Below are 140,722 nucleotides of genomic sequence, written 5' to 3'. Positions count from 1 at the left end.
TCTAAAATCACATCAAAGGAGTCCGGAACGTGGTAAATCAGCTGTAACAAATAGCCATTTATATTACAGTTATGGTAATGATTATCGAAAAATGCTATAAACAGCCTGATATTTTCATTTGGAGAGGTTGAAGACCACGTTTGATTTTTTTAAAAATATATTAATATCCGGCTAAAAATTTTGTGAGAAAATAGCTTAGACGTAGAATGGTAATTCGCCACAACAAAAAATAGTAGCTTAATTAACTTGTACGATTTTAACGTTTGTGTTTATAGATGTATATTAATAAGGTTAACAGTTAGTCTCCGAGCGTTTTATTACAGTATTTATCCGTTCATCACCCACTTGCGCCTTTTGTGTACGCGGATTGCTTAGGTGAGCACGCACACCCCTCTTCTTACGCCGTTTGCGTAAGAGAGACCGCACATCCTTCTGCGTACGCCGTTTGCGTAGGTGAACACGCACAGAACTCTGCGTACGCCGTTTGCATAGATGAGCACGCGCAGAACTCTGCGTACGCCGTTTGCGTAGGGTCGCCGTTTTGCTTCCCGGTCAGCCGGAGAGAGAAGAGCGACGAAGGCGGCGGACGACAGCGCAGCGCTCACCATGGCTGGAGCCGTCCAGTAACTCCAGAGCATCTCGGACACGTCCGCAGTCAAGGTTAAACCGAACGTGCGCCACTAGCACGTACTAGAGCAGTCACCGTCTGGATTAGGTGGTACTTTTCGGACGTGGTGTTGGTTACCTTCGGGACCGATATCGGCAGTGGCTGTCGGTTCGACCGTCCGTCGGGTGTCACCGGTGGCCCTAGTACAGGGGACCGCGGTGGCTGCGGCTCGTTTTTTCGGCTGTTTGGGGGTTTCGCAGAATGATCCGCCCTTTTCGTGTTTAGCTCGTGTGTAGCGGTGACGTTTCTGCCGTATTTCTACCGGTGCTGTGTGGCGGGATGCCAGGCAGCATGAGCCCGGTTCGGAGGGGACCCGGGACCCGCTTGGCCGTCAGCCCCTTTTTCTAGGGGTCACTTTCCTATGAGATATGTCATATTTTTGCCTCAGGTTTCAGTTTAATTTTAGTAAACTGTGCCGGCGAGGTGTGGCTCATCTCTACACTGTGAAAAAAACGCTTGTTTTTCTTCCGTTATCATTTAGAAAACTAAAACGGATCTTTATTTTTAATCATTAAAATGCCACGTGTTAATATTTAATTGCAAAATTCGATTATTTAATAGTTTATCGCGAATCGTTAAACGACTTAATCCTAATGGAGGTGGATTTTTTGTCGTTTATCAACATCGTTGTGGCCATAGCACTTTTCTTAAGGGATCCGTATAAGTTATACCATAAGAACAGTGTTCGTTTGAGAAATGTGCTAGCGAATCTTTTTCGGAACAGCTTTGCATGCTGGTGCATCTGTCATCTATAGTACTGCATATTTTACTTAAACCAGAAATTCTCTGTATCAGTGCTTTATAGGAACGTCACTCTCACACTGAGCTCCCAGACTCCGGATTTGGGTCAGTCGCCAAGGTAGGTTGTCTGGATCAGGCTTGTGTGACACACTATGATGTGGATACATTTTTTGAAAACCTAGCAACCCCCCTCCCCAAAAAAAAAAAAAAAATCATTCCCTGTAGTTCCTGCTTGTCAGCAGATACTGACTGCTGACATTACTGCTGTTGCTGGAGCAGGAAATCATGCCTAGTTCCTTCTGCTTTCATTAGGCTTATTTATTTGCGTGAACTGTGGGCCCAGGTTTGGAAAACTGCAATTCCTGTTAGTCTGATTTACAGAATCATTAAATGTTATTGTCTTTGTTTAGAGTGTAAGAAAGATATACTTATCAGGTCAGTGTGTATATATATACTGTATATCCTGCCTTATTGCTATTCAGATGGTTGGGACTTTCATGTACAATGATAAGGTGTTTCCTGCTGCCCTTTCAATTGATGTTGCATTGGAGTGTGTTGCTGCTGCAGCTATGGATCTGAGCACGTACTGCTTGTCAGAAACATGGAGAGATCCATAGCGCATCAGTCGTTCTGGATGCACTCTGCTTGCAGGCCTGTCACCTTCCTTTACGCAAAGCCTGTGCTACCCTATGGGGGAGTGTCCTGTCCTCAACTGCTGGGGTAGCATTTAACACCAGTTCTTACAGCTAACTCTAACCCTCTTTTTCTCAGTTGTCACTCTTTCGCCATCAATTCTCACAGCTGGTTCCCGTCTCTTTAATCTCCTCTCATACCGTTTTAGCCGTTGGCATTCCTGGTTTGTTACTATGTTTGAATAAGTTAAAGTGTACTACGCAGTTACTGTTGGCTTTCAGTTTAAAAGCCCAGCTTGCCAGTTTATAAAGCATCAGACTCTTCCTCCAATGGTTCAGGAAACATGTGGACCGGGATTTAATTTAGCCCTAATGACCACAAATCATCAGCAATAGACTTGTTTTCTATTGTGTGGTAAACCCACTCTGAATGCTTTACAAACATATATTTGTTTATAAGATATGTAGAACGGTTTGGATGTCTGTAAAGCAACATAATGATAAATACTTCATTTATTGTTTAAAGCTTTACTCAGAATATTGAATGATTGTACCACAAGTGGACTGGACTTTCTCTTTCTCTTTGTGTGTATCTCTCTTTCTCTCTTTCTCTCTGCCCTGTCATTGTCTCAGATAGACTTCTGTCTCAAGTCGCTCTCATTCTCCTGTTTACTGGAAAATTCAGAGCCGCTCCTGGCCAGGAAACAAGCCGTTTCCCAGCCCGGCTGCCAGGAGGAGAGACACACAGCCACAGTTCAGAGCAGTGGATACCATGGTATTAGTCACTCAGATTTAGTTTGGGGGTCTCAGGGGGAGTGCACAGGGGGCAGGGCTATAGGAGGGTTTGGGACAGAGGGTAGGGGGTCTCAGGGGGAGTGCACAGGGGGCAGGGCTATAGGAGGGTATGGGACAGAGGGCAGGGGGTATCAGGGGGAGTGCACAGGGGGCAGGGCTATAGGAGGGTGTGGGACAGAGGGTAGGGGGTCTCAGGGGGAGTGCACAGGGGACAGGGCTATAGGAGGGTGTGGGACAGAGGGTAGGGGGTCTCAGGGGGAGTGCACAGGGGACAGGGCTATAGGAGGGTGTGGGACAGAGGGCAGGGGGTATCAGGTGTGAGTTGCGAGGGCAGGAGAAGCATCCGGAACATGTAGGCCCCAGATGGCCACAAGAGATGTTGGGTAGAGCTGAATGGTCCAGCGTGAGACATTGTTCTTGTAAACCAAGCGTGTTCTTCTCTCCATGTTAAGTCAGGGCCTGCCCCTGCCTGCAGGGGAACCTGAAAGTGGGTCATGGCTTCAAATATCGCGATCACCGCCGCGTTATTATGGCGGCCAGATTGGCTGAGATTGACCTAACTTTGCCGTTCCTGGCCTTTCTGTGTTGTGGTGATGACTGCTAGTAGCAGGGGTTAGTGCAGTTCATGATGTTAAACTGACTCTTTCCTGGGTGTGTTTTTGGCATTTTTCAGTACTGGTCTTGGTTGGACTCCATGATTTAGTAAACAATTTCTTGAAGGGTTTCCGTTCAGGGCAGATAAACATCATACTCACAGTGGCCTCCAGTAAATTACTCTGCACTTTTTCAGTGTGCCAATTAGTAAATGATTCAGTTTGAGTAATTAATGCAAAGTGATACTCTTTTACATAGGGTAAAGGCCATACATAAGACCCAGTGTGCCCTTTTTAAATATTTACGTGCTCCTCCTTCAGTGGTTTGTCAAAAGTCCTTAGCCTCCTATCTCATGTGTTTGTGTCGCGTTTTCTGATATTTTGGATGGCATATCTGTTTTATGATGTCTTGGTTGGACCGTAGACATACAGAGAGCACCTGTCATGTAATTGTGTCATGTAATTGTGTCATGTAATTGTGTCATGTAATTGGGGCCTGATGGTGTGTTCAAGTTAATCCATGTTGGCAGGAAACCAGTCTCCTCTTCTATCTTCTTTTTAGTTGATTTCACTTTAATTTCCCTTAGCAGTGTAAGTGTCGTGTGTGTCTGCTTTACTCCGCGTCAGTCTTCCTTTGTCTGTTTGCTTTCAGTAAGCGTCCTTTTTTACATTGTGCTTATCTTAACGATGATCTTTTTGTTGCCGCTGAAGCCTGGCACGTGTCCTGTGCTCCGCTTGAGGGCCAGTCGGGGACAGTCTGGGTCAGTACGAAAAAGGCCACTGGATGTGTTATGTATTAAAAAAAAAATTGCCAGCTCCCGTCCCAGGAAGGGCTCTGCCGTTCTGCCCTTTAGCAAGGTGCTTTACCTCAACTGTAACTTGTTTTGGAGCTATTAAGTACCAATTCTGTTTCAAGTGCTACATACTATAGCAGTAATATGCTACATGTTAAATGTGTGCAAATGTCTAAAGGGCAAAATAAATCAGCTTTTTTTTTTCCCCCCCATTTCATTACTCTGGGGGAGCGTTTGCTGGGATGTGGGTATGTTTTGCAGTGTTTTCCTGCAGCACCCTCTTTTTTTTCCACCCCTAGAGGGAGCCTGAGAGAGAGGAGCAGACTGAAGAAAACATGCCTCCCAAATTCAAGCGGCACCTCAACGACGATGAAGTCACAGGCTCCGTGCGCAGTGAGAGGGTGAGCCGGGTGTGGAACGTGTTTCTGGTGGGGGGGGGGGGGTGTTAGTCAGATGCAATTTGGCACGTCGTTACTGATCCAAGCTTAAGACACGTGTGAAGGCAGGCATTCTTGCATGTGCTAGTGCAAAGGGTCTGGCCCCTGCGCGGCGTAACTGCCCCGCACTCTGGCCCCTGAGCAGCGTAACTGTCCCGCACTCTGGCCCCTGCGTGGCGTAACTGTCCCGCACTCTGGCCCCTGCGTGGCATAACTGTCCCGCACTCTGGCCCCTGCGCGGCGTAACTGTCCCGCACTCTGGCCCCTGAGCGGCGTAACTGTCCCGCACTCTGGCCCCTGCGCGGCGTAACTGTCCCGCACTCTGGCCCCTGAGCGGCGTAACTGCCCCGCACTCTGGCCCCTGCGCGGCGTAACTGTCCCGCACTCTGGCCCCTGAGCGGCGTAACTGTCCCGCACTCTGGCCCCTGCGCGGCGTAACTGCCGCATACTCTGGCCCTCATTATTCTCCGCTAATGGCTGTCAATCTTTCTTCTTCGTATGACACCAGTAACCAGTGCTGTCATGTACTAATGGAAAGGGGAAGGACCAGAGTGCTTGCGTAACCAGCACGCGATCATCCAGCCCCCCTGCACCCCCCCCAATAATAGCAACCAGGTCGCCCCTGGCCTGAGGAGAGCCTCACAATGACATCCTCTTGTGTGTTTTTTTTGGATAATGTTTTTTCCAGCCAACTTATTCATACTGTGCACAAACCATAAAGTAAATCACAGCCTTGATTAGAAGAAAACATACTCATTATGACTGCAGTGTAACGTCATGCTGACCTGTTTTTCTTTTTCACTACTTCTCCGATTAGGACGGTGCTGTGTAACTTACATTTTTGTGGTGGTTCTCCAAAGCTGCATAGAGAATAGACTGAATTTGACTCTCATTTGCATCTCGTGTTGTAATAAGTTCACGTATCACCGATTAGGAGGCCTGAAAACGGTAGCTAAGCTATTAGTGCAGTACTGCTGTGCCCAGTGTTACAAGTAAGTCAATGTGAAGTTTTCTGCAGTTGCAGTGATCGTGAAGGTAATCAGAGTTAATGTTGCGTGCCGTTTTTTCTTCATGTTGTAATTGGGTGTTTGACGTTGGATCTGAATCAGGAAGACGTGACATGCAGCTTCCTAAGGAATCTGCAGAGGGCAGTAATTTGGTCTGACTGATTTCAAATGGGGTCAGGTGACTCCAAGTGACTGCCTTTGAAGGCAGAGATGTCACATTTGCACAGTATCTAGCGGTCACTTATTGAACCCACAGCCCACTTAGCTTAGCCTTTATATATAGTGTTTGTTGTTCTTGTGCAAACAATTTCTCACCTGAGTACCTTTAGCAATAATGATATAGGCATCTCACCCAAAATGATTATTTTATTCATTTATTTTTGCAGAGGAACCTACTTGAGGAAGACTCTGATGAAGAGGAGGACTTTTTCCTGTGAGTCTTGTGTGGCTTGTTCATCCATGTATCATCCGTGAGTTTGCTAACATTGGATTATTGGGCCTGATGGCTCTTGGATCCAGCTGGACACCAGTAAACTGTTTATCTAGTGTCCTTTAGCCACAGAAAGTCTCCCTTTCATGTTCCTAAGATAGGTAGGTTTTTTCTGTTCCTGCAGTAAACACCACTGGTGTAATGGACTTGGCTATATTAATATTTGCTCCATTAAAAATTGTTTTAAACATGAACGACTTTTGAAGATGAATCATTGCTCATTTGCACAGAATTATTCTTGATAAATCTGATTAAATGTATGTACTCAGGGTAATTAGAATAATTATAGTCATTATAGTGTTTAAAGAAAGTACTTTAGTTTCTTGTTTTGATATGGAATCCAGGAAAGGCTGCGTAAGAATTTTGCGTATTGGTGCACCTACGGTCAGTCAAACATCATGCTGGTGTCAGAAGCTCATGTTAAAGTCTTTTTTCTGGTTTAAAGCTGTCACTTGCAACCTCTTTAATTACAGGAGAGGGCCGACAGGACCCAAATTTGGACCAAAAAATGACAAAATTAGACAGTAAGTGCTCCCCGCCCTGTGTTCCTGCGTGTGTGAGAGCGTGTGCACACCTAGCGCCCTCCCGCTTGAGCCCTGCTTTCCCACCTGTACCCAGTATACTAAAAGAATGCTTGTCTCTGGGGGGGTCTGTAGGCATTGTTACCCTCCCCACAGCAGCTGCAGTTTGACATTTTCTCACTTCCAAACGAGCAAACTCTGCACCACAAAAATGATCTAAAAATTATCAGAAAAAATAAACAGAGGATGACAAACGCCCCGACCTCCTCCTAACCTCTCCAGCGCAGATGAATGCCGGATGATGATCTTGGACATTTGTTTCTCTTATTGTAAATATTTAATTGGCCGTAGTTACATGCCGGCTTTATACTTACATAAGTCGTATCAGTAGGATCCGAACAAAAATCTGAAAAGATGTGATGCTTGTTATTGTTGTGGAGTTACGAAAGCGTGCACGTCCAGGGGGGCACCGTGACGCGCCCTTCTTTTTCTGTGGCCAGCTGCCGGTAAAAGAGGCCAAATGCTTTTTCCAGACCTGCCTGTCAGCCCCCACCCCCTCGTCACCTGGGTTTATAGAGCAGCAGGAACAGTGTGTGTCGTTCAGGCCTGGCAGCGAGCAGCATAGTATGTCAGTGCAGTCACAAGAATTTGGAAAATAAGAATAACAACACGACATCCAATAGTATCATGCAGAAAACTGGGTGATAAAAGTAGCAGGTTGAAGCTGTGCAAGAAAAAAAAGAATGAAATAAATAAAACCCTATTCATACAGTATCTGTATATGTCAATAAATCAATTTAAAATGAAACCCTGAGGGGCTGTGTGTGTCTGTCATGGAGATCTGAACTGTGTCAGTTTGGCTGCATTGGAGAGAAGTCGTTCTGGTGATGTGAGGTGCTGGTCTTGATGGACCCGTCTACTGCCTGGTTTCTGATTAATTTTTTTTTGTCCCTCTTTCGAATCAGAGTCCAGAACCAAGTGGACGAGGTGATCGACGTCATGCAGGAGAACATCTCCAAAGTCATCGAGAGGGGTGAGCGTTTGGACGACCTGCAGGACAAGTCGGGTAAGGCCTGGCGCACGGGAATCCTCCGGGGGGAGGGAGGGGAGGCGGCAGGACAATGTCTCCTTTTTACGAGGACAAGGCGTTACTCTGGTGACACCACCGGAAGGATTAAGCCAGACATGAACTGTTATGAGGGCCTTGGTCAACTTGGCTATCTCAGGGGGCCTGATGATGTTGGTGTGGCTTGAGGAACAAAAACCGACTCTGTTCTTACACACACCCCCCCCCGACCGCCCTCTGTTTTCGGGACCACGGTTTAGATACCTTCAGAAAAGGGCCGACAGTACAAGGTGTACCAAGGACCTTTGCTGATTTATATTCTGGTCAGGCATGCAGACGGGCACCTCATAGCCCGCCCTGAGCTACTCTGGCAGGCGTGTCCGGCCTGTTCTTTTTTTATTGGCTCTTGCATAACACTGAAGTTAGCGTGTGTGTGTGTGTGCTAATGGGCAGCTTCTGGAACGCGCAGCCTGGCTCTTAGCGCTCTCCCAAGCTGGAAGGTTCCAGGCTACGCCGAGCACCACATCAAGGAGGGGCCTGGTGTTGAGCAAATCGGTTTAAAACATGCCAAACGGAGGGTGACATTCTCCGAACTACCCTCTGTGTCCCCTCTTCCCAGGTGGCAGGTCCTGCTATTTTCTCGCCTGTAGTCCAGCTGGCTTTCAGTGACACTGTATTACACAGCTTAGATAAGATGACCTCCCAGGGCCAAAACCAGGGAGACATGTCTGCTCGTTTGATGCCCCAAGTCGTCCATCCAAAGGTGGACTTGGATGGACGCCAAAGTGATGTCACCTTGTTGCGTATTTAACCCCGGCCTGACCAATCGCTGTGTCTCCATCCCTTTGTCCCCTGTCTGTTCGTGTCCCCCTGCCTACAGAGAGCCTGTCTGACAACGCCTCCGCCTTCAGCAGCCGAGCCAAACAGCTCCACCGCAGGATGTGGTGGAGAGACACCAAGGTGAAGTGCCCACACATCTCTACAGGCTTTGACCCCCTAACCTGAACCTTATCACATGGCTTTCATGCATATTGGTTCCTTTGTCTCCCCCTGCAGATGAAAGCCATCATCGCACTGGTGATCGTCGTTCTCCTGCTCATCATCATCAGTGAGTGTCCCAGTGGACCAGACACCTGCGTTACCGTGGCAGCCCAAACCCACAGTGTCATTTCAAGTCCGTCAGCTGGTATAAAGCTAACAAATGTTTCCTTTTTCCCCCCTCCCTCTCTAGTTCCTATCATCCTTCGGTACCACTAGCGTGTGGCGGAGAGGCCGGACCGCACGGGAGACTCAACGCACCCCCTCACATCCTGACATCCCAGCTCCCGTGCTCGCTCCCCCGCCACCTCTAGGGGGCACTCTCACTCTCCGCAGACGAGCGCCGCGTCTGATTCTGGGGGCAGGGTGACACTGAGCTGCTCTGAGAGAGTTTGGCTTTTTGTTACCGCTGCGTTTGTGGCGGTACTGGACAAAACACACACACACACTTGCATAAGCAGGCTGAAATGACACCTGCCTGTCACACAGAAGGCCCCCACTGACTGTGGCCGGTAGAGCTGCAGTCGATGACCCACCCCTTACAGATCCCACCACATCGACAGACCATACAGTACCCCCCTCCCCCCCCCCCAACATTGCACAGTCTCCAGGACAACAATGAACATAACAGTGCTGGATCTGTGAGACATGTATAGAGAGCTAGTTACCCCCCCCCCCCCCCCCGCCCGGCTGTGTGTCGCCCCGTAGGAACCCTGAGTGTCTAAGGTATTTACTAAACGTACGCAGAGCCATGTTAGAGTAGCTGTCCCTTCCCCTCCTGCTCAGTGTTTGCTGTTTCTAGTAGTGACGAGCCCCTCAGTGGCTGAATGTGACATCTTCTGTACAGGGACCATTTAGGGATTCGTGTTCATTCAGGACATCTGTGAATCGAAGGTCCATCGCCCTCCGGGGTATGGTGACCATCTCGTTTTATTTTTCTTGTTCTACTACTTATTTATCAACCTTACTGGAACAAAGATGAGGTTATGTTGGAATTTAACACGTTGCTGCTGTTTTCTGGGAAGCAGGGTTGTGTTTGTTTTTTGTGTGTGTGTGTGTGTGTGTGTGTGTGTGTGTGTGTGTTCGGGTGAATATCACTGTTCGCAGTCACTGCCGTTTCCCTGTGTTAGGGGAGCATGTTGCACGTGGCTCTCCCAGCCTCAGGGGGGAGCCAGAGAGGCATGTGCCTCGCTCACCTGGCCACGGGCACTGACCGCAGGTATCCTGAAGTGAACGGGTATAACTGGAAGTGGAATCGAAATGTTTTTCTTTTTGTATGTTCATTTTTTCATTTTAAATATGAATTGCTAATAAATGTGTTCGGAAATGCCATTACATTATCAATATGTGACCTGATTTATGTTTCTTTGGAATAAAGTGATTTTAATGGGATGCTGCAGTTCTTTATGGGGGTGTGCTTTTCGGGGATGTGTGGAAAGAGTGAGAAAGGGACACTGGGCAGAGCATGTCTTCTGGATTGTGCCATCTTGGGAGGCAATTGGGGGCAGGATAGGTTTCATCTGAAAACGGTGACCAATCCCTACATCTTATTAGTGATGTCAGAGAAGGATGCCCTGAATGTCCTGCAAGTTGTGAGTTCCAGTCCCACCTTAGATCCTGCTCCAGTTAGACATAGTTTAACATGGTGCCTAAAATGAACAGCTCCTCTGAAACATCCAGCTGTATAAACTGGTTGAAGATAAGCCCCCTCCCCCATATTCTTGATTTTGGGGAGAGGACCCTATATTGTATGAAGCACTGTGAGAATGAGATGATACACCGCTGAGGTTGCAGCAGGCTGGCTGTACTGTGCCTCCTGCTGAGGCTAATGCATGCTGGGTAAATGACTGGCGTTTCCCAGCAGGGCAAGCTCCATTAAATTCCGAATGGGGGCGATGGTACCAGCTGGCTGTTTCCTGTTATGAGAACTGCAAACCTCTGGATTTGGAATGGGAATAATCTGCCATGGGTCTATGCCTTTTCCGTGCAGGGCTCAGCTTTTAAGCCTCACGGCGTCTTAGACCTGTACACCAGGTGATGGAGCTGTGTTAATAATTAAATCCTGTCACAATGGCCGACATCACAGATGTAAACAGCAACCAGACGAGCTTGAAACAGTTGAGTACATGCCAGGTAACACATAGACAACTGGATCTGTTTTTCCAAATGTTAAAGAGTAACCGGAATCTCAAATCTTTGTTGGGCGCCTCCCAGCTGGTAAGTTATCTGGAATTCCGACTGGAGAAATCAGGAGTTGAAACGAGGTGAGCACTCATTCTGGGCATTTGGGAGTCCAGTGTCAGGTCAACTTCCAGTAAGCGGTCTGTCACTTGGGCCTGTACCCCAGCAGCTGGACTCCCAGACTCCGTTTCCAGGTAAGTCCTGGCGGGAGCTGCTTCTGGCCCGTAGCCCATGCAATGGAGGGGAGGGCAGCTCTGTTTATACCAGCGCGGGGAATAATGGACCCTGGTGTGTCGTGACTGGCTGAGGCTGCAGAAATCAGGCTCTGGAACTGCACCAGAGATTGTGGAGAGGAGCAGAAGATTAGAAGGGATGGATGGGAAGAGAGGAGGAAATGCCAGGGGAAGAACGAGGCCATGCTGGTTCATCACAACACAGATTAGGGATAGGGTTAGGTTTTCTATGACTTCTGAAACAGGAGTCTGGCATCTTCCCCCACGGTCCCCATATTCCAGGTTGAGCATTATGGCCTTTGAAGTGTTAAAATGAGACGGGCCTCCTGCACATGGGGCTTAGTTTGTGTAGCAGGGTCCGTGTGTTTTTTTGGGAGGGTTGGGATTAAGAGCCATGGCTGGGGTATATTAAAAGGCAGAAATACGATCGCTGAATGAAAAAAGCACCTGGGCGGCCCCCACAGACCCTGCGCCTGGGGGTCCAGCCAATGGCAATGCTGCCAGGTGTCATCAGACCAGCCTTACGGAGTACAGGGTGCTGCCTGATCCTCCTCTGTGACACCAGGCTCTGCTCACTGGCTGCTTAAGAGTCTGCTAAATAAATAAACCCACAGGAGAGGTTAAGCGAATGAGACATCGATCTTCGGTCTGCAGCATCACATTTTCATGAGGATTCCCCTCTCTGGTGTTTGAAATGGAACACCCCGGAGCCTTGGGCACTCCGACACCAGCGGGGAACTTGATCCAGCCCTTGATCCGGGGTTGTTCCACGTCGGGGGTCATGTGCACTCCTCCACACATCCAGACAGCGAGCGAGCGCCAGCATGCAGACCCGCACTAACAGCTGGACTCAACGGTAACCTGACTTTTAAAAATATCTCAGGAATCCCCTTCACCTCCAGGTGCCCGTGAGGTCCGTGAGCTTCAAGCGCTCATTACATAACTTAATAGGGCATTCGGGCTGTTCAAGTGAGAGACCACGTTTGCATTGGATTTACAAGGGCTGCCACCGGCTCATTACTTGAACATTTGCAGATATTGAGTTGTTTCTAGCCATGCAGAACCCATAAACAAATACAGAGTAATGCGTGCAATCACACACTGACATGTTTCCGCCTGTTGAGAAAAACATGCAGCACATCACATTGACACAGCGCTGTTTTTGAAATACGGCTTCTGGAATATTCTTGTCATCAGAGCAATAAACCCCCAAACACAAACCACCACGCCTCTCCCCCCTGACCCGCCCTGCTACCCCCTCTGCCCCCTCCCCTCCGGCTCGTATAAATAACAGGTCTGCGGTCTGCCAGAGTCCAGAGGCTGGCCGGGATCTCAGGCACAGACAGGCAGCGGGAGGTACAGACACGCGAGAGGGTGTCCGACATCAGGTGGAACGTGGGGACAGACTGCGTGGGGACCGTATAGCACACCTGGGGAGGAGGGAGGATAGCAGATTAACCAGCAGAGACGAGAAGTAAGCTTTGGAACATCTCGAGAGGAGTAAGTTGGCAGGTTAAAAGCCGTACGCCAGCCCAACTTATTGCAGGAAGGAAGAGGAGTGTGAGGATTGGCCAGAGGGAGTGCAGTTCACCCAGAGATCCCAGGATGAAGCTCCAGGTGGCGCTGTGCGTGGCGTGCCTGCTGCTGACGGGCTCAGCACAGGACAGAGCCACCTTCCAGAGGGGCAACGACCAGAGGGGGCGCTGCCAGTACACCTTCACTGTCAGCAGCCCCAGGGAGGCCAGCTGCCCGCTGAGCGGCGGGGGGCCCGAGATGGAGGCGCTGAAGGCCCGGCTGACGTTGCTGGAGGCGCATGTGAGCCGCCTGGTGGGTGAGGGGCCAGGGGCGGGGCCACGAGATGCCCATGCCCAGGCCGAGCTTGAGCGGGCTCGGCTGCAACGGGAAAAGGAGCAACTGGACGGCACTGTGCAGGACCTTCAAGCTCGGCTGGTGGACATGAAGCAGGAGGTGGAGAGGCTGCGGGCCCAACCCTGCCCGGCGGCATTCCCTCAGAGCGCCGCCCTGCAGGACGGAGGCCGGAGAGCAGCCAGCGGTGAGTGAGCCAGTGAGAAATAGCATAGGGCGGGTACATTCCTGGCCCAGTTCGAGAATCTGTGATATCTTTATTGTGTGGAATTTACTCAAGAGACATGTCTGTCTAAGAGCAAATAGCAAATTTAACATTTCTGAAAGAATCCATCCATCCTCCAAGGATAATATAATCCAGTACTGGGTGACAGGGATGAAGGAATTATATAACAATCAATTGTGTGATTCATCCTTGTGATGCAGTACTGGATACTGGATAAGCAATTGATGGATGGATGGATGGATGGATTGATTGATTGCTTGACTGATTGATGGATGGATGGCCCCTAAAGTTTCAAAAAGAGCTTACTTTTAGAAGTCTGTAAAGAACGTACTTACAGCTGGTATCATAAGCAGTCAGGATAGAGCCCCTGTTCTTGGTTCCATGACCGGTGTCATAGTGCAGTAAGCTAAATGGAAACTCAAATCTGAAAAGGCCTTGCCTGCACTTATGAAGCCCATAACATTTAAATATGAAACAAGTTCTCTATTGTTGGCCTAGAGTGGAGAAATGGATCTGCAGGACTACAGGAATGAAAATGATGTACGGTCTAGAGCAGTGGTAGGCTGTCTTATCCAGAAAGGGCTGTTTTGAATGTGGGCTTTCACTGCAACTTTCTAATTAGATTACTAATCAGATGACAGACTGACTGAAGAGTCCTCACACCTGGGTTTGAACAGCTGACCTAAAGGTTACCCCAAAACCCTGTGTACACACTGACCCTTTGTGGATAAGGCTGACCAGGCCTGCTCTAGAGAGAGACGTGTATTGAATCTAAAATGGATTAGAGGTCATGGGGTTGAGGCTGCTTTGAATGGAGGTGTCACATAGTGAAAATGACTGAAGTGGTGGCTTCCCTGGATGTGTGGAGATAACCAATAGTCTTTGAAGACCACCATCAAGCTCCCTAACTTGCCCATAGGAGGCGTTTCAGCAGGTCTTTGGGGTAGGATCTCCTCTATCATGGTATTGTGAAATTTTAAAAGCGTAATGAAGTTACGTGATTAACCATCTCAGTAGAGCTCAAAATGGATTCTCAACAATGTGTCAACACACAGAGGGTGTGGATGTCTTGGGGGAGGGGTGAGGCGTGGAGGCAAGACCCTATGCTGAAGCTGTGGTCTATCTCCAGTACGTTAACGCTTGGCTTGATGGTTCTGTCCGAGTTAGCGAGCAAGCTAACTCACCCCAGGGCCACTAAAAAACCACCATGTGCTCTCCTCCAATCCCTGTATCCCACTGATTTGTTTACTCTCATGAAGACTGGTATTTTTCAGTCAACTTTTTTCAGATAAATGACCAGAAGATACAAAAAAACAACCAAAGAATAAATACTTAGAGGAGAATCATTTTTCCATCTGTGGGCTGTATATTGACAATGTTCCATTAATGAAGATTACTATAACTCAGTGAGTGACTGATATTAGTGATAATCATTTTCCATGCATCATCAGTTTTAAGAGCAAGAATCACCCGAGCAGCTCCTATTTTAAATAAAACTATAGCCTTTATTGTGCTAGCTGTGCTTTGGACTCAACAAAATGAATTCCTTCTACAGATGCTACAGCTTATAAACAGTGTTACTAAAGGCTACCTCTGTAATTTTGGCAATCAGTGAAAACCACACACAGTGAAAAGCTCTAATGGACCGAAGTGTGGAACGGCCTAGCTCTTCACAAGAGATCTCTGGATAATAACTTATTTATCAGATACCTTTATCCAGACCAAAATACAATTGAAAGCAGAGTCAGATGGTCCCAGGAGCAATTGGGAGTTATGTGCCATGCTCAGGAGCCCAATAGTGACATCACGCTGCCAACCATGGGATTTGAACCAATGACCTTCCTGAGCCACATGCTGCCCTCTATATCAGACATCAGGGATACATATAGACATAGCCAGGCTGGGCCGGCCTTCTCCAAACCACAGGGACCAGTATCCACACTCACAAACTCATGCACCCGCCCCGTGATTGAGCCCCTGAAAGTCGTCCCCTTTCTCCTCCCTTATGGACAGTCCTCACAGAGGTCCAGGGATGAGCTGAGAAGCACATACGCTCTACCTTGGACAGCTAAATCTTTTCCAGGTAAAGGCACCAGATGACAGAAGCAGCTCTTTTGTTTCCTGTTCCGTCGGTCTAGTGTGCATTCTAACAATCAGGTAATGTGATTATTTCCACGAGGGTCCAACCCCCACCTTGGTGCACCCAGCTCCGGTGGCTAATGGGGCAGCCATCAACAGCGTGATGCACCAGGACGTGCCTCGTGGTGATCTGGCAAGCTTCTACAAGTTTGGGAGCCATCAGTCGCAACAGCATCTCTGATTACTTCCATCACGGGTGGAAGTCAAGAGCTTCCAGATACGGACAATTAGGAAAGATTAGACAAAAAAAAAAAAAAACACCGGCACACTGTAATCTAGCAGTGATGGGTTGCTTTGTTTAAAGCATTGAGATGTTCTTGGCTTGTTTGTACCTTGGCCAGCTTGGAGATGGGGGGGCAGAGCTCTGCGGGGAAGCTGATATTTCTGATGTGGTGGTGTTGAGAGACGCCGTGAATGTCTGGGGGTCCCGCAGGCTCCACAGCAGATGGGCATTCGCTCACTGGGGTCCTTTCCCAGACGTGCCGCCAGCCGCCAGGCATGCAGATATGGACCGCGTGTCCGGATTGTTTTGATGGTCAGGGAGCTGCTGCATCCACAGTGAAAGTCCCGTCTGAGGGAGTGGTACTTCCTCCCTCTGCCCACCGCCCCCCCCCCCCCGGCTTTGACCGGCCATCTCTGTGTGTCCGCAGGGTCTGGCGGTGTCTCCCCGCTGGTGTCACGGTCCATGGTGCAGAGTGAGAGGGGCAGGGTGAGAGGTAGGGGCGAGATGCACATTTCAGCCCTTCCTTAAACCCTCTGCCTGTCTAGACCTGTCCAGTTATTCACTTAGATGCAACTAACTGCAAAAAAGCACATTTTCCCTTTTCACGAAGAGTCCATGCACTTCATTACTATGCCACCAACTGGCCAATTGTTTGGTCTTAACCTGGCTCATTTTAGCATTCTTGAAGTACACTTGTGTGTTTTTCTGTGTGATATACAGGACTCTATTAACAGTTGTGTTAATAGTATAAAGTATAATTTTTCTTAACGTGGTTGAGTTTCTTGCCCAAACCTAGTGATACAAGCTATGCTGCACCCCAAACCCGTGTTCAGTCCTTCCACTGCATGATCCTGATCCCTGGTACCTGTTTCTCGGACCTCCCCTCCCTCCCTGCCTCCTCCCCCTCCCTGTCTAAGATTCAGCCTGGTCGCTGGGCAGCCCCGGCTACCAGGAGTTAAAGGCAGAGGTGACACAGCTGCCTGCTTCCCAGCTCACCCAGGAGGGAACCGAGGATGACACAGGTAGTTATGGTCTCCACGCTGCCCCCTAGTGCATAGTCACTAACACTATCCTTTGGTTATTCACTTCACTCTTAAGTGTGCACATTATCACTAGTCTCAAAGCACCTTTAAGCAGGACCACATGCAAAATTGTTCTTTTTCGCCAGTTGACTTAGTTCCTGCATTAGTGTTTGAATAAAGAGTGTATTTGCATATGTACACATTTTAATGTCACAAGTGATGGCTATATTTATCAGTTGCAAAGGCATCTGACTCCAGGATTGGTTCAGAAGCCCCCTCTAAACCCTACTCTCCCCCAGCCAGAACTGCACCCCCTTCCTCTCTCCGTCCCTGTGCTGATGTATTTTTGGAAATACTTAACAAGTTCTGCTGGCCTCACTAGCCAGATCATCCTTCCAGAGCTGAATACTTCATTCCAGAAAGCTCCTTTTATTTACCATTCCGATAAACACTTACTGGCTTATTACCCATAATGCACTGGGAACTGTGCCTCCATTAATTCATTACGGTATATTTCTTATAGCCATAAACTTTATATAATTCTGGCCATGTTAGCTGTCACATCTCACTTTAAATCTCAGATCGGTCTATCAGGTTTCCCTCCCTTACCCCCCCAGCTTCATTTGGAATCTCTGTTCCTCTATTTAAGGTTGCGGGGAGCTGGTCTCGGTGAGCGAGCCAGTTTCTCACCGCAAGGCGGACAACATTGCAGGGAAGTACGGGGTGTGGATGCAGGACCCGGAGGCGCCCCCTGGTGGCCCATATGGGCCACAGATGGTCTGGCGCATCGACACCATCGGCACTGATGTGCGCCAGCTGTTCGGCTACGAGGACATGAACCAGTTCTCCCGTGGCTTCCCCACTAAGGTCCTGCTCCTGCCGGATCCCATGGAGAGCACGGGGGCTGTGCTGTACCACGGCTCCTTCTACTACCAGCGGCGCCTCAGCCGCACCCTCGTCCGCTACGACCTGGCCACTGAGAGTGTGGCGGCACGCCGCGAGCTGCCCCACGCCGGCTTCCACGGCCAGTACCCCTACTCCTGGGGCGGCTACACGGACATCGACCTGGCCGTGGATGAGCAGGGCCTCTGGGTCATCTACAGCTCCAACAAGGCCAAGGGCAACATCGTGGTGTCCCAGCTGGACCCCAAGAGCCTGGAAGTGAGAAAGAGCTGGGAGACAAGCGTGCGCAAGGCAGCGGTAGCCAACGCCTTCATGACCTGCGGCCGACTCTACACGTTAGCCAGCTACACGGCGCCCAACACGACCATTAACTATAGCTACGACACGGCCACAGGTCAGGCCAAGGCCATCGCGGTACCCTTCCAAAACCGCTACGGCTATAACAGCATGGTGGACTACAACCCCTCCCACAGGAAGCTCTACGCCTGGGATAATTTCCACATGATCAGCTACGGCGTGCGGCTAGGCAAGTTGGATGCCAAGTGAAACTCATAAGTGCAAAAAAAACATAAATACAAACACGAGTGAACGCGAACAGGCTAACAAGCTGACACGCCCCTTATGCCACACCAGACATCACCCCCCAAGCTGACATTTCTTGTGTCAAAAATTACTAAGCACACTTACCCATGCTCCTTTGCAGCTTGATAGAGTGAGACTGGCTGTCACATGTCATTGCGCAGCTTTGATCAGCCGCTTCCGATCCCTTGAGACCAGGGCCTGCGCCGGAGGCTATTAAAGCTATCTGTCATAGGAACTGATCTCTCAAATGTCTCGTTTCACTGGGATGGTTTTCGCTGTGGCACGGTCCAAGATGAGTTGTTTTTCTATCATAATCTTTGATCAGTTGTTGTCTTGAGTGCTTAGAAGGAAAAACAGATCACCCCAGTGCCCTTATTCTGGGCTGCAAGGTGGCTCAGTGAGAAGCATAGTAGCCTCACACCTCTGTGGTAGGGGGCTCAAACCCCAGGGTACGTCTGAAATTGCATACTTATGCACTCTACTAAATAGCAAACAAGTATGTGATTTTGGACACACACCCTGACTCTGAGTCTGTGTGTATGCAGTTTGCATGTTCCATGAATTTGTACATGTTTCCTCCCACAGTCCTAAAACATGTCCTTAGGCAAATTGGTCTCTCAAATTTCCCACAGTGTGTGTGAGTGCCCTGCGATGGACTGGCATCCTGTCCAGGGAGTACATTTGCTTTGTGCACTTTGCTCCCTGCAATAGGCTCCAGGCCAACTGGTACTGGATAAACGAGTAGAAGATGGATGGATGGATGTCGGTCTGGCTCACATTTTATACCAGCATGTGCACAGTCCGTATTTGATGCAGCATTGTGTCACCATATCATTCACTATATGTACTAGATAAATACATGTAAACGACTCTCCTCTGCCTGATCTTAGAAAGCAGATTTTTCCACTCAGTCTATTACTGAGATTCATGTTATGTGTGTATAATAGTGAAACAGATATATTTACATTCAAAGTTGAATAAATATTATATATATACATATATGACTGGCTTGTTTTATCAACACAGCTCAACCGGTTTACTTAATGAACACTCAGATCTTACAGCACATATACAGTTATTATTAATCACGGCTATCACTGCTGATATTGAAAGTTAATTTTAGAATAATGGTGTCGAAACCTCCATATTTGTACGACATTCGTGAGCCAGGGACACATTCACATGGGGAAAGCAGAGTTTGCTGATTTTGCCAAAATTCACCAGTGACCATGTTATAGATTCACACAAGTCCAGCTTTTAAACAAGCAGGAAGAAATTTTATCCAAGCAGAAGCAGCAATGATGGAACTAGAGCAGGAGAAACAGGAAGATATTTTGGCATTTGCAAGCACTCTGTGGGCCCTTGTGCTCACACAAAGGGCAAGAACAGAGAGTAACTGTTCATAGATAACACTGCATAGATGGGCTCTGTGGTTTTACAGAATGTGATTCAGCGGGATGCAGCATGTGATTTTGACAGAATTTTTCTAGTATTAACAAGCTAAAGTTATTTCTAGAATCAATTTAGAGACTTATGAAAATATTTTTACCAACAGCACCCCCTAGAGTGTCATCAAAGACTTTGCAACAACTTTAGAGGAGTCAAAATAAGAAGCAAAAAAAACAAAAAAACAAAAACAAACCAAGAGCAAATGGATGGTTGGCCAGCCTAAGATGTCTGCTACAATTATGCATCCTCTACAGTCGTGTTGAGGTTTTTCTGGCAAAAATGACCAAATCTGACCAGTCATCAATGCACACATCAAAGACCATGCAGGAGCAAGAGAACTTTTCAAATTATTACTGCTAAGAATAATAAACACCTCATTCACCTAAAGCTTCATTAAACACCTAAATATTCATTAAAACTATAAAAAGAAAAACCATGAAAATTGTTGCAGCTCATATTTTAATTCCTATAGGAGAAATTCCTTTTTGGAAGAATAATGTGATATTGGAAAAGAAGCAAAAATATTTCACCATTAATCTGTGTCTACATAATTTATTTTTTTAAAGAGATTAAGATTAACATGTTTAAAGAGATTAAGTACAGAATATGAATATTAACTGAAGAAAATAAGATACTGTTATTACATTTGCTGACTTACACAAGGTTAACCTTTTATTGCAAGCTCATTTATAATGATAGTGTGGAACTAAAAAATCTTGTTACTTTCCCTTAAATTCTGTTGAGCACCCGGCATGAAGTGAATTTACCTGACATGACTTAAGATAAAATTTGCTTGCTTAAGAAACTCCTAAACAAAGTACATGCTCACGTTTCATACATTTCTGCAAGTCCCCTTAAAAGGCAATATTGTACCCTATTGGTTAAGGCAGGGGCTCTCGTCTGTGTGCAGAGGTGTTGACCTTGTGCACCTCTGCATTACCACCAGTTACACCCACCCTTGTTAACCCCTTACATCATGTCCCCAAGTTAAACAATACTATGCAATCCAGCACATCAAACTACCCATACCTCACCATATATTTGGTCGATTAATCTATTTCATTACAACACAGCCATTAGATCACATGACCCTCGAAATAGGTAAATATAGCACACACATAAGAAAATAAGCCTGTTTGTCTCCTCTCGGAACCTCTGATTGCTTTCCCGTTATCTTCCACTGCAGTACTGAGCAGCCTACGTAGGACGTCCCATTCTTTCAGCAAAGGTTCTGATTATCTTCACAAACAGGCCGTGTCAGCTCCTGGTTTCAGGGTCAGCCCAAGACACATTCTTCTTGCCTGAGGCCTAAGACACTGACAACAATCCCACTATGCACCTCTCACCAGCCATACTGGAACCTTTCCTCCACAGTAGGAGACTTATTTTTAAATTGCACATCATATGAACTGTGTAATTATAAATCATTCCACCTCTGATAATACATGGGATAAATGCAGTTTCCCAGGGTAAAGCTTATTTTTCTGTTATCAGCGCACTTTTACACCATGTGAAGGAATGGCTTTGGCACATACATCCTCCAATTGCTCAGGGAAGCCAAGAGGTCCGGAAAGTTTTTTCGGGCACAGACAGCTGCCACCAGTAGGGCGGCGCCACTGAGAGCAAGCAGCAATGGCAGCCTTGAAGAGGGGGGCTCTGGCACGGCCCGGGTTTTCATTGGCTGGGCCACGCGCTCCCACTGCGTGAGAATGGCCTGCCGGGCCCCTGCCCACTGACCTGGCCCGTATAGCCGGTACTGGTACGGGGTACAGGGTCCCAGCAGGACGCTGAGGCCGAGGCGAGGGTCCCGCAGCAGCAGCCGGAGGAGCTTGGGCCGCACCCCAAACTGCCTCGCCAGCTCATCCATGTAACGGACGTAGTCCACCTGGATGGTGTGTCTCTGAGACGTCACATACCTGAGGGAAGAGGATAAAAAGGACAGAACAAAACTAAACAAAGAAGCCAGCTACAGGAAGAACAGATTTTACAAAATATTACAAATATGGATTCAAACAATTCATTCTAAACTACATTACTTCAAGTTCAGCATCTGAGAGCATCGGTACTACTGAACTTTAGAGGAGCAGAGCGTTTATATGAAAACTCTATTCATAAATATTTGAGATGCACTGTGAGAATAACAAGTTTCTAATAACATCTTATAAAAGGTGAAACACATTTAGGAACGGAAATGACCTTTTCTCCATCTTTTCCTTGGTTACTTTGATGTCCTTCAGCATTCTGTTCACCGGGGGAAGTTTGTTCAGCCCTGAGGAGAAATGTCCAGCATGAACTGAGGACACTGACCACAGAAAGCACAGGACAAACACTCCTTAGGAAGGAACAGGGAAACTATGAAGACTTCAAGCCATCTGTGTTGGCACCTTTGAAGACGCGTGTAGCCCATCGTGCCTGCATCTCTGAAATGGGCATTATGGCCCCCAGAGGCTGGACCAGCCCGATGATGGCCAGTGTGGGGCGCTCCAGTGTGGGGGGAAAGACGTATTTGTAGAGCGAAGTCTTGTTCTCTGAAACTGAGATGAAAGATGAGGGCAGGAAGGGAAAAGAGAAGGTGTATCCAGTGGCGAAGACCACCAGGTCGATGTCCTCCTCCACCGTCCCATCCTCAAACATCACGCTGGAACCCTCGATCCTGGACACGTTGGTCTTCACCAGGACCGTGCCAGAAAGGATGCGGTTAGGCAGCTCATCATTGACCGTGGGGTGCTGGCTGAACAACCTGGGGGAGGCAGTACCGATTCAGAACTATCATCTGCACAAGGCTGACCATTAATGACGATGTTTAAATTACAGCTGTGGACATCTTTGTGCAGCCTGACACTGTTAATTTTACTTTGCCTTAGCTGCTATTTAATTAGTAATACAAGAACCAAATGGCTTGTCAGTTCTGCTTTAAAAAGCCCTCCGATGGAGACACACCTATGCTTGGGTTTGATGGAGTACAGCTTGTGGTTGAATCTCTTGTTAAGTCGTCTCTCGCCTATCATGGATATGAGAGTAGTGGGCAAAATGGGTATCAATAAGTGCGTGAGCCTGCCCAATCTCATGTCCATGGGGAATCCGTTGTCCCCCACGCGGTTCAGGATCCACGAACCCCTCCGCGTGCTGAGGAACACCTGTGAGCAAAAACAGAACCTGGTACCTTCTGCTCTGACGTCAGCTGTACGTGCTTCCCAGCAGTCCCAGCCCCCAGGACGTCACCCAACATGACTGCTTACAAACCAGGTCAGACCTCTGGACAAGGTTTACATCAGCAACACTACCTATGATTGTTTGTTTTTCTTTAAATCTTGAAAAGATCTTAGTGATGATGGGTTCCAATTTCGAGTAGGTAGCATCTTAAGATCGGATTGTAGAGAAGGTGGGTCTAAGCAACTAGAGGAGGTGGGACAAACCAATCTGATCTCTCAGTCCTGCCTCCTCTAGTTACTTGGACCCACCTCTTCTACAGTCTGTTTAGTTACCTCTCTGTCTGGACCAGTCATCGTTCCTTCTGCCTTCAGAATATTTATGTGTAAGTAAAACTCCCATGAGCATTTCCTCACATCTCTGGGACCAGGGTTCAAGTCTCCATGTGTGTGGAGTTTGCATGTTCTCCCTGTGTGTGTGGGTACTCTGGTCCCGCCCTCTGCAAAAACACACTAAAGTGAATTGGAGTTACCAAATTGTGTGGATTTGTGCGATTGATGTGTGTGCGACTAGTGATGAGTTGGTGACCCATCCTGGGTCATTCCCTGCCTTGCACCCATAACTTCCAGGCCAAGTGGAATAGGACAAGCGAGTACAGAAAATGGATGGATGGTTCTGGAAAAAGGACAGATGGCTGCAATTCCAAAGTAGAATCTGTGTTAGAGTACCCATTTAGGAACATTAGGGATGAAGCAGCCCCCCCAGTCAACCCCTACCTGCTTAGCCACTCTGCTTAACTCCACAGCGATGTCGCCCCCAGAATTCCCAATCCCGATCACGACCACCCTCTTCCCCAGCCATTCTTCTGGAGATTTATAGTCTCGGCTGTGGAACCACTTCCCTTTAAAGGTCTCTATTCCTGCAACAAGAGGTCAGTCATATTACTGATAGGTTTGCGTTGTTTCAATTTCAAAAAAGATAAAATAAGTATTTATGAATGTACAAAGAAAAATTTACATTTTTTAAGAATCCACATGAACAAAGATAAAGTTAATAGATTTACAATGAAGATCAATAACACAGCTCATGGAAGAACATACTTCAATGGTAATCAACAGGCAAAGTCTAATAAAGTCAAATTAAAGTAGTAAAAGTAGGTTAAAAGTGACTGCTTCTGTAATTCTCTTTCTGTGCCATTCCAAAGTACATGCTCTCTGTAACTGATTAAACTGGATAGTTGAAGTGTCCCTCAAAATATTACCCAACAACGTTCAAAGTTTCATACCTATGTTCAAATCTTCTGCAATATGTTTCGTAGCACAATTAGCAGAAAATTAAGTTTACCTGGGAAATCTTTCAAAGGGATGTGTGGGCATGCATGGTGTCCTATACAGACGAAAATAGCATCAAAGATGTGCCTCTCCTCCTGGCCCTGTCTGTTTTTGGTCACCACGTCCCACTGGCCTGAGCGAGCGAAGTCAGGCCTCTGATTAACACTGCAGACGGTGGTCTGAAACAAACACCTTAAGAAGATGGATCCCTACTGAGGCCCCAGTGGGTGGTTCATCAGCCATTTGATACAGGTGCTTCACTTGACTGACGGCTTTTTGTGTCTTTAACAGGGGTTGTCTATCCTTCTCATACTCGAGTGGGTTTTTCCTAACACATTATGCAGAGTTCTTCAACAGGACTGATGCTCCTACCATGGATCTGCATTCAGTCCATGAAGTATCCAAATTTCAACTGTATCTCTTTTCAGAAGTGCCTGGGAAGGTACCAGTGCCGGCCAACCCATTAGGCGAAAACCCATTAGGCCTAGACCCGTGCCTTCTGAAGCCAGTTTTACTTAGTCTTAGACGTGGGGCACCGACTGTGAAGCTTGCCTAGGGTGCCAAATGTGCTTTGACCATCCCTGGTCGAGACAGTTCAATGTAAAGGGAATCTCGACTTGACGCTCTCACCTGGAAGCGGACGTAACGGAGCAGTTTGAAGTGCTCTGCATACATCTGGAAGTAGTCCATGATTAGGGAGTTGTGCATGTAGTTCGGGAAGTGAGCAGGGATGGGGAAGTCGCTGAAGGACATCATCTCCTTGGAGGTGTTGATTATGACGGATGGGTAGATGCTAGCCCGGTCCTTCTCCGGCTCCTCCTGAAAGGGTGCAGGAAGTATGACGACATACTGAAGCTCAACACACAGCTGGATGGAAGACTAAAGAAATTAGGGGAAAAGGGTAGGTGCCAAAATGCTATTAAAAATAGACAAAGTTGCTTATTACTTTTGAACCTGCAAGGGCTGCCTGTGAATGCAGATCAAAAACAGTTTTGTGTTTCTGTAGGTGAAGGTTCAGGAACAAGATAAGTCAAACTTCTGAGCAGCATGACGAGTTTCTGATCACATGCCATATCAGTCACACAAGAGAGATTACAATAAAAAATGCTAATTATACAGATTCACTAATACTCCTACAACAGACCTTTGATTAACTAAGACAAGGTTCCCAGCCAACTCGAGCTCACCTTGAACCTCCACAAGCCCCCGATGTCATCGCTGCTTTCAAAGCAGACGGGCTCCAGTCCCTCGTCGAGGCAGCACTTGATACAAGTCAGCCCTGAGCTTCCCCCTCCGATCACAGCAACGCGGCGAGCCATTCTGTGGAGGGCCAGCATGTGGAGGGACTGACAGAGCTTCTCCTTGTAAACCCACTTACTTTACAAAACTAAATGTAATCAATGTTATGTGTGACTTTGCAGGAACATACGATAAAAATGCCCAACGAGGAAAAAGACATCTTAATTTTGGAGAGTCAAAAAAATCACAGCTGAAATTCTTTTTCTAACCTTTTCCACAGATATTTGGGATTTTAGACACCTGAGTTGATCTATAATTAATTAGAAACACTAACTGTGGCAGAAGGTACTGTATATTGGTTTTCGCTGGTATCTTCATATAGACATCTGAAGACGTTCTAGCACATAGGATGCATTTTATATATTTACATTTAAGGTAAAACTCCATTTACAGGGACGCTATGAGAAATAGCAGAGCAGGATATTCTTCGTCAGGTGAATAAAGTCCTTAGGAACATGCAGAATCATAGGCAGGTTCATGTTATTCGCTGCTGTTTCTGAGAAGGTGATATCAACATGAAGGAGGCTTGTAGGCTAAAGGAGGTTTTGAAGAACACTAGGACTTCTCGTTTGATGTGATGGAGAGAAGGATGGTGCCGAAACTGGCCTCTATTCCTTAGAATAAAGCCCATCATCTCAACAGAGCTTGTAGTACACCTAATTAATGAAAGGTGTATTGAGATGCCTAAACATTAGTAATCTGTATAAATTTAGTGTATCCTTATGCTTATTAAATGTGTCCGACTTTAATCTGTAAAAAGCACCACACACCACCACCATCTTTTTTAACTTGCTCATCCACAGTATCTCCTCGTTCAGAAGGTATTGTGCTTGCTGAGCTGTCCCTTCCTTGTGCTTCCGTGATTTACCAAAACAGCCACATGTGGCATGCTCCGCTAATCAAATACAAAGGGGGCAGCAGGGTGGCTTGGTGGTGCAGTGGTTAGTGATGCTGCCTCACAGCAAAAAAGTCCTGGGTTCAGTCCTGGGTTCTTCCTTTGTGGAATGCACACACTCTCCCCATGTTCACATGGGTTTCTACTGGGGGCTCTGGTTTCTGGCTAGGGTTGGTTCCTGCCTGTGAATGTTGTTCTCCAGAGGCTCTGTGACCCCAGTTTGGAAGTGGTTACAGTGATATATAATAGAGAAGCAAGTGACATGACAAATGTATGTGTCTGTCATCTAAAGCCCTTGTGATTATTGCACATGCACCATAAAATCGTGACGATGTTGTGATATCGTGCAGCCATATTTTAAATTGTGAAAATCTTGCTCAGTGAATGACGGGATTGGTCTCGTTCGACGAGGCTGCAATGGATGTATCCTGAGTTTTATTTCTGAACCTGTAGAGCAGGGTTGCCAGCTTTTATCAGCTGGCTGTAGTGAGATTTTCAATTCGCGACATCTGCACACATATGCACACGTATCTATATGCTATGTAACAGTTTCATTACTGTGTAGTCTGTAGGATTTGCAAACTACCCCAAAGCATTTCATGTAGCTAAGTTTAGCTTTTATAATGGAATAATGTCAGATGTGTGAGAGTTGGCAATCCCGGTAGAGTATCACTTTAAACTCAAGAAATATGTTACTACACTATTATGCTATTTGTCTTGCAAAACCCCCTTATTGCAGACGACATTTCAAAAACATAATCATTTTACTTCACTGGCCACGGACAGATTTTCGCAATGAGAAAAGCGTACGTATTCTGCATACTTTATATGTTACACGGCAAGTTAAAACGACAGATTCTGTATTCACTTCCCTCCCATGGCAGTTACATAAACACACAGGCCGTTTAACTCAGCAGATCTACATACTATAGATAAGTGATAACGAGACCACGAACAGCATGAAAAGGAGGAAATAATGAATCCAGTCTGATATGGTTTGTCAGAGCATCGGTCTGCCGTATTAATCAATGCAGCTTTTGCGTGTGTCTTACCTACAGCTCCTTGGTTTTTCACTGCAAACTTTTCTGAAAATAAATCTGTCCTGTAGCCGATCGTACACTTGATTATAATATTGCTCGTACTGCTCCTTCGTTAAATACCGGAACTGAACTTTGAGCGAGCCATATTTTATGTAATGAGCAAAACACACATGTGGTTACTCTGGGTTACTTCGACAAGATAAGGCTTGGTTGAACTTTGATCCTTTTGTCGCCAAGCTCCATTACTACAGTACATAGCTCAAAGTGTTATTTTGTGATTTCAGTTTCTTTTTGTTTGGTTCTATTATCCTCACTGAGATGTCTTTTCCTTTCGTTATTCTGTAACAAATGGCGCAATTTAGAAGATAATACATTTTACAACATCAGTTTTTCCAAGTGTTGAGGATGCGGAGAAGAAAGGACACTTGCACGGAATCAGGAGAGTGGAGCGGCTTTATTGGAGATGCAAAAACTCATGGATTGCCTATCGAACAAATAGAGCCACAGAGGATGCCATCGCCTTGACAATGCACACCGCCCTCACTCACCTGGAAAAGGGAAATACATACGCAAGAATGCTCTTCATCGATTACAGCTCGGCATTCAACACCATCATCCCCTCAAAACTTGCCTTGAAGCTCGTCGACCTTGGGCTGGGACCATCCATGTGCAGGTGAATTCTCAACTTCCTCACAAACAGGCCCCAGGTGGTGAGAGTTGGTAAACACACTTCCTCTTCACTCATCTTAAACACAGGAACGCCGCAGGGATGTGTGCTTAGCCCCCTCCTGTATTCCCTGTTCACGCACGACTGTGTCGCTAAACACGGGTCCAATAGCATCATCAAGTTTGCGGATGACACAACCATCATAGGCCTCATTACGGACAACGACGAGACGGCCTATAGAGAGGAGGTGATGGCACTGTACAACTGGTGTCTGGATAATAACCTCTTAATGTCAACACAACAAGAGAGATGATACCGGAAACGACCAGTCGGGGAACACCAGCCCATCCACATCAACGGTGTCAAGGTCAAAAACGTCAGCAACTTCAGATTCAGAGTTAACATCACCGAAGATCTCACCTGGTCCCTTCACACAGACACTGTAATCAGGAAAGCTCGCCAGCAGCTCTACTTCCTGAGGAGGCTGAGGAAGTTCGGCGTGAATGCCAACATCACCACAGTTTTCTACAGGAGTGCGATCGAGAGCCTGCTGACAGACTGTATTACAGTTTGGTACGGGAGTCACTCTGCCAGCGGCCGGAAATCACTACAGAGAGTGGTGAAGGCAGCAGAGTACATCACAAGCATGAGTCTCCCTGCTACTCAGGACATTTATCTCCAGCGGTGCCTCCATAAAGCACACAGCATCATCAAGGACCACAGCCGTCCAGCACGACAGCTGTTCTCCTTGTTACCGTCCTGCAGACGATACAGCAGTCTGTCTGCTCGGACCACAAGACTAAAAAATAGTTTTTACCATCAAGCCATTTGACACCTGAACTACAACACTTGAACACACACATCACACTTCACTGGATGCATATAAGAACTGTTCCCATAAAATACAGTCTCAGGTAGACCTTGCACTTTGCACTTTATTTTTATCTTTATTACTATAAAAAATAAAAGTAAAAAACTCTTACTATGTGCAATACTGTTACTTGACTGCCACCTTAAATCATCGACAATTGCACTGCTGCCCACTCGTCACTTTATTTCATGTGTAAGAACGTTGTCTAACTTCTCTGTAATATTTTGCTGAGAGGCTTGTTTATTCTCGTCAATCACATTTCATTGCAATGTTGACCCTGTGCTAACTTGCATATGACAAATAAACTAAACTAAAAAGCGAAAAATAACTCTTGTCACTACTTCCAAGGTGACAGACAAAAAACATATTGTAAAACAGGTGGGGGTCGGGTGATGTGCGTCGGAGATCAGAGGGGGCAGGCAAGTTTCGGGGTCTGGGGGCGAAAACAGGGTGCAGGTAACTAGGCAGACGGACAGGAATAAATCGACAGTGTGGTGCACCAGGACGTGCCTCGTGGTGATCTGGCAAGCTTCAACAAGTTTGGGAGCCATCAATTGCATCTCTGATTACTTCCATCATGGGTGGAAGTTAAGAGCTTCCAGATACGGACAATTAGGAAAGATTAGACGAAAAAAAATAACACTGGCACACTGTAATCTAGCAGTGATGGGTTGCTTTGTTTAAAGCATTGAGATGTTCTTGCCTAGTTTGTACCTTGGCCAGCTTGGAGATGGGGGGGCAGAGCTCTGCGGGGAAGCTGATATTTCTGATGTGGTGGTGTTGAGAGACGCCGTGAATGTCTGGGGGTCCCGCAGGCTCCACAGCAGATGGGCATTCGCTCACTGGGGTCCTTTCCCAGACGTGCCGCCAGCCGCCAGGCATGCAGATATGGACCGTGTGTCCGGATTGTTTTGATGGTCAGGGAGCTGCTGCATCCACAGTGAAAGTCCCGTCTGAGGGAGTGGTACTTCCTCCCTCTGCCCACCGCCCCCCCCCCCCCCGGCCCTGACCGGCCATCTCTGTGTGTCCGCAGGGTCTGGCGGTGTCTCCCCGCTGGTGTCACGGTCCATGGTGCAGAGTGAGAGGGGCAGGGTGAGAGGTAGGGGCGAGATGCACATTTCAGCCCTTCCTTAAACCCTCTGCCTGTCTAGACCTGTCCAGTTATTCACTTAGATGCAACTAACTGCAATAAACCACATTTTCCCTTTTCACGAAGAGTCCATGCACTACATTACTATGCCACCAACTGGCCGATTGTTTGGTCTTAACCTGACTCATTTTAGCATTCTTGAAGTACACTTGTGTGTTTTTCTGTGTGATATACAGGACTCTATTAACAGTTGTGTTAATAGTATAAAGTATAATTTTTCTTAACGTGGTTGAGTTTCTTGCCCAAACCTAGTGATACAAGCTATGCTGCACCCCAAACCCGTGTTCAGTCCTTCCACTGCATGATCCTGATCCCTGGTACCTGTTTCTCGGACCTCCCCTCCCTCCCTGCCTCCTCCCCCTCCCTGTCTAAGATTCAGCCTGGTCGCTGGGCAGCCCCGGCTACCAGGAGTTAAAGGCAGAGGTGACACAGCTGCCTGCTTCCCAGCTCACCCAGGAGGGAACCGAGGATGACACAGGTAGTTATGGTCTCCACGCTGCCCCCTAGTGCATAGTCACTAACACTATCCTTTGGTTATTCACTTCACTCTTACAGTAAGTGTGCACATTATCACTAGTCTCAAAGCACCTTTAAGCAGGACCACATGCAAAATTGTTCTTTTTCGCCAGTTGACTTAGTTCCTGCATTAGTGTTTGAATAAAGAGTGTATTTGCATATGTACACATTTTAATGTCACAAGTGATGGCTATATTTATCAATTGCAAAGGCATCTGACTCCAGGATTGGTTCAGAAGCCCCCTCTAAACCCTACTCTCCCCCAGCCAGAACTGCACCCCCTTCCTCTCTCCCTCCCTGTGCTGATGTATTTTTGGAAATACTTAACAAGTTCTGCTGGCCTCACTAGCCAGATCATCCTTGCAGAGCTGAATACTTCATTCCAGAAAGCTCCTTTTATTTACCATTCCGATAAACACTTACTGGCTTATTACCCATAATGCACTGGGAACTGTGCCTCCATTAATTCATTACGGTATATTTCTTATAGCCATAAACTTTATATAATTCTGGCCATGTTAGCTGTCACATCTCACTTTAAATCTCAGATCGGTCTATCAGGTTTCCCTCCCTTACCCCCCCAGCTTCATTTGGAATCTCTGTTCCTCTATTTAAGGTTGCGGGGAGCTGGTCTCGGTGAGCGAGCCAGTTTCTCACCGCAAGGCGGACAACATTGCAGGGAAGTACGGGGTGTGGATGCAGGAGCCGGAGGCGCCCCCTGGTGGCCACAGATGGTCTGGCGCATCGACACCATCGGCACTGATGTGACCAGTTGACATGAACCAGTTCTCCCGCGGCTTCCCCACTAAGGTCCTGCTTGCTAAATTTTGCCTACTAAATAGCAAACAAGTATGTGATTTTGGACACACACCCTGACTCTGAGTCTGTGTGTATGCAGTTTGCATGTTCCATGAATTTGTACATGTTTCCTCCCACAGTCCTAAAACATGTCCTTAGGCAAATTGGTCTCTCAAATTTCCCACAGTGTGTGTGAGTGCCCTGCGATGGACTGGCATCCTGTCCAGGGAGTACATTTGCTTTGTGCACTTTGCTCCCTGCAATAGGCTCCAGGCCAACTGGTACTGGATAAACAAGTAGAAGATGGATGGATGGATGTCGGTCTGGCTCACATTTTATACCAGCATGTGCACAGTCCGTATATGATGCAGCATTGTGTCACCATATCATTCACTATATGTACTAGATAAATACATGTAAACGACTCTCCTCTGCCTGATCTTAGAAAGCAGATTTTTCCACTCAGTCTATTACTGAGATTCATGTTATGTGTGTATTATAGTGAAATAGATATATTTACATTCAAAGTTGAATAAATATTATATATATACATATATGACTGGCTTGTTTTATCAACACAGCTCAACCGGTTTACTTAGTGAACACTCAGATCTTACAGCACATATACAGTTATTATAAATCACGGCTATCACTGCTGATATTGAAAGTTAATTTTAGAATAATGGTGTCGAAACCTCCATATTTGTACGACATTCGTGACCAGGGAGACATTCACAAGGGGAAAGCAGAGTTTGCTGATTTTGCCAAAATTCACCAGTGACCATGTTATAGATTCACACAAGTCCAGCTTTTAAACAAGCAGGAAGAAATTTTATCCAAGCAGAAGCAGCAATGATGGAACTAGAGCAGGAGAAACAGGAAGATATTTTGGCATTTGCAAGCACTCTGTGGGCCCTTGTGCTCACACAAAGGGCAAGAACAGAGAGCAACTGTTCATAGATAACACTGCATTGATGGGCTCTGTGGTTTTACAGAATGTGATAGAGCGGGATGCAGCATGTGATTTTGACAGAGTTTTTCTAATATTAACAAGCTAAAGTTATTTCTAGAATCAAACTAGAGACTTATGAAAATGTTTTTACCAACAGCACCCCCTAGAGGGTCATCAAAGACTTTGCAAGAACTTTAGAGGAGTCAAAATCAGAAACGAAAAAAACAAAACAAAAACAAACCAAGAGCAAATGGATGGTTGGCCAGCCTATGATGTCTGCTACAATTATGCATCCTCTACAGTCGTGTTGAGGTTCTTCTGGCAAAAATGACCAAATCTGACCAGTCATCAGTGCACACATCAAAGACCATGCAGGAGCAAGAGAACTCATAGCAATTTTCAAATTATTACTGCTAAGAATAATAAACACCTCATTCACCTAAAGCTTCATTAAACACCTAAATATTCATTAAAACTATAAAAAGAATAACCACGAAAATTGTTGCAGCTCATATTTTAATTCCTATAGGAGAAATTCCTTTTTGGAAGAATAATGTGATATTGGAAAAGAAGTAAAAACATTTCACCATTATTCTGTGTCTACATAATTTTTTTAAAAAAGAGATTAAGATTAACATGTTTAAAGAGATTAATAAGTACAGAATATGAATATTAACTGAAGAAAATAAGGTACTGTTATTACATTTGCTGACTTACACAAGTTTAACCTTTTATCTCAAGCTCATTTATAATGATAGTGTGGAAGTAAACAATCTAGTTACTTTCCCTTAAATTCTGTTCAGCACCAGGCATGAAGTAAATTTACCTGACATGAATTCCCTTGGTTAAGAAACTCCTAAACAAAGTACATGCTCACGTTTCATACATTTCTGCAAATCCCCTTAAAAGGCAATATTGTACCCTATTGGTTAAGGCAGGGGCTCTCGTCTGTGTGCAGAGGTGTTGACCTTGTGCACCTCTGCATCCTTTTAGGGTCATGGCCAGTCAGCCAGTCACCACCAGTTACACCCACCCTTGCTAACCCCTTACATCATGTCCCCAAGGTAAACAATACTATGCAATCCAGCTCATCAAACTACCCATACCTCACCATATATTTGGTCGATTAATCTATTTCATTACAACACAGCTATTAGATCACATGACCCTCCAAATAGGTAAATATAGCACACACATAAGAAAATAAGCCTGTTTGTCTCCTCTCGGAACCTCTGACTGCTTTCCCGTTATCTTCCACTGCAGTACTGAGCAGCCTACGTAGGACGTCCCATTCTTTCAGCAAAGGTTCTGATTATCTTCACAAACAGGCGGTGTCAGCTCCTGGTTTCAGGGTCAGCCCAAGACACATTCTTCTTGCCTGAGGCCTAAGACACTGACAACAATCCCACTATGCACCTCTCACCAGCCGTACTGGAACCTTTCCTCCACAGTAGGAGACATTTTTAAATTGCACATCATATGAACTGTGTAATTATAAATCATTCCACCTCTGATAATACATGGGATAAATGCAGTTTCCCAGGGTAAAGCTTATTTTTCTGTTATCAGCGCACTTTTACACCATGTGAAGGAATGGCTTTGGCACATACATCCTCCAATTGCTCAGGGAAGCCAAGAGGTCTGGAAGGTTTATTCCGGCACAGACAGCTGCTACCACTAGGACGGCGCCACTGAGAGCAAGAAGCAACGGCAGCCTTGAAGAGGGGGGCTCTGGCACGGCCCGGGTTTTCATTGGCTGGGCCACCCGCTCCCACTGCGTGAGAATGGCCTGCCTGGCCCCTTCCCACTGACCTGGCCCGTATAGCCGGTACTGGTACGGGGTACAGGGTCCCAGCAGGACGCTGAGGCCGAGGCGAGGGTCTCGCAGCAGCAGCCGGAGGAGCTTGGGCCGCACCCCAAACTGCCTCGCCAGCTCATCCATGTAACGGACGTAGTCCACCTGGATGGTGTGTCTCTGAGACGTCACATACCTGAGGGAAGAGGATAAAAAGGACAGAACAAAGCTAAACACAGAAGCCAGCTACAGAAAGAACAGATTTTACAAAATATTACAAATATGGATTTAAACAATTCATTCTAAACTACATTACTTCAAGTTCAGCATCTGAGAGCATCGGTACTACTGAACTGTAGAGGAGCAGAGCGTTTATATGAAAACTCTATTCATAAATATTTGAGATGCACTGTGAGAATAACAAGTTTCTAATAACATCTTATAAAAGGTGAAACACATTTAGGAACGGAAATTACCTTTTCTCCATCATTTCCTTGGTTACTTTGATGTCCTTCAGCATTCTGTTCACCGGGGGAAGTTTGTTCAGCCCTGAGGAGAAATGTCCAGCATGAACTGAGGACACTGACCACAGAAAGCACAGGACAAACACTCCTTAGGTAGGAACAGGGAAACTATGAAGACTTCAAGCCATCTGTGTTGGCACCTTTGAAGACGCGCGTAGCCCATCGTGCCTGCATCTCTGAAATGGGCATTATGGCCCCCAGAGGCTGGACCAGCCCGATGATGGCCAGCGTGGGGCGCTCCAGTGTGGGAGGAAAGACGTATTTGTAGAGCGAAGTCTTGTTCTCCGAAACTGAGATGACAGACGAGGGCAGGAAGGGAAAAGAGAAGGTGTATCCAGTGGCGAAGACCACCAGGTCGATGTCCTCCTCCACCGTCCCATCCTCGAACATCACGCTGGAACCCTCGATCCTGGACACGTTGGTCTTCACCAGGACCGTGCCAGAAAGGATGCGGTTAGGCAGCTCATCATTGACCGTGGGGTGCTGGCTGAACAACCTGGGGGAGGCAGTACCGATTCAGAACCATCATCTGCACAAGGCTGACCATTAATGACGATGTTTAAATTACAGCTGTGGACATCTTTGTGCAGCCTGACACTGGCAATTTTACTTTGCCTTAGCTGCTATTTACTTAGTAATACAAGAACCAAATGGCTTGTCAGTTCTGCTTTAAAAAGCCCTCCGATGGAGACACACCTATGCTTGGGTTTGATGGAGTACAGCTTGTGGTTGAATCTCTTGTTAAGTCGTCTCTCGCCTATCATGGATGTGAGAGTAATGGGCAGAATGACCGTCAGCATGTGCGTGAGCCTGCTGAATCTCATGTCCATGGGGAATCCCTTGTCCCCCACACGGTTCACTATCCACGAGCCCCTCCGCGTGCTGAGGAACACCTGTGAGCAAAAACAGAACCTGGTACCTTCTGCTCTGACGTCAGCTGTACGTGCTTCCCAGCAGTCCCAGCCCCCAGGACGCCACCCCACATGACTGCTTACAAACCAGGTCAGACCAATGGAAAAGGTTTACATCAGCAACACTACCTATGATTGTTTGTTTTTCTTTCAATCTTGAGAAGATCTTGGTGATGATGGGTTCCAATTTCGAGTAGGTAGCATCTTACACTCCCATGTGGGTTCGATTCCTGCCAGCTGAATTTGTGTGTACTGTATGTGGGGCTTGCAGGGGTCTGTGACACATCTCTATAATGTTTGTGTGTCATGTCCTCTGCCTTATTCCTGGCTTTTCTTGGAACAGGTCTATGTTTAATGTGATTGTATTAGAGTCGGTGCGGTAGTGCAGTGGAGAGTTTTACTTACACAAAAATGTTCTGAGATCAGAGGGATAAATGAGTGGTTCAGGGAGATTACAATCAGATTGTAGAGAAGGTGGGTCTAAGCAACAAGAGGAGGTGGGACAGACCAATCTGATCTCTTGGTCCTGCCTCCTCTAGTTACTTAGACCCACCTCTTCTACAGTCTGATGAGTTACCTCTCTGTCTGGATCAGTCATTGTTCCATCTGCCCTCAGAACATTTCTGTGTAAGTAAAACTCCCATGAGCATTTCCTCACACCTCTGGGACCCGGGTTCAAGTCTCCATGTGTGTGGAGTTTGCATGTTCTCCCTGTGTGTGTGGGTACTCTGGTCCCCCCCTCTCCAAAAACACACTAAAGTGAATTGGAGTTACCAAATTGTGTGGATTTGTGCGATTGATGTGTGTGCGACTAGTGATGAGTTGGTGACCCATCCTGGGTCATTCCCTGCCTTGCACCCATAACTTCCAGGCCAAGTGGAATAGGACAAGCGAGTACAGAAAATGGATGGATGGTTCTGGAAAAAGGACAGATGGCTGCAATTCCAAAGAAGAATCCGTGTGAGAGTACCCATTTAGGAACATTAGGGATGAAGCAGCCCCCCCCAGCCAACCCCTACCTGCTTAGCCACTCTGCTTAACTCCACAGCGATGTCGCCCCCAGAATTCCCAATCCCAATCACGACCACCCTCTTCCCCAGCCATTCTTCTGGAGATTTATAGTCTCGGCTGTGGAACCACTTCCCTTTAAAGGTCTCTATTCCTGCAACAAGAGGTCAGTCATATTACTGATAGGTTTCTGTTGTTTCAATTTCAAAAAAGATAAAATAAGTATTTATGAATGTACAAAGGAAAATTTTCATTTTTAAGAATCCATATGGCCACAGATGAAGTTAATTGATTTATAGTGAAGAACAATAACACAGCCTATGACAAAGTCAAATAAAAGTAGGTTAAAAGTGACTGCTTCTGTAATTCTCTTTCTGTGCCATTCCAAAGTACATGCTCTCTGTAACTGATTAAACTGGATATTTCAAGTGTCCCTCAAAATATTACCCAACAACGTTCAAAGTTCCATACCTGTGTTCAAATCTTCTGCAATATGTATTGTAGCATAATTAGCAGAAAATTAAGTTTACCTGGGAAATCTTTCAAAGGGATGTGTGGGCACGCATGGTGTCCTATACAGACAAAAATAGCATCAAAGATGTGCCTCTCCTCCTGGCCCTGTCTGTTTTTGGTCACCACGTCCCACTGGCCTGAGCGAGCGAAGTCAGGCCTCTGACTCACACTGCAGACGGTGGTCTGAAACAAACACCTTAAGAAGATGGATCCCTACTGAGGCCCCAGCGGGTGGTTCATCAGCCATTTGATACAGGTGCTTCACTTGACTGACGGCTTTTTGTGTCTTTAAGAGACAGCGGGCTCAGGGGTTGTCTATCCTTCCCATACTCAAGTGGGTTTTTCCTAACACATTATGCAGAGTTCTTCAACAGGACTGATTTGGTCTTGATGCTCCTACCATGGATCTGCATTCAGTCCATGAAGTACCCAAATTTCAACTGTGTCTCTTTTCAGAAGTGCCTGGGAAGGCACCAGTGCCGGCCAACCCATTAGGCGACAACCCATTAGGCCTAGACCCGTGCCTTCTGAAGCCAGTTTTACTTAGTCTTAGACACTGTTCAATGTAAAGGGAATCTCGACTTGACGCTCTCACCTGGAGGCGGACGTAACGGAGCAGTTTGAAGTGCTCCGCGTACATCCGGAAGTAGTCCATGATTAGGGAGTTGTGCATATAGTTGGGGAAGTGGGCAGGGATGGGGAAGTCGCTGAAGGACATCATCTCCTTGGAAGTGTTGATTATGATGGATTGATAGATGCTAGCCCGGTCCTTCTCCGGCTCCTCCTGAAAGGGTGCAGGAAGTATTATGAGATACTGAAGCTCAACACACAGCTGGATGGAAGACAAAAGAAATTAGGGGAAAAGGGTAGGTGCCAAAATGCTATTAAAAATAGGCAAAGTTGCTTATTACTTATGAACCTGCAAGGGCTGCCTGTGAATGCAGATCAAAAACAGTTTTGTGTTTCTGTAGGTGAAGGTTCAGGAACAAGATAAGTCAAACTTCTGAGCAGCATGACGAGTTTCTGATCACATGCCATATCAGTCACACAAGAGAGATTACAATAAAATATGCTAATTATACAGATTCACTGATACTTCTACAACAGACCTTTGATTAACTAAGGCAAGGTTCCCAGCCAACTCGAGCTCACCTTGAACCTCCACAAGCCCCCGATGTCATCACTGCTTTCAAAGCAGACGGGCTCCAGTTCCTCGTCGAGGCAGCACTTGATACAAGTCAGCCCTGAGATTCCCCCTCCGATCACAGCAACGCGGCGAGTCATTCTGTGGAGGGCCAGCATGTGGAGGGACTGACAGAGCTTCTCCTTGTAAACCCACTTACTTTACAAAACTAAATGTAATCAATGTTATGTGTGATTTTGTGGGAACATACGATAAAAATGCCCAATGAGGAAAAAGACATCTTAACTTTGGAGAGCAACAGAGTCATAGGTCCCCACCAATGTCCAGAGCAAATCTACGCCCTTGGGCAGGTTCATGTTATTCGCTGCTGTTTCTGAGAAGGTGATATCAACATGAAGGAGGCTTATAGGCTAAAGGAGGTTTTGAAGAACACTAGGACTTCTCGTTTGATGTGATGGAGAGAAGGATGGTGCCCAAACTGGCCTCTATTCCTTAGAATAAAGCCCATCATCTCAACAGAGCTTGTAGTACACCTAATTAATGAAAGGTGTATTGAGATGCCTAAACGTTAGTAATCTGTATAAATTTAGTGTACCCTTATGCATATAAAATGTGTCCGACTTTAATCTGTAAAAAGCACCACACACCACCACCATCTTTTTTAACTTGCTCATCCACAGTATCTCCTCATTCAGAAGGTATTGTGCTTGCTGAGCTGTCCCTTCTTTGTGCTTCCGTGATTTACCAAAACAGTCACATGTGGCATGCTCCGCTAATCAAATTTAATAAACATAAGTATAATACAGAGGGGTGGCAGGGTGGCGTAGTGGTTAGTGCTGCTGCCTCACAGCAAGAAGGTCTGGTCCTGGGTCCTTGCAGTGTGGAGTTCACACACTCTCCCTGTGTTTGTGTGAGTTTCCGCCAGGGGCTCTGTTTTCCTCCCATGCACAGTCCAAAATTGTGCACATTAGGTTGATCAGCAAATCTGAGGGTGCCCTGTGGTGTGTTGACACCACAGTTGTTGGTAGTTGGCAGGGTTGGTTTCTGCCTGTGCCCATTGTTCCCAGGATAGGCTCCGGGCCCCACCAACCCCAGTTGGGAATAAGTGGTTACAGTGATAGATAATAGAGAAGCAGATGACAGGACAAATGTATTCACCTGTCATCTAAAGCCCTTGTGATTATTGCACATGCACTGTATAATCGCGACAATGTCATGATTTCATGCAGCCCTATTTTAAACTGTGAAAATGCTGCGTCTTTAAAATCCAATTGGAAAGTACGTGAAGCCACTGCATTTGTAGATGGTGTATTTCAGTCACGACCGAGAAACGGCTCTCTCCATCAGTAGCCTGAGTCTCTCATTCGAGGTCTCTCAGTCAGAAAGAGGACGGCGAGGATACAATGGATTTATCCTGAGTTTTATTTCTGAACCTGTAGAGCAGGGTTGCCAGCTTTGGTCAGCTGGTTGGAGTGAGATTTTCAATTCGCGACGTCTGCACACACATGCACACGTATTTATGTGTTACGTAACAGTTTCATTTTTCTTTGTAGTCTGTAGGATTTGCAAATTACCCAAAAGCTTTTCGTGTAGCTAATTTTAGGTTAATAATGGAATAATGTATATTTGCCGTAAGATTTATTGCGTGAGCCTGAGAGTTTGAAATCGGCAGTCGTGGTAGAGTGTCACTTTAAACTCATCGAGAAATATGTTACTACTTTATCATACGATTTGTCTTGCAAAACCCCCTTTATTGCAGACGACGTTTAAAAAACGTAATCATTTTACTTCACTCAGAAAAGGGTACGTATTCTGCATACTTTATATGTTACACGGCAAGTTAAAACAACAGCTTCTGCATTCACCTCCCTCCCATGGCAGTTACATAAAAACAGGCATTTTAACTCGGCAGATCGATCTACACCTTGATACTATAGATAAATGATAACGAGACCACGAACAGTATGAAAAGGAGGATATAATGAATCCAGTCTGATATGGTTTGTCAGAGCATCGGCCTGCCGTATTAATCAACGTGTGTTATGTGTGGGTGTGTTACCTACAGCTCGAGCCTTGCTTTTTCACTGCAAACTTTTCTGAAAATAAATCTGTCCTGTAGCCGATCGTACACTTCATAACAATATTGGTCGAGCTTCTCCCTTTTTAAATACCGGAATTGAACTTTGTACGACCTATATTTTATAAAATACTGATCAGTTTGGGGAAAAAAACACACATTTGGTTACGTTGGGTTACTTCGACGAGATTACGTTATTGGCTTGGTTGAACTTGGGTCCTTTTGTCGCCAAGCTCCATTACAAAAGTACATAGCTCAAAGTGTTATTTTTGTGTGATTTCCGTTGTTCTTTTTGTTTGGTTCCATTATCCTCGCTGAGATGTCTTTTCCTTTCGTTTTTCTTTGACCAATGACGCAAACTGAGAAGATAATACGTTTTACAACATCGGTTTTTCCAAAGGATAGAGAAAATGTATTTTAACTTACAATTAAATTTCAGTAATGAGTTATTTCCAAGTTACTTTTTTATAATTTAATCCCAAAAACAAAGATACTACTGTACCTTCTATGCGCCTTCAGACCAGCTGCCTCTGGCTGTGACTCTGGCCCAGTCCCAATGTCACCCCTAAGCCCTAAACTTTCAGACTCCACTGATTTCACCTGGTAAGTGACTGAGTGTAAGAGTGCAAGTTATGACATATCACGTTACCTTGACAATGTCAAGACATGTCCCTTGCTATTGTGGGTATGGGACTTCATTTTAAGGTTTGCACTTTCTTTACAGCCAAAGTACATAAGCAACTGGCTGCTTAATTTAAACATGTTCCAGGCTCTTGCAGGGCTGCCAACTCTCACACTGTAAAAAATTGCTTGTAAAATTTACAGCAAATTATTGGCAAAAAAGTTGCCTATAAATAACCGTAAATTTACAGTAATATACCATGAACAATATTGCAGTACATTACTGTAACAGAATGTTATTTACTGTTTAAAAATGTTAGTGATTACAAAGTTTTACCGTTTTTCTATTTACTGTATTTTATTCTCATTTACAGTAATACCCTGTAAAGTCATGTTTTACAGTTAAATAATGAAATCTATTTTCATTAACTTACTGTAAATTCATTAATTACAGTGATTACCTGGCACCCACAGTTGCCTATAAAGTACTGTAAATATATTAGCAGTATTTTTCAGTTAAAATACAGCTAAAATTGCATGATCTCAACCTATACAAAAGAAGGAACATATTATACTTTTTTAGTATTTTAATGTAAAATCTGCAAAACATCACAACAATGAAAATCTACACCAAGCCAGTAAACAGTAGAAAATAAGAAGCATTCTACTACAGTATATTGCAAACAAGCTTAATGACAGCAATGAGGTAGATTATCTTTCCTTTATATCTGACTCAGTATTCAGCCAAATGTTTGGAAAGCAATTCACTATTCAAATATTGCATTGAATATGGCTAATGTAAAAATCAAGCAAATATTATTGGTACATACATACATACATACTGCATAGCGAGAATGAGGTAGTGTGAATGTGTGTATATGTGAGTGAGTAATCTTTTGTCCTGGTGTGTATGTAACGTTAATGTGTGAGTGTGTGAATTAAAGTTGTTCTGAGTAATTCAGCACTGACTTTATTTGAACACGGCTAATCTAAAATGTAAACAAACATTGGCATATAACAATCAACAAAAACAAGTACTTGAAGTCGTATTCTTACTTACACGAAAGAGTAATCTAAATATGTGCATATGTAATGATGGTATGCGAATGAGTTTGTATGTGACTTGGCATGTTTATATATGCATGTGTGTCCATATGATTTTTATAGTGTGTGAGAGTGTGAATGTGTGTGTGTGTGTGTATCAGAGTGTATGGGTGTGTGTGTGGATTAGGTTTATATTACATTGTAGGGACCAAATGTCCCCCACAAGGTAATAAAAACCTGTTATTTTGACATTGTAGGGACCATTTTTCAGGTACCCACAAAGATCTGTGAATGCAATCAAAAAACTAAAAATACTAAAAGTCTTGTATTTTGTTTGATTACTTATGTTTAAGGTTAGGGCTGTGTGGGGGTTAAGGTTGTCGTGTTGGGATTTGAGTTTCCACACAGAAACAAATGGAGAGTCCCCACAAAGACATAATTTCAAACCTGTGTGTATATGTACAGTATATGTGTTCAACCAAATGATCAAAAAGTAGAGGGTTTGTGTGTGTAATGCTTGTGTGCTTGGGTTTGAATTTTGTGTGTGTGTGTAATATTGCTCATAGGTTTTCTGGCAGTGGTCTGGGAGCCACTGCTTGGATTGATCCCCACAAAACATCTGCAAAATCAAGGGTAAACCTTTTGTGCTCTTCACCTCATTAATGTTCATACCCCTCCTCCCCATTCACATCAATTTATCATTCTTAGTCCATCACCTTAAAATCAAAACAGATCTTTTTCCAATGATCTGCAGTACCATTTATCAATCTAGATTGTTTTGGTGTAAATCATGACCCAGTTACTAAAAAAAATCCTATACAGAGCAGTTCTACTGAACTGTACATTGCCAGTAATTTAATTCTGTTGAGTTCTTCTGTATTATACAGTGGTGCCTGCGGTTCAGGAACGCTGTGGTCTACGAACAATTTGGTTCACGACCAAAAATTTCGTGAAAAAAACGCATTGGTTTACATACTAAATTTGGTTGAACAGATTCCTCGACCAAATTCCTTTTTTATACTAGTGTAGTAAATAGAAGGAACACAACAGGCACCCAACAAGCACCAAACCCAAATACACAGACACCGAACTGCAAGATGCACACACGGTGGAAGATTTACACACGCTAAATACACGCGAGGATCGGACCGGGTGCACACAAGACACGGTCAAACACACGTGCGACAACAGAGAAATGCAACCATTAACATTAACAACAACAGCAATAGAATATGGGAGTTATTTTCTGCAAAAAAATAAAATTAAAATGAAAATGATAAAAAGAAAATACAATCTCCACTTTGCCATTTACTTTCCAAAGTATGTGCGCAAAAATCCTGCAAAAATTTAAATTATGACATTAAAAATCACATTATGCCCAGGTAATTCCACCATTTTCAATACAGGAAGACTTTCTACGAAATAAATATACGTTCTCAAACCTTTTATTCATACGTTATTTTGTATTTTCAACTTAAGCCCCGAAATAAGACGCTACGAATAAGAAGCTAAATGAATCGGAAGCTGTAGATAAGTAGCTAACTTAAGCCGCGTGTGACTTTGCCATTAGTTTGGGCGACACGGGCGACATGGGCAAGAAACACAAGGAGAAAGTAATCGGCAAACGCACTGAGAAGCGCAGCAGCGGCTCCGCCCACCGCCCCTCCCCGATTAACATATATTCCAAGTACTAGTCTCTGCAGAACACTGACGCGAGTGGGCGGATTTGAAGCACTGGAAGTGTATTACAGTGGGCGGTTCCAAAGCGTTGTTCTGATTGGCTAAAACAATCACTGGGTGGATTTCAAGTGGAGTGGGCGGTTTCAAAGCGTTGTTCTGATTGGCTAAAACGACAACTGGGCGGATTTCAAGGTAAGTATCTGATTGGCTCTGTGACGGGACTTTCTGGAGGCGTGCAGAAACAGCGTTCAGAAACAATGGCGGCGGATCGGATCCAGTACATGACCCGGGTAAGTAAATGTCTATTTAGTTATACGTATTGTTTTTGATTATATGCTTATAATTATTTCTGATAATATTTCATTAAAATGGCGCCTCGCGATTCGCGTTTCTAAATGGCCGACTCGCCATTATTCATTTTGTTTGCTTACGTATGTGTGTTCCATATCTTTACCCTGATGATATATTTTATTTATTTATATTTTAAATCTCATGAAGGATAGAGGATCTTCGAAGATTGTTTAGGAAAACGATTAATTTAGGTATTGTTAATCATTTATTCTCGTTGCTGTATATGTGTAGGGATATTCACTAGGCTAAGATTCTGTGTAATTTTTATGTAATTTTTTGTTTTCAACAAGCATTTTTTTTTACGTATTTATGCATATGTATCTTCTCTAACAAATGTTTGATATGTTAAATTGATCCGACTGAAATAAGAATCTGAATTACGGATATGTTTTGAAGTGTGCAAGTAAATAGAATCCTGCTATATTAATTGGAATCTGTAATGTGTCAAATATTGATTTTTTTCCTGGGATAAAGAAGAGCCTGACTGAGTGAAAGACACTAATGTCTCTCACTTATTGTTTCCTTTTAAAAAACAGAGCACCATAATCTACACAGTACAATCTGTACATGATCCCAGGACCAGTAGGTCATGAATGATGTAGTTTCCATTTCCCAGGTTCAGCAAATGCAGCAACAGATATTATGTTACTTAAAATTGCTGTCTGCGTGTTGGTCTTCTAAAAAAATACGCATTAAACCATTATAGATGTCATCCTAACCAATAGATCACATAAAATGCTTGAATTAATAAGATATCTAAAATATTATAAAGTTAATTCAGTTAATTATAACCTTTTTTATATATAAACATTTTTAATCGTAATGTATGAAACTCTGAACATTATTAGATTAATTTTGTTAAAATAATTAAGCTAATTAAGTTAATAATTAAGAATATTATCATTAAACACTGCATATTTTGTCTTTGCAGCATGTCACTGTTCAGGTTAAGGACCATCCGGTGCCTCAACCTCAAAGAATTTGTGAAAATTCAAATCTGTTTTCTTGCCCTTTTTGCACTTTGGACAAGTACAATCCAAAGGAGTATAATTCTGTTGCAGTCCACATTGCTTCCCATAGGACAAGGGCGGTTGAGTATGGTGGTGAGTGGTTGGTCTTGTTATGTTTTTCAGTTCATTCATAATGGCCAATGAACATCTATTAACATGATGCTTTTAATCTGTTTTAGATTATATCATATATAGCTGCAGCCTTGGATGCCGTGGGAGGACTACACATTTTCACTGCTGTCTGTGTACAGCTGTATATGTAAACAAAGGTGATCTGCAAAAGCATCATTGCCGTCACCATTCCATTGTTGCTGAGCCTCCCGCCGGCCATCCTCCAGCGCCTCCCGTCAGCCACCCACCAGTACCTCCCTCTGGACATCCAACAGAGTCTCTCGCCGGCCATCCACCAGGGCAACCTGATCAAGCACTCATACCATGCCAACAAGCTGTCCATAGAAAGCAAGTAACTGTTGAATGTCCTCACTGTAGAATGAGCCTAAATAAGAAGAATCTTAAACAACATGTGGCAAGAAAACATCAGGTTGTTACAGTAATTGTACAGTAATTGTACAGTAAAAGTAATTGTTGTGCAGTGTTTTTGTCTTCACTCTCTGAATGTGTAATTGGATGATGCAAATTGATGCAATTATACAGAACCTGCATAATATTTAAAATATAACATCCTACAACAGATATTGAATGATTTTAAATTGCAACAAAAATATTAAACTTACCGAAATTCAAAATTAGTTATTTAGTTTTTAATACAGGTTAAAAGTATAGATTAAAAAGTATAAAAAAGTTTAAGTATAACTATGAACAAGATAGAAAAAAAATACACACATGAATCTATACACTCAATGGCCACTTAATTAGGTGCACCTTGCTAGTAGCGGGCTGGACCCCCTTTTACTGTATACAGTGACAAGTCCCCATCACAGTTGAATTAAACGTTGAAATCACACAGCACAAGACTTGGCATGAAAAACAACGTATAAACCACAACCTAGGCAGGTAAAAGTTAGTAACTCATGTAAAAGATAAAAAAATAAAGTGCTTAGAAGTGTAAGGTGTAATGAGTGCCAGATTACAGCAGCCACTACATGTATTATGAAAAAGATTTATTTTCGGCAGTCTGTTAGTGTGTATTTTTATTGATGTTACGTTTTCCTGAGGGTAGAGGATCGAAGTGTTGATGACCGGGATGAGACGTGTCCTTGATGATGTTCTTTGCTCTGCTATGGTACCGGGTGTTGGCAATGTCCTCGAGTGACGGAGCCATTTGGCTTAAAAGCTAGTGTTAGGTTTGTGGAATATCTAAACATGAATAATCGTATAAAAGGTAAAGTGCATGAGCATATTGCACAGAGATAGAATATTATATAGGAGCTAAATACACATTAATTTGAATATTGCAGCAGAATATAAAATATATATTGGACAAAAGAAATATTGGTATTGGACAGTCATCTTACTGTGCTAAGGGGATGGGGAGATAGAGTGTACACATAACACAGTGACTAGAATAAATGTAATTTGCAGCGTATCTGACATTGACATCCGGAAGAATGGAAGGTTGATTTAAAAAAAAAAAAAGTGTGTTCAGCAGGAGATCGCTTCTGGATGTGTGTGGTTATAAACTGGAACGATACCGCTTAATTGCAAAGCAAAACATTACACATCCCAGCTCATCGCATGTTAAATAGTGAAAGTTAGTGGCGGAACCAAGCCGTTCCAGTTGTATTTTGCAGGCTGCGTTCCAGTTTCCGTGTTTTTTGTCACCGAAAAAAAGGTTTAACGATGATTGGACGCTTGAAACCCGCCCATACAGCTTGCGGAACGCCCATTACGTTCTCTGATTGGATGCTTGAAACCCGCCCATACTGCTTGGGGAACGCCCATTTTGTTCTGCAGAGACTCGTAACTCATTTATTCCCATGTAGCAAACTTGAAAATGAAAAGTCAAAAAACAGGAAATGAAAAGTCAAATTGGAAAATGAAAAGACAAAAAGGGTTTTTAATTTTATTTTTCAATTTTACACATCTGACTCATACATGAGTAGAAAATTAAAACGCAAATAGTGCTATTTCATTTTAATTTTAGCAGGATTTTTACACACAGACTTTGGAAAGTAAATGGCAAAGTGAAGATTGTATTTTCTTTTTATCATTTTCATTTTAATTTTTGCATAAAATACATCCCATAATACAAGGGATAAGCAATAAAAGAAATCGATTGTTTACAGTTTACGCATCCATGTAATACTTGTGTATGAGTTTTGGAATGTGTAAATTACATTTGTTGGTTTGAGTGTGTAAATTTGTGTTTTTCTGCATGTAACTTTCGTATGCTTGACTGTGTAAATTGCCTGTGTCTACTGTGAAAGAAAGTATGTGTGTATATGTGCAAGGGAGACAGGGAAGTACCTACACCTACACAAACAGCCAGCCAAAGGCCATTAACCTCCTAAGAAGAGTGCAGACATTTGTGTTCGTGGTCTGCTTCGTGGTCTGCTTCTTCTCCTCCACCATCTGTCCACTTCTATTGCTCACAGGCTTTCTGGCAGTGGTCTGGGAGCCACTGCTTGGATTGATCCCCACAAAACATCTGCAAAATCAAGGGTAAACCTTTTGTGCTCTTCACCTCATTAATGCTCATACCCCTCCTCCCCATTCACATCAATTTATCATTCTTAGTCCACCACATTAAAATCAAAAACAGATATTTTTCCAATGACCTGCAGTACCATTTATCAATCTAGATTGTTTTGGTGTAAATCATGACCCAGTTACTAAAAAAAAAATCCTATACAGAGCAGTTTCTTTCTACTGAACTGTACATGACACCTGTTATTACTGTGCTGAAGGTATCATCTACTCATCCATAAGAGCCTCAGGCCCAGTGTGTAATAATATGGGCAGTAAAAACAGATCCTACATGAAACTGCTCACAGCATGTTCTGTGGATTGTCTTCAGTAACCTTGTCATGATTTCTGGTTAACAGGCACTTGTGCTTAGTTTTTTTTTGAAAACCACAACCCGAGTGCCATGTAGTTCCATAATATTGAAGTGAAGGCAGACATCTCTATAGCTGACATTTTCAGAACTTGGCGACTCACACCAAAACAGTCTGGATGGATTAATAGCACTACAGCACTACAAAAATATGTATTTTTGATCTTAGGGTGAACAATTTCATCCACACAACCTTCAAAGTACTTTGTTCAAAAATGACAAATTAAAAATATTAACCAAATTAATATTCCCTTACCTACCCAACCATTTGCATTCAAATATGCCTTTCTTCTCAGTGAAGCTTTTGGGCTGCATTTTGCAGGGGTTAGCACAGCATAAAATACTGGTATGAAGTGGCACTTATTGGTATTACATCTGTGAACATTTCACCTGCACTAAGACTGTGTTGGTCTATGCAGTCACCATAAATCCAGGCTTTAGCACCATCCATGCCAGTCTCACAGCTACTTTATTCTCTTGGAGAGGTACTGCTTATTTCTTTGCAGAAAATACCTCCCAACCAGAGCATGGGTGCCAGGTTTGGTCAGCTGGCTGGAGTGAGATTTTCAATTCGCTACGTCTGCGCGCGCGCGCGCGCACACACACACACACACACACACACACATATATGGGGTCTGGGTTTAAGCCACTCTCTTACAGTCCGGGTGGAGCAGACTAAGCTCCAAAGTAGTAACAGGTAACAGGAGTCGAGCTCGCGCCAATACACAAAACCCAGTGGCGGCACTCCGCACTCCTAAAGCCCCCCAACTCCCTACAGGAGGCAGCAAACCTCCCCTCCTAAAGCAGAAGACGAACTTAATCCCCTTGGTCTGCCTGTCTCCGTCGCCGGTGTTCTGTCGAAAAATACTACCTATCGAGACGTGCTATCGAGCCTTTCTGTGCATGTGCAGTTCCACCGTTTTGGGATTAGGGTTAGGGTTAAGGTAAGGGTTTTAGGGGTTTTGGGGGGTTAGGGTAAGAGTTAGGGTTAGGACTATCTATTAGCACTACGATAGCATTTTTCGACAAGGCAGCATATATCGACAGAACACCGGCAGTCCTACATAACCGCGACCGACACCCTCCCGCCCCGAGAACGTCGAGCCGCAGTCATGCAAAAAAGAACCTTCCTCCCAGTCTCTCGTGTCCTTCTGTATCCTCTCCCGCGCTCAGGATCGCTGTACTCCCAAATCAGCCACACCTGCTGCCGCCAATTCAATCACTCCACTTGCGTCTCCGCCCACCCACACCCAAATCAGCCACACACATCACAGTATATTTGCCACAAGATTTATTGCGTGAGCATGAGGGCTTGAAATTGACAATCCTGCTAGTATCACTTGAAACCCACCGAAAAATGTATGTTATTACTCTATATTATACGACTTGTATTGCAAAACCCCCTTATTGCAGACGACGTTTCAAAAACATAATCATTTTACTTCAATGGCCACGGACAGATTTTCGCAATGAGAAAAGCGTACGCATTCTGCATACTTTATATGTTACACGGCAAGTTAAAACGACAGATTCTGTATTCACTTCCCTCCCATGGCAGTTACATAAACACACAGGCAGTTTAACTCAGCAGATCGACACCCAGATACTATAGATAAGTGATAACGAGACCACGAACAGCATGAAAAGGAGGAAATAATGAATCCAGTCTGATATGGTTTGTCTGAGCATCGGCCTGCGTATTAATCAACGCTGCTTTTGCCGGTGTCTTACCTACAGCTTCTCGGTTTTTCGCTGCAAACTTCTCTGAAAATACATCTGTGCTGTAGTCGATCGTACACTTGATTATAATTTTGCTCGTGCTGCTCCTTCGTTAAATACCGGAACTGAACTTTGAGTGAGTTATATTTTATTTAATAAAAAAAAATACACGTTTGGTTACTCTGGGTTACTTCGACAAGATTACGTTATCGGTTAAGTTAAGGCTTGGTTGAACTTGGGTCCTTTTGTCGCTAGGCTCCATATTACTACAGCACATAGCTCAAAGTGGTTTTTTTGTGATTTCATTTTTTCTTCTTTTTGTTTGGTTCCATTATCTTTTCCTTTGGTTATTCTGTGACCAAATGGCGCAAATTGAGAAGATAATACGGTTTACAACATCAGTTTTTTCCAAAGAAAAGAGAAGATGTATTTTAAATTACAGTAATGAGTTATTTCCAAGTTACCTTTTTCATACTTTAATCTCAAAAACAAAGATGATACTACTGTATCTTCTATGCACCTTCAGATCAGCTGCCTCTGGCTGTGACACTGGCCAAGTCCCAATGTCACCCCTAAGCCCTAAACCCTCACAGACTCCACTGATTACTGATTTCACCTGGTAAGTGACTGAGTGCAAGAGGCTCAAAATGGTATAAAGAGGAAGGGGACAGCAAGTTATGATATTTCATGTTACCTTGACAATGTCAAAACATGTCCCTTGCTATCGTGGGTATGGGACTTCATTTTAAGGTTTGCACTTTCTTCTCAGCCAAGGTACATAAGCAACTGACTGCTTAATTTGAATGTGTTCCAGGCTTTTGCAGGGCTGCCAACTCACACATCTAGCGTGACACTCACACTTTCAGACGCTCACGCAAGAAATCTTACGATAAATCAGTATTATTTCATTATAAACCTCAAATTAGCTACATCAGAAGCTACAGTCCTAAAACATGTCCTTAGGCAAATTAGTCTCTCAAATTTCCCACGGTGTGTGTGAGTGCCCTGCGATGGACTGGCATCCTGTCCAGGGAGTACATTTGCTTTGTGCACTTTGCTCCCTGCAATAGGCTCCAGGCCAACTGGTACTGGATAAACTAGTAGAAGATGGATGGATGGATGTCGGTCTGGCTAACATTTTATACCAGCATGCGCACAGTTCGTATTTGATGCAGCATTGTGTCACCATATCATTCACTATATGTACTAGATAAATACATGTAAACGACTTTCCTCTGCCTGATCTTAGAAAGCAGATTTTTCCACTCAGTCTATTACTGAGATTAATGTTATGTGTGTATAATAGTGAAACAGATATATTTACATTCAAAGTTGAATAAATATTTTATATATATATGACTTGTTTTATCAACACAGCTCAACCGGTTTGCTTAATGGGCACTCAGATCTTACAGCACATATACAGTTATGATAAATCACAGCTATCGCTACTGATATTAAAAGTAAATTTTAGAAAAATGGTGCCGAAACCTCCATATTTGTATGACGTTTGTGAGCCAGGGAGACATGCACAAGGGGAAAGCAGAGTTTGCTGAAATTCATCAGTGACCATGTTATAGAAATTTATCCAAGCAGAAACAGCAATAATGGAACTAGAGCAGGAGAAACAGGAAGACATTTCAGCATTTGCAGGCACACTGTGGGCCCTTGTGCTCACACAAAGGGCAAGAACAGAGAGCAACTGTTCATAGATAACATTGCATAGATGGGCTCTGTGGTTTTACAGAATGTGATAGAGCGGGATGCAGCATGTGATTTTGACAGATTTTTTCTAGTATTAACAAGCTAAAGTTATTTCTAGAATCAATCTAGAGACTTATGAAAATGTTTTTACCAACAGCACCCCCTAGAGCAGCCCTATTCAATAGGCGGCCCACGGGCCAAAACCGGCCCATCAGTCATTTTCGACCGGCCCGCTGACTACCTCTTACTTATTAAATAGCTGCGATTTAACTGTAAGCGCGACAGTTTATAACATTTTACGGGACGTCGCGCAGCTGTTTACGCTCTTGATGGAAGGTTTATGACAGTTTACAACAGCGGGAACATGTCGCATTCAAAAGAGAAAAGACGTAAGGTTGACAGCGAAAATAGAAAATTTAACAACGAGTGGACTGATAAGTATGCACACATACAAAATGCTGAGGGAAAACCCATGTGCCTTGTCTGTCTTGTCATATGCTCGGTAAATAAAGAATACAATGTGCGGAGGCACTTCAAGACGACTCACAGTAACTTTGATAATGAATATCCCCCGGGCTCAGAGGCTCGACGGAAGTTATGTTTGTTCTTATTTGTACAATATGATATCGTTATTACTGTTTATGTGAGTTTATGACTGTGACATTTGCTCTTATTTGCACAAAATTGTAATTATTGTTTTCTAGGCTTTATTTTATTTAAGCAAAAGCAAATACTGTCACTGTGAGTTTGTGACTCAGATGTCTGTTAAAATTAAAGCTGGCTATGTTTTGCAGTTTTTATTATTTGCACTAGAAGCCAGTGGTTAATGCTATTTGACTCATTTAAATAAAATGTTGAAAATGCAGTGGTGCTTTGTATTAATGGGGTACAATACAAGAAATACAGAGAAATGTGCGGCCCACTGGCAAAAGCCGTATGACAATTTGGCCCAATGAAAAATCTAATTGAATACCCCTGCCCTAGAGGGTCATCAAAGACTTTGCAACAAATTTAGAGGAATCAAAATCAGACGCAAAAAAACAAACCAAGAGCAAATGGATGGTTGGCCAGCCTATGATGTCTGCTACAATTATGCATCCTCTACAGTCGTGTTGAGGTTCTTCTGGCAAAAATGACCAAATCTGACCAGTCATCAGTGCACACATCAAAGACCATGCAGGAGCAAGAGAACTCATAGCAATTTTCAAATTATTACTGCTAAGAATAATAAACACCTCATTCACCTAAAGCTTCATTAAACACCTAAAAATTCATTAAAACTATAAAAAAAAAAACATGAAAATTGTTAGGTGATATTTTAATTTCTATAGGAGAAATTCCTTTTTGGAAGAAGAATGTGATATTGTAAAAGAAGCAAAAACGTTTCACCATTATTTTGTCTACATATTTTTTTTAAAGAGATTAAGATTATTGTTAACAGATGAAAATAAAGTAAACATTTGCTGACTTACACAAGATTAACCTTTTATCTCAAGCTCATTTTTTGAATGGTAGTATGGAAGTAAAAAATCTAGTTACTTTCTGGGTTAAAATGATATGAGGGGGATATAAGGCTCTTGAAGGAACAAACAGGCATGCTTAGGTTTACTCAAAAATATTTATTAAAAGTAATACAAAATGATTATATACTGTATGTATATAAAGAATAAGTAATAATAATCAAGCAAGCGCAAACTATTGCATGTGAATCATGAACAATAGTCAGTTCAAAGAATAAAAAGTATTACAAGTCATAAACCGTGATAAGTAAACCCAATAATCAATAAGTGATACAAAATTATATTATATATATATGAGCAATAATATATATCATGAGCAATAATAAAAGAATACAAAGTATTAGGTATATCATATACTGTGATAAGTAATCCCAATAATCAATAAAATGCAGCAAGCGATTTACACTCGGACGTGCTATCATCACCCACCTTCACTCAGACTGGGGAGCCCACGGCTGAGGTCCCATCAACACTCAGATCTCCCCCTTCCTTTATACTAATATGGGTACTGTGTGTGGGCAGGGGATGAGCTGCCCAGGCTCACCCCTCCTCTCAGGCAATGCGTTCTTAATTTTCCAATTTTGTCCGGGTAATGCAGCTTGCGGTTTCGAACAAAAGTAATAAGACAAGTTCCCATACTCAATGCATTCCCTTCTTCCTGAAGACGAGGTAAGTGTCCCACACACCGAGCAGTGGTGTGCAAAACATACTGGGCAACACATTCTCTTGTCCTCAGGAAAACCCCTCAGAAAAACATGGTAAGCATCTCATAAAACTAATTAACAAGACAAGCGTCTTTGAACAGTGTAAGCATCCCAGAACAAGGATTTTTAGGACAAGACAAGCATCTTGGCTCCTTTCATGAGAAACAAGGTATTTTGTGAAAAACAAGTTATACAAGTGATCAGCACAAAAACACGTTTATGCAGTTATGCAGTTCAACCTTAGCACAATAATATTATGGGTCATGGACAACATATTTGAATATCTCAATCACCTCATATGTATGACAGTAACAGGAGGACAATGATTAATTCTAGGCAACGTAATCACCCTGATGTTAGTCCTAATACACTTTCCCTTCTTTAAATTCTGTTCAGCAATAGGCATGAAGTAAATTTCCCTGACATGACTTCAATTCTAAAATACCTTTCGTTAAGAAACCCCTAAATAAAGAAAATGCTCATGTTTCATACATTTCTGCAAATCCCCTTAAAACATCCTATGAACTGAGTAATTATAAATCATTCCCCCATCTGATTTTTCTATACATAATACATGGGATAAACGCAGTTTCCCAGGGTAAAGCTTATTTTTCTGTTATCAGCGCACTTTTACACCATGTGAAGGAATGGCTTTGGCACATACATCCTCCAATTGCTCAGGGAAGCCAAGAGGTCTGGAAGGTTTATTCCGGCACAGACAGCTGCTACCACTAGGACGGCGCCACTGAGAGCAAGAAGCAACGGCAGCCTTGAAGAGGGGGGCTCTGGCACGGCCCGGGTTTTCATTGGCTGGGCCACCCGCTCCCACTGCGTGAGAATGGCCTGCCTGGCCCCTTCCCACTGACCCGGCCCGTATAGCCGGTACTGGTACGGGGTACAGGGTCCCAGCAGGACGCTGAGGCCGAGGCGAGGGTCCCGCAGCAGCAGCCGGAGGAGCTTGGGCCGCACCCCAAACTGCCTCGCCAGCTCATCCATGTAATGGACGTAGTCCACCTGGATGGTGTGTCTCTGAGACGTCACATACCTGAGGGAAGAGGATAAAAAGGACAGGACAAAGCTAAACACAGAAGCCAGCTACAGGAAGAACAGATTTTACAAAATATAACAAATATGGATTCAAACAATTGATTTTAAGCTACATTACTTCAAGTTTTATATGAAAACTCTTCATAAATATTTGAGATGAACTGTGGAGAATAACAAGTTTCTAATAACATCTTATGAAAGGTGAAACACATTTAGGAATGGAAATGACCTTTTCCCCATCTTTTCCTTGGTTACTTTGATGTCTTTCAGCATTCTGTTCACCGGGGGAAGTTTGTTCAGCCCTGAGGAGAAATGTCCAGCATGAGCTGAGGACACTGACCACAGAAAGCACAGGACAAACACTCCTTAGGTAGGAACAGGGAAACTATGAAGACTTCAAGCCATCTGTGTTGGCACCTTTGAAGACGCGCGTAGCCCATCGTGCCTGCATCTCTGAAATGGGCATTATGGCCCCCAGAGGCTGGACCAGCCCGATGATGGCCAGCGTGGGGCGCTCCAGTGTGGGAGGAAAGACGTATTTGTAGAGCGAAGTCTTGTTCTCCGAAACTGAGATGACAGACGAGGGCAGGAAGGGAAAAGAGAAGGTGTATCCAGTGGCGAAGACCACCAGGTCGATGTCCTCCTCCACCGTCCCATCCTCGAACATCACGCTGGAACCCTTGATCCTGGACACGTTGGTCTTCACCAGGACCGTGCCAGAAAGGATGCGGTTAGGCAGCTCATCATTGATCATGGGGTGCTGGTTCAACAACCTGGGGGAGGCAGTACCGATTCAGAACTATCATCTGCACAAGGCTGACCATTAATGACGATGTTTAAATTACAGCTGTGGACATCTTTGTGCAGCCTGACACTGGCAATTTTACCATGGTTTAGCTGCTATTTACTTAGTAATACAAGAACCAGCACATTTCAGAAAATGGCTTGTCAGTTCTGCTTTAAAAAGCCCTCCGATGGAGACACACCTATGCTTGGGTTTGATGGAGTACAGCTTGTGGTTGAATCTCTTGTTAAGTCGTCTCTCGCCTATCATGGATGTGAGAGTAATGGGCAGAATGACCGTCAGTATGTGCGTGAGCCTGCTGAGTTTCATGTCCATGGGGAATCCGTTCTCCCCCACGCGGTTCAGGATCCACGCGCCCCTCCGCGTGCTGAGGAACACCTGTGAGCAAAAGCAGAACCTGGTAGCTTCTGCTGCAATATCAGCTGTACGTGCTTCCCAGCAGTCCCAGCCCCCAGGACGCCACCCCACATGACTGCTTGCTGACCAGGTCAAGGTTTGCATCAGCAACACTACCTATGATTGTTTATGTTCGGGGAGATTACAATCTGATCGAAGAGGAGGTGGGTCTAAGCAACTAAACGAGGTGGGACAAAGAAATCTGATGTCTTGGTCCTGCCTCCTCTAGTTGCTTGGACCCATCTCTTCTACAATCTGATTGGTCACATCTCCACCAGTCATTGTTCCTTCTGCCCTCAGAACATTTCTATGTAAGTAAAACTCCCATGAACATTGCCTCACATCTCTGGGACCCGGGTTCAAGTCTCCATGTGTGTGGAGTTTGCATGTTCTCCCTGTGTGTGTGGGTACTCTGGTCCCCCCCTCTCCAAAAACACACTAAAGTGAATTGGAGTTACCAAATTGTGTGGATTTGTGCGATTGATGTGTGTGCGACTAGTGATGAGTTGGTGACCCATCCTGGGTCATTCCCTGCCTTGCACCCATAACTTCCAGGCCAAGTGGAATAGGACAAGCGAGTACAGAAAATGGATGGATGGTTCTGGAAAAAGGACAGATGGCTGCAATTCCAAAGAAGAATCCGTGTGAGAGTACCCATTTATGAACATTAGGGATGAAGCAGCCCCCCCCAGCCAACCCCTACCTGCTTAGCCACTCTGCTTAACTCCACAGCGATGTCGCCCCCAGAATTCCCAATCCCGATCACGACCACCCTCTTCCCCAGCCATTCTTCTGGAGATTTATAGTCTCGGCTGTGGAACCACTTCCCTTTAAAGGTCTCTATTCCTGCAACAAGAGGTCAGTCATATTACTGATAGGTTTGTGTTGTTTCAATTTCAAAAAAGATAAAATAAGTATTTATGAATGTACAAAGGAAAATTTACATTTTTTAAGAATCCACATGAACAAAGATAAAGTTAATAGATTTACAATGAAGATCAATAACACAGCTCATGGAAGAACATACTTCAATGGTAATCAACAGGCAAAGTCTAATAAAGTCAAATTAAAGTAGTAAAAGTAGGTTAAAAGTGACTGCTTCTGTAATTCTCTTTCTGTGCCATTCCAAAGTACATGCTCTCTGTAACTAATTAAACTGGATAGTTGAAGTGTCCCTCAAAATATTACCCAACAACGTTCAAAGTTTCATACCTATGTTCAAATCTTCTGCAATATGTTTCGTAGCACAATTAGCAGAAAATTAAGTTTACCTGGGAAATCTTTCAAAGGGATGTGTGGGCATGCATGGTGTCCTATACAGACGAAAATAGCATCAAAGATGTGCCTCTCCTCCTGGCCCTGTCTGTTTTTGGTCACCACGTCCCACTGGCCTGAGCGAGCGAAGTCAGGCCTCTGACTCACACTGCAGACGGTGGTCTGAAACAAACACCTTAAGAAGATGGATCCCTACTGAGGCCCCAGTGGGTGGTTCATCAGCCATTTGATACAGGTGCTTCACTTGACTGACGGCTTTTTGTGTCTTTAAGAGGGGTTGTCTATCCTTCTCATACTCGAGTGGGTTTTTCCTAACACATTATGCAGAGTTCTTCAACAGGACTGATGCTCCTACCATGGATCTGCATTCAGTCCATGAAGTATCCAAATTTCAACTGTGTCTCTTTTCAGAAGTGCCTGGGAAGGTACCAGTGCCGGCCAACCCATTAGGTGAAAACCCATTAGGCCTAGACCCGTGCCTTCTGAAGCCAGTTTTACTTAGTCTTAGACGTGGGGCACTGACTGTGAAGCTTGCCTAGGGTGCCAAATGTGCTTTGACCATCCCTGGTCGAGACAGTTCAATGTAAAGGGAATCTCGACTTGACGCTCTCACCTGGAAGCGGACGTAACGGAGCAGTTTGAAGTGCTCTGCGTACATCTGGAAGTAGTCCATGATTAGGGAGTTGTGCATGTAGTTGGGGAAGTGAGCAGGGATGGGGAAGTCGCTGAAAGACATCATCTCCTTGGAGGTGTTGATGGTGACGGATGGGTAGATGCTAGCCCGGTCCTTCTCCGGCTCCTCCTGAAAGGGTGCAGGAAGTATGATGACATACTGAAGCTCAACACATAGCTGGATGGAAGACTAAAGAAATTAGGGGAAAAGGGTAGGTGCCAAAATGCTATTAAAAATAAGTAATGTTGTTTATTACTTATGAACCTGCAAGGGCTGCCTGTGAATGCAGATCAAAAACAGTTTTGTGTTTCTGTAGGTGAAGGTTCAGGAACAAGATAAGTCCAACTTCTGAGCAGCATGACGAGTTTCTGATCACATGCCATATCAGTCACACAAGAGAGATTACAATAAAATATGCTAATTATACAGATTCACTGATACTCCTACAACAGACCTTTGATTAACTAAGACAAGGTTCCCAGCCAACTCGAGCTCACCTTGAACCTCCACAAGCCCCCGATGTCATCACTGCTTTCAAAGCAGACCGGCTCCAGTCCCTCGTCGAGGCAGCACTTGATACAAATCAGCCCTGAGATTCCCCCTCCGATCACAGCAACGCGGCAAGCCATGCTGTGGAGGGCCAGAAGACAGAAGGGACTGACTCCCTTTTTTGCCAAAATTACAAGCTACTCCTTGTAAAGCCACTTACTGTACAAAACTAAATGTAATGAATGTTATGTGTGACTTTGCGGAAACATACAATATCAATGCCCAATGAAGAAAAAGACATCTTAACTTTGGAGAGCAACAGAGTCAAAACACAGCTGAAATTCTTTTCCCAACTCTTTCCACAGATATTTGGGGTTTTATATACAGTAGTTGATCTATAGTTAATTAGAAACACTAACTGTGCCAGAAAGTATATTGGTTTTAGCTGGTATCTACATAGACATCTGAAGACACTTGCAGGTTCTAGCACATAGAATGCATTTTATATATTTATATTTCAGGTAAAACTCCATTTATGCTGTTTCTGAGAAGGTAATACCAACATGAAGGAGACTTGTAGGCTAAAGGAATTTTTGAAGAACACTAGCAGGCGACAGAACAAACGTATACGTCCGTCATCTAAAGACCTTGTGATTGGAGAGCCAGTGAGGCATGTAAGGGTGTGCTGTAAGCGAGCATATGATTGGCTGGAAACAAACCTCGGTCTGAACGTATATGCCTGAAGTGAGCGAACAGGGAGTCTCTATAGGATCTGAAGGAGTGAACGAGCGTTTCCCCACTCTTTCGGGTTTCTAGTTCTCTTTCTGACTGAGAGACTTCGAATCTCGAATCAGAGACTCAGATAGGCAACTGATGGAGAGAGCCGTTTCTCGGTCTTGACTGAAATACACCATCTACATATGCAGTGGCTTCCCGTACTTTCCAATTGGATTTTAAAGACGCAACAGTTTCACAGTTTAAAATAGGGCTGCACGATATCACATCACGACATAATCGCGAATATACGGCGCATGCGAAACAATAAGAACATAAGAACATAAGAACTATACAAATGAGAGGAGGCCATTCGGCCCATCGAGCTCGCTTGGGGAGAACTTAACTAATAGCTCAGAGTTGTTAAAATCTTATCTAGCTCTGATTTAAAGGAACCCAAGGATTCAGCTTGCACTATGTTATCAGGAAGACTATTCCATACTCTGACTACATGCTATGTAAAGAAGTGCTTCCTTAAATCCAGTTTGAAATGTTCTCCCGCTAATTTCCACCTATGGCCACGAGTTCTTGTATTTGAACTAATGCTGAAGTAACTATTCGGTTGAACAGCATCCAAACCTGTTAGAATCTTATAGACCTGGATCATGTCCCCCCTCAGTCTCCTTTGCTTGAGGCTGAACAGATTTAGCTCAAATAACCTTTCCTCGTATGACATTCCTCTAAGACTAGGGCCACAAGAATGGTTCATTACATGTACAGCACTTCCCAACCATGGTAGTTACATTACAAAAGGCAGTTTAACTCAGCAGATCTACACTCTGATTCTACAGATAAGTGATAACAAGACCATGAAGAACTTTACTAGAAGCGTATTACTGCCTCGACGTAATAAAAAAAAAATCTCACTATATCACGTTATAACGTGAAACCGTATCACGTTATAACATGGAAACCTATCCCGATAGGATTAAAAGTTAAATTGATCAGGGGTGGTGTTATGCCAAAAAAGGCATCCTTGTCGCAGTAAAGAAGTGTTCTCTCAAATTCAGTTTAAAACGTTCTCCCGCTAATTTATTTTCCCACTTAATCTCCTTTGCGCGAGGCTGAACAGATTCAGCTCAGCTAACCTATCCTCAGAAGACATTCCTATAAGAACAGGAATCATTCTCGTAGCCCTACGTTGAACGTTTTCCAAGGCAGCAATGTTGTTTTTAAGGTACGGTGTCCAAACCTGCACACAATATTCTAGGTGGGGTCTTACCAAGGAATTGTATAATCGTAGCATCACGTCCCTTGACTTAAACTCCACACATCTGGAGATGTAACCCAACATCCTATTGGTCTTTTTTATTGCTTCCCCACACTGGCGAGAGTGGTTCATGGAAGCATCAACATACACACCGAGGTCTTTCTCATAATCAGCTACCTTTGTTTCAGTGTAACCCATAAAATATATGTACTTTATATTTCTGCTCCCTGCATGGATTACCTTACATTTATCTACATTAAATGTCATCTGCCAAGTATCAGCCCAGTTGCTAATTAAATCATGATCCCATTGTAGCCTCTGTGCTGCTAGTTTTGTATCTGCTACACCACCCACCTTGGTGTTGTCTGCAAATTTAACCAGTTTACTGTATGTATTGGTGTCAATATCATTAATGTAAATTAGGAACAATAGTGGTTCTAAAATTGAACCCTGCAGTACCTCACTATGAACGCAGGTGCACTGTGACATTGTGCCTCTAATAACTACCCGCTGCTTCCTGTCTGTTAACCAGTTTTCGATTCAAGCTGCCACAGTTCCTAAAATCCCTGCAGCTTTGAGCTTAAGCAAGAGCTGTTTGTGGGGGACAACATCAAAGGCCTTCTGGAAATCTAAGTAGATCACATCGTAGGCCTTTTTGCGTGTGTCTTACCTACAGCTCCTTGGCTTTTTTGCTGCAAATTTTTCTGCGAATAAATCTGTCCTGTAACTGATCGTACACGTAATAAAATTCTTGCTTGTGCTGTTCCTTCGTTATATACCGGAATTGAACTTTGAGCGAGCCACATTTTACGTGTTTCGGGAAAAAACACACATATATGGTTGCTCTGGGTTACTTTGACAAGATTACATTATTACTAAAGTACATAGCTCAAAATGTCTTTTTTGTGATTTCAGTTTTACTTCTTCTTGTTTGGTTCCATTATCCTCGCTGAGTTTACTTTTTCTTTCGTCATTTTGTGACCAGTGCCACAAGATTGAGAAGATAATACGTTTTAGAACATCAGTTTTTCATGTTTGGTCCTGGATTAGATTAGGCATGGTGTTTATGATTGGTGTTTATGATTTTTAAAATGTTTGTTGTGTTTATTCAACAAACATTCACAAACTCATTGTTTATTATGTGTGTACTGGAAAAATATTTTTTCCTTCATTTATCATATTTATATGGACCCCTCTGAGAAACCCTTGCTCACCCTTTGGCCACCCCTTAAATAAAAGTCTAGCTTCACCACTGTGTATTTCATCTGCAGATAACCATTTCTGAATTGTATATTTTGTCCACTACTGCCATGACATCCTGGTAGGAAGTAGAGTTTATGGTTCCATACAAAAACTGAAGGAACAGCATACATTTCACAATTTGCACACAGTCTTTCTGACCATCTTCTTGATAATTTTCAAAGGGAGTTAATTCCAAAACACAGACATTTTTAAACATAAAAAGTTAGCATTTCGCATACAATAGTGATCAGAAATTTCAGCCATCAGAAATTTGTATAAGGCTCCCAGTGATGGAGCCTTTTACTTCTTCTTGTTTGGTTCCATTATCCTCGCTGAGTTTACTTTTTCTTTCGTCATTTTGTGACCAGTGCCACAAGATTGAGAAGATAATACGTTTTAGAACATCAGTTTTTCCAAAGAAGAGAGAAAATGTATTTTAAATGATAATGAAATTTCTAGTAATGAGTTATTTCCAAGTTACTTGTTTCATAATTTAATCTCAAAAACAAAGATGATACTACTGTACCTTGTGTGCACCTTTGGTCCAGCTGCCTCTGGCTGTGACTCTGGCCCAGTCCCAATGTCACCCCTAAGCCCTAAACCGTCACAGACTCTGCTGATGTCACCTGATAAGTGACTGAGTGCAAGATGCTGCAAGGGCTTGAAATGGTATAAAGAGGAACAGGACAGCAAGTTATGACATATCACATTACCATGACAATGTCAAAACATGTACCTTGCTATTGTGGGTTTGGGACTTTAGTTTAAGATTTGCCATTTCTTCACAGAAAATGCACATGAGTGACTGGCTGCCTAATTTGAACATGTTCCAGGCTCTTGCAGGTTATGTCACTCACACTTTCAGGCGCTCACACAAGAAATCTTATGATAAATCAGTATTATTTGATTATAAACCTAAAATTAGCTACATCAAAAGCTTTGGGCTAGTTTGCGACACCTACAGAATATTTAGAATGTAATAAAACTGTTATATACATGCAAATGAGTGTGCAGACTGGTCACAAATTGACAATTTCACACCAGCCAGCTGACCAAAGCTTGCAACCCTGCACTTACCTTGTGAGTGGACAAGAGGTAATTCTCAAATAATCAGTTTACTCTTTTTTTTTTTTTTTGCGAGAGCAGCCTTCATTAAGCAATGAAAGAAATCGGTTGTTTACAGTTTACGCATCCAGCTTCCTCTGGCAACCCCGTATTTTACATCACAACGCCATGTACTGTGGGTAATTCCATCAGGCAAAGTCTGCAGAAATGCGGACTAACAGAAATTCTACATAAAGGGCCCAAAATGACTGTGAGAGACGCCTCATGCACCTGATGACAGCCCCAAGTCCTTTAGGACGTAGCAGGAACGAGCCTCCAAATCAGTGTGTCTGTGAGTGTGGGCACGGCGATTGGGCATCTGGTGCATTTCGATGTTATTCACTTGTAATCTGTAACGCCAATCAAACATTTCAGAACAGCTTATATTTCATCATTTTTTAAACAACAAGTGATGAGCTGACTTGTAAATAACCTAAGATGTTTTTGGAAGTGCTGCTAGCTGACCTTAATTAACCTCATTAAGGTGATTTAGGATGAAATGTAAAAAAGGTCAAGGTCACAGAGCCAGCTAGGGCCATCATCTATGGACTCTCAGCAGTGTTTGGGCAAACTTTGACTCTAATCAATAAAATGGGGTTATTCACCTGCAATCACTGTAAAAAAAAATATTAAGATGCATCTCTGCGATAGTGTTTTTTTTAAAGGATGGTGTTTCTCATTTATTTACTATTTTTTCATTACTAACTACCTTTTGTATATTGTACTGTGTGTAAACATATGGACTGAGACATTAAAACATGAGGGACTTACACTGCATCTCTGTCAATATAGATATCAAATTACAATGACTTTACACAGCGCTTTAGAAATGCAGTTTTTATTGGATTGAAACATGGGATGAGTTAATGATGATATTTTATGTGATCTTAGTCATTACAGGACCCCTCATGAAGAAAAACATAATGGATTCACGTTTTCCCTTGCCCGGACGCGGGTCACCGGGGCCCCCCCCTGGAGCCAGGCCTGGGGGTGGGGCTCGATGGCGAGCGCCTGGTGGCCAGGCCTACACCCATGGGGCCTGGTCGGGCACAGCCCGAACAAGGCACGTGGGTCCCCCTTCCAATGGGCTCACCACCTGTAGGAGGGGCCATAGGGGTCGGGTGCAATGTGAGTTGGGCAGTGGCCGAAGGCGGGGACCTTGACGATCCGATCCTCGGCTACAGAAGCTAGCTCTAGGGACATGGAATGTCACCTCTCTGGTGGGGAAGGAGCCTGAGCTGGTGCGCGAGGCTGTGAAGTTCCGACTAGATGTAGTCGGGCTCACCTGGACGCACGGCCTGGGCTCTGGAACCAGTCTCCTCGAAGGGGGCTGGACCCTCTTCCACTCTGGAGTTGCCCACGGGGAGAGGCGCCGAGCTGGGGTGGGCTTACTTATTGCCCCCTGGCTGGGCGCCTGTACATTGGGGTTTACCGCGGTGGACGAGAGGGTAGCCTCCCTTCGCCTTCGGGTGGGGGGACGGGTCCTGACTGTTGTTTGCGCTTATGCGCCAAATGGCAGTTCAGAATACCCATCCTTTTTGGAGTCCTTGGAAGGGGTGTTGGAGAGCGCTCCTCCCGGGGACTCTCTCGTTCTGCTGGGGGACTTCAATGCTCACGTGGGCAATGACAGTGAGACCTGGAGGGGCGTGATTGGGAGGAACGGCCCCCCCGATCTGAACCCGAGTGGTGTTTTATTATTGGACTTCTGTGCCCGTCACGGATTGTCCATAATGAACACCATGTTCAAGCATAAGGGTGTCCATATGTGCACTTGGCACCAGGACACCCTAGGCCGCAGTTCGATGATCGACTTTGTGGTCGTGTCATCGGACTTGCGGCCGCATGTATTGGACACTCGGGTGAGGAGAGGGGCGGAGCTGTCAACCGATCACCACTTGGTGGTGGGTTGGCTCCGCTGGTGGGGGAGGAAGCCGGTCAGACCTGGCAGACCCAAGCGTATAGTGCGGGTCTGCTGGGAACGTCTGGCGGAATCCCCTGTCAGGGGGAGTTTCAACTCCTACCTCCGGCAGAACTTCGCCCATGTCCCGGGGGAGGCGGGGGACATTGAGTCCGAATGGGTCATGTTCCGCGCCTCCATTGTCGAGGCGGCTGACCGGAGCTATGGCCGTAAGGTGGTCGGTGCTTGTCGCGGCGGCAATCCCCGAACCCGCTGGTGGACACCGGCGGTGAGGGATGCCGTCAAGCTGAAGAAGGAGTCCTATCGGGCCTTTTTGGCCTGTGGGACTCTGGAAGCAGCTGATGAGTACCGGCGGGCCAAGCGGAACACGGCTTCGGCGGTTGCTGAGGCAAAAACTCGGGTATGGGAGGAGTTTGGCGAGGCCATGGAGAACGACTTCCGTACGGCTTCGAGGAGATTCTGGTCCACCATCCGGCATCTCAGGGCAGGAAAGCGGTGCAGCATCAACACTATTTATGGTGGGGATGGTGCACTGCTGACCTCAGCTCGGGATGTTGTGGGTCGGTGGAAGGAATACTTCGAAGACCTCCTCAATCCCACCGACACGCCTTCCAATGAGGAAGCAGAGTCTGGGGACTTGGGGGTGGACTCGCCTATCTCTGGGGCAGAGGTCGCTGAGGTGGTTAAAAAGCTCCTCGGTGGCCGGGCCCCGGGGGTGGATGAGATCCGCCCGGAGTTCCTCAAGGCTCTGGATGTTGCGGGGCTGTCTTGGTTGACACGCATCTGCGGCATCGCGTGGACATCGGGGGCGGTGCCTCTGGATTGGCAGACCGGGGTGGTGGTCCCCCTCTTCAAGAAAGGGGACCGGAGGGTGTGTTCCAACTATAGGGGGATCACACTCCTCAGCCTCCCTGGTAAGGTCTATTCGGGGGTGCTGGAGAGGAGGGTCCGTCGGATAGTCGAACCTCGGATTCAGGAGGAGCAGTGTGGTTTTCGGCCTGGCCGTGGAACAGTGGACCAGCTCTATACTCTCCGCAGAGTCCTTGAGGGTGCGTGGGAGTTTGCCCAACCAGTCTACATGTGCTTTGTGGACTTGGAGAAGGCATTCGACCGCGTCCCTCGGGGAGTCCTGTGGGGAGTTCTCCGGGAGTATGGGGTGCCGGGCTGCCTTATAAGGGCTGTTCAGTCCCTGTACAACCGGTGTCAGAGCTTGGTCCGCATTGCCGGCAGTAAGTCGGACTCGTTCCCGGTGAGGGTTGGACTCCGCCAGGGCTGCCCTTTATCACCGATTCTGTTCATAACTTTTATGGACAGAATTTCTAGGCGCAGCCGGGGCGTTGAGAGTGTCCGGTTTGGTGACCTCAGGATTGGGTCTCTGCTTTTTGCAGATGATGTGGTTCTGTTGGCTTCATCAGACCGCGACCTTCGGCTCTCACTGGAGCAGTTCGCAGCCGAGTGTGAAGCGGCTGGAATGAAAATCAGCACCTCCAAATCCGAGACCATGGTCCTCAGCCGGAAAAAGGTGGAGTGCTCTCTCCGGGTCAGGGAAGAGGTCCTTCCCCAAGTGGAGGAGTTTAAGTATCTCGGGGTCTTGTTCACGAGTGAGGGAAGGATGGAGCGGGAGATCGACAGGCGGATCGGTGCGGCGTCAGCAGTGATGCGGGCGCTGCATCGGTCTGTCGTGGTGAAGAAGGAGCTGAGCCAAAAGGCAAAGCTCTCGATTTACCAGTCGATCTACGTTCCTACCCTCACCTATGGTCACGAGCTTTGGGTAGTGACCGAAAGAACGAGATCGCGAGTGCAAGCGGCCGAAATGAGTTTTCTCCGCAGGGTGGCTGGGCTCTCCCTTAGAGATAGGGTGAGGAGCTCAGTCATTCGGGAGAGACTCAGAGTAGAGTCGCTGCTCCTCCGCATTGAGAGGAGCCAGATGAGGTGGCTCGGGCATCTGCTTAGGATGCCTCCTGGACGCCTCCCTGGTGAGGTGTTCCGGGCATGTCCCACTGGGAGGAGGCCCCGGGGAAGACCCAGGACACGCTGGAGGGACTATGTCTCTCGGCTGGCCTGGGAACGCCTCGGGATTCCCCCAGAGGAGCTGGAGGAAGTGGCTGGGGAGAGGGAAGTCTGGGTTTCCCTGCTGAGGCTACTGCCCCCGCGACCCGACCTCGGATAAGCGGAAGTTAATGGATGGATGGATGGATGGATGGATAGTCATTACAGTAGTCTGGAATTAAATAGTTGATTATTTTATTAAAAAGCTTGAGGAAGGCCATTTAGCAACATATATGAGCAAGTAAATACTGGTGGTAAGTCTGTTTGGTTTTGGTCTGTGTAGAATTTCTTTAGGTCTTTGTTTCTGTATACTGACATCATGGAGTTGAACTACAAATGTTCTTCTCATTCTCGGTGTTAAAAAAATGTATTTACAGGGGCGGACCCAAAGGGGTGGCAGGGATGGCAATTGCCACCCCCAACAGAGCCCTTGCCACCCCCAGTGCCAAACCTTCTGGAAATGGTAAATATTAAAATATACCAATGAGGAGATCGGGCAAAGATTTGAGCGGAAAACTGTAATTTCCGAGTGGCCCTGAAGGCAGCCCGACGCAGCAGTACCCTGTGCGTGCTGCTTACTGACATGTCATTGGCTAAAAGATGGTCTGGGGTGCCATGACATGGCAGTGGCACGCGTTCCTACATGCTCCAAAACACACTTGCGGTATTGATAACAGCAGGAGTTAAGCAGGTATTTATAACATATTACACTGTATTACCTTCCTAATGAGAAGTGGTCACACTCTTGCAGTACATAAAAAATAGCAGCATGAAAGCGTTGTGCACCGTCTGCTCCATGTCTCGTTTAAATTAGCCACGAGCCCTGCTCGTGCTGATATAGATCGTCTTTTAGACAGCGTCTTTGTACGTATGTATGTTTCAGTGCACATACTGAATTATAGTGTTGTTTTATTATTTTAGCAAAGCTAGCCCTTGCTTGAAGTCTGTGTGGTAAGTGTATATGTGGAGAACCAGTCATTAGTTTTCTACTGTATGTAAGCAGGCTATGCATGTTATATTAAAGCTTTGAATTTGGATTACAGAGACCCTCTACTTTACTTGAAATTGTTGCATTTCTGGAACCTTATAAAGAGGTTTTTCATGAGCTGTTTAGGCTTTGTAAGATTTCAGTTGTCATCCCTGTCAGTACTGCTTCCTGTGAGAGAAGTTTCTCTGCTCTAATACTGATCAAATACCACCAGGGGAATGCAGGTCAGTTTAGGTGGTATTCATAAATCTTTCTGTTTACAATTTAGATGCAGTTTTATTTGTTTATTTTTTGAGAATTTGTTTTTAGTCCTATCTGTGTTCTGAGCTTTAAATTTACATGTGCACTGCTCTTGTTTGGTCATTGGTGCAATTTTACTTCTTGTTTGGTCATGGTTTAGTCTAGGTTTAGTCTGGGGTTAATCCAGTTTGAGTTCATGTTTGGTCCTGGATTAGATTAGGCATGGTGTTTATGATTGGTGTTTATGATTTTTTTAAATGTTTGTTGTGTTTATTCAACAAACATTCACAAATTCATTGTTTATTATGTGTGTACTGGAAAAATATTTTTTCCTTCATTTATCATACTTATATGGACCCCTCTGAGAAACCCTTGCTCACCCTTTGGCCACCCCTTAAATAAAAGTCTAGCTTCACCACTGTGTATTTCATCTGCAGATAACCATTTCTGAATTGTATATTTTGTCCACTACTGCCATGACATCCTGGTAGGAAGTAGAGTTTATGGTTCCATACAAAAACTGAAGGAACAGCATACATTTCACAATTTGCACAGTCTTTCTGACCATCTTCTTGATAATTTTCAAAGGGAGTTAATTCCAAAACACAGACATTTTTAAACATAAAAAGTTAGCATTTCGCATACAATAGTGATCAGAAATTTCAGCCATCAGAAATTTGTATAAGGCTCCCAGTGATGGAGTGAACACAAGTGGGAGATCCCTCAGCATCCTTCGGAGGAAAACGCACAGAATTTATATGTTACGTAACAGATTCATTACCTTGTAGTCTGTAGGATTTGCAGACTACCCCAAAGCTTTTTGTGTAGCTAATTTTAGGTTTATAATGGAATAATATAGATTTGCCATAAGAGTCTGAAAGCGCGTCATGCCAGATGCGTGCGAGTTGGCAATCCTGGTAGAGTATCACTTTAATCTCATTGAGAAATATGTTACTACTCTATTATACGATTTGTCTTGCAAAACCCCCTTATTGGCAAATGCAAACAACATTTCAAAAACGTAGTCAGCTTACTTCAATAGCTATGGACGAATTTTGCAATGAGAAAAGCGTACGTGTTCTGCATACTTACAGTAATATTACACAGCAAGTTAAAACGACAGTTTCTGCATTCACTTCCCTTCCGTGGTAGTTACATTACAACAGGCAGTTTAACTCAGCAGGTCTACACCCTGATTCTATAGATAAGTGATAAGACCACGAAGAACAGCATGCAAAGGACGATATAATGAATCCAGTCTGATATGGTTTGTCAGAGCATCGGTCTGCCGTATTAATCAACGCTGCTTTTGCGTCCCAGACAGCAATTCCCTCTGTGCCGGATCCGTTTTCGAATCACTAGATTCGCGTAGCAGTCACACTCACTATGCACCTCTGCGCCAGCTTTGCAGCATACAGGTCCTTCTAAAAAAATTAGCATATTGTGATAAAGTTAATTATTTTCTGTAATGGACTGATAAACATTAGACTTTCATATATGTTAGATTCATTATACACAACTGAAGTAGTTCAAGCCTTTTATTGTTTTAATATTGATGATTTTGGCATACAGCTCATGAAAACCCAAAATTCCTATTTCAAAAAATTAGCATATCATGAAAAGGTTCTCTAAACGAGCTATTAACCTAATCATCTGCATCAACTAATTAACTCTAAACACCTGCAAAAGATTCCTGAGGCTTTTAAAAACTCCCAGCCTGGTTCATTACTCAAAACCGCAATCATGGGTAAGACTGCCGACCTTACTACTGTCCAGAAGGCCATCATTGACACCGTGAAGCAAGAGGGTAAGACACAGAAAGAAATTTCTGAACGAATAGGCTGTTCCCAGAGTGCTGTATCAAGGCACCTCAGTGGGAAGTCTGTGGGAAGGGAAAAGTGTGGCAGAAAACGCTGCACAACGAGAAGAGGTGACCGGACCCTGAGGAAGATTGTGGAGAAGGACCGATTCCAGACCTTGGGGGCCTTGCGGAAGCAGTGGACTGAGTCTGGAGTAGAAACATCCAGAGCCACCGTGTACAGGCGTGTGCAGGAAATGGGCTACAGGTGCCGCATTCCCCAAGTCGAGCCACTTTTGAACCAGAAACAGCGGCAGAGAAGCAGCACTGGACTGTTGCTCAGTGGTCCAAAGTACTTTTTTCGGATGAAAGCAAATTTTGCATGTCATTCGGAAATCAAGGTGCCAGAGTCTGGAGGAAGACTGGGGAGAGGGAAATGCCAAAATGCCTGAAGTCCAGTGTCAAGTACCCACAGTCAGTGATGGTCTGGGGTGCCATGTCAGCTGCTGGTGTTGGTCCACTGTGTTTTATCAAGGGCAGGGTCAATGCAGCTAGCTATCAGGAGATTTTGGAGCACTTCATGCTTCCATCTGCTGAAAAGCTTTATGGAGATGAAGATTTCATTTTTCAGCACGACCTGGCACCTGCTCACAGTGCCAAAACCACTGGTAAATGGTTTACTGACCATGGTATTACTGTGCTCAATTGGCCTGCCAACTCTCCTGACCTGAACCCCATAGAGAATCTGTGGGATATTGTGAAGAGAAAGTTGAGAGACGCAAGACCCAACACTCTGGATGAGCTTAAGGCCGCTATCGAAGCATCCTGGGCCTCCATAACACCTCAGCAGTGCCACAGGCTGATTGCCTCCATGCCACGCCGCATTGAAGTAGTCATTTCTGCAAAAGGATTCCCGACCAAGTATTGAGTGCATAACTGAACATAATTATTTGAAGGTTGACTTTTTTTTTGTATTAAAAACACTTTCCTTTTATTGGTCGGATGAAATATGCTAATTTTTTGAGATAGGAATTTTGGGTTTTCATGAGCTGTATGCCAAAATCATCAATATTAAAACAATAAAAGGCTTGAACTACTTCAGTTGTGTGTAATGACTCTAACATATATGAAAGTCTAATGTTTATCAGTCCATTACAGAAAATAATGAACTTTATCACAATATGCTAATTTTTTTGAGAAGGACCTGTATTTGTCCGCAAGCTCTGACTGACAGTCCGTCAGAAAGGTCCGTATCTGATCCGGAGCAGCAGCGCAGACCGGACCCGCGCTTTTTTAAATCTCGCAGATGCGCGTGTACGTGCCTCAGTAAGAGGTAACTGAAGAGTCACACAATAACCAGGAAGACCTGCTTGTGGTTCTTGGTAAGTGCATTATAAAACTATATTAAGATTGACATATACCAGGTGATAGTTCCATCTATGCGATTAAAAAACATAACTAATGCGAAAGTAGGCTTAAAGTAAGAATTGGCGATTGTGGTGAAAGCCTGTTCTCAAAATTGGTGAATATCTCCGTTCGCGTGGATGTTATGTGCAATGAGATGCGGGCAATATTTTTGTACGTCTGCGTAAAATTCTAATTTTGGGTTCAGTGTCACCAACTTGGCAGTAAATATTATCTAAGCTCATTTCCAGCCTGTTTGTGTCTTCCAGTTCATTTATCTGGTTAGCATGCAAACGTTACTTGAAGTTGCTCAAACTTAGTAGGCCCAGTTGATGGGACCCTGTTTACACGGTTTTTGGATAAATCAGCAAACTTCGTTTAGTTAAATGTTTGCATAACGTTTATTGCTAGTGTTAGCATAAAATCTTTTTCAGATTTAATTTTGATAGTGTTTGAATAAATATGTTTATTTAGATTTGAATTGTATTTTATCTATTAGGTGAAACATTAAGTGTATTTTCCCCCCTTTTTTCAGTTTCTTACTTGTTCATTTCAAATTCAGATTCTCATTTTTGCAGCAGTGTTAGAGTTTTTTTTGAGTAGCTAAATATCTCCTATTTCTTTGAACTGTGCTCCATAGGTTTTGTTCCATTCCATCTGCTGATGCTAGTCAAGTTGAGGTCAAGCTGCCCATCATCTCTTGCAGGTAACCAGCTACAGTATATCACATACAGTCACATTTTGAGACACATAATGCACCTGTACCTTGATTTTGAAACTTGTTGCTTGATCTTTATTTCCACCTTTATTTCCACCCAGGTCCCTCAGATCTGTTGATAAAGGTTTCCTTCATGTTGCTCGGTCCCGCCACAAAAACAAAGGGGACCGTGCTTTTGCCGTGGCAGCTCCACGTCTTTGGAATGGTTTGCCTCCAGATATTAGATCTGCACCCACGATCACAATTTTTAAATCCAGACTAAAGACTTATTTGTACTCTTTGGCCTTTGCTTCTTAGTTTTTTTTAATTTTTATTTTTAATTTTTATTTTTCATCTTGCTTTTGCTTTTTATGTATGTAATATATTTTTTTTTTTTATTGTGTCATGCTATCATGTTGCACTGTGTCCACGTCTTTCTATGCAGGTAGTTCTCGTTTGTGTTTACTGTAATGCTTTTAGCATTTTATGCTTGCTGTCTTTATTTAAATTTAGTTGAAGTTTTAGTTTGACATTGTACAGCACTTTGGTCAGTTTTCACTGTTTAAATGTGCTATATAAATGAAACTTACTTACTTACTTACTTACCTGATGCCCTGTCGAATAACACATTAAGATTTAGAAATGACACTCTATAGCAGGGGTCTCCAACTCCGGTCCTGGAGAGCTACTATCCAGTAGGTTTTCTGTCCCACTTGGCTTCTGATGAGCCACACCTGGCCCTGTTATTTACCCGAGAACAGGTGTGGCTCATCAGAAGCCAGGTAGGATAGAAAACCTACTGGATAGTAGCTCTCCAGGACCGGAGTTGGAGACCCCTGCTCTATAGGCACCACCAATATCATCCAGCACAGATGTTGAATTCCTTTCCTCCTGAATAAAGTCTGAAAACTGTATTCCCAGTTTACTTTCAGACGTGCTACTTCCTACTCTTCAGTGACAGACCAAGTAAGATACCACCACACACACACAAACACAGATCAATGTATATTCAGAGATTAGTAAAATAAATGTACTTTTTTATGTTCAGACCTGTACCCGGTTCCACTGGCTCCAACTTTTGCTGATCACCTGTTTTCCTTTAACCATCCAAACTATCATGTAAGTTGACTGTTATTTTCAATGTCTTGCTATTTGACACTTGGTCTCCGCAGACACGTAAATTCGTAAAAAAAAAATTTTAATTATTGCATGATGCATTATTTTTTTTATAAATACAATTGATATTGAATTGAACAATTTATTCCACGCAAGCTTGTCACAATGTTTTTGAATATATTTTTTACATTTTTCATTTGACTGGAGTTTTTGTAATGACAAAAAATGTTATGTGTTCTCTGGATGAGATTGAGATTCAGAAATGTAAAATAAATAAAAATAAACTGTTTTGAAGATGAGAAATGTGTGGGGATTTATTTGGGCCATGTCTGGCCCAGGTGTAGCTGAAAAAATTAATCACCAATCACAGACCAGGGCCAAATGAGCCCCAGATGTAAAGTTTGAGTCACGGATCTGAGCCAGATCCACACCAAATATCATAGCATTAATAACTGTATCGGGCCAGTACTGGCCAAGGTCTGTTCCTGATCCCCAATCCAAATCCGTGCCGGTATTGGGCCGTTGGAAAGAAAGACCCCGGCGCAAACCCGTTTTGCGGATCTGCACCAAATTCTATCCAATGTCTGGCCCAGATCTGCCACAGTTACCTTTTGCTGTCTGGGGTGTGTCTTACCTACAGCTCCTTGGCTTTTTCGCTGCAAACTTTTCTGAAAATAAATCTGTCTTGTAGCCGATCGTACACGTAATAAAATTCTTGTCCGTGCTGCTCCTTAATTATATAATTTGTGCGAGCCATATTTGATGTAATACTGATCAGTTTGGGGAAAAAAAACACACATATGGGTAGCAGGAACGAGAACGAGTGTGTCTGTGAGTGTGGGCAGGGCGATTGGGCATCTGGTGCGTTTCGATGTTATTCACTTGTGTATTAGGATGAATTTCCGAACGACTACATTGCCTAGAATTTATCCTTGTCTTCCTGTTACTGTCATACATATGAGGTGATTGATTGATTGATTTTGATCGTGTGTGGACTAATCATCCCGAGATTCAAATACGTCCTCCATGATTCACCTATAATATTATTGTGTCAAGATTAGACTGCAAAAGCATGTTATTTTTTCTCTCCTCTGATCACTTATATAACTTGTTTTTTTTATAAATGACTGGTTTCAGAGTATTCTTATCTTATTCGAAAGAATCCTTGTTCTGGTGCTTACCCTGTTCAAGGACACTTACCATGTTTTTCTGGATTTTGAGGGGCTTTCAGAGGACAGGGAAAGGTGTTGCTCAATTTGTTTTTCACACCACTGGTCAGCGTATGAGACACCTGCCTTGTCTTCAAAGAGAAGAGAAAGCACTGCTCATTACTATTTTTGATTGAAGCTGTGCCTAGCGGCAGGAAGAGGGGAAAGCATTGCACAAGGATACTTATCTAACTATCTTTGTTTGAAACTGCACCTAGCGGTCAGTGTGTGTAGGACGCTCACCCCATCCTCACGAGGAGGGGGGACGCATTGACTATAGAAACTTGTCTTATCACTTCTGATTGAAGCTGCAAACTGCACTTTCTTGGGACTCACGTGTTGGTCTCCTGCCAGGACTGAAAAGGGCTCCCCGGTCTAAAAGTGAAGGTGCGTGATGATGGTACCTCCGAGTGTGAATAGCTTTGTAGTGTCAATTTTTTTATTCAATCAATTATCACAATAACCATAATATCAAGTTGCACTTTCTATATATGCATGTTTCAATTGTCACTTTTTATACATGCCTATAATCTCTTGTATCGGCAGTTTTATTATTGTTAATGATATATAATATAGTTGGATATCACTTGTGATATGGGATTATTTGCCTTTGATCCAAAAATGTGGCTTTGATTTTAATGCAAGGTTATTTTTTATTACTTGTAATAAAGCGTTTTTAGTAGTGAACCTAAGTGTGCCTGTTTGCTCCTTCGAAAGCCCTATATCCCCCGTCACAACATCTTAAAACAACTTGTAATCTGTAACGCCAATCAAACATTTCAGAACACCTTATATTTCATAATTTTTTAAACAACAAGTGATGAGCTCACTTGTAAATAACCTAAGATGTTTTTGGAAGTGCTGTTAGCTGACCTTAATTAACCTCATTAAGGTGATTTAGGATGAAATGTAAAAAAGGTCAAGGTCACAGAGCCAGCTAGGGCCATCATCTATGGACTCTCAGCAGTGTTGGGGCAAACTTTGACTCTAATCAATAAAATGGGGTTATTCACCTGCAATCACTGTAAAAAAAAAAGAGATGAATTTCGATAGTGTTCTTTTAAAGGGTGGTGTTTCTCATTTATTTACTATTTTTTCATTACTAACTACCTTTTGTATATTGTACTGTGCGTAAACATGGACTGTGACATTAAAACATAAGAGGGACTTACACTGCATCTCTGTCAATACAGATGTCAAATTACAATGACTTTACACAGCGCTTTAGAAATACAGTTTTTATTAGATTGATACATGGGATGAGTTAATGATGATATAGTCATCACAGTATTTTATTAGAAAGACTGAGGAAGGCCATTTAGCAACATATATGAGCAAGTAAATACTGGTGGTAAGTCTGGTTTTGGTCTGTGCAGAACTTCTTTAGGTCTTTGTTTCTGTATACTGACATCATGGAGTTGAACTACAAATGTTCTGCTCATTCTCTGTGTTAAAAAATGTATTTCATCTGCAAATAACCATTTCTGAATTGTACATTTTGTCCATTACTTTGGAGGAAAACACACAGAATTTATCTCAGGCTTAGAAAGCCACCAGCAGAACAGTCACGCCGAAAGCAAAAGAAACCGCCTGGATGGACATGGGTCCTAAAATCAGTGAGTTGTTGCATGTTATCCAGTTAGGCTTTCCACGGTCCGTCATTCTGTTATCAGCGTACTTTTACACCATGTGAAGGAATGGCTTTGGCACATACATCCTCTAGTTGCTTGGGGAAGCCAAGAGATCCTGAAGGTTATTTCGGGCACAGACAGCTGCTACCACTAGGGCGGCGCCACTGAGAGCGAGCAGCAACGGCAGCCTTGAAGAGGGGGGCTCTGGCACGGCCCGGGTTTTCATCGGCTGGGCCACCCGCTCCCACTGCGTGAGAATGGCCTGCCGGGCCCCTGCCCACTGACCCGGCCCATATAGCCGGTACTGGTACGGGGTACAGGGTCCCAGCAGGACGCTGAGGCCGAGGTGAGGGTCCCGCAGCAGCAGCCGGAGGAGCTTGGGCCGTACCCCAAACTGCCCGGCCAGGTCGTCCAGATAGGGGATGTAGTCCAGCTGGAGAGAAGCAACTTTGGGACAAGGATGTCTGGGAAACAGGCAAGAAAATACAATTATGACACCTCTGAACTCAATTCGCAGTAAATGAACAACTTGGCTTTAATCCAGTTTCCAGTGCTGATTACCCCTTAATGTATCTTTTCCTCTCTTTTTCAATATCTTTCAGCATTTTTTCCTTCGGTGGGAGTTGGATGAATCCTATGAAGAAAAATAAATAACTACTGACTAGAATTGGAGTCGTTCACTCATTTTATGCATTGAACTGGTCTTCATCAGACCCCAAACTATTACTTCTTTTATGGTCTAAAACAGGGTTATTCAACTCACGGTCCTCGAGGTCCGAGCACTGCTGGTTTTCCAGCCTTCCTTTACCTGTCAGTCAGGTGTGTAGCCTCTGACCAATCAGAATCAGTAATTATTAAACAACTACCTGGGAGAACTGAAAAAACGGCCTGAATTTGGAATTGAGGTCCAGAGTTGAAGAACCCTGGTCTAAAAGAAGTAATAGTGTTCCTATTAATATTAAAGATTTCTTGTTTGCTGAATTTACAGTTTCAGCGGCTTAAGAAGCTCTTCCCACCTAGAAAACGTGTGGAAACATTCTCTGCCTTGCACCTCCCTAGGGACGTGTTACTGCATTTATAGACTGAAACATTCATTTGTATTAGTAAACTCAATGTTACATAAACTTCTCAAGGTTATAACTGGTGTATTGGGATTACCTGTGATGACTCGCGTGACCCATCGAGCCTGCATCTCCACCGCAGGCATAATGGAACCTATTACTTGAAACACTCCCAAAACGGCCAAGGTGGGGCACTCAATCCATGGTGGGAACACGTGTTTGTACAAGGTTAGCTCATGTCCAGGGCCAGGGAAGATGGAGCTGGGGAGGAAGGGGAAGGAGTAGTTGTACCCTGTGCAGAACACCACAGCATCAACTTGGGCCTCTGTTGTTCCATCCTCAAAGACCACGGTAGAACCCCGGAATTCCTGAATGTTGGGCTTCATGACCAGAAGGCCAGTAAGGATGCGGACAGGAAGCTCATCGTTGATTAGAGGTCTGTAGTCCATGATCCTGCAGGAAGGTACTCAATTATGTAATAGGTCAACTAAGATCGGCCAGGGCAGTCGCCGTAACTCTGGTTTAGGATCTCACCTGTGTCTGGGCATGAGGCCGTATAACTGGTGGTCATACTTCTGGTTCAAACTCCTCTCGATGGCCCAGCTGAGCAGACGGCGAGGCAGCACTGCAGTCAGAAGGGCTACCGGACGGGTGATTACACTCATGTCCACCGGGAGCCCCCGGCTGGATGTGCGCCCCATGACCCAAGTCCCCTGCCGAGTACTGAGCAATGTCTGGGAGGAAAGCATTTCGACCCCAATGAGCCACTAACAGAGTACATGGCCACCAGAGAACTGGAGGGTCAATCCCAGGCGTAGATTGAGATTTAAGACCAATGTGAAGCAGACAAGCAACATAACAGATGTGTGGATCCCAGCTGGCTTGTAACCCTGGGAGAGCCTCACCTGCTTGGCAGCTCTGCTGATCTCAACAGCAATGTCTCCTCCTGAGTTTCCAATCCCCACCACTACAACCTTTTTTCCTTGGTAAGGGTCTGGGTCCTTGTATTCCCAGCTGTGGCAGTATTGGCCCCTGAAGGTCTCAAATCCTTTAAAAGTATCATCATCTCTTAAACACCTTTATTGTAGTGGCTTATCTGACAGATTGCAGTGATTACAGGATTCTTTGGATTACAGAAAGGGCAGAGATAAGTGTCGACACCAGTCGATTTCTGGACATACACTCAGAACTGGCAATTTACATACATCAATCTGCTGAAAACACATGCTTTCTGCCCAGGGGAGGAAACCTCACTGCTTACAGGAAACCCACATGAAGACAGAGAGAATCATACCCACAGAAAATCAAACCCACAAAACTGCAGGTATGACTCCACTGCACCACCCACTGGATCAAGGTGCAGTCCTTAAAAGAAACACTTTCCAAATTTTTTTTCCTAAGAATGCATTTTCATCCCTTTCACCACCTCTGCAGCAACACTGCATATGAAACGGAAACTACCTTTGACCAAAGAAACTAAAAACTGTTGTGATAAACTGCTTTGCAAGAGAATGAGTCTGTATTGTCAAAATCATGGATAACTATTATTAGTTCTGCAGGGACAAAAAAATATTTAACTGACTGCAGATGACAAATTACATGAAGAAGTGACGTTCTCTGCTCTTGTGATATTTCAGTCACCTTCTGAACCAAGTGGCCACACACCTGGGAAGTCTTTCAGTGGAGTCACTGGGGAGGTGTACTGGCCTGAACACACCAGAACCGCATCAAAGATCTGCTGCTCCCGATGACCATCTCTGCTCTCTGTGACAACCTCCCACTGGCCTGAGCTTGAGAAGTCAGGCCTCTGCTTCACACTGAGGACAGTGGTCTGAAAATAAAGTCACAATCAATTACGCCCATTAATGCTCCTTCACGGCAAAGTGTCTCACATAGCGGGCTACCCTATCCAGAAAATTTGCAGCATTTACACTTATTTAGTAGATGGTTTTATACAAAACAATGTACAGTTGACAAAACAGGGTCAGACAGTTCTGGGAATAGTAGGGGTTAACAATGGTGACATCACTTTGTCAGCCCTGGGATTTGAAACAATCACCTTCCACTCATAAGCATAGCATGCTAACCCACTGAGCCAGACACCTACTAGGAGAATGTGGGCATGCTAACCAAGATGGGTACTGGAACACCACTGGGAAAATTCCATGTTTTATTTCGTGGTACACTGGTGGGATTAAGGAAAGATGGTCCTTATTCTGAAGGATATTTCTAAGGAAATACATTTTAGGTGTAACTCAATACTGTTTTTGTTACAGAGTTTACGTCAGTGTTTCACAACCCAGTACTCTGGGACCCCCAAACAATCCACATTTTTGCTCCCTCCCAACCAATTAAAAACACTGAATACCTGGTACAGGTATGTTGGGAGCTCGGAAGGAGCAAAAGTGTGGGTTCGGAGGAACTGAAGTGAGAAACAGGGTTACAAAATATAGTTTAGACTCATCCAGAAAGTATGTGAGCATATAGACAAACACTGACTTCTGCAGGTAATGGTTTGCATGGACTATGGGCTCCGGCGTTAATGAAGTGATCACCTGGAACCGGATATGCCGAAGGAGGTCAAAATAAGTGGCATACAGACGCAAATACTGCAGCAGCTGCGAGTTGTGCATGTAGCTGGGGAAGTGGGCTGGCATGGGGAAGTCGCTGAAGCACATCATCTCCTTGGAGGTGTTGACCACAAGGGAGCGGTACGTGCTAGAACGCCCTGGCTCCGGATTCTCCTGAGGAATACAGGGTTAGACTGATCATATAAATATTCTGATCTGCTGTCATTTTAAATCACAGCCTGGCCTGCATCTCATACGAAAATTTCTGGAAGCTGGCAGAACTTGCCCTGAACCTCCACAAGCCCCCGATGTCATCGCTGCTCTCGAAGCAGACCGGCTCCAGTCCCTCCTCCAGGCAGCACTTGACACAAACCAGTCCGGAGCTTCCCGCTCCGACCACAGCAACGCGGCGAACCATGACCTGCACATAAGAGATTTTACTAAAAGCAGCCCCTGTGTCTTGCGATGAGATTTTGACACGAAGTGGCAATGCTGATGAAATTCTATCATGTTGTCTCTAAAGGCATTGCGTTTGCGTTTCAATCATGACGAAAAATTCATCTTGAAATTACAATAACTAACTTCAAATGCTTATTTGTTTAAATACCAAATAACGATTGCAAATATATTAAATAACACAAAAAACATCACATTAATTAAAAACATATCGTGATTTTCTTTTTTCATTCCCGTCACCCATTGGTGAATTCTGGCTCGCATCCGGACCGCGATATATTCCATTATTTATATTATAATCGTGTTTTCATATTTTTATGCTATATTATAACACTTTAAATTAATTATTTAAACGAATGCCCTTTCCGTATATGAAATATTCTGGATATGCTCTACAGGTAGGCTACTTGAAATCTTGTTTTCAACAGTTTGCCCAACCCATTATAAAATATGTCGTCTTGTTGACGCTAACATTATAATCCCTTTTAAATTAATGACGTGATCTGTCCGTTCTTGTCGTACTGTTATGTATCAAGGATGTGCAGTAAAATCACACACAAGCCTCCAAAGCACGTAGCCATATCTCGCTTCCACATTATAAACAGACTCAAGATACGCAGCCAGATCTGCTCCTCAGACGAGCGCAGATAAGTAGGGATTCATTCCTAAAAAACTAACGTCGATAAAGCTGTTTTGTAGAAAATAGCCGAGTAAACAAACAAAAAAAAAACCATATTTACTAACCTTTTTGTGAATGGGCGTTTTCCGATCGCGGTTGCATAGGGGCGCGGTGCTCCCTAAGAAATCAGCCGTCTCCTGTGATCCAGACGCCAGGGCTCGGCCACGAACTTTGCTCTTTGCTCTGCTATTTAAGTTTTCACTTGAAGTTGTTTTTCTGTTTAGTTGAAAAGATAAATGTGCATGGGAGGCCCGTAGCCAGCACAGGGCCCCGCTGTATATTTTTACGACGATTTGGGGGGGCGGTTTGGTTCGCAGTTAGGGAGGATTTCTAATTAGTTTTTTTTCTTCTCATGCCGTTCTTACAGTAATTACATTAAACCAAAACAACTGGAAGAGGCTCTTTTCTCCTTTCATCCACTGTCTACCCTCAGCGGAGAGCCAGCAGTCATTGCCATGCAACACTGACACCAATGGTACTACTTACAAATCGATCAAGAAAATATCAAAGTTCTATGCTTTAGTGCTGGTATTGTTATCAATAACATCTGTGGATGAATGGATTTATATATATATATATATATATATATATATATATATATATATATACACATACACACACACACACACACACACACACACACATATCTTAAAATTATTATTTTTTATTTTTGAGGAAATGGAGGGTGTGAAATATAACACTCCCACAAACACATAACACTTCAAGGAAGAGACAAGGAGTGATTACATTTATTTTTGAAAAAAGAACATTAGAATCACAATACATTGTCCTCTTGGCACATCTACCAAGTAAAATGAACAGTCCTTTCTGCTACTAAGTAAAATACACTGACAATTCTAGTTACAAATACAGTTTGTGTCAAAGTAAAAGACAAGCAATGGTCACTGACTAAATGGACTGTCTGTAGCTGGTGAATTCTGTTTTCAGCACGTACTGAAATATCCTCTCTTCCTGGCAAACCATCGTACTCGCTTCCCTCTTTAAACAGTGAACTTTTATCTTACAGGCCATACCGTAACTCCAGTTTGTAGTGAATGTTCTATATGTACAGTCTTCCAGAACCTGGATCAGTTTAAGGTGTCCGGGCACCTCTGCAGACTCCTGATTTCACTAACCGGAAAACCCTAATTTCAGATTTAATCTGATTGCAATATTATTTAGGATTAACAGTTGTTTTAGAGTACAGGAAGATTCAGATCTAAAAATTAAATGGATTTCAAGTAATTCAAAGCAAGAAAACCTTCAAGTTTACAAATCGGGTTAGTTTTTTTTTTTTAAAGTCATATAAGATATCAATGGTCAAAATGTAATCACAGCATTGTGCAATTACCCCAAATTCCACAGAGACTATAACAGCTCTTAGACCTTTATAAGGTGTAACACCCTAAAGTGCCAGAAACAGGTGGTTTGTGAGAGCTTGCCAGTGTCTGTCAGACAGAATAGTTACACATGAAGCTTTCCCAGACCGACACCCCTCTCCCTCTGCCTCGACACATCACTGATGGGCAGTTCAGCCCACAGCACACATTCATTTTGATTTTATTCTGGAGATTGACTCTCCAGTACAAGTTTATCAAGCAGGGTTTACATTTCCATATCATATAAAACTATAAAATACACTAAATGTACCCTCTTATAATTCACAAACACAGCAACAGCAGAATATGAATACAGTGTGCAAGTTATGCACACAGCACCGTGGTCAGCACTGTAGTCCTTAAAATGACACATCCTCCACGCAGGCTTGCAAAAGCTGCAATGGACTGACACATCACCCACGCACACATGCAGGGCTGCTCCCATACTGAAATCAGAGGAGACGCTTGTAAAAGACTCGGCTGAACGGGAACCGACTGGCTGCAGTGCGGCAAACCATGTGCACAGCCTTTGTTTGGTCCTCGTTCTACAGGAAAGGCGACAGTTGAAAATCCAGATACCATGAAATTGAGCTTGATGAATACATGCAGTAGCCCGGATGGGCCCAGTGAAGTCAGTATATCCACCTACTCCTCTAAACAGAAAAAAAAAACAAAACATACAGGCCAGTACCCCCACCTTCCACTGTCACAAACCAGCCTTCAGAACAAGGAAAAGTAGCTGCTAACAGAGGTCACCGTGAATCAAAATAGCGACTCGCTTTAAATCACAATAAAACACAGCAAGCTAGACGGCGACCTGGTTATTCCTCAGGGCAGAGACTGTCATAATAAGTTACTATTTACACATAATAAACAAGAAAGAAACAAGGGCACACCAAAATAATCTCAAATACAAGTGACTACAAGACACTTCACAGTGCGTGAGGAATGTTGTAAAGCAATGGAATAGGACTGTATTATTATAAGTTCTATACCAGCTGTTCCCCTTAAGTTTCTGTAAAATACTTCCCTTAATAATCTTTCACAGAGGGGGCTGGCGAGTCCAGGCCTCACAGCTCAGAGGGTGTTCTTGTTTACATTCCTGCTGAGCGCTTCATGCACAGATGGAATTCGAGCCCTAAGGAGGAGTAACTGTCCAAGCCACCATGTATCATGTATACATTAAATTTAGACTGAAACAAAGCTGGCAGCTTGATCACAATCTTGTTTATATGGTCAATAAGTGAAATGTATTTGATCGACGGGTAAATAAAGATGATTAAAAGCTCAGCAGTGATCGACACCTATATGCTCTAGCCAGAGGTCTGGATTTGCCGACCTGGTTTAATTCGATCTGCTTCACAGACCACGGTGGCTTACAAGTCAAGCTGATATTCACCCACCCAAATGCACACAGACAGACACAAGGACAACATTCACAACGGCATCAATTAACATCAAGATATTTATAGCATTTAGTGCGATGTGACGCTTTTAATTGCCTGTGTATTTTAGGCAATGGGCAATGTGCACAGTGATGTTACAGCTGGGGAGCAGGGCATTTGGGGGTTGGGGCTGGTTCCCCTCTGACACCTGCTATACCTTCCACCCCCACCTCAGCTCCACTGGCCCATGGCAAGGTGTAGCCCGACCGGCGAGACCCACAGCGCCTCCACCAGGTTGTACTGGCAGTAGCCCATCCCGAAGCCGAAGGCCACGTCCGTGACGTTGTGGCGCCCCAGCAGCACGCGGGAGAGGCCCACGGTGACGGCCCAGAGCAGCACAAGCACTCGCAGCGGCGCTGCTAGCACAAGGTGCGCCAGCAGGAAGCGGGCACACAGGGCGGCCCGTGTGGCGTGGCCCGACGGGAACGAGTAACGGTCCACCGAGAAGGTGGCGAACATGTCCATCCGGTTGTGGGAGGGCCGCCGCCGGCGCACGATGGCCTTCACCACAGCAACTAGGACCAGGTCCAGGATGAGCGCTGGGGGGGGACACAAACCAATGGTCAGTGGGCTCACTGCTCGTCCGCACTGGCCCAGATGAGCCAGGGGGCCACGGAAGAGCCAGAACTTTCCAAAATACCATCAGATAGAAGGAATAAACCACCACTGCTATGGCAGGCTCATATCCTCAGCTTCAGCCCAGAAATACACACTGTTTTGCGTGTATTTCTATTTGCAGGGAAAAACATCACAGAAGAGTGTAAAGATGCAGAAATCATACTGACTGCTTATTACAAGGTATACGACCAGAATAAAAACAAAGCCCTTAATTACGAGAATAACGATGTCACAAGATTCATGGAAAATAATTCCCGTCATAGATATAAAAAGGAAGGCATGGAGAAAAGAAGACATATGGGGGTGGGCAGACACTGGATCCCATGGGGGAAATCAGCAGTGCACATGCTAACAGCCAACAGACACAGCTGGGTAGAAGCAAAAAAGATCAGGCTTCGTAATGGGTGGCATAACTTAAAGCAGGGGTGCCCAACTCTGTGTAGCTTAGTTCTTTCCCTGTTCCACCATAAATGATTCAGCTCAAGAGCTGTGTGGTAATTAGCTGAATCAGGTGTGTTAAATGACGGGAAACCCAAAAATGTGCAGGGCTCTGGCCCCCCAGGATTGGAGTTGGGCACCCCGGCCTTAAAGGGAAACCAGTGAAAATAAATAAAAGTGGAAGAGACACATACACTCTTAGCAACAAAAGAGTTGATTTACCCATGAGGAGGTTAAGCATGACCTCCTGGCCTGCGGCACTGTCACTCTTGTACAGGCAGTACAGCACACCTGCTAGCCAGGGTATACCGTGGCCGGAGATCTCGATCAGCTTCATCAGCGGCCGGATGCTGCCCCACGACGAGTCTTCGCAGGCGCAAACCCCGAGGCGCTTTGACAGCCATAAGTCAATAGCGAGCAGTGAGCTGATCGCGATCCCGATAAATGACGGGTTAAGTCGCATACAGTCCTCCTCCGGCAGCTGCTGGGCGCCAGTAGCCGAAGACGACGGGGCACCCGAGAATCCCAAGGGCGATCCCGAGCCTCTGCGGCGCGTCGGGCTCTCTGAGGCTCGTAGGCGAGCCGTCGTCGGATCCGAGCCCTGGCGTTGAAGCAGCTGGGGCGACGGAGACCGGCTGAGTGACATGAACTCGTAGCGTCCGCCGCTGCTGATACCCGGGCTACCGCCACTGCGTCCCCCGTTACCCTTCGCTTTGGGGGAAGGCATTTTTAAAATATATCTTTACGTCAGCGACTGGCTGTCGTGACCACGCTTCAGTGTTAAATCTACTGTACTGTAGTCTAGTTAATGCTTTTCATTTCATTCTCCCATTTAAAAACAATAGCTCCCATACCACACATCAGTCACCGCACTGTCTGCCGCAAGGCTCACTCGTACACAACATCCGGATACAAAGGGTCCTGCGTCACTTCCGTAACACGGCCGGTGGTGAGCCACATGACCGGAAGAGAAACAAAGCAAAAGAGCGAGGGAAATCAGTGTTCTTAATGATTTTGTTCCGTTTAGCGAAAAGGTTCAGAGATTACTTCCTTTAGCCTAAAATTGTTAGCTAGAATTTTCTACAATAATGTTTCTGTTAATATTTTATAATGAGCATATTGACTCCTGTGACACAGAAGTCTTAATTATATTTGCTTTTCATTATTTTAGTAATAGCACAAGCCCCCCCCCAAATAGAACTAGTGACGCCCCTGTTTACACACACACACACACACACACACACACACACACACACACACACAAACGGCGAGCAACTGTAGCACCCATGCAGAAGCAGATTCAGTGTGCATTGGAGCTACGTACACAGTTTACACTTTCAATTGCTAAGATACATTCTGTAGGGTGACCAGATAATCCATGTCAGGGAGGACACTCTGAGCTAGGACAGGAATTGTAAATTACCATTTCAATTAAACGGACCTGGATTTCACTTGAGCACTGAGTTCTTGCTGTGTGCTGATTGGTCAGTCTCCTATAATCATGCATGTGTCACTAATGTTAATGTGAAACAGCTGGATGAGTCTTTCAGTCAAGGAAATAAACCAGTCAAAGCACAAGAAGAGCTGAACTAATTAGCCGAGCACAGGAGCCTTTCAATTTGAAAGTAGTTTGTAAAACCTGAAGTAGCTCAAAGTGTCCTTCCTGACATGGATTATCTGGTCACCCTACATTCTGCAAAATTGAAGTCACTCTCTCAAAACTCTTCACACTGTCTAGAATACCAACATGCAGCTTAACTAGAATTAGACTAGAATTTGACTATGTCATCACCACACAAGCAGTTAATAGAATGTCAGACATGCACTGTTACTTGTTTTACTTGACATATCTTTCATTTATAGTCGTTCACGCAACTTTCCAATGCTTAAAAATCTGCAATTTATGAAATACAAGTGGTAAAAACCTGTGGTATTCAAAAACTTTTCACTGGTAGTGTGTATATACACACACACACACACACATACACTTGCAGTTGGTCCACAGCTATAGTAGTAGTACTGTTATAATCCATCCTCTCCTCTGGATCCGGCAACAAGTTCTCATCTGCATCATATCTGATGCCCTCTCTAGCGATACATCTAGGGTGGTACCTCTTGGAAACACATGGAATCACCTGGAATGGATACCTGCTGTGTTTGGGTTCACTTTCATTTTATTTATTTTATATCCTGTCAGTTTTACAATATATTTTGGAAGTGCCTTGATAGTACTGTAGCAAATTGTAGTCATTAAGTTTTGAATGTATGATTAACAGTTTTGGGATCAATATGTAAGCATGTGCAAAAACATGCTTACAAAAACATTAAGATTTGATGGTGGTGGATTTTGAGTGAGAAAGGAATCCATGAATTTTGACGCATTTAGTCATTGATTGCATTTTGTATGAAAGCAATGAGAAATGATTCACAGTTTAGCCCACATAAAACTGATGTTATGGTAACTTTGAAGAGTTTTGAGAAAGTGACTTCAGTATTGCAGAATGTATCTTAGCAATTGAAAAAATGTAACTGGATGGAGTATTCTGTAAAACAACAATAAAGTGTATTCTCTGTTACGGGGACTGGTGTTGCAGCTCACTGCTATATGCGCACGCTCCTGCGTTGTCAAGTGAGCCAACTTCATACCTTCAAACACAACAGCCCTATCCCTGGTCACTCCAGTACTACAGGCTGCGGTGACAGCATACAACATTTAAAATAACAACTCTTCCTAAAAATGTAATAATTTAACGGGGGGGTGGTGGTGTCACAAATTACACAAAAAAATGTGGCCAACCTCATCCCACCCTGTCACACAACATCTTGTTACAGTTTCTGGGTTGAAGGACATTTCCTTGCCATTCTCAAGCATCGCCACTTTTTGGGATCCCGCACGTGCAAAAGAGAATAAAATAAATGAATGAAATGATGTGACCATATTGCTTCAGTGCTATTTTAATCCTGATCTAAATATATTTCATGTATCCAGAATGAACAACGCAACAGACTGCTGCAGGGCCTGAGAAGGGTGGCTGCAGCCGTATACATGATTGGCAGGCTTTCTCTCATTTGATGGGTGTGTCAGGGGTGTTACCCAATCAGCAGCGATGTGTATATAAACTCCGCCGAATTATTAAGGTGGTGGCCGCAATGGATCCTTGCCATAACTGCAACGCTTGCATTACACAATAGGATGTTGAAAACACCGCTGTTTCGGTTTAAAAAAAACGTTTAGCAACGTTTCATCGGGGCTGAACGCAGCCCGGATGAGTTTTTATCAGCTGGTTTCTATTGCCTTGCTACTGCTGCTAATTCTGCTGGACTCTTGCTGGATGTGTTTAGACTCCTCCAGAATTAACCAATTAATAACAGTTAACACATTCATGGCAGTTGTATTGCTCAGTTGGTTGCCCACTAACTGCTGTTGCTGGATAATGTTTTACTCTTTATTCAATTATAATTTGGTGATTGTATGGCATAAATAACTGTCTGGCCATCTATCTCCAGGGTTGGAGCATATCCCGTATTTACCTTCACACAGTGTGCAAAATAAAATTTATATCCCCCCTCCACCTGTGGCTATGACCTGCCACGTTTGTAAATGCAGATCTGATGCAATGACTGCTGCCTCCGGCTAGGGGGCCTCTGTGACCCAACTCATTGTCTATTTAATCTATCAGGTAAAATACACAGCAGCATAAAGACCCAGACAGGAACAGCGGTTACCCAAGAGCTGTCACTATTTGTGTATCCCACTTGCAAAATTGACAAAAAAATAAATCATTGATCCTTGATAGCCCATCCGGGCGGTAGGTGTGTCAGCGTGACGTGGCCAGCAGCACCGATATCACTTCCGGGTGTGGGTGCTTAGCTCTAAGCTGACAGTGCAGGCTGTGCTCTCTGTTCTGTTCTGTGATTGTTAGACGTTTCTTTTCCTGCCTACTGACAGTCTAGCTTCAGCCGCAAGGATGCCCGGGTTACTGCTGGGAGATGTTTTCCCGGACTTCGAGGCAGACAGCACCGTCGGGAGGATCAGCCTGCACGCCTTCCTTGGAAACTCGTGAGTGACGCGTGGGGCTGAGGAACCGTTTGCTGATGGACTTGTAGAGCGTGTTTTTTACTTCGTGCTCAGTTTGTCAGTATTTGAGTTTTTATATGTATATATGCACACGTGAAATCCTGCACTGAAATGTACCTGATGGCAGCTGTCGGACTTTGATACCACAAAGATGGTTTGTAGTACATCATATCTGCCTTGATAAGCTGACAGACAGCAGAAGCTGCTGCTTTTAAGGTTACTTGCATGACTTTGGGTTCTTTTGATTAAATCTTATTTAAACTAGGATTTGTAAAATTGTGTAAAATACTCAGAAAAATCAATTGCATTGTTAAATGGTTGGGTTTTAGTATCTACATTCATCTGAAGTTTGTTTTCTTGGCAGCTCAACAAAGTCGCCGTGGAAGTAATTTTAATTTATTTAATTGGAGTATGCAGCGGCTTTAATCAGCGGCTGTGTGCAATAAGCAAGGTGCCTCGCATGTCAATATGCAGATTATTTAGAGTGAGATTCAATCTGAAACTCAGGAAGTATTTTGCAGGGTCTGCTTTATTCTATGTGCGGTTAGTAAATCCCTATCTTTCATCAAGATTTGTTTTCTGAAACACTGACAGAATGACAAACTGCAAGTACGGAAATCACAAAAAGATTGCTGTAGTTTAAAAGTAGCCACATTTCTACACTCATTTTTAGCGTTTTCTTTTTGCCCAGCCGTTTCCTTTATCCATTTTGATTCGCAAACTAAAATTGACTTGCAAAAACACGCATTAATCCTACACATGACGTCACGTCAGAATGAAACGAACCTGTAATTGGTGGCTCGCGGAATTGAGAAATTCATCTAACAGGGAAAACGCTACCTTGGCTTTCTAGTGAGTGCCGTTGTTCTGACGAGTTGAGCTACCTATCGAGCCTTTTTGCGCATGTGCAGTTCCACCGTTTGAGGGTTAGGATTAGGTTTTGGGGGTTAGGGTAAGAGTTAGGTTTAGGGCTATCGATTAGCACTACGGTAGCCTAACTCGACAAAGTAGCTCAACTCGACAGAACACTGTTAAAAGAACAATATGCATTCGTGAATGGGACCTGGGCTTTTGGGGGGCATCTTCTTGATGCCTCCCAGGGGAATGGTGCCCTGGGCATGTACTCAGATGCTCATACGGTTAATCCAGGCCAGTTATGATTAAGTGCACTTTTTGTTATGGAATTCTTTTATAAGCTGCTTTATAAACGGTGCTATATTTCTTAATCATTGGGTGTATATCAGGGCATGTCTGGGTTCTCTCCATCTCCTGCACTATTGAGGGTTTCTATCCTCTGAACAGAATCATAGCAGTGATGATCATTTTTGCTTTTTACATTAAATCACTGTAGTGCTTTAACTCTGTATTTGAGAAACGGGCCTTCGGAGGAGAGAACCAATGTTTAGAAGTTTTGTACACGGAAAAGCCTAGACCATGGTGAATCTAGTGAGCATCGACCAGAAAATTGAGGTTCCCTACTAATTGCAACAGCATGAAACAGAGGTCATGTCATAAGAAACATCATCTCTTGTATATTAAAAATGGGTGACGGTTACAGACCAATGGGACCTGGGAAAAAAACAAAACTCTGAACTGATGGCTCAGATGTGCGAGTGAAAGCGATTGGGCCTGTTTGCTTGTCTGCTGGTGTAGTTTGTGAAAGGGCATTATCTCTCGCCTTCATTTTTGCAGAGCGAGACTCAGTCAAAAGATATTGTTATAAAGGTGATCACATGACCATCAGCAGAAAAACACATTTAAAAGAACCTTCCACGAATGAGACCAGCAAACTCTTAACATTGGGCCTTGTCCTATAGGTATTGCTTCTCTATAATCGCTTGCATTCTTGGTTTAAGTTAAGGTTTCATTGATGGAAGTTTACTGTTGGGACCGAAGGAATGAGTACTTCTCGTTTTTCATTAACTTTAAAGATTAGATGGTACTTGAGGGGGGGGAAAAATTCGAGTTGAGTCACTGTTGGTAAGAGGTTGAATACTGGTCAAATTTTAATTTTTAAAGGCTGTGGTCATGCTGCTGAAATGATGTGAATATCATAAAACGACCATGAATTTAGATTTGTCTTTAAATTAGTGATTGTTTTACTTAGAAATGCAGGCAGGGTAAAGGGAGTTAATAGAGTAAAATGTACTTTAGCTCTGGAGACTTTGGTTTGAAAACACATTCCGAGGGTGTGGGAGCCGCCGTCCTGGGAACACCCGGCCTTGTCATGCTTTCTTCCAGCTTGTTATTTAGCATTTCCTCTGCTGGAGCTCAGTGTCCCTCTCCCCCCCCCTCCCCCCCCCCCCACCCCACCCCACAGCTGGGGAATCTTATTCTCGCACCCGCGTGACTACACCCCAGTGTGCACCACCGAGCTGGGCCGGGCTGCCAAACTCAGCGCCGAGTTCAGCAAGCGCGACGTCAAGATGATTGCCCTGTCCCTCGACTCCGTGGAGGACCATCTCGGCTGGAGCAAGGTCTGTTCACCCGCGAGGTCTTGGATTAACTTAGCCTGTTGGATTAATTTAGCCTTCGTGATTGCAGTTCTTATTAATCACGTCTGTGGAAATATGCTTGTGGTTCTGTATTTTTAGCTGTTTCAGGCAACCAATCACAAGGCAGTAAGCCCCGGAAACGGCTGGTACCCCTGGTGATTGGATTGAATCCTTAGGTTGCTAAGCAGCAAGCCTGAAAACGGCCTGCCTCATTTCTTCCGGAAAAGTCCACATGACACTCTGGTTGTTGGGTTGATGAAGCCCTTGGGGGTGGCTGGGTGGTTGGGGGGGGGCATGTAATCCTGAAGGCTTTTACCAGATTCACAGCTGCAGTTGCTCATTCCAACTGGAACTCGAAGCTTGAAACCTTATATTGTAATTTTTAATAGTCTGTTAATGGACTTTTGGCCGTTTATGTAGTGTTTGTGATCCATTTAAGTTCCGGTAATTTCACACGGATGTTGATGAACATGTCTCATCTGCTCGGTAATTTGATTTGGATGTTGATGGGGATGTATCAGAGTTTTTGGATTCCTGTGTAAAAATAATAGCTATTTGGCAGTGATCTGCTTGTATATCTCCCAGAGCAGCAGTGCAGTGGTGAAGATGGTCATGCTTTTCGGCTATTTAGTTTCCTGTAATTTAAATCCTATCTCTCCCTCATTACGATCACATTAAAGGTGTTTGCACTCTGTGTGTGTGTGTGTGTGTGTGTGTGTGTGTGTGTGTGTGGTGGGTGTGGGTGTGGGTGTGGTGGTTCCTTTCTGTTAAATGATTAGTGACCATGTTGGGAAGATGGTTATTGTGGGCGGTGTGTAGCTTAACGGGTTAGGATGGTTAGTGTCTGTGGCCGGAAGGTTGCTGGTTTGAATCCTGGGGTCAGCAGACCCAATGGCATCTTTAGGCCCTTAACCCCCAGTTGCTCTGAGGATGCTGCATGCTGGCTGACCCTAGGCTTGCTCTCGTCTTTATACATGTCTTTGTCTTGGGGAGAGCCAGATGTGACTGGAGGGTTTCATCACAGTATGACTCTTCTTACCACCCTCCAGCTAACCTGATTAATGTGCTCTTGCTCACTTTTCTGTACTAGTCCCTCGACCATCGGTGCCGTTTCGTTAAACTTCCCCTCGTCTCTGCTCTTAAGGACATCCTCGCCTACAACAACGACTCTTCCTGCAATGCCCTGCCCTTCCCCATCATCGCGGACAACAAGCGGGAGTTAGCCGTCAAGCTAGGCATGCTGGATCCAGACGAGAGGGACAAGGACGGCATGCCGCTTACAGCACGCTGCGTGAGTCATCTACCCTGAGCGCCCCCTCCTTGCCGGACACGGGAGTACAGCTTTCTGTCTGCGAAGCCCTTTTCTTGGGAGAGTCTCTGCTCCTGCAGTGTTATGAAGTCTGTTTTCCACACAGATGTACGTGTGAGATCAGGGGCACGTTGATAGTTGGTGATCTTCCTTAAAATATAAAATTTCTCCTCAATGTAATTCTCTAATAACCATGACCAGCAACGGTACTGAAGACAGACAGACATAATGTGAGGTAATGAGTGAGCAAGAAGTATAGTGTTTAAGTTCTCGAGACACCAGGAAATGGTATCCCAAGGTTTACTGGCCAGCTACGTTGACTTTGAGGGCTGTCAACACTTTTGATGAGCATGTCAGCAGTACATGTGTCTCGTCCGCCTGCCGCAGGTGTTCGTGATTGGCCCAGACAAGAGACTGAAGCTGTCAATCCTGTACCCGGCCACAACGGGGCGCAACTTCGACGAGCTGCTGCGGGTGATCGACTCGCTGCAGCTGACCGCGCAGAAGCGCGTGGCGACACCAGTGGACTGGAAGGTGACCGCTGCCCCCTCCTGGCAGGCCGTGCTCGCTTGCTCACAGCCTCGAGACACTTCGACTGAAACCACACCCATTACTGCACAGTAACAATGTCAAGCTTAAAAATTGACCCGATAAATGTAGTAACCCTGTTTCTTTGTCCTTCTCAGCCAGGGGACAATGTCATGGTTGTTCCAAACCTTTCCGATGATGAAGCTGCATCCCTCTTCCCTTCCGGCGTCACTACCAAAGACCTGCCGTCTGGCAAGAAATATCTGCGCTACACTCCGCAGCCATGAGGGGGCTCCAGAGAGCTGGCCTTACTGCACCCGCCATCACTTTGAAACAACGTAGAGCACTTAATGAAGAGCAGGGTCCCAAATCTACCCACTGTGCAACCTGTAACTTTCTCTCTAAAATGAACATGCACGCATCACTGTGCCTTAACCAGATACAATATTTATGGTAAGTCTGTTCATACTCAAGGCGATTAAATGGAACAATCTATGTACAAGGAATATACTGCATCCATGATATGCATCTAGCTTGCATTTAATTATGTTTGCTGCAGCCTGTATATTAGGGGTTTTTCTAGTTGGTTTTTGTTTTTTGTTGTTTGACAAACCCCCCAGTTCTGTAGCCTGCTGATGGGTGGGACATCTAAGGGATGCATAATTTGCTCCTACCCTCAGTGCACTTACCGTTCACCAGTAAAACAGGTGTGCTTTCATATTAATGACTGTGACCTACCTGAGATCCTGTAATATAACATCTTCATTAATAAACATTTGGTTCCTCAGAGTATACTCCGTATTTGGGATGATATCAGTGTAAGTCTTTTTTTAAAATGACTAACTTTTAGTAACCGTAAGTCAAGGGTAATTCTTTAGAATTCATCTCTGCACATTGGCGCAGGTTCAAATTTGCAAGTGAACTGGTTCCCTGCTGGTGATTTGTATAAAATGTCACTGGAGTTTAGAGCCCCTCTCTCACTCTCCTTGGTGCCAGGATCACGTGGATGCTCTCTGCCAGCAAGCCTAGCATGTTCCTCCACACTGGCGCTGATGCTCTTTTGAGTTTTCTCAGGATCAGCTATGAAGGAGACTATTTTAAGCTGCTCTTTAAGCTGTCTGTGATGCTGAGATGCTCAGCTTCCACTAGATGGCAGTAGGTCACCTTACAGCCAAGCTTTGGTCTAGCATCACTATGCACACCTGTGGTGAAGAAATAAATAAAAGTGAGCTTGTTGCCAATAATTCATACCTCTGAACTCCAAATTTTGTAGAAACTGATTCCTTAATGTAATGTGTTTTTAATACAATTTTAAAAAATCATTTGAGAAATATTTCATACTTGAAAGTTTAAAAACTAGGCTAAGAGGGAAAATCACACAAATTGCATCTGTAAAATATTCCATGAACACAGGGAGAGCACACAGTGTATCCATTAAAGCAGAAAAATGGTCAAACATTATTACATTTACCAATTTAGCGGATGCTTTTGTCCAAGGCAGCATACAAGTGTAGGAAGCTTGGGGTCACCCTGCATCCAGTGATATAATTACCCTGCCAACCTTTGGGTTTGAACCCAAAACCTTCTGGATACAGGTACAGAACCCTAACCCCTGAATTACATCATTATCAAAAACAGCCATATAGAAGTTCCCACTGCAGCAGCTCTGTTACCCATGTGCTGTCCTTCCCAGGCATCTTAAGACTCAGTTTGACAATAGGAGGACTGTCAAGGCTGTGTGTAACAACAATGAGACTGTCTCACTGAGTGGTGCTGGGGATGAGGCCCAAGAATCCCACTCACAGCTGCTTAGCCTTAAGTGGCAGTAAATTTGATATATAAAATCTCCCTGGATCACAGCACAATGATCACTTGGTTCAGGAAACCAGGATGCGGAGGGATGTCGATCCAAACCAATGAGAGCTGTCCTTATACAGCAGATGGGCCTGGTCTGTCAGACCCTCCACCTGTGGACATCACTGGATTGTTCTTCCAGCCATGTAACTAATGCTTCCCAGCACAGGTTCCAGGATCACCGCGATCCTGCATCGGATTACCAGCCAGTTATGGTGATTGGATGGATTATTTCTAAACCTCCCACGAAATGCATCTATGGGGGGGGGGGGGATGATTAAGACACAACCCTGGAGAACACCCTAGACAGGATATACACAGGCTATAATGCACACACATTATGATTAATGTTGAGATACCACTTTGTCCTACTGCACGTTTTTGGACTGCTGAAGGAAACCTGCATGATCGTGCAGACTCCATGTACACAAATCAGAGGTAGGATTGAGGTGAGGCGCAACATTCTGAGTCTGTCGGCCTCTCTTTGCTGTTTCCACTTTAATTTATTTAGTTCCTTTACAGACATTCCAAACCCACTTACATATGATGAAATTGTATATTTAACTCTATCAAATGTTTTCCAAAGCAACTGATGTGTACAGTCGGTTGTCAATGCACCCAAAACGATTAGCTGATCGCATCACCTTTATTTTGCTGACTATAAATCCCGCAGACATCAGAGCTGATGATATCAGAGACCGACATCTGCAGACCAGCACCGTTATCAAAGAGCATGTCGCTAGCATGAGCAAACACAGCTGTTATGTGAGTAACACACTTCTGGGGATAAGCCCACCCCGCCAGCCCACCCCTCACCCACCGAATCTATCACTCAAACATAGCAACTGGCTTTCGTTTTGACCTGAACCTTGAACCCACCACCCTAACCCAACTGTAGATCAAAGCATTGTGCTCATACCAGACTGACTGATGACCGTCAGTGTGGCACAATCGCTCTGAATGCTCGATGTGATCCCAGGGCCCGGGGGTTCCTCATGGAGATTGTCCGGCATCTGGGTCTCTCGTGAAGAAAAGATGAGAACAGCCAGCGACTTTGGCCGGTCAGAGTTCCCGGTGACGGCTAGTGCGATATGACCCAGTTACACAAAAATACCCCCAGTCACAGCTAAAATAAACAGCCCCCCTAGAAGTAAACATTCGACAAATAAATCAGACAGTGACATGCGATTAAGCTGGCCACTCGACGTCTGCTAAAGATTTGTACAGAAAATAAATGTGCTGTAAAGCTGTGGAAATGCTGAGCTGGGAGAATGAGGATTTCAGGAGAAATCCGTCAGGCAGCACTCATGACGGTGTCCTCCCCGACCTCGGCGGACAGACAGCCAGAGTCTGGACTGCGTCATTAGCTCACGATGACCCCGAGCATTAGCGGGGGAATAAGAGGCCTTTGTTCCGTGGAACCAGGGCGGGAAATAAGGCAGGAGTGCTTGGCCGCGCGCGGCGTCGTCGGGGCCGTCAGGATCCTGTCAGTCGCTGGTTGCCGGAGGCGAGGCCTGTTCAGCGCCTCCTATCAGCCCGCAGCTGCCTCCCGTGGTACCGGCTCATGTGGAAAGAGTCTGAAGCAGGATCCTGAATGTGGACGGTCAGCAGGGCCGCCTACAGCAGGGGGGGGGGGGCCCTCAGGAAAAATGGATTTAATCATGAGCACCCCCTACCTCCCCTTTGGCAGATTTTACTGTCAGAACCCACTCAAATTTTGCTTCGACAAAGGTTTGGCCAGCCGGGGTGGGGGGGGGGGGGGGAACATTCGGTAGGATTTTTCCGGGGCCTAATCGTGTCTTTGTGCAGCCCTGACAGTCAGAGGCGCACACAGACTGGTGGGAGGAAGCCAAACACACGTACTCAGCCGGCGGAGATTAGCGAAGGCAGAGATGGAGAGGGGGTGACACTGGCTGATACCTAGGCAGTTTGGGTGGGTAATGAGGTGAGGGGTGCCCGTAGATGGGTTGTGCTCTCCCTTGTCATGTTAATGCTGACTTGGGAGATGGGCAGTCTGGGAAAGCCAGGTGAGGAAGCTCTACATCGGGTCAGCATCCATGCAAGCCTGAATGTAGATGTATGTTATTGTTGATCTTGAAGCTGACTATTCATTTCTAACACGAAAGATCAGTCCTGCAGAATCCTGTCTCTGGCATGGATGCTGAAGCCTTAAAGATCTCAGGCATTAGGAGACAAAGTTAGATGTCATGTCGAGTTGTTTGCATGAGTATAACTTTACTACACACATATAATTTTATTATGCATGAGTATAGGCTTGCTATGCATGAGTATAGTCTAATTATGTGTGAGTATATCCTTTCTACTTATAAGTATAGCCTTATTATATGTGAGTATAACCTTGCCATGCATGAATATTTGCTATGAATGAGTATAACTTTAAAACACATGAGCGTAACCTTACTACTTACTATGTGTGAGCATAACTTTACTATATGTGAGTGTGTGTGTGCCCTGTAATGGACTAGCATTCATCCAGGGTGGACCCCAGCCTTGTGTCCTGTGCTTCCTGGGACAGATTCCAGGTGATCCAGACTGGGAATAGTAGCTAGAAACTGGATGGAAATCAAGAGTTGTATCAGCAAGTGGCCAGGAGCACAGGTAAGTATGTACAGCTGCTGTTAGCATGTGAGCTTGACTGTGTTTACATTTATACAATATCCAGCTACATTTGTGTGTGTGTTTCTAAGACTTACTTAGGTTAATATCATTAGTGAAGCAGGCCAGGCTACAGGGTAGAGATTAGATGCATATCTCTGTTTATCTATTAACCACACTTTGTTTTTCCCACGTTGGGTGCCAGGTATCAGCTCCCTCACCTGAAACTGCACCGACCCGCAGGGGAGCGAGAGAGCGAGTCGTCCAGGCAGTATGCTGAACCTCAGCAAGCACCTTCCCTTCCTCTCTCTCTCTCTCTTTCTTTCTTTCCCTCTTGCTCTCTCTCTCCTTCTGTTATCTACTGCTCTCTCTCTCTCTCATCCCTGTCTCTTAAACGCCCTCCACGCGATCCTGTTATTTATTACTTTAGACAAACATAAAACTGTTTGCAAAGCTTGACTTTCATCTGCTTTGTAGTGAGTTGAAATGTCATTTTGATGTAGTAGTGGAAATTTTTGTTGTTGTTGTGTTTCACTGCACTTTAATTGTTTGATCGATGTCTAGCATTTTTTCGCCACTGTTTCGTCTGGTTTCAACGCATTTGTTTTTGGGTTATGTGGTTTCGCCATGTCGGGGCATTCAGCCACGTGACATTCCTACTCCTGTTACGGGGAATTCCAGTATCCAAACATTAATCCTGTTGTCCCGGTGTTTAGATAACAGCACCATAAGTGGACCCTTGGATCACGTTAGTGTCTCCTTAATGGAAATCTTTATAACCGCACGCTGAATCCCTACCCTGAAACCACACTGCCCACACCCTGCCAGCCTCCCACGCTGCCCCCTATCTGCTCTGCAGGAATGTGGGAAAACAACCAGGCTGCAAACAGACTGTTTTGATTTAGCCCTGAGCGATCGCAGGTCTGCGGTAACTTCACGAGAAATGAGCCTCCGCTGGAATCTTGGCATTCTCATGAGACTTTAAAGGCCTTTCCCCTGTGAATTACTTTATGTTGCTGGAAAACTGGTCAGCATTGCCGGTCCCCCTTCTGCATTGAAATGTCTGCAGCCTTGGAATAGGTTGGAGTCTGTTATCTATCCCTACCCTGATTTTGATTGTCTCCAAGCTGGACATCGATTTTCATGGCCCGAATGTTCAAATCACAGAGGCCTTAAGCACAATGGAACAAAGAGCAGGACTGAAACACTCATAAAAATATACAGAAAATATTTTCATCCTGGCCAGGGTACCGAACAGCTAATTATCTTATAGGGCTCTGCATAGCCACACATGAAAGTGCTTAACATGAGAAGGATTTTCACATGCACAGGCCGCTCATTTTATTCTCATGCCTGCTTGCTGTGATCCTTGAACATCAAAAGAGTCCCCCCCCCCCTAAATTTGTCATGTTAAGATTAAGCAGGTACTGCTGGACCAAAACCTTTCCAGGCTTCCAACCACCAGCGAGTCTAGGTTTTTTTCCCCCCCAGGAATATGTCATAAATTTTTAGGCTTAGACCTAGACTAAATCAGCGAGGCTCTTGGTGGGAAGGGACCTGTTCACCAGTCTTCTTCACATGTTTAACTGGTGCTATTATTACTACAGGGAAAGCGGGATGTGGGTAAACCCCAGTCTGCTGTATGGAAATAGCCAATTGCAGCTATCAATGACTCTGTTAATCACCAGCAAACTCTACACGCTGGTCTATTGATATCTGTTTCCGTAAACAAGTAAGGTATTATTCTTACAGTAAACATCTTTTTTTTCAGAAATAGTTAAACTTAATTATTGGTTTACTATAATTAACTAACTAATTACCTAGTGGTATTGCTGGTTTTCCATTGCATCAGCTTTCCATGACAATTCACTGCCTTTTCTCAGTGAGGCTGTACCCCATCCCAGGTGGCACAGGACCCAGTGTAAGGAACACTCTGGTTGGGATGCAGGTCCATTGCAGGGCACAGTTTACATACTGAGCGTAATTTAGAATCACCAAATCAGATAACCAGCCCCCACACAGACCCTCAGGGACAGCGTATGGCTTATGAGTTTGGACTAGTGTGCCTGTGATCAGAAGGTCACTGGTTCAAATCCTAGTGTTGGTGGAGTAATTTCACTGTTGGCCCGTCAACCCCAAATTACTTCAGGGATTGGCTGTCCCTGCTTTCTCAAAAAGGAAATGTATGTCGCTTTGGATAAGAGCAATGTATGACCGTACAAACATGTAAACTATAAGCACAATCCACAGTGGGAAGACTTTAATCTGGGTGCAAATGCCAGTAAGAGGCATTATTAAGTGCTGGATTTATTGAATTACAAATGGTGCAATTTTAAATGATGATCATTGACCACGAGGAATCTGTTTATGCATTTTATCTGCATGACTTGCCAGTCGAGTCAAATGGTTATGCAATAATGTGAAAAACACAGGTCTGTTATGCTAAAACTGGCCCATTACACATAATGTAATGTAGGCCTTTAATTTAGGGACTAGCTGGTTGTGGTACCACATGACATCAAACGACTTCAGCTCAAGACCAAAGGACACCAGTAGAATATCTAGAGTGGTTTACCTAACAGAAGGTGTAGGGCCCATGAAGCCAAATCAAGGGGAACAACACATGGGGTGCTGAGGAATCACTGAGTGATCCAAAGAGTTTGCTAAAAGGCAAATGCATCTGCAGCAATGACTGTCAGTGAAGCGACTTGTTACAATATGAATCCCCTGCAAAGGATTCTCCGTGCAGCAGAAGATCAAGAGAGTAATTGTAAAAAAAATGTAATTGAAATCTAAATGTAACTGAAATTTACATGTAATGTCTAACAGCTCCACACTCCAAGAATATCCAGCCTTGATCCTGACTGTTGATTTATCAGTATGTTTTTTTGTAAATGTCTTTAAAAGTTTAACAATGCTGGCTTCTCTTTTTCTTTCTCTTACTGAAGCAAATGGCCTCTTGAGGACGACCAGTGTTTCGCACCCACTGCCTGTGAGAACTGGGCATCAGACCACAAAGAGGTTGACAAAGAAAAACAGCATGAAAATCAGTCTGATATGAGTCTCACACCTTAACAGAAGAGATGACAAAGGCATATATGCAAAACAAGTGTTGAGTATTATACAGTTTAAAAACAGTAATAAAACAGGCAATACTGTCATTATGTATTATAGCTCTGAGACTCAGATATGCAATATTGTCTAGTCAAAATTTTGTCTCCATTTCTCTACTGGCAAAGAGAAACATGGCATGGGATTTATTGGGGCAAATCTGATCTTGCACACAGATTTTTATCCTTTACATATTTAGGATCTTTCCTTTTCCGTTTGTCGAAGTCTTTTCCTCTCCAGTCTGGTAATGTTCCGTTGGGTTCAGCTCCAGGGATCATTATGGCTAGTTCTGAGCTGGTTGAGCTTTTTGTATGTTTGGGGTCAGTCTGGTTCTGTCAGGCAAGACCCAGCCTCTCGCTACAGGGAACATGGTGTCTGGCCATGATGTCGCCGGCTGCCAGAGTTTGTGATCTTAACAACAGACAAGGGACTTTCGGGGAGCGACTGCCGAGGCGGGCGCCATGCCTCTCTGAAGGTATAAGGCGCCTTTCAGTGCCCACACAATACTCTGGTGTGTACTTCTGACAAGCTAACATTTTCTGCCATCAGACTGTAACGCGCAGTTGTAATTATAGAACCCATGCAGTTTAATGAACTCAAGTCACCTCTCTGTTGTCCAGGCTCTGAGACATTTTCTCTCTCATCCTCTTTCGTAACGGCTGGATGACGGAGGCTGCTAACAAATAGCGCTTCTGGAGACATTGTGATCGTAAGATGGCAGACTGCTGTGCACATCTTTGTCGTCTTCAGTTTCATCTCCTCTTCTTCAATCGACCAAACATCTTCCCACAACACAACCAAACAACAGAAACATACATTTGTAAGCTTTGATGGATGTTTGGCATGCATGCCTTGATCTGCAGAGTTCAGCATCCCATATTCCAGTGCTGGTCAACCCATTATGTGACATTGGTGGCTAACTAGGGTGCCATTTTCTAGAGGGCACTGACTTAGCAAACAGATCTCGGTTTGTGTCAGACAGGGGTGCCGGTAGTGATGCCTACCTAGACTGCCACATGGGCTTTGACTGGTACTGCATTTACACGATCGTTTCCTGGATCTCTGTCCTTCATCAAGCTCATGGCTGTTCTTTCTGGGCCCTTCAACACGTTCACGCCTGGCCTTTCACCACGCTTACGGCTGGCCCTTCACCACACTCACAGCCATTCTTTCACGCCACACATGGCTGGTCTTTCACTACACTCACAGCTGGCCCTTCACCATGCTCATGTCTGGTCCTTCATAGTGCTCATGGCTAGCCTTTCCCTAATTCTCCCCACTGGTCTGTCACCAGGCTTAGGGTCACCCCGGACACGTCCTGTCCTTGGGCCCCTGTTCAGGCGGCCGGGCAGTGTTTCAAAAATCAGCCAGGTTTGTCCAGGTTGAGCGCTGCTACAGTGGAGTTACAGTGGAGTACCAAGTGAAGGAAAAGGCACCAATATTCGATATACGGCAGCCACTCAGTATAATCACACAGCGTTTGCAAGGCTTGTGCATGCGTTTACTTTAAAAGTGAAATGATATGCACATCCCTAAGTATCACGCTGATCATGAGTGACGTCAACTTCCAGAGAATTACTGGCACTTTATTTTTGTTTTCATGTGAACAGTGAATTGTGTCATTTACTTCAAGTCTAACAAACTTTAGCTTAGCATTTTGTAACTTTTGTTGAAAAAGACTTGTATACTGTGCATAGTTTGTAAAATGACAGTTATGTGTAAGGTTATCATACGTTCGGGTTTCCCTGGACGCAAATTTTAATTTCACAGGGTGGTTGGGGAAAGCTTATTAATATTCATGAGAGATGTGCTACCTGATTGACCAGTGAATGTGAACGCTTATTAATATTATGATCTCCGGACACGTCCTCTTTTTCGTTTCACCAAATATGGTAACCCTAACCACATTCACATACCGGACATTGGAGGGATTGCTCAGCAGATCCTTCACCTCGAATAAAACCTCAAATAATTATGTTGAGGCTGTTATATCTAAATTGGATGTACTTCAAAACAACTGAGACAGTACAACTGATTTAATTTATTTTTATTTGTTATTCAATCTTTTTTCAAGGGTGTGAACGACTGTGCTATAGATAGTAACAGATAAAAACTTTAAAACAGATTGAAATGTGTGACATGTCTGAATCTGATGTTTGTTTTTATGTTTTATACAAATGTGTGTATATATAAATATATATGTATGGATATATACATACATACATATCGTTTAACATTTCTATGTCTTGCTTTGCAGATTGAGTCTTCAGTGTGATACTGTATGTTCTTATGTTCTTATATGTACTGGAGCGCCTCACGGTGTCTTAGTAGAGTGGGTGCGCCATTAGAACTTCAAGGAAATAAAGCTTACATGTGCGTTTATATGACACACCTGGGACTGAATAAATGTTGCACGTCATGCTTGATAAACCCATTATTTGAGTCCTGAGCCGCAGAGATGATTAGCTTCGTTTTACATCTCCTTCCCCTAAACCCTCGGCAACGGAAAACAACACGCTGACAACTCAAGCCCAAGCTAACGGCCAGGGTCACGCGCTTTAGATGATGGGATGCATGCAATTTCCATACCATTTTTTTCTCAAACTCCTTCATCACGGACTTACACACAGGCCTACTGGTATTTACTAACAAAGGGGTAACAAAAGATTTCTGGGTGTTTGAAGCACAGGGACTTGGATGGGAAGAAAGGGGTTGTGATGATATTATTTTGGTTCTACAGTGGATTCTTAACCATATTCAGGCATTTTGGAACTGAAAAACAGAAAATCACTAACTAGAACAGGATGGCTGTGCAGAAATTTTGACATGAGGTTTCATACTGCAGGCTGTGGAGCAGATTAACCACAGAGAAGCTCAGAGCTGTTTTATGCATTTTTATCCCAATAATGGAATAGCAGGCTCACAGGGACCAATCAATTAAACCCATGATCGTAAAAAGAAAGGCCAGAAAAAAAAATCACGAGGCAGACACACAAAAAATAACTAAAGCTTTTCGAAGGGGAAGAAGTTTAAGGGAGAGCTTTGCGGATTCAGAGCGGCTCACAAAACTCGTGTCAGTGACAGGGGCTATAGGAAAGATGTGAAAGATTTAAGTGGTAATTGGTAAACATGCTTTTGGATGAACTAAACCTCAGGAAAATCCCGGCAGAGATCATTCTCCTGGAACGTAGGCCCTGGGCACTTTTTGGAGAAAGAAAAACAAGATTAGCGTGTGTTAGAAGACGTATAATAAATTTCAGCTTTGGTTAAATCAATCGCATGGGTATAATCGAGAAGACAGGGGTGGAAATGTAGAGGGAAAACCCCTCATCTTATTTATTTAGAGCAGGAGCGGGAGTGTAAATTCATGTGTGATGGCCGGGCCTCTCGCTGTGACGCTGGACCAGGACGACGCCAGAGCCGAATCAGGTAAACTGGCTTAGTGGCTGGACGAACGTCAGCCCGGCCTTGGACAGACGGAAATGGAGTGTCGCCATGTGTAATTGCTGAAGATTGCCTGGCCATTTGAAGGCTTTCAAGTAACACATAAGGGAGCGTTATCAAGTGACACTTCCCCATTTATGTCGCCGTCCTGGTCACCAGTACGTCTCCCACTGGGGTCCCATCCCAGCTTCTCCCGTTTATTGGCACATCCCAGATTCAGATGTGGAGATGGAAGAAATTATGGATGAATGGAAGTTCGAAAAACTACACTTCTTGTGTTATTTCTGCCTGTAGCCTATGTAAATAAAATACATGATTGCGTATTATATCTGTTTGGCAAAAAAATAAAAAATAAACATGCCCAGCGCACTTCGGGAAATCCCAGGCAAAGTCAGGTAATGTTACACCAACACCTCAGCCGATCCCCCATGTTACCTAACACACCTAACGTCATTCCCGTTTGGTGCTCAGAGGATGTGCAAGTGTGAGAGGCATCTGTGCGGACATTGCAAAATACGGAAAAAAAATTGCTGAAAGATGGGTGCTCAGTTTAGGAAGGGGGTGGGTTAAACCTGTATTTTCCCTGATTCAGCAGAGCATATGTCTTGAAAGTGCAACTCCTCCCACATGGATAAAAGCTATCCTGACTCAGGCCAGAGCAATCGATTACAGCATCATTCCCCCCTAAGGAAAAGACCCCTGACACTGAGGTTCACATGCTGTTGCACAGGTTCGTCTTTTGGGGTCTGCTGATTGGCGCAGAACCCTGCACTGTGTTACTTCTCCACATTACAGAGCAGCCGGGTGGAGGCGTATCTGAGAGGCTTTTGTGCCCAGCTCTGTTTACTTGGCATCACTCTGTTCCTCCTGCCCCATCTACAGCTTACTCCACGGCGCTCAGCTCCCGTCTGACCTCTGAGGCTATTTCTGCCTGACATTTACCCCAGCGAAAGGCCACAATCTTGGCCGCTGCCCTGATCGCCTCCGCTCCTCCTGCAAGCCCCTACCGTCCCGCTCCTGCTCCCCCTAAGCTACGGCGAGTCGATACGCATCACGAAGCACCGCCAACTTAATTACTCTTGTAATCTGCCAGTGAGCTAAAAGCCCCTCTTTCTCAAGCATGGGGGTTTTAAAGGGGGGGGGGGGGGGGGGGACAAAGACTGACTGCCCCACAGACAGGTCATCAGGGGAAATTAAATCTGCATCTGTTTATACTTGTACGGAAAGGGATATGGGTCAAGCGTGGCAGTAAATCAGCATAGTTCTGGAACGATCTTGGGGGCGTAAACCTCCAGCACGAGCCAGCTGGGCGAAGGCATTCGATAATAAACAGATGTTTTTGCATGCAGCACAGGCGCACACACACACACACACACACACACGCACACACACACACACACACACACACACACACATGTAGGGTATACATATCCTTATGGGGACCGCTCATTCATTTCAATGGGAAAAATGCTAACGCTAACTATGACAACCTTAACCCTTACCCTGCCCTAACCATAACCATAAGTAACCTAACAAAATACAAGAGTTTTTGCATTTTTAGTTTTTTCTTAGCAATCACCAATTTTTATAAAATAGAGTTTTAACGGATATTTATCACGTTATGGGGACATTATGTCCCCATAAGGATAGGTAAACCCGCTCACACGCACACGCACACACACACACACACACACACACACGCACACACACACACACTCAGAGAAAACAAAGACCCATTGGGCAGGTACGCAGTGCGTGAAGTTCCCTGGCAGCGTCAAACATGCATTTATTACGTGATTTATAGATTGTAAAATCTCTCACCAAATCTCTGTGAACGTGTGTCTATGGACGTGATTTGCTCACTCGATGAAGGATGTACAGTACACCTTGATTTTTATACTGCCTTGGCTTCTCCGTCGGGCCTGGCATCTCGCGCCCGCGGGCCTGTACCCTGCTCTTGTGACAGGATGTACTGGACTGGCTTTGGCGGAGTTTAGTTTAGCGGCCATAAAGTGTCAAGGTACAGGAAGTTCCTCATCTAAAAACGCTTCGGGGACACGGTGCGGTGAGATGCAGCCACTGTGACCGCAGTTGGCGCAGCGCCAGCATCACCGGATCCACCGATACCCGAAACGAGGCGGCCGGGTCCGGTCCAGTCGTCTGTGTGTCAGGGCACCCGGGGTGAGTTCCGCAGAAGTCGTGTGACTTTTCATCAAGGATCGGGCCTAAAAATAGGGGCCTGGGAGATTTGACAGGGATTTCCCATCACCATCGCTTCAAATCCCAGCCAGAGCCAGCTTGTGTTTACCAGCTGACTTATTTATAACAGGATTACAGGCTGAATTCTATTTGACCAGGAGCTCAGCCTGCTAATGAGATACAAACACAGGCTTTATCTTCTAGGGCACAAACCTTCTATATTCATTTAGAATATTTACCTTTAAAATTTAAGTTTGAGACTTGTGAATATCTTGAAGATTCTTTTATTTGACACAAACAAAGCTCCAGGGGGCTATTCTATAAAGCAGGATTTCCCAGTTAGCTGGATAACTTAAGCTAAATGTGAAAACTGTCCAATAGAAAGAGAGGTAAGTGACATTCCTATTGGACAATCCTCACATTTGGTTTAAGTTATCTGGCTAATGAAGATATCCTGCTTTGTGGAATACCCCCCAGGACTGTGAAACAGGGTACATAAATATAAACAAGACGCTAGACATTAAACATTAAACAAAAATCTTAAATATCCATAAATGGTGTGCAATTAGCAGTAAAATGACAGGTGATGGTACAAAGGGTGAAATGAATAAATAAATAAGTATTTACGTATGTCAGCTGTACATGTATCTGTTGAGTAGCCTGTCATACACAGTGCGCTCTTTAAGGATCCAATCTGAGAAACAAATGGATTCCAATCAAAATAATGTAGATGATGGCACAAGCCCCCCCCCCCCCCCCCCCCAGAAGCCCCATATTAGTCAGAGCTGCCCCCATTTTATAGGTCGCAAGCTGCCCTGGTCCCTCCCCTCTGCAAAATCTCTGTCTGTCTATTGGCCCATAACAGAGAAGTTCCCAAGGTGCGATCTTGCTATTAGACAACAGGTATTTCATTCACAAATGTCAAGGACCAATGAAAGTCGATGAAAAATTTGGCCGGGAACACTCAGATTTTCCTTCACATACTGGCTCGAAAAATAACAGTGACCCCCGCCTCCCCCCATGACTTAAAATTTAAAATCTATCAGCATATGGGACAAAGCATGTAACCCAAAACAGCTAGGAAGGCTGAAAGTCAGAACCAAACAAATATAATTAGAATCATAGTGATTCCACAGCTATATCCTGATGTTCGAAGCAGGGAATAACAACAAAGTGAAGCTTAATATATCATGACTGCCGTTCACTTTGACTGTGCAGGAATTCACCGTCTCAGAGCCGAGAAAAGGCCCAGGGGAGAGCCGGACCCCCATCTCTCTCCATGCCATTTAACGTGAACATCCAACGTCTTCTTAGTTTTGTTAAACTATCACTGATGAGAATTCAGCAGTTAGAAGTGAAAGATCGTTGTCATTTTTTCTGGAACTGACAGGGAAATATAAAGATGTGTCCTGGCATGTTGGTGCACACAGGTGGGGGCTTTTTCAGCAAGGTGGAGACTCCTGGGTTAGAGGAAGGCTTCTGGGACCAGAGTTGTTTTAAATGCATTCTTTCTGTCATTTCTTTCTGCAACGTGGGGCTGTGAGGTGAACATAAATCACAGGTTAGAAGCCTGGGAGGCAATGAGCTTTATATGCAATGCAGTTGACCCAACCCCTCCCCCACCCCCATGTCAGGATGGAAAGATAAGCTCAGACAATGCAGCCCTTTGACGCTGAGAGCCCAACTTGTTTGACTGACTAACCGGAAAATTCAGCACTTTATGAAGCCCGGTCTTGTAAAGAGTAATCATTTATCTTTATTGGCATCGAGAAGGAAATCCAGTTTAAATTATATGTGTCTGAACCCTGTTTCTGTTTGCTGAAACTAGCAAATCCCATACTGCCCCACTAGAGGGTCTTTGAACCAAATGGGTGTTTTCGCAAGATGGATCTTTATTTTTTTGGCGTTAAGTATGACTTAATGCAGCTTGACAATGATGGGCATCTATCTGAAGCTGAACGTACCAGGCCACTTGTACAAAACGAGTAGTTGGCAGCCGAAGGGGGTGTTTTTTGAATCTTGGGCCGGTGCCATTTTCCATTTTACATCTCCTAGAGGCTGACAGCCTATCATTTTAACCAGAGACGTTGTGGTTTTGCGGATACAACCAGAGCATGCGCCTTTCATTTGTTGCATGCAATGGAATCCTGAACATATGAGCAGAATGCATCAGACCACACAGAAAACGTCGCGCGTGGAAAGTGGAGGATTATGGAAAATGACAAGAGCACTGGTCACATGGCCAGAGAGAACAATATAAGATCAAAACTCAATGAGCACGGAATATTCTGGAAACCTTTTTAAGATATGATGAGTGAGAGAGGTTAGGCCCAGCTCTGAGTGACTGACTGAGGGTCAAAAGTCTGTACCTTTTCCTACATATGTCAGCTGCTGTTGCCCCCCGTTCCCCCCAAGAAACTTTTGATGCTAATGGAAATATAGTCTCCATCTTTGAAATGTGGTTCTGTGGGTTAGGATTATGGCTGGGTATTGGCACAGATGCCCTGATTCGATTTGATTACAATTCACAAGCTAATGATTTGATTCCGATTCAATATCAGTCTGAGAGGAATGAGATAAGAAATACTATAGCAGCTTTCTGTATTTGGAGAAATGCTTAAAAAGCTCTAAATTGAACACAAATTTACAAATGTAGAGTCACTGGAAACAAACTGTGAAAACCACTAAAGAAAGGCCAAAGGCTTGCTTACCAAAATCTATCTATTTGAGGAACATATGGGTATAGTTCCTTAAAAAGTATAGCTAAATATAAAAATAGGTCTAAAACTCAAGCCATGTTTCAGAAAGACTTGTGCCAAAACATACAGTAAATTAGAATCTTTGTATTTGAGCAACATGGGTACTGTTCAGGGCTAGGAATTGGCCCTGATCTCACAGTTCAAACCACTAGTGGCTGATTGGATTCCATTTTGACTCTAATCAATCTACGTTTAAGACACATTGGCTGGTTCCAAATTCAGTAATAGCATCTTTCTAAGGCTGCACTTGAAGACTGGCTGTGTCACAGCAGTACGACAAGGCTCCTTCAAATACGGTCCAGAAATGCGTCCCTCTTTTGCCGAGTCATGAAGGATCCACCTGATGAGTCACTCACCTATTCTCCTGATGTTGTTTTATAGATAAAGGGTTTCATTACATTTCTGTGACACGTGTTTCTGTGACAATCAGCTGCACTAAACATTTTATTCTGACTGTTCATTTTCTGTTTTTTTTTTTCAGCTTGAAAGATGCGTTTGTGACAAATTAAAATGTCTGGATGATTTGCGCAGGGGTATGTAGCAGCGTAACTGAGTACTTCATTTGTTACTGCTGAGGGATCTGTGTAACGTGTGTCACACAAGCAGGACCAAAAAAGGCTTTAATATTAAGGACATGTCAGGTGTTACAAATACAGGGTGTGGGAAGCACAATTAGTGTCGTGTTATACCTTCTATTGAAACACTGACCAAAAATAACCAAACTGTATCTCGATTTCTGCCTTAGTTTGTTTCTGTGCCGTGTTTCATACGTGTGTGTTACAGGTAGGATCCTCATAAGGCCGTGTGGGTGGTGTTATGTGAGACGTTCATAGTCCGCCTGTGGCTTCCAGTTACCACATTAAAGGGTAAATTACCTTATGGACGGGAAGGTAGTGGAGAAAAGGGTCTTCCTGAAAAATGCTGGGTGATTTTTGAGGTTGCTTGGCTTTAGTGCCAAGGTAGGAGAGAGGGGTGAATGCGTTTGCACTGGGGAAGACAAAGCTCCTTGCTTTCTGAGAGCCGCTTTCTGAGAGCCGCTTTCCCTACCTTCTGCAGCGAATCATCGGTGGCTGTTTGCTGAGGTGCTTTTGTTGGCCTTGGTCCACAGGCAAGTAGCCGGCAATCCAGAGTCAACAAACCAGGCAGAATCTTCATTTTTTCGGATGTTTACAGGCCGAATTCGCTCCGTGACGTTTCCTTCGCGGGGCAGCGGTGCCAGTGCCAATGTGTTCGATACGCCCGCCCCCCCCCTCCATGTGGCACTGCCAAGTCACATGATATATCCATTCATCTTCTGACTGCTCAAACAGAGCAGATTATCATTAATAAATGATATTTAGTTGTTCTGCTCTGTTTGAGTCGATCCTTCTGGCTGCAGTTATCAGCTTCCTTATTATATTTATATACTATATAACCTAATATGAATATAATTCTGCAAACTACTATATACCATGCATTTTCCAAAACTACTCATCCAGTAGAGGGTCATGGTGAACCTGGAGCCTATCCCAGGACCAGAGGTGGGTAGTTCAGGTCCAGAAAGTAAAAATACAGACCATGACCTTCTGGATGAGTGGAGGATTGGTTGGGGAAATGCATGGTATAGTAGTATATAGTAGTTTCCCCAGGACATTCCCAGATAGGATATTGTGTCCATCGAAGGGGCAGATGCTCAGTCTGAGTCAATCACACACCTAGACCTTTGGTTTTGGGGCTGGAGATACCACAGATAGATGTGGGGAGAACATCCAGAAGCAGCGAGCTGGGGAGCTGGGGCAGGCCTCGAACCCGCAACCTCGGCAGAGTGAGGCCACCGTGTTGCCCAATGGCGGCCCAGTTTTACACTGACGTACAGTTTTGTACAAAAGTCAAACCATATAAAATATGTACAAACAAAAACCAATACAGAACTACATATGGATTTAGAATCACACACCGATTTACATTTATACTCCATTTTAAAGTTTTATTTATTTTGCAGACACTTTTACCAAAAGTGACGGACATTTTTGAGAAAGCGGGTTCAGATGGTCCCTGGATAATTAGGGTTAAGGGCCTTGCTCAGGGGCTCAATACCGGAATCACTCTCCTTACCCTGGGATTTGAACCCGGGATAGACACAGAATCATATCCCAGAGCCACGTGTGGTGTTTCAGGGTGGGGCCACACCAGTGATTGGCAGAGCTCAATAATCTTGCCCCTAATCTGGAGTAGCAGTATGGGGGGGGCAGCAGTGTGGGGGGCAATGGTGCGGGAGGCAGGACTGCCCTCTGATACCCTCTGCCTGTGCAGGAAAAGTGCAGTTAATCACCCTGGATGTTTCAGTGACATTTATTACAAAATCAATTACAGCTACAGTGCAGTACAGCGGCGGCATCTGGTAGCATGAAATACGATAGAGCTCAAGGCCTCATGCACCCCCTCCCCCACGTTCTCTGTGGGAGTGGGGGGGTTCATTGTGTGAGTGACACCATAGTGCGGTCCAACAGGAGGCTGTCCCTTCAAGGGTGACAGCAATAGGTTCTGATTATCTTTTTTAAATATAAATAGACCAGTGAAAAAAAGAGAAAAAAAATGTGTGATAAAAGCTGAGCTATAAAGGTAAGATTAATATGAGTGACAGTAGCGACACAGGCAGCTCTCAAGTGACGTAAATGATCCAATCCACAAACCCATACGTAAGTTACATTTTGTGAAATAGCAAAAAACACACTAGCCAAAAATATACCAGTTATATGTACCAAGGAACACATGTGAAATAAATTCAAAGATGAAGTGTAAATTTATGTACAGGTACATGTTGCCTTTCAGCGTTTGCGTTTCTGTAAACTCTATGTATCCTGAAGTCTGGATTTACATATGTGAGTTTTACGTAAGTCAAGAACTACTTGTATTTAGTATAAAAATAAACAAGGTAGCGTGAAAAGTTGCATTAAAAGTTGAAAAATAAAGGTTCATTATTGTAGTGACAGTGGGACACGATTCACAATATTCCCAAAAACATGAATTTGGGTATTTGAGTTTGAATTGTGTGCTTACAGATCCTTGACTTTATTTTTTCTCTCAATTTTAAGACTCTTACTCTCTGAATCTGAATTTAAAAAGGAACAGTAAAGCACAGGACCCTCAGTGCAGTTCAGGAAGTGGTTAACTTGAGGAGAAGCGACAGAGCAGCGGGGGGGCTGTGAGGGTTAGGGCCCCTAACCTCCATCTCTGGGTGCTGCGTTAGTTTGGCTTAAACAGCACTGGGGCCGTGAGGTCAGCAAGGTCAACATCAGCAGCCACTGAAGCCTTCCTGTAGACAGGGACCACCGCGTCTGGTGTGGATGAACCCCAGACCTGGACATGGGGTGGGAAACAGGGAAGTGTGGGTGGGATGGTGCCTCTCAGCCAGAGGTCAGCTTTCACCTCAGATGGCCGGCAGTAAATTCAATATGAAACTTCGACATGATTGGTTGCACCAGACACGCCTTGAAAGTTTGGGCGGTTTAACTTCCCTGCTTTTCTCACCTTCCTGGGTCTAAAAGCGTTTCGGCACAATGAAATCAGAAGAGGCACGGCGAAGGCGGCTTGTGGGTTACCCATTTCAAAACGGCACCCAACAGTTTCTTCTGAAAAAAAGATCTCACGCTGGGTGCTAATTAGCATTCAGCGCTAAGACTTTTATTCCGTGTCGAAACCACAGCTTTAAATACTTATCGCGATTGGCTGTGTCGAGGTCTCCGGGCACAGCCACAATGCACCAAAAATAATACTTTAAATAGAACTTTATAGTACTATAGTACTTTATAGTACTTTATAGTACCCGCAGTGGGGGACCACAGGCCCTATAAAATGTCGCTTAAGGATCCAGTTTTCTCTGGGGGTCTCCAGAATGGAGGGGACCCCCCCTACATTAGCGGGGCTTTTTAATTACCACGCTGGAGCACTGGACGAGGCGGTTCCCAAAGACACTGAGACGCGCTTAGGTTTCTGCTACTCTCAGTCTGCGTGGTAACTGTGATGTCTCGTATTCCCATCCCTGAGGAGCCTTTTGAATGGTCACCACTTCTGTGTGTCTGAAACGTGTGCTGAAGGACCATCACAGCGAAACAGGGAAGGGACAATGAAATGACTGGGCTTTGTGTATCAATAAATGATCACACCTGAATGCTGTATTGATCGCACGCTGACTCAGCAACACGGCGCTTCTAATGTAATTAACAAGGGCGCAGTTTAGGAGTGACTCAAGCACACTACCTTGAGTCATGAACCCACAGCAGTACTGAAATTAATTACTGCTTTTCCCCATGGAGACAGAGTGAGAGTTCCAAGGTGTGAAATAAACGTCAAGTTATAAAATAAAGTACATAATGTCATAATCTCATGGTGCCATCAGGATGCTCGTCGCGGTGAGGTGGTCGCTAAGAACCGCTAGCGAAGTCGCATAACGCAAGGAGGGCAGGAAGTTGATTCATCTGGCTGCCGCCAATGTGGTGGTTTGATAAAATGACAAAGGAAATAGGCAGACTGAGCTCTAACAGGGAGGAATGACAGGGCGGGCATTTGGCCTTGGGGGGGGGGCCCACGTCAGGGTGGGGGCTCGGGTGTCGCGGCTGCATGTATCCCGAGGTCAAGAACGAGAGAGAGAACAGAGTGAATAGAACATCTTTATTGTGCAAGGAAATTCAATATGCTGTTCACTCCCTGAGTGATACTTACAAAAGAAGGCAGACACAAATATACAGTATAATAGATGTTTATAAGTATAAAAGATCACATATAATTATGTTATATATTTCTGGAGCCCTGTGATGGGTTGGCACCCCGTCCTGGGTTATTCCCAGCCTTGCATCCATAGCTTCTGGACCCCTGCGACCCTGCATAGGACAAGTTGGTATGGAAAATGGATGGATAGATAGATAATAGTCATAAACGATTAGCTTTTAATTATTAACTATTATTACAGTTATAAACGTACATGACATCCACCTTCCTAATCATCCACCCTCTGATAATGGAGGGTCAACGTTGGAGGGTGGAGTGAGACGGGACTCTAAAGGACCGCAGAGCCATCACCAGGGGAACCAGCGATAAGAAGCTGGACCCAAGCATAGAGGTGAAGTTCCACGCAAGCTGGAGGCTGAGGCAACGGTGGCCCAGGCAATCATCCAGGGGAGAACTCGCATGGAAAAGAACAGTGTGGTTTTCTAAACAGCGATGATTACAAGCCTGCACAGCGCTGTCATGTCTGTGTGTCATTGTCCCCGTATAAATATACAAACTGAAGGTAACTGCTCCCAGGAGACCAGGCACATCTTCAGACGCTTCTGGGTAGAGCTGGTTAGGTGATGCTTTGAGGGGGGGGGAGACAAAAACATGAAAAACTTTAATAGTAACATTCTGTTACTTGTGTATTGTTCAAGGACAGAGTCTGGAAAAAAAAAAATGGAGCAACCAAAATGTTCTGGCGGGGGGTGGGGGGGAGGCTGTGTTTTTGTGGTTATGCAAAGACGGTGGTTTCATTTTGGAGCTCACAGCTTTAGTATAAAAGGTTTGGCCTACACAGAAAGCGCCCTCTTTAGAACGATGGAACGTTCCACTAATGTTTTCTTCAAGCTGCGAAGTGGGATGACGGTGAAAAGGAAAATACCTAAACGTGTAGCTAGAACAGCACAGACAAACGAAGAGGGTTCATCTTGAAAAACAGAAAAGTCCAAAATATTGTTTTTGTTAAGTTATAAAAAAGAATTTTGCTGGCAAAATACGCTGGGAATTGTTTCTAAATGTATTGCAATTAAATAACAATAAGTATCTAACTAAGGTGATCTGTCCCATCCTTGCTTCCATTATAAGAAATAAATTATGAGGAAAAAGGTGAAGAAGAGTCACCTGCAATGAAAATTCCCCCAGAGAGGGATGAAGGGCAAAATGAGATGCCCACCCCCGGTGGCTGAGTCACAGCGCTACATGATTCGCCAAGGGTGGGGTAGCGGTGACGTCACGCAGAGAGTACGTTGGCTCATGTTTCACTAATGGGGGTGAGGGGCACAGATAACCCCCCCCCCTCCTCCATCAGGTCCCTATTCAAGCAGAAGTACAGGTACATTGGAATGCTTTAGGTTTCATGTGTTCCATCTGCCCCCCCCCCTCCCCTTGAAACATACACAAATATACAGGTGAGAGTGAAAGCTTTGGGTCAGAGCACAAGGTCAGCCATTTATCTGTCATCCCTGAATTTTTTTCAGAGGGTTAAGGGCCTTGCTCAATGGCCCAGTGGTAATGTGACTATTCTGCTGAGGAAGGGGTTCAAACCCATTACCTTCTGATCACAGGCACAGAGGCCTAACCCACTGAACCATAAAACACCCCCGTCTGCCCTACATGAACAATAGCATTAGGACATTAAGGTGGGTTTTTCCTGCCCAACTGCATCACAAATTACTGCATCACCCGCCACTGCCAACAGAACTCTCCACTACGCTGATCTGATCAGCAATGCATGCTGGGAACATCACCCCCCAGATGGGGATGTGTCCTCGTGGGAGATTAACCATAGTCTGATCTGTGGTCAGATTGTGTGGGGACATCCTGGGGGCTCATTCAGGCCTGGTGACAATGTGATGCTGAACCAGCACTGCCAGAATCGAGGACTGGCTAGCAATGTCTCCAATCCAAGAGGCACTGGGAAGCTGTACAATTAGGTTGGTGTCAGTAGCCAGAGAGTCAACAGGGGCTTTTCCAGGATGGACAACCTCCGGCATGGCCGAGAGAAAGGATGAGAGGAAGGTCTGGTTTTCTATGGGAAGGGGAGACTTCAGGGAAACTATGGACGGGTAAATGGGAATCACACCCAACATCCCTGGAAGATTCAGATATCTAATGCATAACCTTATTGTTTCATTCACTGTTTTTACCAACTATACAAAACACAAGTAGTTAATAATAGAGGATGCTAATGTAGCAAAATGGTGGATATAAAAGAGATCGGATAAGTCAGCAAAATAGCCAACTTTCGCCCAGGGATATTCATACAGCAACTCTCCTCCTAGCCTAACGCTAGAGGCACACAGGTTCGACCCGCCTAACAAGTCGGAGCAAAGGCTGCCAGTACAAAAATATATTTATTTTTAAAAGCAATACACTGAGTATGAGCAGGACTATGGCAGTGAGGTAAACCACACTCCCTTACAAGTCACCGTCTTAAAAGCAGACCCCAGGTTCTGGCCCAACACACATTACCCAGGTTACCATATACATATGGGAGGCACCAGTGGGAGTAAAACTTACGAGAATAAATCAAAACACAACTACCAGTGTGCAAATACACACACACACACACAAAACGCAGAACTGCAATCTCAATCATACACAGAGCAAAATCTTACCAGGGCGCCAGCCTCCCCATGATACTGCCCCAGTACCTGGTAAAAGATAATGCCATAGGTCAGGTCACAAGAGTTATTACACATAACAACAGGAACCGATACAAGACAGATCGCTTTCGCAGGCAATTTAACAAGACACTAAATTAAATTACAGTCCCGGATGCTTTTACAGTCCAGTCCAACAACGAAATGAAGACTGCAAGAGAGCACAGCAGTTCTCCAAAATGTATGACAAAATCGACGAACTGGAGAGGTGTCCGGGGCAGAAGATGAATCCACACCAACAACATCAGAGGCAAAAAACAGCTGTGATGCGTCCCGGCCACTCCAAGAACACTTTACTGGGACACCAACATCAATACTAAATGCTACTAAGAGGCGACTGAAAACGTAAAGAAAAGCTAACCCAGCTCCGTGCCGCTTGCAGCTGTGATAATCCTGTGGTTCAGCAATCGCCGCTAAAAGCTGCAAGACGGTCATCAGCACCTACTGCCACTTAATCCATTCAGATGCCCCGTTGTACAAACTGCAGAAGTATTAGCAACAGTATTAGCAATGTAGCCAATCAGCCACCTTCACTCCACCACAATAGCCTCGAGAATCAATAATCCAGGGCAATACATAGTAGCACCACACTGGGGTGATACAGGTTGCTAACAATCAGGCTAACATGAAGCTAATCACTGGTTAGCTGATGGTTAGCTGATGCTAATGTGATGCTAACTTGATGCTAATGTGAGCGTTGTGCTGATATACACACTACTCACAACTTAATCCACACTTCACAGGCTTTCTAAAAGACTGTGTGACCCTTCTGTATGAAATACATTTAATCACTTCGGTATTAAACATGTGAGACTTTTCAGTAATTTGTGCCAACAGCCTCAGAGCGGAACATTTCGCTTCTCGTGTTAAAAAGAATCCGCATGAATAAAAACATCTTGCTGAGCTTATTTTTGGCGCCTTATGAGACGCGGCCGCCGGGCAGCGGGTCCCTCGACTCGGCAATGCGCTTCTGACGTGTCACTTTCCACACTGTGTATGTTGGAGTGTCACTACCGACCACCAAACTGCCTCAAGATCATAAAAAAACTGAAACTGCGGCCTACAGTCATTGGAGCTGGCGCCCTGCCGTTCGACTATCTTGCCACCAAGCTCCCCTTACACTTTCTGCTCCTTTGCATTTCCACAACTCTGTGCTGAGCAATAACACTGCAGCCTCACAGATCCCAGTGACACTATATTTCATTCATTTCTTGTATATATCTTACATTTTTTTTGTATATCTATCTATCTATATCTATTGGGCAGCACGGGGCCAAAGTGGGGCAGTGGTTAGCACTGTTGCCTCACATCTCTGGGACTAGGGTCATGGCTACATTTGCGTGGAGGTTGTATTAATTTTCCCGGTGTCGTCGCTAGTTTTCCACCGGATGCTCCAGTTCCCCCCCCACCACAGTCCAAGAACATGTTGAGGTGAACTGGAGTTGTTACATCATGGGTGAGTAAATGGTGTGTGAGCGTGTCTTGTGATAGGATGCTGCCTGGTGATAGGTTGGTGCCCCATCCTGTGATATTCCCTGCCTTGTGCCCGTAACCTCAGGAATAGGAATCTATGCCTGATTTCCATGATCCCTAATGTGTGTGTGGTTTGTTGACTTGCAGGGTTTCTGTTCTCCAAGTTGACCGGCGATGCTCTCATGACCCCCGAATTGACATGATCAGAAGGTTGGGGTACCGACATGAATGCTTATTAACTCACGCTGAAGCCAACAGCTCATGAAAAAAGAAAGATAAAAAGGAGGAATTCCGACCCGGACCTGTAGTGGGCGCCGGTGTTAATGAACAGCGAGAAAGAGGCGGCTGCAGGGACACATTAAGCATTTAGTTTAGCTATTTCTTGGATCCTTTGCACCGCTACAGAGTGTGGGGTGCAGTGCGTCCTCTCCAAATGTTCAGAATAGAGAAGCGCAATGACCTTTGACCTCTTTTGGTTTTACATGGTTTTATGTGGTATTCACTGGCACTGCAAACTACGTGCGTGTTCTGATCCTTTAAAGGCCATTGGCTAATTACAGGGCTATGTATCGTTCTAGTCGAATGGCTGTATTTTTAAAGAGACAGCGCCCTAAGTGGTGTTTTTTAATGCTCTGCCCAGGACAGTAACATAAGAAATGCAGGGATTTTTTTCCTTTTTTTTGGTGATTAGTGTTTACCGGAATGTAAGCTTTGCTGGTAACAAGCCCATTAAAATTACTCTGGGGTGGGGGTGGATGTGTGAAAAGGGGTAATCTCTGCACAGGTTTGGAGTTTTCTTCACGGTCACACCCAGGGCAGGCAAATCCTTGGGGTCAGCCACAGCCTCGGGGGGGGCAGTCCGTTTGGGGTGGGTCCTTCCTGGTACCCCACTTTTGGCCCGATCGGGTACAGGGCGTGTCCGTCTCCCACCTGCTGGCCATGTTCTCTCACTCTCTCTGCTTTCACACGAGATGCTTTCACACAGGAACACACAGCGATGGCTCGCAGTTTCACCCTCTCTCGCTGTCATGCTTTTTTTATTTCCATTGCAGATTCTGAAAGACCCGCAGGACTGACAGACAGAGGCGCGTGTGCGTTGGAGGCCCTGCTGACGCGGGTGATGCCCGGCGAGGCATCGATAACCCTGAACCACTGCTGCCAATATGCTCCCAGGCCGAGCCCCATGAACAAAAGCCCATTTGAAAATCGCTCCCTTCTTTCTAGGGATGTATCCCACTTGCTGTACATATTTACATTCATCCTATACAATTTGATTATTTAACACAAACATACTTATTTGGCAGATGCTTTTATACAAAGCAATTTGTATTTTTGAGGAATTTTTCAAGGAATGGTCAGCCAATTCCTGCAGCAGTTGGGAGTTAGGGCCTTGCTCAAGGGCCCAACAGTGTCAAAGAGTGAGCAGTTCTTCTCTCTGCTTGCTTGTTTTTATTCTTCTCTGTGAGGAAGTGAAGAGCCTGGAATGACATATTTTGACAGAAGTTCATTGCCAAGTACACTGCATGCCCTAGGCACGGATCCGAAGGGCACTTTATCCGCGCCCCACCTTCCCTGGGCTCACCCCAAGTTCACCTCTGCTCAGGTGAGGAATACCCAGCTCTTTTCCATCAGTGCCCTTTACTTGTCTGCCTAATGAGGCTTGGGATGCTGTAGCAATGTAGCCAAGGAGCTGGCTGATTAATCCAGGAACCCAAGGGAAGGAGGAATTAGATATGCTCAAACTTGCCCACATTTAAACGTGTTTCCAGCCACGAGGTGTTGGGATATCAGGATGGCTTCCTCATGGAAAGATCCAGAGAAGAAACCGGAAGCTGGTCCCCAGGCTCCCCATGGAATGTGCTAATTGTGCTTCGTCACGACTCCGTGACGCTGCCGTGTCTGTGAGTGACCCCTGAGTGTCTGTGACTCACTGACGCCTGCAGTGATGGACTGCCGTTCCACGCAGGGTGTCCCCTGCCTTGTGTCCTGTGTTTTCCTGCGGTAGCCTCCAGGCTCGCTGTGATCCTGTACTGGATGGGCAGTTACAGAAACGGGATGAATGGATCGGGCAGAGAAGTGGATAACAAATACAGAATGTGCTCGTTTTGGACAGGCAATGCTGGGGACAAGACGGCCAACCCAGCTGCTGAATGTATCATTTTTGTATGGATCCCTGTACTCTGAAGTCACCCCCCCTCAGTGGCCCACGACAAACACTGTGGCTCCCCCACCCAAGTGGAAAGAGCGCAAGCGTGTCAGACTGAGCGACCCCCCCCCCCTGCAGTGACAGCACCCATCAAGCATGACTAACCTGCGCACAGTCATGCAGGGCGCGGGGGGATGGGGGGGGGGGGCAATTAATGGGTTTTTTAAACTGCCGCTTGCTGTAATCATTATTTTTAAAAGCAACAGTAATCTATATTCTTGTAATGCTGGAAATGAGCTGCTTTTAAATCAAAAAAGGGACATTAAGTCCAAAGTATATAAAGGCCTTTCATATTTAACGACCTAAATCATTCTAAAGAGAACAAGAACACTCAGTCCAAATGTCATCTTTCTTTTACCCCGAATACCACTAGTCAGGGCAAAAAAATGTTTAGTCAATATTTTTTCATATGGACTAGATGCAGCTGACACTTCTTTGAAGTGCACCCAGGATTTAACCGATATCACAGTCCGTCAGAGCAGGAGAAGTTTACTTTTCTGGATTTATAGTTCAAAAACCATTCTAATGGATGTGGCCGTTTCCTCCGCTGCATCTCTGCCACTGGACCTGGGTCCTGGCGATGCTGGTAAGCGGACGTGGCGTCGATGAAAGCCCTCCCCCCCTCCACCCCCCACCAAACGGAGCCTAAAATATGACAGGCGGGAAGCGGGCCTGGGGGGCAGGTTGCCGGAGGGTCTCTGTGGGAGGCTGCCGGGAAGGACTGCACGCCGGCAGGACTGGCAGCTCCAGAACCTCTCAGCGGTGTCCCGGGAAAATAAACACGAGGACCAGCAAGCCGCTTCCTTATTAGGCATGCAGCTGCGTTCCTCCCCCACCCGCGATTCACCGCCGTCGCCGAGGGCGTCCCCCACTCTACGCTCGGCTGGGTCGCTTTTTCCAACAAGCCCACTGAACGCAGAGAACGTGAACGCACAGAACGTGGACCGCATTGGGCAGCTCCCGGCCTGACCGCTGCTGACTCGAGCGCCTTGGAACATGCAAGACCTACACACAAACCTGTTAGGAACCACAGAGTTGGGAGGAGCAAATGGACATCTTCTGGCCACTCCGAAAGACAAAGAACTTCAACAAAGTATAATCCTATATTGGCCGTTGCACGAGTACATAGGAATTCATCTCTTTGCCTGTCCCAACTTGCACTTCATAACTTGCGGGGGGGGGGGGGGGAGGTCACATGGACATGATTTTTTTGCTGAGGCCCCAGAGATCTTCAGATTACAGTCACAGAGACTTAGACCGCTGCGTTACACACTTTCTAAAGACAACAGAGGGTGTCATTCCTTTAGATGTTTAAACAGAAGCAGCTTTCTCTCATTTATGTGTTTTTGGTTTTAGGTTTGTTGGTTATTATTTGGCTATTTGGTTTGGCTGACAGATGGAATTCACCCCACTGAGTTTGAACAGGCCTACGGCAGGCCGGGCGCTAGGCACCGAGAGTGCGAGTAAAGCAGCAGAAAGGCCGCTATCGTTCTCATTAGCGTCCCGTGTGTTTCAAGGTTCTGCTTGGGATCCGCAGCCTGGGACTTGTTCTCCAGTGGGGCACCAACAGACTCGAGACCTATATGAAGAAAGACAGCAGATATAATGACCGTGACCATGACAGCCATGACAGGTAGTGTGGTATCCAGTACAGAATAAAAGTTCCTGACACTTGCTTCATTGTTCTTCTGAGGAAACTGCGTATATATATATATATATATGGGTATCTGGCTATGGCAGTGATTCACCCATGTGTGCACGGGGCTTTCGAGAAGATGGGAAAGGTCACGGCCACCGCAGTGCCGTATCCGCAGACGCGCGGCGAGTGGGTAGGGGGAGCCACAAAAAAGGGACGAGGGGTCGGCACCTCAGCCTAGAGCGGGCGGCGGAGCGGCCGGGAAGCCCTGCGGCGGAGAGTCATGGTCCTGTGCGAGACCAGCGGCGCGGGGAATCACGCCAGTGTAACTAGAAGTCAGGGGAGGGAAAAAGTCCACAGTTAAAGGTCAAAATGGGAGTGGCTTTCTGGTGAAGGAGCACCTTACAAGAAGAAAGAGCGTGGTCCTTACCGACAGACAGAGACTGATCTGGCTAGTTTCACTTTCTCTATTGACTGCAGCTCCAAGATCAAAAGTACACTTCAAGATCCACAATTAAATACCAATTAAAATAATAATAATATTAATAATAATAAACTCCAAACAAAAATGACAGCATACAAACTAAACAAACTAAACAAAACAACATATTATCAGAAATCAACATGAAACAGCAGTTTGTAAGAAGGAATTGATACAAGCATAGAGAACCTTAATCTCGGGAACGTCGGCAGTGTACAATGAGCAAGCGTGGTGACTGTGCTGTGGATCCCCCTTCTCCTGTGATCACTGGATTTTACAAGTGTTCTGCAACCATGTGGTCCACTGCACGAGGGAAGGAAATGTCATTAAGGGGTCAACAGTGGAATTTATTTCATAAGAGGGAATTACAAGGCCAAGATTTTAAAAATGAGACTTAGTTTCCCCAGGAGATGAAAATGCCATGAATCAGGGGCGCAAATTCAATTTAATTTTTTCGTAACTCTATACAGCTTTTGTGTAAGTTCACTAAATCTATATTTGTCATAGGCAGGCACGTAATCATGTCTTCACTTAATACATCTGTCCCTCTATGGGTTAGGAAGCACCTCAACATGACACCAAGTAATGATGTTGTTTTGTCCAAAGCTAACAGTTTAAATGCGGCAAGGGTGGGTGGGGGGAGTAGTGCCCCCATTAAGCATCACGGGGTGCAAGTACATCACATTTATCCTAGGATAAACAGGACAGGAGCTCCCCTAATAAAGCTTAGGAAGCCGTCTGACAGAAAGTGCCGGAAGATGCTTTTGATTTCAGGGTCATTCACCTCATTTGTATCCCCACGTCCTGCTTGCTGAGTCCCGGCCAGAAAGTGGACCCCCTTTTGAGACGAAGAGGTCCATTATCGGGAGCGGCGGGCGAATGGGGCGGCAGCCAGTACCGTCATGGCCAAGGTGATGCACAACTCGCGGGCAGCGGGTAGCATGTGTTTGCGTGATAACAGGTCCCCCATGGACAGGTCAGAGTATTGCGGCCAGGACATGAATATCCATTTAAACAGCAATCAAGTGCTTCTGGTTAAATCAAGGTTCTGAATAATGCAATATAATATATCTTTGGGTCTGACTTCTGCTTTTAGGAATATAAGACCATGTGTGTTTTGCGGATTTTTAGATTATTATTGTTTTACCTGGCAAAGTCCTCTGGAGTGACCAATTCAGTGATGCTGGACCGGGGGGGGGGGGGGGGGGGGGGGCGATGACTCATGATAACCACTGTCTCAGCGCTGGGGCCGAGCACCGTCTAACGACAACAAGCCCCCCCCCCACAATGTGAATCTCTGGAAAACAGTCATGGGGAAATGTCTGCCAACAAGTTAGCGCCGATGCTACCCAGTGCTTAAAGCTGGAGTTTTGCTCAGGTCTTCGGTCCAAGGGCAGCCGTCACACTGCCGCAGGCCGTGCGGGGGGCGATGACTCTCATGGGGATCTGAGAAGGAGCGCGACGGCACGACACCCACGGCCCAATGCCGGCTTAGCGTGACTCAGGCGGCAGGGCGAAACCCAGCCGAGACCTGGAGGAGGTGACTTACAAAACCCCCCCCCCCATTAATTATAGCCCACCCCCACGTCTCCAGCTCGGTCCTTCAGAATTTAGAAAAATAAAAACACCTGGAGATTGAGTTGTATAATGTTTTACCTTTTGGAAATGAGTTTGCCTGATCACTGAAGCGTGGCTACAGTCACTGAACCACAGCTACTCCTGACACCTCAGCTATTCGGGCTTTAAATCCTGACAGAGGGAAGACATCAGCAGACCACAGTGTTGTACCCCACTGTGCTTGGACATCCATCTTTCAAACTACCTCATGTTGAGCTTATTGCCTTATTCAGGGCTTACGGGGGTCATACAGAACCTAAAGAGCATTACTGACATAATGGAGAGGTGCCTAAATGCTAGAAACACATCGCTAACATAATGTTAGCATGCGAAAGTCTTACATGAGACAGTCAGCACATATACTGTCATCTCTACATGCACTTGAATACTTAGAAACAGAGACAATCTCTGCTTACGCTTCCGAGCACTGGCAGAAATGTTTAAGGAGTTTCTGTGTGTATTTTTGTGCGTGTGTGTGTGTGTGTGTGTGTGTGTGATCGACACTACCAAGCCCCTTTCCCCACACCACAGACTGACTGGTTTCAATTATCGCCAGCAAACAAAACAGTCTGGGAAAGCTTGGAGAGGGACCTTTCTGACTCTGACGGAGAAAATCCAGACGGCAATGAAAACATGGCCGGCCTGAGCCAGCCGCGGCCCCGGGACCTTTAATTAATAATCAGGCACTGCTTGGAGCAGCCTTCACCCCTGACCTTCAGCAACATAAATAAATAAACAGGCCCGCTTTACGCCCCGGCAAACAGGCCCCCGCGCCAGGGCAGCGTGGCAGCGCCGGGGTTTTCACTTGAACATCTGATTCCACTGCAGGCAAAATTCCAGATGACCGTGACGACGAGCCGAAACAGCAGCGCTTCAATAAGTGTCTATGCAAATTGCGCCATGCTGAAAATTTGTATGCAATGGGCTTGTGTTTATTTTTAAACCATGTGTTGAAAAAGTGAAATAATGTCACTGATGGAAATTTTCATCATTCTGTGGCAGAGAATTTGCTTTGCTGATACCAAATATAATCCTGTGCCAGTAGCAGATGCTGTTATTTTTAATGATTATACTGAAACCCCAGCCTGGAAAAGTAGTTAGGAGATGGATGGATGGATAAAACATGTATGAGAATGACTGTTTTGCCTATTGACCCATATTCCCATAATATATTTGAACATGATGTCACATTATGAGCACCTACTGCTTCCACATTGCCATAAAGTGTAGTAACACCTGGGGGGGGGGGGGGGTTCCCTTTTCCATTCAGGACCTCGGTCCAGCACGGAGGTGCTTCTGTGAGCTCTCAGGACTGCGTGACCAAGTGTGTGCGCGACCTGGCCTATGCGTTCTGACCTTTCCGCAGCTGCAGCGCTGTTCCCCATATCCGCCCGTGCTGCATGTCACAGTTCGCCTGTAAAAGGAGGGATTTAGACTGATTGGAGAGAGTCCAGCAATCGCACCGATCCTCCCCCCCCAAACCCATCCCCACACCCAGGAGGCTCAGGTTTCCGGCTGGAAACTCTGTTTGTGTATGTGTGTCTTTTGTGTCACTGCTGTTTATATACTTGCGCTCATGTATGTCTGCGTGTGCATTGAACCATGCTTATCCTGCACATGTGTGAACTGCAGGAGGAGAAGCTCTTCGTTTTCTAAGTTAGGTTCTCGCTTTGTTTGGTAGATGTCGTGTTTGGGGCTTAAGCATCTGCTAAATAAAGTACACGTAGTGTAAATGTTTACTGGTCAGGTTACTCATTCCAGCACTTCCAGGATGAAGCCCCAGAGTAACATTATTGGATGGAACAGCCTTAACATCCCAGTTCCATCTCTCCCAGCCTGGGCTTTTTAGCGCTTTAATTTTCCACGGGGGCGTCTCAGATCTGCGGTCGACGGTGACCAGGCACTCTGATGACCGCCCCGATTCCTCGCCGCTGATTTCGGGGTATTGCGTGGAGCTCTGGGTCGGAGGCTAATTCCGGGCCCCCTTCACGTGAAACAGAAACACGTGCGCCGGCCGCAGAGGGCTGGCCAAGGGGAACACACTCAGCAAAGGCTGAGATCACCTTCCCGAAATAGACAACACAGTCTAAAGCTCGGATTTCACTGTAGGTCGCTATAGTGGCCCGCATGCAGAGGCTGAGGGTTTTTGGGGGGGGTTGGGGGGGTATGTTTTCACTCCTGCCTTTTGTTAGCTGTAGAGAAAAGGACCTTTTAGCTTGGGTGAGAAGGGATCTCTTTCAGCATGAAACGATCCACGGAGGCGGCCGTGTCCCTTTAACGTTGCTGGTGCCAGTTACATCTGCTCCCGGCCTCAGAGCAGAGTAAGAAGAGCTCAGGAATGCCGGCTGGCTGAAGAATGGACATGTTTATTATCTGCGATCCCTGCGAGAGCGCCGGGCCAGGCTACGCAGGCTGCTTACGAAAAATAAGCCATAATAAACAGAAAGCCGGCATCCATCTAAACACTTGCTCACTCCCGACTTAAATGGCTTTGAAAGGGAACCAGAGTCAGAATGAAACGCAAACAATTATATACTCACCTTTAAAAAAATCAATAAACTACTCAGTATAAAGTTTGATCTTTAATGAGTGAAAGTAAACACAGCTTTAGGGATTACAGGAAGCCCCAGTCTTGCTCCGAAGAGCAGCGATGGCTCGGGGCCTCGGATCACCCCAGCAGGTGGGGGGGTCTTGCTTTGCTTACACTGACCTACTCTGTTGGGCCAGAGCAGAGCCCTAGCAGCACAGTATAAGGTTCCTGTCCGTGAAAGTTTGCCCCATTTTCATGTATCACGTTTAAGGAGGATTTGGGGGTGATGTGTTACTCAGTGCTTACGAAGGCGGCCAGTTCAGACCCCCCTGCTCAGCATAGTAGCCACATGTCCATTGGGCCCTTGAGGAAGATCCTTAAACCCCCCAAAAATGCTCCTAGGGTGTTGGGTAATGACTGACCCCATGCTCAGGCCCCAACTTTACCTCTGTTTATATACATGTGTCTTATAAAAGGGGGTGAAATGGAATAAGTGAAAAAACATTCCAATTTTCCGTGCTTGTACACATGGCAAATAAAGCTTAATTTCAATGAAGATGGTAGGTGTTCTATGCAGTGTCTCCTAACCCGGTTCTTAGGGACTTTCAGACAGTCCACGTTCTTCTCTCTCTCATCTCCCAGTGAATGTGGACTGTCTGAGGGTTGGGGAATATTGTTCTATATCAACAACAAAGTGTTTCTTTTTTTTTTTTTGTACCAATCTGTCACTGAACTGTATGTTTTGATCTTCACTCCCAAACACTTATTGTGAATGGCCTCAGAAAGTGTGATCACTGGTGACTGTGACTCGCTCCTCCAATGGGGATGGTGCTTTGCAAATCAGGGGACTGAGGAATTCTGGGAGACAGGAAGCTTCATCTGCCTCTGCAAAAACAAGAGCAGGAGAAAATCACCCAAGTAGAGGGCTCGATGGTTTTTAAAACATGGTACTTCAGCTATTACTTTCAGTACATTTGCACTTCACAGTCTAACTTCTCAGTTCGTTTTTGAAAATCTTTTTTGATCATTCTGTTTTGTCTACAAGAGTCAGTCACGTTTTACCCATCTTGCCCAAGCGTCTGCGAGCTTAGATAGCTCCCTTGCGTTTGGCCAGCGAGCTCCAATAGCTTTTTATGGGAAAACAGAATGCACTTTCCCCAAACAGTCATAATGTAAATCTCAAATCCATAAAACTAATTGACACAGCCAGCCAGGAAATGAGTCAGGCTCCTGCGAAGGGAACGTACCATTGACAGAAAGCAGGGGGGGGGGGGGGGGTGTAACCGGCTCCGCGGGTCTCGTCCTTCGCCAGGACTCGGGGGGGAGGGAGGAGGCAGCGCTGGAGACGGGAAGACGGCGGGAAGGCGTGCTGAGATAGCGCAGAATGCTACAGCTACCTGATCTGAACCCCTCCAAACTCCAGAGACAGACAACACGAAGCCTTACTTGCCATTTGTATAAGCACATCGGAATGCTTAAGCCCTCACAAATCCCATCTTACTGTCCTTTTGAAGACACGGACACCCATATACAGGTGAGAGGGAAGCTTGGGATGAGAGCACAGGGGTAGTTTTCAGTGGGTTAAGGGCCTTTGCCCAAGGGCCCCACAGATATGCAGTTACTCTGCTGAGCCCAGGATTCAACCTCCTGACCTTCCGACGACAAACATAGAGATCCAACGCACTGTGCTGCACATTAAGCTCTGCTAGGCTCCTATGTATACAACTTCATATCCATTACATGATGCAATTAACATTGATAAACAACAATAATTAGAAATGAATTACATACCTGTTTATACATAAAACTTTACAAAGGTTTACCAACTACTGCCTTTAACAGTATATGTGCAAAAATGCATGCGGCACATGTTTGGGTCTGGTTGTGCAGTCCCACATTAAGCCATGGTTGATCTTTCGACCTTGCCCCGTCCGTAACGTGTCCCCAGGGTGGGGCAATGCCTGCCTACTGGAGCCCGCAGCTGCTCAAAAGTGATGGACCTCCATGAACACATGCTGCCCCTCCCCCCAACCCACACACAGTGATCCAGCTAGGCAGGGGAGCAGAGGTGAGGGGGGGTGGCTGGAGAGGCCAAGGCTGGGAAGATAGTGTCATCCAGTTACTGGTTGCATCAGTCTCACATGGAGATCAGTGGCACCGTGAGAATGAGAGAAATGTGGTTTGGAATGAGAAGCAGCCAGTTTCACCTTGTGGAAGCACAAGGAGGAGCTTGGAGGTGATATCAGCCTGGAAGCTTTATCTTCCTGTCCTTACTGTTGATACTGGTGTCTTGCTACCAGGGCCACCAGGCTAGCCAAAGTACCTTGCAGGATAAATGGCATTTCACTGTGAGGAAAGGCATGAATTTGAGGGAAAAGTACTGTGTCCTGCTATACAGTTTATACAGTGTAGTTGGATGGATGGACTCCTGCAGTGTCTGATTTCAGTGTTCAGTGTACAAAATCAGCTGCATCAGATTAGTCTGTGCCAGTTACCTTTGAAGCTGAACTACAATTTTAAGAAAAACTCCAAGTTAGTAATTGTGTCAGCACAGTGGTTCACCAGAGTTTAGACTGAATAGACAAACAGCAGTGATACTGTTTATCCTATATTTTCATTTTCAGTGTACAGTGGTTTGATTTAAGACAATCAAAATTGTACGATTGCTCTCTTTGATGGCTTTTGATTTCTCTACCGAGGTGGAAACCCAAAGTCTACATACTTGTAGTCATCATATACCACATGCGGACACTAAAGTTTCGAATGCACCTAATATCATCATTCAACCTCATACAATGTTTTAAACATATAACAGTGGGATTTGGGGTTATGTTCATGGCTGTAGGACAAGCTTCCCAGCGCAGACACAAAGCTATGACATCACTTGACCAAAGAGAGCCATCCGACGCGAGCAGGACAGATGATACCGAATATGGCTCCACATTCGATGTCCATTTCATCTTCAGCATAAACACTTTAAGATCTACCTGAATATGTTTACACTAAAGGGACTGTTTGCGTAGTGTGTAGACAGTGGGGAAAATATACCAGCGACATGCTGCTCCCTGTAATTAGAGTCCAAATATGCCCTTTATCTATGGCTCTTTAAGAAGATCCATTTGGAGGTTTGAAGCCCAGCGGTGCCAGTGTGGCTCATCCTGTCTTCAATCTGATATTCCTGTAACGGTGCCACCAGACCAAGATCTGACAACTCGCCGTTTGTTTAAAGCTACGTTCCTCTCTGTAACCTGAGTCAATCTTTATAAGGTAGCGGCGTGGTGGAGGGTCTCCGCGGCTGGGTCGCATTCTAGTAGGGGGGGGGTCGCTGCTTCCGCCGCCCAGCGCACAGGCCCAAAGCTGCAGCCATGCTTCTGGCTCCACGCCTGCCCTGCGGCCGCATCCCGAGCTTCCCCGCTGTACCCGCAGCTGCGGAGGCGGCTGGAATGCCGCTGGTGTATTTTTAGCTGATAATCATTGGTGTGACGTGGATAATCAGGTTGTCAAGGATGCTGAGACATTAAGAGCTTAATGAAATTAAGCTCTGAGTTATAGGAGCTGCTCACTTTTTAGGGATGAATATACTCACCACACAAAATATCTGTATTTTGTGGCTGCTGTACACATAGTTACTACCCTAAAAGATCAGACTCACATTCATTGGCTGAATGCTTAAGCTGGCCGTATACTTTAACAAAATTGATGGAATCAATGTCATTTTGGCAATTCTATGTCATATGTGTAATCATCATTTCGGCACACCATCTCAATACACCACGGCTGCAGACCCACTCTCAAGCCCTTCACTCTCAGGCCCATCACTCTCAGGTCTGTCACTCTCAGGCCCTTCACTCTCAGGCCCATCACTCTCAGGTCCGCCACCCTCAGTTCTGTCACTCTCAGGCCTGCCGCTCTCAGGCCCTTCACTCTCAGGCCCTTCACTTTCAGGCCCATCACTCTCAGGTCTGTCACTCTCAGGCCCTTCACTCTCAGGCCCTTCACTTTCAGGCCCATCACTCTCAGGTCTGTCACTCTCAGGCCCTTCACTTTCAGGCCCATCACTCTCAGGTCTGTCACTCTCAGGCCCTTCACTCTCAGGCCCATCGCTCTCAGGCCCGCCGCTCTCAGGCCCTTCACTCTCAGGCCCTTCACTCTCAGGTCTGTCACTCTCAGGCCCTTCACTCTCAGGCCCATCGCTCTCAGGCCCGCCGCTCTCAGGCCCTTCACTCTCAGGGCCTTCACTCTCAGGCCCATCACTCTCAGGTCTGTCACTCTCAGGCCCTTCACTCTCAGGCCCGTTGCTCTCAGGCCCTTCACTCTCAGGCCCATCACTCTCAGGCCCTTCACTCTCAGGCCTGCCGCTCTCAGGCCCTTCACTCACAGGCCTGCCACTCTCAGGCCCGCCGCTCTCAGGCCCATCACTCTCAGGTCCGTTGCCCTCAGGCCTGTCACTCTCAGGCCCATCACTCTCAGATCCGCTGCCCTCAGGCCTGTCACTCTCAGGCCCATCACTCTCAGGTCCGCCGCCCTCAGGCCTGTCACTCTTAGGCCCGCCGCTTTCAGGCCCTTCACTCTCAGGCCCATCACTCTCAGGCCTGTCACTTTCAGGCCCATCACTCACAGGCCCTTCACTCTCAGGCCCATCACTCTCAGGCCCTTCACTCTCAGGCCCATCGCTCTCAGGGCCGACGCTCTCAGGCCCATCACTCTCAGGCCTGCCACTCTCAGGCCCTTCACTCTCAGGCCCGTCACTCTCAGGCCTGTCACTCTCAGGCCCATCACTCTCAGGTCCGCCACCCTCAGTTCTGTCACTCTCAGGCCCGCCGCTCTCAGGCCCTTCACTCTCAGGCCCGCCTTCAGGCCCTTCACTCTCAGGCCCATCACTCTCAGGTCCGCCGCCCTCAGGCCTGTCACTCTCAGGCCCATCACTCTCAGGTCCGCCGCCCTCAGGCCTGTCACTCTCAGACCCATCACTCTCAGGCCTGTCACTCTCAGGCCCATCACTCTCAGGTCCGCCGCCCTCAGGCCTGCCACTCTCAGGCCCGCCGCTCTCAGGCCCACCTTCAGGCCCTTCACTCTCAGGCCCATCACTCTCAGGTCCGCCGCCCTCAGGCCTGTTGCTCTCAGGGCCAACACTCTCAGGCCCTTCACTCTCAGGCCCGCCACTCTCAGGCCCATCACTCTCAGGTCCACCATGTGTGTGTGTGTGTGTATGTGTGTGCGCCCACCATGTGGCGTGTAAGTAGTCAGGGGGCCAGCATGGTGGACAGCATGTAATTGGTTGTGTGGCTGGCACAAATCAATGAATGCCATTTTTGTGCTTTTCCTGTGCTTGTCACCATGTTCACTACCCGGAAGACATTACTAGTATTTAAAAAATGATAATGGACTGATATGATTATATAATTCCTTGGTAATACCCCACCTAGAATATTGTGTGCAGGTTTGGTCACCATACCTTAAGAAGGACATTGCTGCCTTAGAAAAAGTGCAACGGAGGGCTATGAGAATGATTCCTGGTCTTAGAAGAATGTCTTATGAGGAGAGGTTAGCTGAGCTGAATCTGTTCAGCCTCGAGCAAAGGAGACTAAGGGGGGACATGATCTAGGTCTATAAGATTCTAACAGGTCTGGATGCTGTTCAGCCAAATGGCTATTCCAATATTAGTTTAAATGGTAGAACTCGTGGCCATAAGTGGGTTCCTTTAAATCAGAGCTAGATAAGATTTTAACAACTCTGAGCTATTAGTTAAGTTCTCCCCAAACGAGCTTGATGGGCCGAATGGCCTCCTGTCGTTTGTAAATTTCTTATGTTCTCATGATAAGGATAGGTCTATGTTATAAGCAAAACTCAGCAAGACAAATCTGATGCATGTGTTAAGTCGTTTCACAGACAAAGATCAGTAACTGTTAAAATGACAACATAAATATTTACCATCATAATTGCATATAAAAAAACTTTTGTGGTTTTTGTTTTTTAATTCATGTGGTGGAAAGTGGCTCCTGTAAGAGAGAGATGTGCACAAGGCAAAATAAAACAGGTTCCGTTTCCTGCTTTCAGCTGGCTTCATTGCACAATACTTATGAACGCCGACCTGTCATCCTTTATAAATTTGAAAAAAATAGAGATATGCAAACTATTTCATCAGCGGGGAAGCAGCAAAGCAGAGACACGCTAATGGAAGCAAGTCATGCGTCACGGCGCCATGGGGCTCGTCCTCTCGACGGCGTTTTACGCTGATCTGGACCATCCTGAAACTCAGCAGGTCAATAGCTCTTTGATTTTAATCACACTAAATTATCACCATCAGGATATAAATTGCATAAACGGGTGAAGTATAAAAGCATAAGGTTTCTGTGTGATACAGTGTTCTTCAAAGTGTCTGCATGTACTGTAATAGGCCTAATGATTTAGGAAACTCATGGTTTGTTCAGTATACAAGATTATTTGCATTTTCTACATCACACGCTGTCAGTAACATATAACAGGATTATGCAGCAGAAAACAAGACAAAGTCACTCACAAAACATCAAGGCAGACTATGTAGATTCCTGTAGAGATGTAATATATGTTTTGCATTTATGTAATATATATGAAATAAATTGATTAATGGCTGAAACAGGAACAATTGGGTGAGTATAGTATACATAAAAGAAATAGGTATAAAATAAATAAAAAGAATGAATATAGGAAATACGACAATTAAGGTGTAATGTGCACAGTGTCCCTGGTACGTAGTGCTGTGAAACCATGGGGCAATTGCAGTAAAATGAGAGTGACGCATGGAACAAGCACAGTGCAGGGGTATAACAGACATGGAGCAGATGTCCGCGAAAGCCAGGGACGCCGCTGATGTCCGCAGAGCAGCGACTCCTCTTGTAAGAGGAGATTGCAGATTAAGAGGCTTACGGAGAATCTCACAAATACTTAATACTTATTCCTCACAACTCGGGGCGGGCTGAAATGAGCAGGGAAAGCAGCGGAGATAACTAAAGCGGAAAAGAAACCGTGGCAGCTGAACTTAGGCGAGGCCAGCGGAGTACGGCGCGGATTTACCGGCTGTCGGTGTCTTAAGCGGCTTCCATACTCTAATAAAATGATACGCTGCCGGTATTTATATGCTGCAAGTCTTTCCTGTGCTTCCTTATAACTTAGCGATATGATATTCAGGCATAAAGTGTGAGAAGCCATATCCAGAAATTTGTGTGATATTTTAGAGGTAAATCAGCTGCAAATACAACTTAATTTAATCCATGAACGCAGATATTACTGTGCAGTCTAAGTCTGGAAAGCTAGAGTTTTGTAAACAGCATTTAATTTCAAAGGCTCTAAAACGTAAATTGCTACAACTAATAACCATCTATCCATCTTACAACTGCCTGTCCTGGTCCGTTTCACAGGGGGCTTGTCCCAGGCATGTCAGGGCACTGGGCAGGGGTACAAACTGAATGGGACCACTACTGGTACATCACTAATAATCCCAGTCTAAGATTAGATGCAATAATAGCTAACATGACATAGTCAGGTCAGGTTGGGGAACATGCACTGGTACGGCGCATTTGCCGCACCCATCACACGACAGTTTGCAATATGCTGGTTTGGGTATGAATTTAGCCTCAGAAATCCCCTCCCGGGCTGACGAGGATACTTCATAAGTCATGGTATTTCTGCTGGATGTCCCAGCAGTGCTGTATCTATATGGTGTTGGTTTGAATCCACTTCTGTACTCTATCTGAGCTATATCTGTGCTGATTCTTTCTTCAGAGGGATTGTGGGATATCAAGACAAGCCGACAGCGATGTGGCAAAACTCAGCATTCAAAATCGAAGGTGTAGATTGCGGTATAGATAGATGGTAGACATGTCCCTACCAATATTGTGGGAGTACCATGTACAGTATGTTTGGGGCGGGGGCTGATTTGGCCCCTTCCAGTGTTGAAGCCAAACCTACTCTCTCGTCCATATTTAAAGTGTCTGTAGCCCATGAACAGGCTGCTATGATGTTCTGGCTGAATTGCAGACTAGGCAGGGGTACGGTATGCATGCATGTGTGTGCACAGATAATCCAGTGTGAACCAAAGACATCAAACACATGTGTGTTTGACATCCAAGTAGACATCCTGACATCATAACATTCAAGTTGGGTAATATGTTTAGTTTAATAAAGCATGTGTTTGTCTTTGGTGAAGCATTTAAGGCTAAATTATGCTCTAATCAGATGGCATGTAATGTACATAAGCTACATTTTCATTCGTTTTGCTGACAGTTTGACATTAACCCCGTATGGCCAAAGAACACAAATCGTAAAAGTACTAGCGCTGGCTTTGTTTTTGTTGCTAAGAAAATTGATGCCTTTGTTTTCTCTTTTCTGTGGTACAGACTGACATTTCGGGTCAGTTCCATTTGAACCAAAGGTCAGAATTAAATGAAGTAAAACACGACTCAACCATTATCATGAACCATCATAGTGACATTGGCAGCTTGGAGCATTAAATGAATCCACCAAATATTAAAATGAGGCACTGGCATGAACATTGGTAAGTTACCATTGAATTATACATTTACGCTACCAGTCAAAAGATTTGCACACCACAGGTTTTTACCACTTTTCAATTTATTTCATAAACTCCAGATTTTTGTATTCTTGTTAAGCATTGGAAAGTTGAGTGAACAACTATAAATGAAAATATAAGTCAAATAAAACAAGTTTCCCTTATAACATGGAAAGAGTATTTAACTGCATGCCTGACATCCTATTAACTGCTTGTGTGGTGATGGCAGTCAAACTGTTTCATTTAATGTCCCTTCTAGAAAGAACGCCTCAGATTTTCTCAGTTGTTATAACTGCTAGATGAGGTTACATCGATGAATCAAAGCTATGATATTTTCTTGCTAATAAAGCTATTCAAATGGTGAAAATACTGTAAATGTATCTGTTCGCAAAGAATATTTGAGCAAAGAGTATTTTTTTAGTAAACGTTAATTGAGAAACGCGCAAATGCCGAAAATCTCAGTCTGTACAAAAACTTTTGACTGATAGTGTACGATTATGTATTCATTTAGCCATATAATGTGTATTATTATTATTATGTGCCATTGGGTCAGTGTAGACTCTTGGCAGCCATATAGACACCATTTTCCCAGAACGTTCTGTCTTGGTTACATGAGGGCATTTATTTTCTTAATTTTACAGTTGTAGTTTTCAGAACATGCCACACTTTATTTGCTGTTTTATTTATGCAATAATCTGCATTTTATTAAGTCTTCATATAAACAATATGAAGAAAAATTTTTATTGCAGTATTACATCACATGTAATTTACGACAAGTAAATCGTGCCCAGTATGTCTACGCCATATTGAGCTGGATAGGTGAGGCTATTAATGGTGTTTATTAGAATATTGAACTTGGGATAGATGGTTGTTGTGTATGTTATGTCCAAATAAAGGGAAATTTCAGGTTATCATCCGCAGTGCAGAATGTGCCTTTCATGGGATCCGATAATCCAGTTCTCTGTAGCAGATGCTGTCAGTGACCACTGCCAGTGGTTTGCAGTACCTTTCATGTGATCATCTCCACTGGCAGCACTGCCCCGGGTAAATATAGCTACGGTGGTTTTGTCTGTGAGCCGGGTCTACCGCCCATTCTTTCATCTGTCCTTCAGTGCCCTGCAATCAGGCCACCCGGTGGGAGTCACATGGCCTGACATGGCGGGGCTTCCCTGCGTATCCACGACGATGCGCACTCCAGCCGCCAATGAGGGCTTTCCTCGGAGCGTGCCAGGCATTCCCGTCCAGTGAAGAAGGACTGGACCTGACTGAGATGTCACAGCACGGCTGCCATATTGCGCAAAAGACTGCCAAGTGCACCAATTTAATAATAAGGGCTTATTTTTGATCTCAGAGAGCAATCACAGATGCCGGGACTTCTCTGTTCCCATGGAAGGGAAGTCATAAATGGGCCATTTGTTTTTAAACAGTCCTACATGAAACCGGAGGCTCTTTTAGGTAAGCTTTTTTTTTCCTCTTCCATGTTTTGCTGAGGGAATATTTGTTGTGTTTGGCGGTGAGTCTTATCTTTTGAAGTCAGGCCTCATCCAGAAAAACATCAGTGCAGGATGTCCTAACTGCTTCTGGTCTTTCTTTCAGAAACTGCCCAGACACCTTCCCTAGATGGCTGTAAAACACCCAGAAGTTCCTTGTTCCCTGCTTTCCTCCATCTGCCACCATGAGGAGTCTGTAAAAACTTCGGCTGGCGTCACTGAAATGCACCAACAGCGTCAGGGTCTTGTGTTGCCGAGCAACGAGGGGTCACAAGCCCAACTCGCCTGCTGACCCATCCACCCCCGGCCCATGTGTGTTTCCAGTATATTGCCCTCTGAGAGCTTCGAAAGCAGGAAGTTTCAATGTTGTCTTGTGCTTTTGTTGGGAAATCGGAAAGAACAGGAACTAAAAGGGATAAGATGGAAAATGTTACGTAATGCTGGCTTTTAATGCACCTGCCGCCCCATGCTGACTACGGCTGAGGAAAAAAAAAGGGTCATTTGGTACCAGCTGTTTGGCAGATTTTTATAGTAAACAAGCTTTTCTGCACAAAGATGTTTGAGCCAAGTGTGAAAATACAGCTGCCTGAAAAATGCTGTTTCTGAAGCTGTGCTGGACATTCACAGAGAAAATGCCACATTAAGAAGCTGGGAAATTCACAGAAAAACCCTGAAAACCCACAGCTCACAGAACATATCCTGCCCAAATCATGTAATCGTCTTTGTAAATATGTAACAGTACGCTACAGGGGCACGTCCTTGAGAACTGGATGTTGTTAGTTCCACTCCACAGGAAAGGACCTGCTGTATGTGTCCTTAAGCCCAGTTCTCAATCTGGACTGCTCCAGTACAATATCCAGCTGTCGAAATGGACCAATGGAAAGACTGCAGGTGACATTAGGAAAGTTATCAACTAAGGAACAAAACAGCAGCGATGGGAACAGTCTGGTGTTTTGTGTCAGCCAGCAAAAAAACGACAAATGAGGCTGTGGGAAGTTATAGAGGCAAGACCCTGTGTCCTGGTGGTGCTGCTGTGATTACATACCCAGGTTCGAGAGTGAATGGCGGCATGTCCACAAACCCAGGAAGGGAGGAGATGCTGATTAGTGTATGTGTGCTGTAATGAATACAGATGTTGGAACAGCCACAAAGAGTTCAGTGTTGTGTTTGGGACCCAGCAGCTGGCCAGAGTTGCGGACAGCTGCTGCAGACCTTCCCGGTGGAGTGGGTGACAGCAACGAGGTGGATGAAACACCCCCCCCACCCCACCAGCTTCACCCGCAGGTCTGGGTCTGTGGATTTTAATTAACGGGGCCCTTTGAGCATGAATACCATAACACTGTCTGTGAAAGCCACTTACTTGCCTCCTACTTCCAAAGATCATAGACTCGAATCCCACTTCTTGGCTTCTGTGTGGAGTTTTCTCCTAAGTTCTCCCAGTGTTGATGCAGGTTTCCATCTTTAATTGCTCACGCTACACTGAATAAACATTTATGGACGGAAAAATACAATTTACATTCTGACATGACTGCACAGCAGCAAAAAATACATCATAACTGAATTTTTACCCTGGTTCCATTGGATCTTCTCTAAGTTTTGCTCTGATTCATTGTTCTGGGTGGCATGATGACTCAGTAGGTAACATTGTTGCTTCGCACCTCCAGAGTTGGCCGTTAAATCTCGTTTCTGCTCAGTGCGTGTAGATTTTGAATGCTCTCTCATTTTCTCATGTGTCACGCAAGTTTCCTCCCACAAGGACATTGATTAGGCTAATTGGATTCCCTGATTTCATGTAGTGTGTGTTTTCCCTGTTATGGACTGGCATGCTGTCCTGGGTGCCCCTAGCCGTGTGCCCTGTGCAGTCTGGGATAGGGTCCAGACCCACCCCCGTAACCCTGCTCAGGATAAACATTCGGAAGATGGATCGATGGATGATTCATCTGCTGTCAAAAACATTTGTTGTTTGTAACATGAGTAACAACCTTGAATTATATAAAACCACAACCTTTTATTTAGTGTCACCTTTACCTTTAATCACCTCATCAACAAATCATCTGTCCATCCATCATCCGCAGACCCCATCTGAGGCAGGGACACAGCCAGCCTGGAGCTCATCCCGGGAAGGGCAGGACACAGGCCAGGGAGTCCCCTACAGGCACACACATGCCATGCCACTGCGGGGACCGATTCTTTTTTTAGAAATGAACAAACTTGTTATTGCTATTTATGCATTTATACCTTCCATTTCCTTAAATGTCTCAAATGGCATTTTATTTAAGAGTATTTATTATTTTAGAATAATATATAGTAGACTTTGTTTCTCACACCCCAAAAAGTACTGTCACTCTGCAGACTTCAGTTAAACCAGGTTCATCAGCAGAATTCATTTACTCTACTATTAATTTACTTTTTGCGGCATACATATTTTTGTGCATTGACTGGACTGATATTTAGGTGTGTTCCATCCATCCATCCATCTCCGTCACATTTCAGAGCCCAGTATGTTGGGGTTGGTGCCGGCATTCTCTACCACTGAACATACCCTGGACTCATGTCTCTGTCACGCTTGTGCCGCCTTACTGCCCTTGCGATGATCGGGCTTCAGCGTACCTGCTATCTGCCATCACCTTACCCTGCTGATTCACTCTGACGGGGACCTTTGCCTGGCAGTGATGGTACTGCAGATATTCCAGACAGCCACCAGCACCTGGGGTCTCAGTTCCAGGAACGTGGTGACAGAATGATGAGTCAACGCTGCATGCATTACCAGCGAAGCCCAGAGCTCAATGCGGCGGCCTGGGAGTCTCATTCCGGACCTTCATCATCTTCAGTTTACATGGCTTGTCCATTTACTGAGCTCCCGATATATTAGTGTCAAGAAAACATGGCCCCGTTTTAGCAGAAGCGTGCTGTCAAAATGTGTGTATTGGAATGATTTTGTCTGCTTACTTTGAGAGATTGACTTCTCATAAAAAGATATCTTTTTAAATTTCATTAATCCTGCATTTTATATGATGACGATGAGGGCTGTGGGAAGATGATTACGCATCTCCTTCTGGAGGAAATCTTGGTATGATATATTAAGCAGCATCAAAATGCTACAGAATACCTTCAGTAAGGCAGATCTTGCTGGCATCGTCTTCACTTGCTGCCCTATAACTGAAAGACACAGCAGCTCAGACAGGATTTCGGGCCGCTCTCTGCATAATTATCATAAATCTGTCCTGTTTCTCTGCTCGATGTCCTTGAGTCCTGCACGGATTACTGAATGCCACTTAGCGTCCTTGACAAACGGGTCATTTGCAGAAACATTAATTATCTGGCTCTTGCCGACGAACACAGAAGCTACACAAAGCCAATTACACCCACAGTGGGGTCAGCGGCCAGGGGCGATGGACGGACAGGACGACACAGCCAGGCAGACAAGTTATCTGAGTCCAACACAGTGGAGGCTTAGGGGCTGATAGAGGGACAAAGTCAGTCCACATTGGTCCATCCAAGACCTCAGACATTCTGACTATCAATGTACTGTTTTTATTACATTGAAAAAATAGATTGTTTTGAGTTTTCTTTCCATTCTTTAAATAATAAATGGAAAGCAAAGTTAAGTTTGTCACATTTTTTGCTGATATGAAACATGATCCTATCCGTGACTCATATACCGTGATACGAACTGTGAGTTTTGTGATCCGTTGCACCCCTGAACCATACCTAACAAACACATCTTACATCACAACGTTGATGGTGACACGTCACGGAACCGATCGAGGTCATAAGTCAACGACCTGTGTAGGATGTTATTGTTTGTTATGATATGAATGGGCTTCCGTGACAACAGCTTGATTACTTTTGAATCACTTCTACTTCTGTTTTCATACTTCTTTCGTGCATTTTAGCGAGTGGCTGTATTTTGAAGAGTCTAAACATCTAAAAAAAAATAAAAAATATGGAGTGCAAAGAAGTTAAGCTAATCACCCAGGGAGGAAGCGGGAGCCCCGTGGAAGACGAGGCACGGACGTCAATGGCTCCTGCCCTCTGCGAGCCGAGAGAGGCCAGGGACAGCCTCTGCAATCTGCGGAGCAGCAGGTCCTAGCAAAGATTCATGGACTGATGGGCTGTGGCTGGGGATGGAGGATTAGTGGAGATGCTGTTTAAGCGTTAATGTCGAGATAGGATAGGTTAAGCTAAGATAGAATAACACAGGATAGGATAAAATAAGATGAGATAAGATATGAGCATTACAATAAAACATGTACTTACTATTCAAACAGTTACTTTGTGTTGTATCTGTCTTGGTTTGAAAATTTAGCATCCGTAAGTGACTTTTTATTTGGCATCAGTGAGCAGACAGAGGAATGGGGGGGAAGGAACTGTTAAGTACAAAATAATGTATCGAAATCACATTGTTACTTCATTTTAATGCAGTTATTTCAGGTTTAAGAGTTAATGGCCACTGGTGTTGGTGTTAAAAGTGTCTGTAAATAATGCGGCAAAAGTTTAATTTCGGTGTATTTCTGAAAAACGCACCAGCACCTGCCTGCTGTCATTTGCTAACGTCCATCCATTCGCATGCCATTACTACATAAATATTATATAGGCGACTATATAATA

The 140,722-nt window shown here is 44.9% G+C and overlaps 9 protein-coding genes and 4 long non-coding RNA genes across 21 annotated transcripts in view; 7 read left to right on the top strand and 6 right to left on the bottom strand.

The window, feature by feature from the left end:
• Positions 1-501: 501 nt before the first annotated feature.
• vamp4 (vesicle-associated membrane protein 4) lies at positions 502-10,173 on the top strand. Of its 7 annotated transcripts, XM_072699780.1 has the most exons (11): positions 502-660; positions 1,463-1,526; positions 1,819-1,843; positions 2,678-2,815; positions 4,522-4,623; positions 6,053-6,099; positions 6,630-6,680; positions 7,643-7,743; positions 8,624-8,703; positions 8,800-8,851; positions 8,975-10,173. In XM_072699780.1, the coding sequence occupies exons 4-11, from the start codon at positions 2,813-2,815 to the stop codon at positions 8,998-9,000; spliced, it is 462 nt and encodes a 153-aa protein (XP_072555881.1). In that variant the 5' UTR covers positions 502-660; positions 1,463-1,526; positions 1,819-1,843; positions 2,678-2,812; the 3' UTR covers positions 9,001-10,173. The 7 variants fall into 7 exon arrangements, with proteins under 7 accessions (XP_072555881.1, XP_072555882.1, XP_072555880.1 ...); XM_072699781.1 differs by lacking the exon at positions 1,819-1,843 and having other exon boundaries at positions 2,726-2,815; XM_072699779.1 differs by lacking the exon at positions 1,819-1,843.
• Positions 10,174-12,497: 2,324 nt separating this feature from the next.
• LOC111834797 (myocilin) lies at positions 12,498-19,153 on the top strand. Of its 2 annotated transcripts, XM_023794480.2 has the most exons (4): positions 12,498-13,248; positions 16,077-16,142; positions 16,567-16,671; positions 17,321-19,153. In XM_023794480.2, the coding sequence occupies exons 1-4, from the start codon at positions 12,801-12,803 to the stop codon at positions 18,118-18,120; spliced, it is 1,419 nt and encodes a 472-aa protein (XP_023650248.1). In that variant the 5' UTR covers positions 12,498-12,800; the 3' UTR covers positions 18,121-19,153. The 2 variants fall into 2 exon arrangements, with proteins under 2 accessions (XP_023650248.1, XP_023650249.1); XM_023794481.2 differs by lacking the exon at positions 16,077-16,142.
• A 984-nt stretch (positions 19,154-20,137) lies between these two features.
• Positions 20,138-27,506, bottom strand: LOC111834799 (flavin-containing monooxygenase 5-like). Of its 2 annotated transcripts, none has more exons than XM_072699609.1 (9): positions 27,333-27,506; positions 25,274-25,406; positions 24,717-24,902; positions 24,100-24,265; positions 23,532-23,674; positions 22,546-22,742; positions 21,990-22,345; positions 21,802-21,874; positions 20,138-21,521 (listed from the first exon to the last, which is right to left on the bottom strand). In XM_072699609.1, exons 2-9 carry the CDS (start codon positions 25,403-25,405, stop codon positions 21,107-21,109), a joined length of 1,668 nt encoding a protein of 555 aa, XP_072555710.1. In that variant the 5' UTR covers position 25,406; positions 27,333-27,506; the 3' UTR covers positions 20,138-21,106. The 2 variants fall into 2 exon arrangements, with proteins under 2 accessions (XP_072555710.1, XP_072555709.1); XM_072699608.1 differs by having other exon boundaries at positions 24,717-24,905; positions 27,333-27,503.
• A 2,389-nt stretch (positions 27,507-29,895) lies between these two features.
• On the top strand, positions 29,896-31,874 carry LOC140578463 (myocilin-like). The gene is made up of 3 exons (XM_072699520.1): positions 29,896-29,957; positions 30,382-30,486; positions 31,141-31,874. The coding sequence occupies exons 1-3, from the start codon at positions 29,927-29,929 to the stop codon at positions 31,290-31,292; spliced, it is 288 nt and encodes a 95-aa protein (XP_072555621.1). The 5' UTR covers positions 29,896-29,926; the 3' UTR covers positions 31,293-31,874.
• Positions 31,875-32,773: 899 nt separating this feature from the next.
• On the bottom strand, positions 32,774-40,882 carry LOC140577602 (flavin-containing monooxygenase 5-like). The gene is made up of 9 exons (XM_072699518.1): positions 40,749-40,882; positions 38,178-38,310; positions 37,621-37,809; positions 37,043-37,208; positions 36,524-36,666; positions 35,290-35,486; positions 34,734-35,089; positions 34,546-34,618; positions 32,774-34,265 (listed from the first exon to the last, which is right to left on the bottom strand). The coding sequence occupies exons 2-9, from the start codon at positions 38,307-38,309 to the stop codon at positions 33,851-33,853; spliced, it is 1,671 nt and encodes a 556-aa protein (XP_072555619.1). The 5' UTR covers position 38,310; positions 40,749-40,882; the 3' UTR covers positions 32,774-33,850.
• A 534-nt stretch (positions 40,883-41,416) lies between these two features.
• LOC140578464 (uncharacterized) lies at positions 41,417-46,021 on the top strand. Its single transcript, XR_011982640.1, has 3 exons — positions 41,417-43,881; positions 44,874-45,045; positions 45,132-46,021. It is a non-coding gene; the product is annotated as an uncharacterized lncRNA (long non-coding RNA).
• A 7,062-nt stretch (positions 46,022-53,083) lies between these two features.
• Positions 53,084-62,186, bottom strand: LOC111834796 (flavin-containing monooxygenase 5-like). The gene is made up of 9 exons (XM_072699519.1): positions 62,053-62,186; positions 58,309-58,441; positions 57,752-57,940; positions 57,135-57,300; positions 56,567-56,709; positions 55,649-55,845; positions 55,080-55,435; positions 54,892-54,964; positions 53,084-54,660 (listed from the first exon to the last, which is right to left on the bottom strand). The coding sequence occupies exons 2-9, from the start codon at positions 58,438-58,440 to the stop codon at positions 54,246-54,248; spliced, it is 1,671 nt and encodes a 556-aa protein (XP_072555620.1). The 5' UTR covers position 58,441; positions 62,053-62,186; the 3' UTR covers positions 53,084-54,245.
• An 8,657-nt stretch (positions 62,187-70,843) lies between these two features.
• LOC140578515 (uncharacterized) lies at positions 70,844-72,400 on the top strand. The gene is made up of 3 exons (XR_011982750.1): positions 70,844-71,005; positions 71,668-71,733; positions 71,847-72,400. It is a non-coding gene; the product is annotated as an uncharacterized lncRNA (long non-coding RNA).
• A 2,871-nt stretch (positions 72,401-75,271) lies between these two features.
• On the bottom strand, positions 75,272-80,920 carry LOC111834879 (flavin-containing monooxygenase 5-like). The gene is made up of 9 exons (XM_023794672.2): positions 80,511-80,920; positions 79,597-79,731; positions 79,296-79,484; positions 78,406-78,571; positions 77,646-77,788; positions 77,275-77,474; positions 76,838-77,193; positions 76,241-76,313; positions 75,272-76,143 (listed from the first exon to the last, which is right to left on the bottom strand). The coding sequence occupies exons 2-9, from the start codon at positions 79,726-79,728 to the stop codon at positions 75,768-75,770; spliced, it is 1,635 nt and encodes a 544-aa protein (XP_023650440.2). The 5' UTR covers positions 79,729-79,731; positions 80,511-80,920; the 3' UTR covers positions 75,272-75,767.
• Positions 80,329-83,584, top strand: LOC111834881 (uncharacterized). Its single transcript, XR_002836092.2, has 3 exons — positions 80,329-80,417; positions 80,813-80,920; positions 83,445-83,584. It is a non-coding gene; the product is annotated as an uncharacterized lncRNA (long non-coding RNA).
• plpp6 (phospholipid phosphatase 6) lies at positions 81,166-85,267 on the bottom strand. The gene is made up of 2 exons (XM_023794674.2): positions 84,548-85,267; positions 81,166-83,808 (listed from the first exon to the last, which is right to left on the bottom strand). Exons 1-2 carry the CDS (start codon positions 85,050-85,052, stop codon positions 83,441-83,443), a joined length of 873 nt encoding a protein of 290 aa, XP_023650442.1. The 5' UTR covers positions 85,053-85,267; the 3' UTR covers positions 81,166-83,440.
• Positions 85,268-88,049: 2,782 nt separating this feature from the next.
• On the top strand, positions 88,050-93,536 carry prdx6 (peroxiredoxin 6). Its single transcript, XM_023794819.2, has 5 exons — positions 88,050-88,385; positions 90,724-90,880; positions 92,043-92,189; positions 92,595-92,741; positions 92,894-93,536. The coding sequence occupies exons 1-5, from the start codon at positions 88,294-88,296 to the stop codon at positions 93,020-93,022; spliced, it is 672 nt and encodes a 223-aa protein (XP_023650587.1). The 5' UTR covers positions 88,050-88,293; the 3' UTR covers positions 93,023-93,536.
• A 41,128-nt stretch (positions 93,537-134,664) lies between these two features.
• The window catches only part of LOC111834751 (uncharacterized), a 7,955-nt gene continuing 1,897 nt past the window's right edge, over positions 134,665-140,722 (bottom strand). Inside the window, exons 1-2 of the long non-coding RNA XR_002836070.2 lie at positions 137,472-140,722; positions 134,665-136,517 (exon numbers count right to left, since the gene is read on the bottom strand). The exon at positions 137,472-140,722 is cut by the window's right edge and continues 1,897 nt beyond it. This is a non-coding gene — a long non-coding RNA (uncharacterized lncRNA). The remainder of the gene's footprint in view (positions 136,518-137,471) is intronic.

This window comes from Paramormyrops kingsleyae, chromosome 15 (assembly GCF_048594095.1).
Source record: "Paramormyrops kingsleyae isolate MSU_618 chromosome 15, PKINGS_0.4, whole genome shotgun sequence".
Lineage (NCBI taxonomy): Eukaryota > Metazoa > Chordata > Actinopteri > Osteoglossiformes > Mormyridae > Paramormyrops > Paramormyrops kingsleyae.
This window is presented reverse-complemented; position numbering and strand designations above follow the sequence as displayed.

What these genes read in the sequence shown, in the direction of transcription:
- LOC111834797 (XM_023794480.2), top strand. Translation starts at nt 12,801, where the DNA reads ATGAAGCTCCAGGTGGCGCTGTGCGTGGCGTGCCTGCTGCTGACGGGC. An exon ending in AGGCCGGAGAGCAGCCAGCG is followed by an intron (nt 13,249 to 16,076) that starts GTGAGTGAGCCA and finishes GTGTGTCCGCAG; the next exon opens with GGTCTGGCGGTGTCTCCCCG. An exon ending in GGGAACCGAGGATGACACAG is followed by an intron (nt 16,672 to 17,320) that starts GTAGTTATGGTC and finishes CCTCTATTTAAG; the next exon opens with GTTGCGGGGAGCTGGTCTCG.
- plpp6 (XM_023794674.2), bottom strand. Translation starts at nt 85,052, where the DNA reads ATGCCTTCCCCCAAAGCGAAGGGTAACGGGGGACGCAGTGGCGGTAGC. An exon ending in CATGCTTAACCTCCTCATGG is followed by an intron (nt 83,809 to 84,547) that starts GTAAATCAACTC and finishes GTCCCCCCCCAG; the next exon opens with CGCTCATCCTGGACCTGGTC.
- vamp4 (XM_072699781.1), top strand. An exon ending in GCTCCGTGCGCAGTGAGAGG is followed by an intron (nt 4,624 to 6,052) that starts GTGAGCCGGGTG and finishes TTATTTTTGCAG; the next exon opens with AGGAACCTACTTGAGGAAGA. An exon ending in TCTCCTGCTCATCATCATCA is followed by an intron (nt 8,852 to 8,974) that starts GTGAGTGTCCCA and finishes CTCCCTCTCTAG; the next exon opens with TTCCTATCATCCTTCGGTAC.
- LOC140578463 (XM_072699520.1), top strand. Translation starts at nt 29,927, where the DNA reads ATGGTGCAGAGTGAGAGGGGCAGGGTGAGAG. An exon ending in TGAGAGGGGCAGGGTGAGAG is followed by an intron (nt 29,958 to 30,381) that starts GTAGGGGCGAGA and finishes TCCCTGTCTAAG; the next exon opens with ATTCAGCCTGGTCGCTGGGC. An exon ending in GGGAACCGAGGATGACACAG is followed by an intron (nt 30,487 to 31,140) that starts GTAGTTATGGTC and finishes CCTCTATTTAAG; the next exon opens with GTTGCGGGGAGCTGGTCTCG.
- prdx6 (XM_023794819.2), top strand. Translation starts at nt 88,294, where the DNA reads ATGCCCGGGTTACTGCTGGGAGATGTTTTCCCGGACTTCGAGGCAGAC. An exon ending in ACCATCTCGGCTGGAGCAAG is followed by an intron (nt 90,881 to 92,042) that starts GTCTGTTCACCC and finishes TCTGCTCTTAAG; the next exon opens with GACATCCTCGCCTACAACAA. An exon ending in TGCCGCTTACAGCACGCTGC is followed by an intron (nt 92,190 to 92,594) that starts GTGAGTCATCTA and finishes CGCCTGCCGCAG; the next exon opens with GTGTTCGTGATTGGCCCAGA.
- LOC111834879 (XM_023794672.2), bottom strand. Translation starts at nt 79,728, where the DNA reads ATGGTTCGCCGCGTTGCTGTGGTCGGAGCGGGAAGCTCCGGACTGGTT. An exon ending in TTCGGCATATCCGGTTCCAG is followed by an intron (nt 78,572 to 79,295) that starts GTGATCACTTCA and finishes CTTTATTTTCAG; the next exon opens with ACCACTGTCCTCAGTGTGAA. An exon ending in GGCCTCATGCCCAGACACAG is followed by an intron (nt 77,194 to 77,274) that starts GTGAGATCCTAA and finishes ACCTTCCTGCAG; the next exon opens with GATCATGGACTACAGACCTC.
- LOC140577602 (XM_072699518.1), bottom strand. Translation starts at nt 38,309, where the DNA reads ATGACTCGCCGCGTTGCTGTGATCGGAGGGGGAATCTCAGGGCTGACT. An exon ending in GGGGCTTGTGGAGGTTCAAG is followed by an intron (nt 37,810 to 38,177) that starts GTGAGCTCGAGT and finishes GCACCCTTTCAG; the next exon opens with GAGGAGCCGGAGAAGGACCG. An exon ending in TAAGCAGAGTGGCTAAGCAG is followed by an intron (nt 35,487 to 36,523) that starts GTAGGGGTTGGC and finishes TTTTGCTCACAG; the next exon opens with GTGTTCCTCAGCACGCGGAG.
- LOC111834796 (XM_072699519.1), bottom strand. Translation starts at nt 58,440, where the DNA reads ATGGCTTGCCGCGTTGCTGTGATCGGAGGGGGAATCTCAGGGCTGATT. An exon ending in TCCGTTACGTCCGCTTCCAG is followed by an intron (nt 57,301 to 57,751) that starts GTGAGAGCGTCA and finishes TGTTTGTTTCAG; the next exon opens with ACCACCGTCTGCAGTGTGAG. An exon ending in AAGGAAAAGATGGGGAAAAG is followed by an intron (nt 54,661 to 54,891) that starts GTCATTTCCATT and finishes CTCTTCCCTCAG; the next exon opens with GTATGTGACGTCTCAGAGAC.
- LOC111834799 (XM_072699608.1), bottom strand. Translation starts at nt 25,405, where the DNA reads ATGGCTCGCCGCGTTGCTGTGATCGGAGGGGGAAGCTCAGGGCTGACT. An exon ending in TCCGTTACGTCCGCTTCCAG is followed by an intron (nt 24,266 to 24,716) that starts GTGAGAGCGTCA and finishes TGTTTGTTTCAG; the next exon opens with ACCACCGTCTGCAGTGTTAA. An exon ending in CCCTTTGAAAGATTTCCCAG is followed by an intron (nt 23,675 to 24,099) that starts GTAAACTTAATT and finishes CTCTTGTTGCAG; the next exon opens with GAATAGAGACCTTTAAAGGG.